Genomic DNA, 141,187 nt, shown 5'->3' with positions numbered 1-141,187 from the left:
CCTGGTCCGGGAAGATCCCACATGCTGTGGAGCAACTAAGCCCGTGCGCCACAACTACTGAGCCTGTGCTCTAGAGCCCGTGACCCACAACTACTGAGCCCGTGTGCTGCAACTACTGAAGCCCATGCACCTAGAGCCCGTGCTCCGCAACAAGAGAAGCCACCTTAATGAGAAGCCCACGCACTGCAACCAAGAGTAGCCCCTGCTCGCTGCAACTAGAGAAAGCCTGCGCACAGCAACAAAGACCCAACACAGCCAAAAATAAATACATTTATTTAAAAAAAAGTTATTAAAAAAAAATGTGTATGTTCTGACTGCCCCACGGACTGGCCCATCTCTCTCCCTCTCCTCGGGCCTCCTTATTCCCTGAGACAGAACAATATTGAAATTAGGCCGCTTAATAACCCTACATTATTAAGTGTTCAAGTGAACACTTAATGGCCTCTAAGTGTTCAAGTGAAAGGAAGAGTCACACATTTCTCACTTTAAATTAAAAGCTAGAAATGATTAAGCTTAGTGAGGAAGGCACGTGGAAAGCTGAAACAGGCTCAAAAGCTAAGCCCCTTGTGTCAGTTAGCCAAGTTGTGAATGCAAAGGAAAAGTTCTTGAAGGAAATTAAAGTGCTACTCCGGTGAGCACACAAATGATAGGCAAAACAGCCTTACTGCTGATACAAAACAAGTTTTAGTGGTCTAGAGAGAAGATTAAACCAGCCACAACATCGCCCTAAGCCAAAGCCTAATGCAGAGCAAGGTCCTAACTCTTTTCAATGCTATGAAGCCTGAGAGGTGTGAGGAAGCTGCGGAAGAAGTGTGAAGCCAGCAGAGCACAGTTTATGAGGCTGAAGGAAAGAAGCCGTCTCCTAAACATAAATGTGCAAGGTGCATCAGCAAGTGATGGTGTAGAAGCTGCAGCAAGCTCTCCAGACCTAGCTAAGATAATTAATGAAGGTGGCTATTCTAAACAACAGATTTTCAATATAGACAAAACAGCCTAATATTGGAGAAAGATATCTTCTAGGACTTTCATAGCTAGAGAGGAAAATCAATGCCTGGCTTCAAAGTTTCAAAGGACAAGCTGAGTCTCTGTTGGGAGCTAAATGCAGCTGGTGACTATAAGTTGAAACCCCTGTTCATTTACCATTCCAAAAATCCTAGGGCCCTTAACAATTATGCTAAATCAACTCTGCCTGTGCTCTAGAAATGGAACAACAAAGCCTGGGTGACAGCACAGCTGTTTACAACATGATTTACCAAATATTTTAAGCCCACTCTTGAGACCTACTGCTCAGAAAAAAAGATTCCTTTCAAAATATTACTGCTCATTGACAATGCACTTGACCACCCAAGAGCTCTGAAGGAGATGTACAAGATTAATGTTGTTTTCATGCCTGCTAACACAATATCCATTTTGCAGCCTATGGACCAAGAAGTAATTTCGACTTTTAAGTCTTATTATTTAAGAAATACCTTTCATAAGACTATAGCTGCTATACATAGTGATTCCTGTGATGGATCTGGGCAAAGTAAATTGAAAATCTTTTGGAAAGGATTTATCCTTCTAGATGCCACGAAGAACATTCATCATTCATGGGATGAAGCTTAAGTATCAATGTTAACAGGAGTTTGGAAGAAGTTGATTCCAACCTTCATGGATGACTTTGAGGGGGTCAAGACTTCAGTGGAGGAAGTAACTGCAGATGTGGTGGAAACAGCAAGAGAACTAGAATTCGAAGCGGAGCCTGAGGGTGTGATTGAATTGCTGTAACCCCATGATAAAACTTTAACAGATGAGGAGTTGCTTCTTATGGATGAGCAAAGACGGTGGTTTCTCCAGATGGAATCTACTCCTGCTGATGCCATTTAGATTGTTGAAATGACAACAAAGAATTTAGAATATTACATAAACTTGGTTGATAAAGCAGTGGCAGGGTTCAAGAGGACTGACTCCAATTTTGAAAGAAGTGCTACTGTGGGTAAAATGCTATTAAACAGCATTGCATGCTACAGAGAAATAACACCTGAAGAGTCAACTGATGCCGCAAACTGCACTGTTGTCTTATTTTAAGAAACTGCCACATGCCAATCTTCAGTAACCACCACCCTGATCAGTCAGCAACCATCAACAAGGAGCCAAGACCCTCCACCAGCAAAAAGATTACAACTTGCTCCAGGCTCAGACAATGATTAGCATTTTTAGCCAGAGTATTTTTAATTAAGGTTTGTACATTGTTTTTTAAGACATAATGCTACTGCACACTTAACACGCTACAGTACAGTATAAACATAACTTTTACATGCACTGAGAATCCAAAAAAATCGTGACTTCCTTTACGGTGATACTTGCTTTATTGCAGCAGTCTGAAACCAAACCCAAAATATCCCCAAGGTATGCCTGTTATTTATAATTTTTGCTATAAAGGTGTTACACATCTTTTATATATTTAGCCCTAAGAATTATGGTTTTTGCCGAGATTGTTAACGGTATATTAAAAGTAATGATCTCATGAATTCATTTAGTAATCTGAAAAAGTGCTCAATATGTAAGCTTATAAAATAGAGAAAAACATAAAACCTCAATTTCAACAAAACACAAAAAAATCAAATAATGTGTACCCTACTTAGGTTTTTATACCCTCTTCCTTCCAACGTGTCCTCCCACTCAACACAAACTTCAACACGTTAGCGTTAAATTCTGCCATTTAAGTCCCTGCCAACCATCATTTCAACAATTCAGAATCTTAAATCTTTTAAAACACTTGTTCTAAATTCAGTAACTATAATGTAAATCTAGCTGAACTAGTTAACACGTATTGCCGGCCCCAGACCAATTTCGATCCTTTCCCTCACCCGCCCGCCTCACGCACAGGCGCCCGCGGCCCAGACTCCGCCAGTTCCACGCTCGGCTTTGTTTAGGGCTTTGGATACGGACGAGCCCCAGGGGCGGCGGTCACCGGCTCCGTCCAGGGTCCAGACCCCACACCAGGCGCTCAGCGCGACCCTCAGACCCCACCGCACCCGTCCACCTCCGCCCCGGGAGGACCCCAGGATGCCGGCCCGCCGAGCCGGAACCCGAGGACCCGCCCAGATCCCCGAGCCGGACGTCCGCGTGGGGAGCCCCTCTTACCGGAGCCGGCTCGGCCATGGGACCTCACGGTCCCACCCGGCCCCGGACCGGGTTACGGCCAAGCCAGGCGTCCCGGCTGCCCGCGGCACCTTCCCTGCGGCGACAGCTGCCCCCCTCTCGCTCCCCGCCGACCTGCAGGCCCAGCCCAGGCGCGGTGCACGCTGGGACTCGCGGCCGCTCTGCCCCACAGCGCCCCCTGCGGCCGGGAGGAGCGAGTGCTGTCCGCCGGGGCAGCCCGCGCCTTGCGGACCGGCGTCAGTCGCAAGCCGCAGCCGCCCGGGGGTGACCGATCCTCGCACTCTCTTGGGGGACCCAGAAGAGGGAGACGGAGATGCAGACGGAAAGAGGGGGGAAATGCAGCGTCAACTGCAAATGGATGGATAGGATACTCGCTATTTACTGAGATAGAAACAATGAGAGGGGGTGCAGGGGTTTGATTCCTCCCCAAAGCCAACCCCAGTCAAGGATTAGGTTCAAGGGGTCATCTGTGAGGTGATCTCAGGAACCAAGTGAGGGAGGTGAGAAATCAAGGGGCATTAAGCATTAACGAGCAGGTCCCCCCGTCGGCAACTGGGAGTCCATTCTGCTGGGGACTCAGAGAGTGCAGATCATCCCTCAGAATGGTCCTGCCAAGGGTGAGGAGGCTGGGTATTCATCCTCAGGAAGTCAGGCAGAGTCATGACATCGCTGGCCCCATGGACTTACATTAGGAACATGACTCATAGTCGATAAAATTCAAGAAATGGTCTATAACCTAAATATGAAATGGATCTTAAATTTACTCTGCCTTTCACTCTTAGGCAGCCAGTATGGTTGAACTGCTTAGATATATGTAATTGCTATCCCTAACTTAAAGGTTTTTTTAACGAACAATATTGTACATATACAATTTAGCAACAATAAAGCAAATTTTAAAAGAAGTGAAAGTTGTCCATAATTCTGGTATTCTAATGTAAATGCTCGATTTTGTTTCATATAGACTTCGTCTCTGTCCACAGACATGTTCTTTTTATATGGTTCGGAGACACACATAATTTTTTGTCTTTTTCTTTTGTCTTTCACTTACCATATCAAAGTTTTCCATATTTCTCATAATCTCATAATTATACTTTTTTTTTAATTAATTAATTAATTTATTTTTGGCTGTGTTGGGTCTTCGTTTCTGTGCAAGGGCTTTCTCCAGCTGTGGTGAGCGGGGGCCACTCTTCATCGCGGTGCGCGGGCCTCTCACTGTCGCGGCCTCTCCTGTTGCAGAGCACAGGCTCCAGACGCACAGGCTCAGTAGTTGTGGCACCCGGGCTTAGTTTCTCCGCGGCATGTGGGATCTTCCCAGACCAGGGCTCGAACCCGTGTCCCCTGCATTGGAAGGCAGATTCCTAACCACCGCGCCACCAGGGAAGCCCACATAATTATACTTTTAAATGGCTGCAATTTAAGGTAGTATATTAATCTGCTAGGGCTGCCATTCCAAAGTACCACGGACTGGGCAGGTTAAACAACAGAAATTAATTTTCTCACAGTTCTGGAGGCCAGAAGTCCAAGATCAAGGTGTCAGCGGTGTTTGTTTCCTCTGAGGACTCTCTCCTCGGCTTGCAGATGGCTGCGCTTCTCCCTGCGTCCTCCCATGTTTGTCCCTCGGTCTGGGTGTTCTCGGTCCCAATCTCCTCTTATAAGGACACCTGTCACATTGGATTAGGGCTCACCCATAAGACCTCGTTTTACCTTAATTACCTTTTTAAAGGCCCTATCTCTATAGTCACATTCTGAGGTACTGGGGGGTCAGGACTTCAACAAATGAATTTTGGGGGACTTTCCTGGTGGTCCAGTGGCTAAGACTCTGCGCTCCCAATGCAGGGGGCCTCAGGCTTGATTCCTGGTCAAGGAACTAGATCCCACGTGCCACAACTAAAAAGATTCCTCATACCACAACTAAAAGATCCCACATGCTGCAGCAAAGATCCCGCGTGCTGCAACTAAGAACTGGTGCAGTCAAATAAATAAAAAAATTTTTAAAGAATTTTTGGAAACACAATTAAGCCCATAACAGGTAGGGTAGTGTGAAGTATTTAGTGGCAGTTAAAAAATTTTGTGGCCGTAAATAATATTGCTTGAATATTTTTATACACACAGTCTTAAGATACAAAAAGTACAAAGTGCAAAGGATAAACCAATACATTAAATTAGATTAAAATTTAAAACTTTGCTGAAAGGGAAAAAACCTGCAACCTAGCATACTCTACCCAGCAAGATTATCCTTTAGAATTGAAAGAAAGTTAAAGAACTTCTCAGACAAGCAAAAACTGAGTTCATCAGTACTAAACCTACCCTAAAAGAAATGTTAAAGGGTCCTCTTTAAGTGGAAAAGAAGAGTCTATAACAAGAAGCAAGAATCTAGAGGAAAGGAAAAATCCCACCAGTAAAGACAAATATATAGTACAGGCTGAGGATCAACCACTTAAGCTAGTATGAAGATTAAAAGACAAAAAATTGTAAAATTGACTATAACTACAATAATCAGTAAAGGGATAAACATGAAGATGTAGAAGGTGACATCAAAACCACACAATGTGGTGGGGGGGAGGAAAAATGGAGATCTTTTAGAATGTGTTTGAACTTAAACGACTACCTGGTTAAAACAAATAGATATTATTATAGGTAAACATATATGACTCCTGTGTAACCACAAATCAAAAACCTACGATACACAAAAAAGGAGAGAGAAAGGAACACAAGCATACCACTAAAGAAAATCATCAAACCACAAGGGAAGAAACTAAAAGGAGAAGGGAAGAACAGAGAAGAACTACAGAAACAACTGTAAAACAAGTAACAAATAGCAATAAGTACATACTTATCAATAATTACTTTAAATGTCAATGGACTAAATGCTCCAATCAAAAGACATCGGGTAGCTGATTGGACAAAAAAAACAAGACCCATCTATATGCTGCTTACAAGAGACTAACCTCAAAGCTAAAGAAACACACAGACTGAAAGTGAGGAGATGGAAAAAAATATTTTAAACAAATGGAAATGACAAGAAAGCAGGGGTAGCAATAACAATATCAGAAAAAATATACTTTCAAACAAAGTCTGTAACAAAAGACAAAGAAGGATATTATATAATGATAAAGGGATCAATACAAGAAGAGGATATGATACTTGTTAACATATATGCACCCAATACAGGAGCACCTAAATATATAAAGCAAATATTAACAGACATAGAGGGAGAAATTGACAGTAATACAATAATAGTAGCGGATTTTAACACCCCACTTGCATCAATGGACAGATCATCCAGACAGAAAATCTGGAGATGCTCAACATCGCTAATTATTAGAGACAGGCAAATCAAAACCACAATGAGATATCACCTCACACCTGTCAGAATGGCTATCATCCAAAAGTCTACAAATAGCAAATGTTGGTGAGGATGTGGAAAAAAGGAAAACCTTTTACGCTGTTGGTAGGAATGTAAATCGGTGCAGCCACTGTGGAAAACAGTATGGAGATTCCTCAAAAAAACTAAAAATAGAACTACCATATAATCCAGCAGTTCCACTATTGGGTATATATCAGAAGAAAATGAAAACACTAATTGGAGAAGATACATGAACCCCAATATTCACAGCAGCACTATTTACAATAGCCAAGATACGGAAGCAGTGTAAGTGTCCATCAACAGAAAAATGGATAAAGAAGAAGTGATACACACCCACACCCACACCCCCCCACACACACTGTAATGTTACTCAGCCATAAAAAAGAATGAAAATATGCCATTTGCAGCAATGTGGATGGGCCTAGCGGGTATTACGCTTAGTGAAATAAGTCAGACAGAGAAAGACGAATACTCTCTATATTATCACTCATGTGTGGAATCTAAAAAATAAAATAAGTGAACGATATAACAAAACAGAAACGGACTCACAGATATAGGGAACAAACTAGTGGTTACCAGTGTGAAGAGGGGAGAGGGGAGGGGCACGATAAGGGAATGGGATTAAGAGGTACAAACTACTATGTATAAAATAAATAAGCAACAAGTATATATTGTACAGCACAGGGAAATATAGCCATTAATTTGCAATAACCTTAAATGGAGTATAACCTATAAAAATATTGAATCACTATGTTGTGCACCTGAAACTAATATAATATTGTAAATCAACTGTACTTCAATTTAACAACAAGATTTAAAACTTGAGATCAAAAGACATGATAGAATAGCCAAAACTAGGTCACAGATTGGGAAAAAATATTTACAACAAGGAATAGCATATAAATAAACATAAATAACTGCTAAAAATCATAGACTACCCTAGAGGAAAATGTGCAAAATTATGAATTCACATAAAGGAAAAAAAAAACTGAATAGGCGATAAACACACGACAATGTTCCATCTCATTGTTAGTCAGGCAAATGCAATATCTGTTTATGAAGATGCGCATACCCTATTATCCAGCAATTCTTATCTCAGAGCTATTTTGCATATCAAAGAGCCATATCCTAGAATCTCTAAAGCAGCACCGTTTTAAAAGTAAAAACAGGAAAATAATTTAAGTGTCCAATCACCCAGAGGATGGATATCTTGTGGGTTTTTTCCATATACACTGAAAACTAGCAGTAAAGATTAATGAACTAGAGCTAAAGGCAGCATGAATGAATAGAACTAACACAATGCTGAGTGAAAAAGCATACTGCAGATTACACACAGTATGGTACCATTTATAGAAAGTTTAGGACATATAAAACAACACTACACATTATTTAGTAGTAATACATATGCAGGAAAATGATAATGAAATATTCAGGAATAAACACCCAACTTGGGATAGCGGTGACCACTGGGAACTGGGGTGGGGGAGGAGTGGTGAAAAGGAGATGACAGAAAACAGGGCTGGCCACACAGGTGCTCCATCAGTATTACTAATGCCTTACGACTCAAGTTGAGCCAAGGGCACACAGGTGAACATCCTTTACACCCTTTAAATAGTTTGAATGTTTCAAGACATATTTAAATAAACTAATCAAGTCATCACTGACTATTTGCTCTCTTGCGGGGAGGACACAGGCTTGTAAACAGAAACAATGTCAAAATAATATTTGATAATTGCTATTAACAGAGGAAAATACAAATGCTATGGGAGCATCAGAGCCAGGATTGGCTAGCTATCTCTAGAGGAAAAGTTCACTGAAAAACTCCCCTTGACCTAGCTTTTTTTGACCATGAATCTCATTTTTTCACTATGTATTTTAAAATATACATATATACACACATAATGATTTACCTCTGTCATTCTAACTTCATCTCACATATTTGAAATATAGAAATGTCAATGCCTTTCAGTTCTAAAATTGCATCGTGAGTTCTCTTCAAACTATCGAGCTCTTTAGTATATTTTTAAAGTTTCCAAGATTTCCCTTTTTTTTTTTTTTTTTGCTGTGTTGGGTCTCCATTGCTGCCTGCAGGCTTTCTCTAGTTGCAGCGAGCGGGGGCTACTCTTTGTGGCGGCAGGCGGGCTTCCCATTGCGGTGGCTTCTCTTGTTGTGGAGCAAGGGCTCTAGGTGCACAGGCTTCAGTAGTTGCAGCACACGGGCTTCAGTAGTTGTGGCTCACGGTCTCAGTAGTTGTGGCTCCTGGGCTCTAGAGCGCAGGCTCCGTAGTTGTGGCACACGAGCTTAGTTGCTCCGCTGTGTGTGGGATCTTCCCGGACCAGGGATCCAACCCATGTCCCCTGCATTGGCAGGCGAATTCTTAGCCACTGTGCCACCAGGGAGGTCCTTCCTAATATTTTAAAATGTTACAATTCATTATATTGTAGTGAATCAAAAACAGTTTTTAAAAAAATATTTAAACACCATGTTGTATACCTGAAATTAATATAATATTGTAAATCAACTATACTTTAAAAAGACAGTGTTTTATAATTAAAACATAAAAAGGACATGAAAAAATACTGTTTTAAAGATACTTTGCAGACTTCTCTATTATTTTAAATTTATCTGGAGTAAATTCTTGATTTGGTTGCTGTTGGTTTGTACAGACTTGGATCTCTTCATGGGCTTTGCAGTTTTGGTTTACAGGATCATTTTGAATGGGGGGAGTCAGTTCCGTGTATGTGTGAGATGTGTGCACAGTTAACTATTCCTGTCCAGCTGTTTTGCAGTGTCCTCTCCTGGGACCCTCAAATCCACAATCAAGTACTGTCAGCGGTTCAGTGCTTCTCCGCCACGGTGTTGTTGGGTATATCACAGATCCACGCATTAAGCCAGAGAATGTCTTGGTTTGGTTGGAGAAAATGCAAAACCAAGATCAAATCCATGCCCTCCGGGGGTTCAGTCTGTGGGGGAAGCAGGCAGGCTTCAATTGAATGTGGGGAGTGCTATTAGAGAGAGGAATTTAGAGGATGCTATGAAGAGATGAGCACGTGCCTAAAATGTTCCTGGTGTTGAGAGTGAATGGTGGATATGAAGGAGTTCAGAAGAAGAGAGAGGAAAGGCATTCCAGAGGAAGCAGTCATGAGGATATGATGCGTTTGGGAAAGATGAAAGTCATCTGGTATGAGTGAAGTTCATACTGTGAATAGGTAACAAGATTAGGCTGAAAAGGCAGGTCCAGTTCAGCTCAGAGGTTCTTTTATGTCATGTTAATGAGTTTGCACTTATTTTTAAATTTTTATTTATTTTTTGGCTGCACTGCAAGGCACGTGGGATCCTAGTTCCCCGAACAAGGATGGAACCCATGTCCCGCCCCAGCAGTGGAAGTGCAGAGTCCCAACCACTGGAAGTCCCTAATTTATTTTTAATTTTTAAAAAATTTTATTGAAATAGTTGGTTTACAATGTTAGTTTCAGGTGTACAGCAAAGTGACTCAGATATATGTATCTCAATATAAATATATAATATTCTTTTCCATTACAGGTTATTACAAGATACTTGGTGTACTTCCCTGTGCTATACAGTAGGTCCTTGTTGGTTATCTATTTTATATTTTAATCCCAAACTCCCTAATTTATCCTCCCCCTTTGGTAAGCGTAAGTTTGTTTTCTATGTCTGTGAGTCTATTTCTGTTTTTTAAATAAGTTCATTTGTTTCATTTTTTACATTCCACATATAAGCAATATCATATGTTGTCTTTCTCTGTCTGACTTACTTCATGATAATCTCTAGGTCCATCAATGTTGTTGCAAATGGCATTACTTCATTCTTTTTTATGGCTGAGTAACAGTCCATTGTGTATATATACCACATCTTCTTTATCCATTCATCTGTTGATGTACACTTAGGTGGCTTCCATGTCTTGGCTATTGTAAGTAGTGCTGCTATGAACACTGGGGTGCATGTATCTTTTCAAATTACAGTGTTCTCTGGATATACGCCCAGGAATGGGATCCCTGGATCACATAACTCTATTTTTAGTTCTTTAAGGAACTTCTATACTGTTCTCCGTAGTGGCTGCACCAATTTACATTCCCACCAACAGTGTAGGAGGGTTTCTTTTTCTCCACACTCTCTCCAGCATTTATTTGTAGACTTTTTGATTATGGCCATTCTGACTGGTGTGAGGTGGTACCTCATTGTAGTTTTGATGTGCATTTCTCTTAATAATTAGCAATGTTGAGCATCTTTTCATGTGCCATCCTCATGTCTTCTTTGGAGAAAGGAGTTTTCACTTATAACAAAACTGGAAACTTCTTAAAAATATCTTTTGAGAATAACATTAGAGTTACATTTTAGAAAAACTGATTTGTCACAAGAGTGATAATGTATTACTGGAAAAAGCCAGAGGCAGGGAAATCTGTTAGGAAAAACACTTGAAAAAAAAAAAGTTTTTCAAAAGTGAGCTTAAATGGTGGCAGCAGAGATAGAGAAGGGCTTTTATTTGGGAGAAATTTAGTAGATTGGGTGTAGGAAAATCTAGGATCATTATCAAGTTTACAGCTCTGGAGATTAGTTATAATTTTGAGGTGAGAAAAGCAGGGGAGTGTAAAGAAAAGAGGTATAGAGTGAGGGCTGGTACTGATGAGGAGTATTATTCTGGGCAATTTGTGTTTGAGATGTCTGTGGAAGTCAGAAATAATCAGGAGGAAGCTGGAAATGTGAACATGGATTTATAGATTTAAAAGTCATCAGCACCTCACAGAGAACAGAGGAAACTGCTGCACAAGGTGTGGCTCAGGAGAGCCAGACAGACAGGCGAATGGACAGGTACAGCTGGCTGTTGGATTTGGTGGGGGGCACGCTTCTTCCCCATTCTTGGCATTTCTTTCCATTTAGAGGAGGCTCCACCAGCACATCATTCCTAGTCTCTGCCTCCTCATTCACTTTGTTCAGGTCTAGGGCTATACGGTCAGGTTCTCCAAAATTAATTCATTATGGTTAAATGAGGTCACAGGGTTGGGGTACTAATCCAATAGGACTGGTGTCCTTATTAAAGTAAGAAATACCAGAGATATCCCACCCCCGCCCAGAAAAAAGCCACGTGAGGACACAGGGGGAAAGTGACATCTGCAAGCCAGGAAAAGAGGCCCTCACCAGACACCAACCTTGCTGGCACCTTGATCTTGGACTTCCAGCCTGTAGAACTATAAGAAAATAAATTTCTGTGGTTTAAGCCACCCAGTCTGTGGCATTTTCCTATGGCAGCCCCAGCAGACTAAAACACCCATAATGTAAGAAACTTTTGTCACAAGAAACTTTATTACAAAAAAGAGGGGAAAAAGGCTAAAAAAGGAGCTCTAACCTGACTCTCACATCAGGATGACTAGCGCCTTTCACAAAAAGCCTGCTTTCCTCCAGTCTCTAGACGCTGTGCCTGGATTATCTGGAACCTTCGTCAAGGAGCCCTCACGACCGCCTGCTCCGTGCTGGCCAGTGTGGCTGAAGCATGTTGGGTGAACTTTTCGTCCTGCCTCAGCCAGAGCCAACAGAGCCACTGGCCCCACCGCAGAGCTGTCACTGCTTTTGGAGTGGAGTGACCTCAAGACTGAAGGGCTGCTCCCTGGCGTGCACGGCAATGTGGGTGTTGAGCGCCCCCAGGTAGGTGAAGCCCCTTCCACACTCCGCACAAGAAAAAGGCCTCTCCCCGCGGTGACGGTGCAGATGGGTCTCCAGACTTCTCTTCTGGAGGAAGCTCTTGCCGCACTCGGGACACCCGAAGGGCTTCTCGCCGCTGTGCGTGTGCAGGTGCGCCTTCAAGCTTCCCCGGAGGCAGTAGCTCTTGCCGCACTCGGGGCACCGGAAGGGCTTCTCGCCGCTGTGGACGCGCACGTGCTCCGTGAGCCTGTACCGCTGAGCGAAGCTTCGGCCACACGTCGCACAGGGGAAGGGCTTCCGGCCGCTGTGCTGGAGCAGGTGGCTCTTCAGGTTCCCTCTGAGCCGGAAGCCCCTGTCGCACTCGGGGCATCGGAAGGGCTTCTCCCCGCTGTGGACCCTCGCGTGCTCGGCGAGCTGGGACGGCTGAGCGTAGGCCTTGCCGCACTCGCCGCACGCGAAGGGCCGCTCGCCCGCGTGCCACCGCCGGTGCAGCTTCAGGGAGGCCTTCCAGGAGAAGCTCCGGCTGCACTCGGGGCACCGGAAGGGCTCGGCCCCGCCGTGGAGTCGCCGATGCTCGGCGAGGTGCGCGCGGCGGCGGAAGCCCCGGCCGCACTGGGCGCAGGAGAAGGGCTTCTCCTCGGTGTGGACCTGGAGGTGCCGCGTGAGCCCCGAGCGCCGGGGGAAGGTCCTTCCGCACCGCTCGCAGGGGAACGCCGTCTGCCTGGCGTGGACGCGGCGGTGGCGCGCGAGCTTCGAGGGCCGGGTGAACCCCCGGCCGCACTGCCCGCAGAAGAAGGGCTTCTCCTGGCTGTGCAGACGCTGGTGCGCCTTCATGGCGTTCCTCCAGCAGAAGCTCCGGCCGCACTCGGGGCACCGGAAGGGCTTCCTCCCGCTGTGCCGACAGAGATGGGCCCGCAGGCTGCTCTTGAGGCGGAAGCTTCTCTGGCACTCGGGACACCGGAAGGGCTTCTCCCCCGTGTGAACTCGGACGTGTTCGGTGAGCTTGCTCCGGTGGGTGAACTTCCGGTCACAGTCGTCACAGGAGAACGGCTTCTCTCCGCGGTGTGCCCGCTCGTGGGCCCTCGCGGCCGCCTCCCCCGAGGGGCCTCTGCCGCCCTGCGGACCCTGGGAGGGCGTCCTCCCGCTGTGCACCCGCAGGTGCTCGGCCAGCTCGTCCTGCTGGGTGAACCCCCGGCCACACTCCCGGCAGGAAAACGGCCTCTCCCCTCTGGGCGAACACACATGCTTGTTCAGGGCGGTTTTGGACCGGAAGGGCCTGCCACACTCGGGGCCCGGGCGAGCCACCTGGTGCAGGGCCAGGCCGCACCTGACACAGCCGCTCTGCTCGCACACGCCGCGCCGGAAAGGCTGCTGCTTACACGGGACCGGCCGGGGCCAGCTTAGCTCCGCCTTCCCCCTGGACTTGTTTTTGTGCTTCGGATATTGACAGGACTGGCCTTCGCGGTGGTTCCTTTTGTGCTTCATAAAGTCTCTCTTTATCTGGAAGACCTTGCTACAGACAAAGCAGGAATGAAGTCTCAGCCCTGGTGGAACTTCCAGGTGATCTGGGCTTCCCATTGGCTTATGCCGTGGATCATTCTTGTCCTGATTAGATGCTGTGATGTCGAGGTTTTTATTTAGAATCTCTGTTTCTTGGAGACTTGGGTGTTGTAAGGCGGCTCTTTGATCTGATAAAATCTTTCTTTCCTCCTTGGATAAGGGAGCACAGAAGCCCTGCTCTTGGAGACCATTTAAATGGCATTCCTCCTCTTTTGCCCGGAGAGTTCCCTGGTCACCTGGAGAGACAAAAAGGCCCACCCTCATCAGTGATGGGTCTGCGGGGTCAAGGACTGTCTTCACATCACTGACAACATGGGAAAGAGACTCCCGTTGTCCCCATTACTTTGTGAATCTGCCTACCACAGGTGAATTATATTGAAGTTTAACTTGGATGTGCAAATCCTTTCATCATTTGTTAACAGAAGGCTTAACGTGAAAAAAATGGCAGGCAAATACATTTTGTGAGCCTATGAGGACCCTCAGAGGCTAAGCAGAACTTGGAAGAAAATAAAAATGAGTTACTCTGAGAATCTGACCATTTCATTATAATATTTCTTTAAATCTGTGAAATAAATAGCACAATATTTAAGTAGGAAGGCTTCAGGTCATATTCTTGCACCCTTCCACCACAGATTTCAGGAAAAGTTTTCTGAAGAAATGCTAATAGGAAGTATCTTTCCTAGGAATGTCAAATGGCAATTTACTGAATTCACAAAGAACACTGTGGAAATAATTCCCTTTCCCAAGAAACTCCGAATTATAAGAAAGTCACTGCTGTTCCCAAAGTAAAAGCCATGATGGCAGGGAACAGAGGGAGCTGACTTGGCACCTTATTCTCACCCACCACACCTGGAGAGGACAATTCCCGACAATCACCTGAGCTGCTATCTTCCAGAACACCTTTTTCTCCCTCATCCTGTTGCAGTGGGTCACATAGCTCTCCTTTTTTAAATCTCTTAACCTGGGAGCAAGCCTCACCTATCAGGCTTGCCCCAGAGCAGGACTCTGATTCTGCTCTGAGGTCATCTCAACAACAACACAGATGTTTCCAACTAGATGACGTCATTTACTAAGTTAGCACCCACAGCTTTTGCCTGGACCATGAGAAAAGCATACTTGCCTGTCTCCTTGAATCCTATTTCTCATCACTTACTGTTTATCCCAGGCAGGGGAGTAGTTGTGTTACTGGGTGAGTACCACCTGGTACAAAGGAAACATTTGTTTTTAGGGACAGCCACCAACGTTGTTCATTCTTTGGTACTCAAAAACCTTTCCAGGCCCTTTCTGAAGGATGAAATTAAACTCCCACCATGGCATTTTTGGTCTCTGATACCAATTATGTGCCACCACTGCCACCCCCCATCTTCCACTATGTCCCACAAATAACATTCAGCTATACTCAGCGCCTTCCATTTTCTAAATATAACAGGATTGTTCCCACCTCTAAGCCTCAGCTCATGTATGACCCCTGTTGAATCTTCTTTGCCTTACCAAATATGCCCATTCTATGCTATTTAAGTCCTAATTCCTTTAGAAGTCCTCCTGGGATATTGCTGTCTCTCCTCTGCTTTCTCCTCTAAATCCCTATAGTGCTTTATTATCATTGCCACTTACTATTTATAAGTTGTATACAGTCTTATTTTATAGTTGACTAATCCAATAGTTCAATATAATTGACTAACCTAACTGCCATGTCAGTAGGTCAGTAAGACAGACAATAAACTCTTAGAGTGGGAAAAGATATATATATATATATTTCTCCCAACCCCTGGCCTATGTAATATGTGACATAGTCCTATGAACATGGTAGGGACAATACTGATTAGATGAGTGAATTAATAGATGGTAGCAGTGAAATGAAGCCCTGGGGAATTCTTTTATCCTCTGATGGAGCTAGTCACACACTCCCTGGGTTTAAATTCCCTCTTTTTCAGGAGAGTCCTTGATACCCAGAGACTTAGTAGATCTCCATTTAGTAAAGCATTAACATACTCTAAAAAATGGCACATTCTCTTAAATACTTAAAGTATTAATATATTTAAAATGTTTTCCTTATGATACAAGGAATTAAAAAGTAATCCTTCAAAAGGAATAAAAAAATCCCAAGTTCTAAAAATCTGAACAATAAAAAAATATATTGTACAAAATTGGAAGGCTTCTCATTTCTCTGTACACAAATGGACATGATGATGTGATGGGGAAGACGGTTTTTCCTCAGGACTGGACAAGTGGATCCTTTACTGTTCTCTTAAAGGCAGTTCTCATTTTCTGTTGTTTTTTTTTTAATGAAATATATACAATTTCCTTCTTTATAAAAGTAAGACATTCTTATATTTGCTACCAACTTGAGTGAAAAAAAAATAACATTCTTCATCAAAATAATATTTCTTATTCACTACGTCCTGCTGACTCTGCAGAACGATTAGCAAACAAGGCTAGGAGAATAAATGAGCCAGGCCCTCAAATCCATCTACTCACCAGAAAGGCCAAGTGTCATTTGTGTTTTCTCTAAGTGTCCTTGGTCTCTGATTAACAGCATTCTTCCTTGTTCCATCCAGGTGATCAAATCTGGCTTTGAAGAAATACAGCCTGCAGAGAGAGTCCACACAGACTCAGTCTGGGTTTCCTGAGTACTTGACTAAAAACAATTTCAGTTTTTAATTTTTAATTTTAATTTTAGTTTCATGGCTGACCTTGATTCCTGGAGACATGAGATCAATGTTACATTAAAAAAATGGAAACCCTTGAAATTACATGAATAACTGTTAAATGTTCCCGACAATATTTCACAAAATTAAAGGAAACAGATAGGTTGGGGATGATGAGGATCCAGGCAGAAAGTATTCAAAAGGGATCATTATGAGAACAATGTGAGTAGAATAAAAAGCAGTCAGAGGGGGTCAAGGAGGGAACCCAGATGACTAAACTTTTCTGATTAGACTCTGCACATCTAAGGAACTAATTACTGAGGTGCCCACATTCCTTCTAATATTTTATTTATTTATTTGGTTGTGACACATCTTAGTTGCAGCAGGCGGACTCCTTAGTTGCAGCTTGCGGGCTCCTTAGTTGTGGCTCACCAGTTTGTTAGTTGTGGCATTCGAACTCTTAATTGCAGCATGCATGTGGGATCTAGTTCCCTGACCAGGGATCGAACCCGGGCCTCCTGCATTGGAAGGAGGATTCTTTACCACTGTGCCACCAGGGAAGTCCCGCCCACATTCTTTCTTGATCAATGTAATGAAGGAACCAGGAGGCTGTTGAATGACAGTGATTATGAAGAGGTGGAGAGTAATGTGTCTAATGACATCAGCCTGGAGGGAAGAGGGGTTGTTACAAAGTAGTGGAGGGATTTTAGAAGATGCATCAGATACCCTGCAGTGGTGTCACCTATGGCTCAGCCCTTGGATCAGTGTTTCTCGAAGTGACCTAGTTACCACCAGCATTAGCAGCACCTGAAGTACTTGTTAAAAACGTAGATTCCTGGGCCTGAGCCTGGACCTGCTAAATCCTAATCTCTGGAGTTAGGATCTGGACATCCTGTAAAGAAAATCATTTGCAAATAATACTGTTTGGTTTTTAAAATTTGGGAAAATCAGACTGGATTCTCCAAGCCCAAGGATTGTGATAACTCAAAACTCAACACTGGGCTTCCCTGGTGGCGCAGTGGTTGAGAATCTGCCTGCCAATGCAGGGGACACGGGTTCGAGCCCTGGTCTGGGAAGATCCCACATGCCGCGGAGCAACTAAGCCCGTGAGCCACAACTACTGAGCCTGCGCGTCTGGAGCCTGTGCCCCGCAACAAGAGAGGCCGCGATAGTGAGAGGCCCACGCACCGTGATGAAGAGTGGCCCCCACTCGCCGCAACTGGAGAAAGCCCTCACACAGAAACGAAGACCCGACACAGCCAAAAATAAACATAATAAATAAATAATTAAAAAAAAAAAAAAAAAACTCAACACTGGATCAGCACAGGGCTGTAGTTTCTCCTACCCTACTGGCCTCAGTCTCCTTAGCTTGACCCTAACTGTTGGGGTGTCCTGGGGACAGCTGGGGTGTCCTGTCCTATTGACATATTCTCCCTAGATGATCCCAACTAGCCCTGTGGTTTAAATGTCATTTATACAATGACGCCAAATGTGTGAATCCAGTCCTGATCTTCACTGGAATTCCAGCCTCGCATACTCAATTATCTACTTTATATTTCCATATAAATGTTTAATAAGCATCTCACACTTAATGTGGCCAAAACCTGCTCTCTCCCAAGCCTTCCTCATGTCAGTGAATAAAACCACTGCCATCGGGGCTTCCCTGGTGGTGCAGTGGTTGGGAATCAGCATTGCTAATGCCGGGGACATGGGTTCAAGCCCTGTTCCAGGAAGATCCCACATGCCGTGGAGCAACTGAGCCTGTGCTCTAGAGCCCGTGAGCCACAACTACTGAGCCCGCGTGCCACAACTACTGAAGCCCACGTGCCTAGAGGCCATGCTCTGCAACAAGAGGAGCCACCGCAATAAGAAGCCTGCGCATCGCAACGAAGAGTAGCCCCCGCTCACCGCAACTAGAGAAAGCCTGTGTGCAGCAACAAAGACCCAATGCAGCCAAAAATAAACAAATTAAATAAAATAAATTTTAAAAAAACAAAAGGCATTGCTCTTTAAAACAAAACAAAAAACACTGCCATCAAGATACTCAAGCCAAAAATCTAGAAGTTGGTTCTTCTTTCACCGGACTCCACTGCAAGCGACTGGCAAAATCTGGGCTGCTACCTCCAGAACATATCTGGAGACTGCCTCCTGCTCTCTGTCTTCATTACTACATTCCTGGTTCAGCTGCCACAAAGATTCACCAGTACTGCCAAGGCTCCTGGTTGGTCTCTCTCCTTTATTTCTACGCACTACAATTTATTTTCCACATAGCAACCCAAGTAATCATTAAAAAAAAAAAAGATATCATATTACTTCTCTATTTAAATCCCCCTATGGGAATTCCCTGGTGGCCCAGTGGTTAGGACTCTGTGCTTTCACTGCCGAGGGCGCAGGTTCAATCCCTGGTGAGGGAACTAAAAGCCCACAAGCTGTGTGGTGCGGCAGAAACAAAAAAAATCCCCCTATCATCTTCCCTTTATCTTTAGAATAAAATCCAACCCTGCACCTCAGCCTAGAGGCCCTTCACAATTCGGCATCGCTGCCCTTGCCGTCCTCTTCTCCCATCACTCTTGTGCTAACCCTCCGTGCATATGCCACAACAGCCTCACTGAGGTTCCCACAATGTACTGAGCTCATTCACTCCAACCTTTGGGCCTTTGCACTAGTTCTTTCTCTGCTTAGAATTTTCTTCCCCCTGATTTCACATGGTTGACTCCCTCTTGTCATTCATATCTCAGAGAGAATAAGTTATAAACCCCCGAAGAGAGAAAGAATTCTTCAGGTATACTGAGATCACCTATTAAATTGATAAGAGGAGAAATATTCTTAATGATACAAGACTGAGTTAGAGCAAGATGAGTAAGCAGTGAGGCCCAATCTCCCCAAATTTCTCTTCCAATCCACTTCCTGAGTACTTCCCTGGAGATATCTAAGTATCCCATCCCCCTGCTCTCTTCTCTCTCCCTTTACCAGGGAAACTTTCTTCCCTGTTGTATCCACGTTCTGCAATGTGTTGGGTCCTCAGCTTATTCTAATATAATAACTGTGTCCCCTTCATGAGAGCCTTAGTTCTTATAAGCATGTATCTCATTCAGGCAACATAAGCAGGCACTAAAGTATCAGTTAAAGAAATAAAACAACACACTTAAAAAAGAGAGAGGCAATTAGATTATTTTGTAATTCTAACTGTGGGAGAAATGGGGAAGGGTTGGAGTGGGAGATAGAGAATTCAGAGTGTTAACAAGGCTGAGGGGCACAGATATCACTGGATAAAAAGGGACAAAATTCCCAGGCCATTACAGGAAGTTAAAGAGACATTCTGAATGTGAATTGGGCACAGTATCATATTCAACCAGCCAACAGCCAATAAAGGGAAGAAAGCCTATTAGTATTAGGTTGGGTCCCAAAAAGCGATTCCTTAGAAACCCATCTTACCCAGGGAATCAAGGGTCTCATAATTGGTCTTCATTTCTTGCTGATACATTTCCTTCTGCCACTTCTCCAGGATTTCCCACTCTTGCTCCAAAAAGTATAAGGCCACATCATCAAATGCCATGGGTAACTGAAATCATAAACAGTACATACATATATTTTCATTTCAAGGCTACTATGTTTTTCAACATCCATGTCTTTAAGAGACAGGAAGGAACAGTATTAAAGTAGTTATCTCTGGATGGTGCCATGAACATAATAAAGGAGTCACAGAGGTCTATTGGAACTAAGTAAAGTGAATGAATGAATAGCAGGCCTTTGAGCACATGTACCATCTAAAGGAGGATACTTAACATAGCAGCAAACAATTACTGCAACGTAAGACTGGGCCAGTGTTGCCAGATATGTCAATTTTTAAAGTAACTTTTTAATTTTGAAACGATTATAGATTCAAAGGTAGTACAGAAGGGTTCCCTGTACCCTCCAGTTTACCCCAATGGTCACATGGTACATTATTATAGTACACTGTCAAAACCATGAAACTGACATTGGTAGTGTGTGTATAACTCTACGTGATTTCATCACATGTGCTGATTCATATAACCACCCTGCAATCATGAACAAAACTATTCCATGACCAGAGATCTCCTTTGGGCTACCCCTTCATAATCACACCCACTAATCTATTATCCATCTCTGTAACTTTGTCATTTCAAGACTGTTACAAAAATGAAGTCAGGGAATTCACTGGCAGTCCAGTGGTTAGGACTCCGTGAATCCACTGCAGGGGGCACGGGTTCGATTCCTGGTCAGGGAACTGGGATACTGCATGCCATGTAACGTGGCCAAAAAAAAAAAAAAAGTCATAGTATGCAACTTTTTGAAATTGACATTTTTCAGCCATCATAATGCTCTTGAGATCCATCCAAGTTGTGTTTATTGTTTATCAATATTTCATTTCCTTCTATTGCTGAGCAGTAGTCAATGGTATGGGTATACCACAGTTTGGTTAACCACTTACCTATTGAGGGACAATGTAGTTGTTTCTAGTTTTGGGCTATTACCAAAAAAACTGCTATAAATAATCATGTACAAGTTTTTGGTGGGGATACATTCCATTTTTCTGGGATAAGTGCTGAGGTCTACAACTGCAGGGTCATATGGAAAGTATATGTTTAGTTTTCTAAGCAACTATTTTCCAGAGTGGCTGAAACCTTTTACATTCCTACCAGCAATGCATGAGAGATCATTTCTCAGCATCCTCACCAGCATTTGGTAATGTTGCTTTTTTTTTTTTTTGGCCGCACTGTGCAGCATGTGGGGTCTTAGTTCCCTGACCAGGGATCGAACCCGCACCCCCTGCCTTGGAAGGGTGGAGTCTTAGCCACTGGACCGCCAGGGAAGTCCCAATGTTGCTATTTTTTATTTTCATTATTCTAATAGTTGTGCAGTGATCTCATCGTGATTTGAGTTTGCACTTCTCTAATGAATAATGATGATGAGCATCTTTTCATGTGCTTATTTCTCATCCACATATCCTTTTTGGTGAACTGTCTCTTCCTGTCTTTCGCCCATTTTCTAATTGGACTTTTTTGTTGTTGTTGTTGTTGAATTTTGAGAGTTCTTTATATATTCTAGATATAAGTCCTTTGTCAGATATGTGGTTTGCAAATATGCCCTCCTCCATCCGTAGCTTGTCTTTTCACCCTCTTAACAGAATTTTTCCCAGAGCAAAAGGTTTTAATTTTGATGACATCCAACTCATCATTTTTTTCTTTTATAGATTGTGCTTTTGGTGCCACATCTATGAACTTTTCACCAAGCCCTAGGTCCCAAAGGTTTTCTCCAATGTCATCTTAGAGCTTAACATTTTACATGTGGATGTGACAGTCCACATATATATATTTATATATATATATTTATTTATTTATTTTGGTTGCGCTGGGTCTTAGTTGCGGCAAACAGTCTCCTTTAGTTGCGGCTCGAAGTCTCCTTCGTTGCCACTTGAGGGCTCCTTAGTTGCGGCACGTGGGCTCCTTCGTTGTGGCATGCAAACTCTTAGTTGCGGCATGCATGTGGGATCTAGTTCCCTGACCAGGGATCAAACCCAGGCCCCCTGCATTGAGAGTGTAGAGTCTTAACCACTGCCACCAGGGAAGTCCCTGGATGTGACAGTTTTATGTGAACTCTCCTGATTTTGACATTTTGGCAACTAAAATTCACAATTTTAACAAGGAATGGTTAAAAACAAACAAACAGACACCCAAAACACACAGCTGTGAGCCACAATTTGTTCATGGACGTTTAATCTACAACCTCTGGTATGGACTGACTAACCAGGACCGCTCTTCCTGGAGGTTCGAAGGACAGATGCACTGTGACGATAGGGAAGGAAGAGAAGATACATAATTTAGCTTGTGAAGATTCCATTTCACTCCTTTCAAATTCTGTGCTACAAGTGTAGATGAGAGCCTACCAAGGCAAGTGCCGGGCAACTCACAAGACAGCTCGGGCTCTTCGCAAGCATATGAAAAATGTTGGTCCCAAATGCTACAAAGTAAACTCTCCCAATAAAGGAATCTAGGAAACTCCACAACCAGGGCCACTTGACACTTTCTGAAGAGAAGAGTTGCAGAGATAAAATTCCATCATCAAAACTATTACAGGCGCCCAAAGCTGAAGTATCAGCTAGTATAACAAACAAGTTTAAACTTGGTGTTGCATTTAAGGTGGGACTTTCAAAGAAATTCCTCTACTGTTTACTTGCAACTCACCCACGTGCTTTCCACTTACAAAAGACTTTTCTGTGAGCATTCTCACAATTAGCACTGAACTGCTCCAGTGAAAAGGAAAATCAACCAGAAAATGCTGATTTCTCCCTGCCTACCCCCAATAATACAACAGCCAAGAAGCTGACATCACTTGAGCTTTCTCTGTGGACTCAAACTTATAGCCAAAGAAGAACTATTACAAACCACCAAGTTTCATAGAACAGAGAGAGATATTCCAGGACGTTGAAGAGAGGCGGCCTGAAGAAATCTGAACAGAACTGGTACCTGCCAAGGAATGCTGGGGGAGAGGGGTGAGAAGCAGAAGGAAAGAAAATGCATTACATTAGTGAGATTATTAGGTAGGAAATCTCAGTGGAGATACAAGGAGAACTTGCATACTTAGGCAGGTTATACTTAATTGAATGTAGAGTTTCCTGGATTAGGCTTGGGATATGTCTTTCAAACTCTAAACCAGTGTTCAAATTTTCTATTAAATCACTAGAGTATTCGTGGTAAATCCGAATCAGGATAACCACCCAAACTGGTTAAGTTTTCCGTCTTTTCCTAGAGGAAGCAGTCTCCAGTCTTCTTTCAACTTTTCCTCATTTGCTGATGAAGATGTGCTTCTCTGAAACTCCATTTGTCAGCAGAGCTCAGAATGTGAGCCCAAGAGAAACCAGGACGTTCAGAGACCCCCGCACAGGACGGGAACAGCAGGGGAACTGAACGGACCACGAGCGAGACCCTGGGTTTCTCCACGGGGCCCCTTTCTCCCAGATCAACCTCACAACAACTCGAGCACCTAGACCGAGCCTTCTCCGGCCCGGGGTCGGAGCGCAGTCCTGCTTACAGACAATCCCCGGCCGGGGCTCCCACCGCCTCGCTCCCTGAACCGGGAGCCCACTCCAGATCGCGACGGGGCCCGCATCCTCCACGGCCCCTCTTACCGGAGCCGGCTCGGCCATGTCCGCTCGCGGTCCCGCCCGACCCCGGCCCCTCAGCCACCCCGGCATCCAGGCGACGCCGCGGCACCTCCCCTACGGCAGTCCCGCGCTCCGCCCAGACCAGCCGGCCCGGCTCGGGCGCGGTGCACGCTGGGACTGGCGGCCGCTCCGCCCCCACAGCGCCCCCTGCGGCTGGGAGGAGCGAACGCCGGCCGCGGGAGCCGCCCGCGCTGTGCCGGCGGCAGCAGTGGACCTCCAGCACATTTTCATGTGCCTCATTTTCACCCACAGACCCTCTTCGGTGAAATATCTCTTCACGTCAAATAGTCTTATTTTAACTTTGTTCTGATTTACATTTCTTTAATTACTATTGACGCTATAGACTTTTTTTAATTGAAAAATTTATTGAAATAATTGTAGTTGTATATGCAGTTATAAGAAATAATGCAGAGAGGTCCCATGTTTCACTTCTATTAATTTGTGTGTGTGGGTATTTAGTTCCATGAGGCTATAGGCTTTTCTATGCATTAATTTGTTTTTCCTCCTTTGTAACGCTTTCTTCATTCCCTATTTGATCCTAGAAAATGATCTTACATATTTATATAAATTCCACATCACATTACGGTCACATCACATAATCCAGTGATGTTTCTCATACATATCTTATTCAGTAGCTTGACTTCTCAGATTTTTCAAATGTATATTTTCAAATTCACTTATTTTTGTCTTTGATGCAATCTGATACTTCAGTATTTAGAATTTCTCTGTATATACAGTGAGTAGTAAATACAAATTTATTTTGATAAACCCTTTAACTATGTAAAACTATCCAGTTTATGGTGTTAGATATGGATCTAAAGTAGTTCTTATTATTCTAATATCCATCTGTACTACTTGGACAGCCTTTGCTCTATCACAGTGAAATCTGCTTTATGCCCTTAACTAGTAGTGTTCCTGAGACTTCAAAGCCACTGGAACCCCTTCCTCTTTATGTGTGTCTGGAGGGCTCACAAACTTCCTTAGTGACTCTTATAGTGTCTCCACTGTTGTCCCTCTGCTGCTGCCAATGAGCACGTCACTGTTGTGGTGGTAGCCAGTGATTATTTCTCCTAAAGCTGCTGCTGGGGCCTCAAAGTTGGGGGTATGGATTTTCCTCAAGTGATTCCAGTTTTCAGCCTAATTAAGTTTCTGGGCTTACAGTGTCTTTTACTGGGACATTCAAATGATATTCCCAGGAGACCGGAAAGGTGAGCACCTGAAGGACACCCCCATCTATTACACACTTAGTGTGTAAATGGCAGCCCAGTCTCTGGATGTCTCTTACACGGAAGGAAAGAAATCACAAATAGGCATGAATACAGCTATTTTTGTAAAATTCTGCTTAGCTTCCTAAACCATCGGTACCAGGTCAGCCCTTCTGTTCTCCATGAATGAGGAAGGTATTTCCATACATGGCCTCACAAGAATCCTGCCCCAAGATTTAGGCCATCCCAAACCAACTTTGCACATCTCCATTTTCCCCAGAGTTCTTTCTGGCTGACTTTAGGGAGTCCTATTCCACAAGGAAGCCAGCTATGGTGGAAGGAGCTTGAGTTTAAAGTGAGAAAGACCTGGCTTTGGATATAGGCTATACCGTCCGCCATCTTTGTGACACCAAGGAAGTCACTTGACACTTGGAACCTTAGTTTCCATATCTGAAGGGTTGCTGTAATAATTAAGTGGGAAGCAACTTAAATGTTCATTGACAGAGGAATGAATAAAGAAAATGTGGTACATACATAAAATCGAATATTACTCAGCCATAAAAAAAAGAACAAAATAATGCCATTTGCAGCAACATGGATGGACCTCAAAATTACCATACTAAGTAAAGTAAGTCAGAGAAAGACAAATATCATATGATATCACTCATATGTGGAATCCAATTTTTAAAATGATATAAATGAACTTATTTACAAAACAGAAACAGACTCACAGATTTCAAAAACAAACTTATGGTTACCAAAGGGGCAATGTTGGGGGGGGGGGGGTTGGATAGGGATAAATTATGAGTTTGGGATTAACATACACACACTACTATATATAAAATAGGTAACCAACAAGGAAGTACTGTATAGCACAGGGAACTTTACTCAATATTCTGTAATAACCTATATGGGAAAAGAATCTGAAAAAGAATGAATATATGTATATGTATAACTGAATCACTTTGCTGTACCCCTGAAACTAACACAACATTGTAAATCAACTATACTTCAATAAAAAATAAATAAATAAAATATATGTAAGCAAAAAATTAAAAAATAAAAATGGAAAAAAAAAAAAAACTAAGTGAGAGAACATAAATAAAGCAGTTTTACCACAGTACCTGGCATTCATTCCTCTTGGCCTCGCCCCTCTCCCACTTCCCTCGGCCTCAGATTGTCTGGTATGCGGAGAGGCACATCCTTCACCCTACCTGGAAGTCTCCTTGGCTCTCTTCTCTCGAGTCTTATTTTCTCTCCTAGCCTGAATCTCCCAGTCCTGTGTTATTTCCCTGCTAACAATTCAGCATAAAAGCCAGCATATTAGGCAAAAATCAGATATAGTCAAAATTACCCCAAACATCTTCCAATTTGCTCCTAATTGTTGTACACATGGTTTTATACAACTCTGTACAGCAGTTCTTATACACACTAATGTTTCAGAACCAGTGACTTAGACCAGAGGCAGGAAGGAAAGAAAGTCCAGTTATAGATGTCTGCACATTCAAACCATCCTGCCTCTGAGATAATCATCGAATCTCTGGAGGTGGAGAAGCAACGAGTGGGGAAATGGAAAGCATTGCTGCATGACTGTTGGGACTCCTCTAGTCCTCTTTAACATTAAACGTCTATAACCTTTCCACAGTCAATAGACTTGTTGAGTGCCATCATTCCACTAAGCACATACTGGAGGCACACAAGATGTGAAGTATCTGCCACATGGGGGCGCTATGAGGACGAAAAGCTACAATGTGCTTATTCCAGCAGTGCTTGGTGTATAGTAAGCACTCAGCATAAGTCAGCTGTTTTTATTACCTTCTTTAAAAGGAGCAGATAAAATATCTAAAAATCCCAGAACCAGATGGAAAACTGCCTTTCTCATTTCACTGAGAAACATCATATACACTTAAATGAAAATATATGAACCAGTTCTTTTAAAATATCTGGTTAGAGAAACCCAAGATTCTGAAAAATCACACACACACACACACACACACACACACACACAGGAAGAACGTTACCTATAATATTCTGTTTTATTTTTACTTTTTCTTTTCTGGGGCTAAGCCAGGATCTGTTTAAATTACCGGGATTCACTGTTCACTGTCCTTTTTCTGGTACGGTGCTGGAAATGAGGAGGAAGGTGCCTGTCAACCCCCAAAGAGAAACCATATCCTAACCTGCAGCTTAGATTGTAAAGTTGCATTTGTCAAGTTTGAACTCTGATTTGAATCACTATTTACAAGCAAACGCTGATGTTTCCTCCTTAATAAGCAGGAGAAAAAAATCTTGTTTTTCATGCAAGAATGAATGGGGGAGGCTGTATTGAATCTAGGAATTCCGGGAGAATGTGGCAGTCTGGTCCCCAGCTGCATATTAACAGATGCCTGGCATAGAATTTTGTTTAGGAATCATATTAGCCACTCCCACCTGCCGTATGGGGCAAAATGCATCACCTAACAGATTATCCTTTCCCTTCTTTTTTTAAAAAAATTTATTTATTTTATTTTATTTATTTTATTTTTGGCTGCATTGGGTCTTCGTTGCTGCACGCGGGCTTTTTTCTGGTTGCGGTGAGGCATGGGCTACTGTTCCTTTGCTGTGTACAGGCTTCTCATTGCGTGGCTTCTCTTGTTGCGGAGCGTGGGCTCTAGGGGCGCAGGGCTCCAGTAGTTGTAGGGCGCAGGCTCCAGTAGTTGTATCACGCAGGCTCCGTTAGTTGTGGTTCACGGGCTCTAGAGCGCAGGCTCAGTAGTTGTGGTGCACGGGCTAGTTGCTCCATGGCATGTGGGATCTTCACGGACCAGGGCTCGAAACCCATGTGCCCTGCATTGGCAGGCGATTCTTAACCACTGTGTCACCAGCGGAAGTCCACCCTTTCCATTCTAAAGACTGGCCCTCCTAGTCTTACATTGAGGAAACGTTTCCATGAGCTGCAGTGAACTGAGGAAAAATATATGTTCGAGGCTCTCTACCCCATAACAGCTGGAGAAAGAAAGTGTAACAATGACACAGATGGGGAGTTCCTGAAATAAATCCCCAGGAGGCATCTATAAATTTTATAAAAGGTGGATTAAGGGGAACTAGCCATGGGGAAGGCTTGGGACCCTGTGCTTACTCGTTTTCTTGTCAAAATTAAATGTTCTGTGGTTGCAGTTATAACTGTGTTTTGGTGATGGTGACCATTTCTATCTCTTTGGGAATGAAACCTGAGAAATCCAGTGTCATAGTCTCACTTGGAGATGATAGAGCGAGCTCCCCTGGGACTTGCAGCACCCCCAGACATACGTCACAGTTTTCCTCTGATGCATCTCGAAAGTAGTCTCTGCAGTGTCCATGCTGAGGAATCCCACAAGTGTGCCAAGTTAGTAAGTGCTCTGTGCTGTGAAAGTGTCAACCTGCTGTATAGCACAGGGAACGCTACTTCACTTCGCTGTACAGTAGAAACTAACACAACATTGTAAAACAACTATACCCCAATTAAAAAAAAAAAAAGAGAGATCAATGTAGATGTCCTTCTCCATAGGGACAGGAATTTGTTTTGTTCCCTGCTGTATTGCCAGGGTACAAAATCTGATACAGAGTAGGTACACACATCTTTGTTGTATGAAAGAATATTAAAATCAAAATATGTTGCCACTTTAAGCAAGACTAGAAAGAATAAGTAAAACTCTTCTCTTTAAATGACTTGGGACCTGGATCACCACTGACACTTTCTATAATGAGTTTTACCAAAGCGTAATCCGAGAGCATTACAATTGTCTGCAATTTGCTTGGGAACAATATAAGAGGAAAGTTTTTGTGTGTGCAGAAAACTCTGTATATCCCACACAAACAAAAATATTTTTTATCATAAAAAAGAAGGTCTCTGTTAAATAAATGCAAAAGTATAAAGAAATAAAGTCATACCACCCAGGTAAAAAAAAAAAGAAGTGTCAATGAACCAAAAGTCCCCCAGAGATGATAGCAAAATGCACAGAAAGCGGAGGCTGAAGTTTGAGTATTAGTTATTTATTTATTTATTAACATCTTATTTATTTATTTAGGCTGCTCCAGGTCTTAGTTTGCAGCATTTGACCTCTTAGTTTGTGGCATGCATGTGGGATCTAGTTCCCCGACCAGGGATTGAACACTGGCCCCCTGTATTGGAGGGCGCGGACTCCTTACCCCACTGGACCACCAGGGGAAAGTCCCTGAGTTATTGTTTCTTTCATGAAGACTTCTTCCAAAAATGTGAGGGATTAAAAAAAAAAAAGAAAGAAAAAACTCAAGAGGGGGGAGGGCCTTCCTAAGCAAGGTACCAAACCCCAAAATCATAAAAGACTGAAAATGTCAATTACATAAAAATAAAAAATTTCTGTTTTGCAAGATGCCAAATGGCAGATGTCAAACTAGGGAAAGTATATATAACATATAAAAAATTTCTGTGTTATATAAAGAGTTTGTGCAACTCAACAAGAAAACATCAGCAACTCAACAGAAAAATGATATTTTAAATGTGAACAGTTCACAGAAAAGGAAATTCACAAGGCTTTTAAGCTTAAGATGTTCAAATTTACTCATAATAAGAGAAATACAAAGTTAAATTAAATGAGATTCCACTTTTTACTTAGGTTGGCAAAGATCAAAAAAGTTCATAATACATTGGGCTGCAAATATGGAAGAAAAAAAGCCCTCTCATACGTCTTGGTGAGAGTTTGTGAACATGACCTCTATGAAGGACAATTTATTGACAGACTTCAACATTTTATTTTATTTTTTAATTTTTTTTGGCTGCACCGTGCAGCATTTGGGCTCTTAGTTCCCCAACCAGGGATCGAACCAGCGCCCCCTGCATTGGAAGTGCAGAATCTTAACCACTGGACCGCCAGGGAAGTCCCTACTTCAACATTTTAAATGTACACACCTTTTAACCCAGCAATTCCACTTCTAGGAATTTTTCCAACAGATGGTTTTGTACCTATGCACAGAGAATTATGTTCCAGGATATCTGTTACTATATTGCTTAGAAAAGCAATATTATCTATTTAGACTAGAAATAATCTGTGTGCCTCAATAGGGGATTGGTGTCAAGTAAGGAACTACACAGGGTTTTACCCTATTTGCAAGTTCCCAAGTTAGCCTGCCATAGTTTCCACGGGTGCTGGACAAGACAGGAGATTCCTGGGTCAGAGACAAAGGACTTTGTTACTCACAGAGCAGGGGGCAGCGTGAGCTTCGTGTTCCGGTCAATTCACTCCTGGGGGTGACACAATATGGCCGAGGTGGCTAAGGCACACACAATGGACCTGTGCCAAGGAACAGCGAGCCTAGGAGCCCCCAGCTGGGGCTGCCAGATTTAGCAAGTAAAAACACAGATGTCCAGTTAAATTTGAGTTTCAAATAAACAACAAATAATTTTTTTTTAATTTATTTTTGGCTGTGTTGGGTCTTCATTGCTGCGCACGGGCTTTCTCTAGTTGCGGCGAGCAGGGGCTACTCTTCGTTGCGGTGTGCGGGCTTCTCACTGCAGTGGCTTCACTTGTTGCAGAGCACAGTCTCTAGGCACACGAGCTCAGTAGTTGTGGCTCATGGGCTCTAGAGCTCAGGCTTTGTAGTGGTGGCACATGGGCTTAGTTGCTCCGTGGCATGTGGGACCTTCCCGGACCAGGGCTCGAACCAGTGTCCCCTGCATTGGCACGTGGATTCTTAACCACTGTGCCACCAGGGAAGTCCCCCCAAATAATTTTTAATATAAATGTTGCACAGGGTACATTGACACTAAAAATTACGTGTGGTTTATTTGAAATTCAAATTTAACTGGGCCTCTTATATTTAATCTAGCAATCCTATGTTAATCTTGTAAGGGGGATGTTAGTCGACTTGTCCAACCTCTGACCTGGAGGAAGACAATATCTTTACTATCTTTGTCAAGAAAAAAATCTGCCTTCTCCCCCAGGGGGAGACATGGTCTCTGTCCTCCGAGGTTGTTTGCATTTCCCTTGAAATGCCAGTCCAGGATAAAAACTGTTGCAAGACATGTAGAAACACCATGGAGAATTGCCCACCAAAAATTCACATAAACTATGGAGTAAAAAACATGTATGTCATATGGTTGATGTAAGGATTAAACTGGATGGTTGTGCAAACAAATAATAATCACTAGTTCATTTTCACTTTCCTTACCTAATTGCTGTTTTAAATTTTTTGCAAGCTTCTTTTATGATTTCATTTAGCTTGCCAACCTCTCTAACTTTCTGCATCTCTGCGCTCCTGCTCCCCACGTTACCCACATTTTAAGATCCAACAGCACTGCCCCTCATGTACTTTTCTGGAATATCCCATGCTGAGCACACCTCTGGGACTTCGCAGGGCTCTCACTCTGATTGAATGACCATCTCCCATTCCCGGGACAGCTGACAACTTCTATTTTCCTTCAAGGACTCAGCTATCATGTCAACTTCTCCAGGAAACCTTCCTGAAACTCGCAGGACACAGAAAAAGTTTCTTTCCTATATGCTACTTTACTATAGCTGCTTTTATTTCATGTTTATATCTGTTGTGGGTTGGACTATATCCCCCCCCCCCCCCCCCCCACAAAAGGATATGTTGAAGTCCTAACCCTGTATCTGTGAACGTGACTATTTGGAAATAGGGTCTTTGCAGATGTGATTAAGATGTTAGTTAAGATGAGGTCATATGGGAGTAGGGTGGGCCTTACTCCAATATGACTGGTGTCCCGTATAAGAAGAGGAGAAGAGAGAAGCAGAAACACAGAGGCACAGGGAGGACACTGTGAGTTGACGGGGGCAGAGGTTGGAGTGATAGTGATGTCTCTACAAGTCAGGGAACACAAGGATTGCCAGCAAACCCCAGAGGCTAGGTAGAAGCAAGGAAGGACTCTCCCTAGAGCCTCAGAGGGAACATGGCCCTGCCGACACCTTGCTTTCAGAATTATAGCCTCCAGGACTGTGGGAAACTAAATTTCTGTTGTTTTAAGCCACCCAGCTTGTGGTACTTTGTTATGGCAGCCCTAGGAAATGAATACAATGTCACATAATTACACTTTATGCATTGAGTTGAAATTATTTGCTTTCTTGCCACCTCCCACTGCTAAGTAAAGCCACAGCCCCACGAGGAAAGTTTGTCTTATTCTACTCTTTATCCCCTGTACAATATCTGGCACATGGAGGCACTCATAAATGATTGTAAAACGTAAAAGAAACGTTATAGTGTCAATGATCATTGTTGACTTTTCCAAAACCCAAAGGTTCTTAATCAGTTTACACCTGGCAGTGAAAAGACAATTTTGCATATCATTGAATGTTTCAAATTGTAATGTCTTCTCAGTGAAAAAATCTAATAAATAAAAACCATCTTCAGCCAGCTCTGATTGGTGGCGCTCTCTCCTCTTTACCATCATTCAGGTAACAATTTCACATTAATATTTGGTTAAAGGCATATGTGGGGAGTTTCCTGGTGGTCCAAGTGGCTAGACTCCACGCTCTCAATGCCAGGGGCCTGGGTTCGATCCCCTGGTCAGGGAAACTAGATCCCACATGCCGCAACTAAGACCCCTTGCACAGCAAATAACCAAATTAAGTAAATATTAAAAAAAAAAAAAGCGGGGAAGTAGTGCAGTAGTCAAGAACTTGGGCTGTGGATAAACAACAAGGCCCTACTGTATAGTACAGGGAGCTGTATTCACTATACTTTTATAAACCATAATGGAAAAAGAATATGAAAAAGAATATATATATGTATAACTGAGTCACTTTGCTGTACAGCAGAAATTAAAACACAACATTGTTAAATCAAACTATACTTCAATAAAATTAAAAGAAAAAACAACTTGGACTGGGGAAGTCAAAGGAACTTGTATTTGAAAACCCTAACTTGTCCACTTTTAGGTCCTGTGACCTTGGGGCAAATTAATTTGACTTTTAAGGCATGTTATCTCTATTATAGAATAGTTGAGAAGATTAGATCATATAATACATGTTAAAGAGTGGTAGCATGGCCCCTGACATTTGGTACTCAATAAATGTTAGTTGTTATTGCTATAAAGAGACCATGAAGGGGAAAGACTTTAATATATTTTTTCCCACAACTAGAAGAAAATGTAAAACTATTCTTGTAGTTTTGGAGTAACATGGCAAAACACAAATTTAGAAGGCATAAAGGGAAACACACTGACAGATTTGACTACATAAAAATAAACTTGGGGAATTTCCTGGTGGTCCAGTGGTTAGGACTCCACGCTGTCACTGCCGAGGGGCCAGGTTCAATCCCTGGTTGGGGAATTAAGATCCCACAAGCTGCGTGGTGTGGCCAAAAGATAAAAATCAAAATAAAAAATTTAAAATAATAAATAAATAAAAGCTAAACTTTGGAACATTAAAAGACACAACAACAGCAACAAAAACAAAAGTGAGAGTTATGTATTGCTGGTGGGAATGTAAATTGGCATAACTTCTCTGGATAGCTACATATCTCAAGAGTCTAGAATAATCATGCCCTTGCCCGGTAATCTCTCACTCCTGGCAACTGCATCTAAGAAAACAATCAAAAAAGCTTATAAAAATTATGGATAAGCAGAATCATCTTAAATTTATGTTGTGGTAAAAATTAGAACCTAAATGTATAAATAAATTATTAAACACCTGTACAGTGAAGTAATATGTAAACATTTCATTTATGTTTTAGAAGAATATTTAATGCTAGGGAAGATATTCAAGTGTATTAAGTAATAAAGGCAGCTTGCAAAACAGTACTTATGGTTCCAACTATGTTAAACAAACAAACAAATATACATAGAAGAAAGAGGCCTGGAAGGATAGACACCAAAATGCTGAGTGATTATCTCTGAATAGTGCAGTTATATGTGGCTTTTGTCTTCTTTATACATCGCTGTATACTTCAAATATTCTGCAAAGCACAGAAAAAGAATAATAAACGTAAATGGAGAAAGACAAAAAGAAAAAGTAAAGGCGTCAGCCTCAGAATTCTGGTGCCCATTGGTAGTAAAAATAGAAAATATTTTCAACCTATTTACATCATATAAATATAAAAATATTTAAATAAAAAATAACATCCATACTTTCAACCGAGATGGATAATAGACTTGGAAATTTCCATCTACAATCACAGTAATCTGGTCACTGCACAACTGCCAGGCCTTTCACATATGCCCAGATGAGAACTACATGCACATGTACTGGGGGTGCACTATTTTCTATTTGGCTTCAAGTTCAGAGTTTGGCCAAATTCTGCTGTTCAGCTGTGGTGTTCAGCCTTGGCCACTGCAAAGTGGAATAGTTGAATGCTTACTCAATGCCATTTCTGGCATCCTTAAACTTGTACATGAGTAAGACTGTGCTGTTGTGTAGATTTCCATCATAGCCCATCAGTGCATCAATCTTCAGTAACATAAACATGGCATGTCATGGACCTAGAGACTGTCATACAGAGTGAAGTAAGTCAGAAGGAGAAAAACAAATATTGTATACTATCGCTTATATGTGGAATCTAGAAAAATGGTACAGATGAACTTACTTGCAAAGCAGAAATAGAGTCACAGATGTAGAGAAAAAACTTACAGTTACCAAGGCGGGAAGGGGGGGATGGGACCAACTGAGAGATTGGGATTGACATATATACACTACTATGTATAAAATAGATAACTAATGAGAACCTACTGTATAACACAGGGAACTCTACTCATTGCTCTGTGGTGACCTAAATGGGAAGGAAACCTAAAAAAAGTGGATATATGTGTAGGTATAACTGATTCACTTTGCTGTACAGCAGAAACTAATACAACATTGTAAAGCAACTATACTACAATAAAAAGTAATTTAAAAAGAACATGGCATATCAGTCATTGTTAGTATATGAATATCTGCTTTCAAATTTAAATATTTGAAATTCTAGATGTAACTAGAAGTGCAAAATCCGATGATGTGCTTTATATGTTGAAATGCTAACAGTTGAGGTATATATGAATGTATTTTTAATATTGCAAAAGTAAAATGCTACAATAATTATTGAGGATTATGAAAGGTGCTGATCTTATGTAATAAATGAGAACTTTCAGATAGTTAAATATTAACAGTTAATGTGAATACTGAGAGAATGTCATCCAGATAACTTAAAAAAAAACATTATATCCTTTTTGAACCTACAGATGTTCATAAAAATATAAATATGATCACAGGGCAAAAATAACAAAGATTAGATTGTATCACAATTCTAATTACTGTAGAATTATTTGGTGCAATTGCATTCATAACACTAAGTAATCTTTAGAAACTTATGTTTAATTAAATTCCATTTGGTCTGTTAATCCTAAAAAAGAAAAAGCCCTATTTGGTAATTTTTCACATATTAGGAGGGTAAAATTTAATGCAGAATGTCAACATGACTACCTCAAAATTTCACAAGGACAAAAAAAGTCATGTACAAGACATATATGATTAATCACCTTTGATTGCGACATGATTAAAAATATAGAGAGAGCCTGGAAAAAAAGGAGAAAGGAGATAAAATGAGACACCCAAAATACATTTCTTCTCTCTAAACAACGGACTTTATAAGAATGCTTTTAATTAGACAATGCCTTGTGGTTTGGGATCTGTGAAGGGTAATATTTTTTAAAGCTTGTAGAAATAATTACTGTAGACTGATAACCATTTTAAGCTGTTGAAGAGAAAGGATTTTTTTAGATTTGCCCAAGCTATGAATTCTAAATATTGATTCATTTTAGAAAACATTCCTAAAAACTTTTTCCTGATTTATATTTTGTTGTACACAAAAAGGTTATTGAAATTATGAAATATGCTACCACAGTATGTATATGGTATGTGTGACATTTGGACATGAAGAATCAACCTTAATTTTTTTAGGTTTGACCACATAGAGGATTAATGATTAATTCAACTATGTTTCCTCTTTCCTTACTTGATGAAAGATTCCCAGGTCTCACACACATAGTGAATTTGACTTTGAGAAACATTTATGGAATGTAAAATCTGTAAAGAGAAATGCACAATATTATTGACTACGGAACAAATATGGTAAAGGCTATGGGTACAAGCATATAATTTGTTTACTCCCTTCAGTTCTATATTCAGAAAATGGTTATAGCTTTAAAAGATGTAATAGAAAATGAGTGGCTTCAAGCAGAAAGATTGTAGACCACTTCCACAATTTTTCTTCAACCAATAACAAATTTTGTTAAACAAGAACCTTTGAAATTGTCTTGTCGTGTACATATGCAAAATATTTAAACAAGATAGAACAACAGCTATTACATCCGTCAAAGGCTTATAGAATAAAGAAGGATTTAATTTTGTATTTTCCAGAGAATGCTACCAACGTAGCAAGACTTACTAATAACCAATGGTGATTTGCATGGAAAGCAGTTTGTTTGCTGGAACTTGCTGAATAAATTGATGTGCCTTGAGAATGCAAGCATTTCCTACATGATTGCTGCTGAAAAAATAATTTCCCTTTGATTCTACTCCAAGGAAGATGCTGAAATTGATGTGCATACAAGGAAAGCCAAGATGCAGATGGAAACTTCAATTATTTTCTTAACTTGAAAACCAGTTAAATTGCTCCATTGTCCCATTTCTAGATCCAAAGTTTAAGAACAAATTTTTCTCCAGTGAGTATGTATAGAGGCAAGAACAGGCTAAAATATTAGAAATTAGAAATTAGTGACTTCCCTGGTGGCGAAGTGGTTAAGAATCCGCCTGCCAGTGCAGGCGACACGGGTTCGCGCTCTGGTCCGGGAAGATCCCACATGCCGCAGAGCAACTAAGCCTGTGCGCCACAGCTACTGGAGCCCCGTGCTCCGCAACAAGAGAAGCCACCGCAATGAGAAGCCCGCGCACCGCAAGGAAGAGTAGCCCCCTCTCGCAGCAACTAGAGAAAGCCCATGCACAGCAACGAAGACCCAACGCAGCCAAAAATAAAAAATAAAATAAAGTAAAAAGATATTAAAAAAAGAAATTAAAAATATGAGGATGGCCATCTTAAATCTGCTTCTGAAAATATGTATTTTCTTGAAACAGTGCACAAAACTTCAGTCAGTGAAATTGCTTCGATGAAATGCTATCACCATCCCCCCAAATTTTCAAGGCTAAGAATTAAAAAAGGGAAAAATCTTTACCTTAATAAGCTCCTATTAGAAAAAAGAATATTTAATGGTAATGTTACCGTATTATACTGGCAGAACTAGACCTATGCTCCAAGAAGCTCAGTTGAAAGCATCTTATTTAGTAATAAAATTGTTTCTAGTTAATGGTCATAGGAGTGTCCAGCAGTTGCTGTTCTTGCCTTAGAAGTTCAAACTTTAAATTTTTAAAAATTTTAATTACTACATTTTTAATAATAAAATTACAAAAATGAATTTCCTTTCCAAGAAAATTCAGATTTCCCCCTTTTCTAGAAGTTCATTTGGTTATGGTGATATTCTGATTCAGAGAATAGCAATTTTTTTTAAACATCTTTATTGGAGTATAATTGCTTTACAATGACAATTTTTAACCATCATTCACCATTTGACCAAAATATATATTAATTTGAGGTAGACCTCAAATTACATACTGCAGGTGTAGCTACAGTCTAAAAATAGCTTAGTAGGCTCAAGAGCAGGCCCAACAGGACGGTTCTCATACTTTTGTGATTTATAGCTTCTTTAACTGTTATGGGCATTGACTTGATTCATTTGCTGAAATACAGGTTCGGGAGGACTTTGAGTCACGTTCAGCCTGTTTGAAAGGAGGGCCTTGCTGGAAACTCAGGGTTATGTGGTTGTCTTACCGTAACATACGCTCTGTCAGCCTTAGATACACAACCTCCGTAGATAGCACTTGGTTCTTTGCTGTCCTTTAGCGCAGACCCAGCAAACCCCAACTTCAATAATCCGAGATGTAAGGACGACTGTAGTTTTGGTCCTAACACCGGCCACGTGGGATGTGAACCGCTTCCCCTTGGGAGCCACATTTGCAATTTCTGCAAGTGATGGACGTCGTCTTCATCACAGATCTGTGCCTCATGGTCTCTGATTCAAATCCACTGTCTCCCTACGCCCTGTCCGGCACCTGGCCCTCGCACTCCGCCCATTTCCACCTTCCTGCATCGGGCTGCCCTCCCCCTGGCGCCTCCCTTCAGACGGGGCCTGCTGATTGGGCCTCCAGGAAGAAAAACACTTCCCAGAATGAGCCCTGGTTTGCGGCTGGGCTCTAAGCACCAATCTGCTGAGCACTCTCGGGGTGTGTGAGAAAACAAGACCCACTTAGTTCCGTTGAACAAACCATCCGCGAGCGGAGCCGAGCGAAGCCCAGCCAGCCGGTGGGGCGCAAGTGGCCGCCGGGGCCGGCAGGGGGCGCGCTGCCGCGGCGGGCGGGCGGCGCGTCTAGGCCCGAGCGGTCCCGGGGGTGCGCTCGGTGCCCACAAAGCGCCAGCTGAGGGGCCGTTGCGGGCTGAGCGCGGCTGAGCCTGCCCGCCACCCGAGCTCCACCGGCCGGCCGCCCCGCGCCTCTGCCGCGTCCCCGCGCCCCGAGCAGCCGGGCCCGACGGCAGTGCGAGAGCCGGGTCGGGAAGGCAGGGCCGGGCGGGCGCCGCCTGCGGAGAGGCCGGGGGCCGGCCTGCGTGGGGCAGCGCGGAGGCGGCGGCGGCGGCGGCGACTCCGGCCCGGGCCGGACAGCGCAGGACCATGGCCGAGGCAGCCCCGGCTCCGGTAAGGGCGGCCCGCGGGCCGAGCGCAGTGAGCCTGGGAGGGTCGGGTCGCCTCGGGCTCTGCGATCGGACTCGAGGGAAGGGAGGAGGGCGGGGAGCCCGGCCTGTCAGGCGCGGAGCCCCGGAGCGGGGCGCAGCCCGGACGGCCGAGCACAGACACCCCCCGGGGTCCCGCCGGCAGGGGAGGGGCCTGAGGGGGACCCCGACGCCGAGAGCGGGTCTGGGACAGCTCGCCCTCCCCCATCGTTGGGTCCCTGCGCCTGGGTGTGAGGCCCCGGCTCGCCCATCCCGTTTGGAGGTTTCCAGCGGAGAGAGCCTCTTACACCAATGAAAGAGGAATGAGTGAAGCGATCCTCGCCTGGTGCCAGCCCCGCTCCTGCCTGCCGGGCGGGGGGCCAGTGGGTTTGGGGTTTTCATCAGCCATTCTCCAGCCCTGGGAGCCGACCTCACAGTCACCCTCGCTGCCGCCTCCGTGAGCCTCGCGCAGCCACAGATGCCGTGGTGACGGCAACACTTAGGTGTGTTGAAGGAGCGCCGGAGGACAGGGATCCCCAGTGCCCAGCCCGTGACGATGCCGGACACGCAGGAGGCCCTCCGTCGGGATTGCAGAGTGAACGACTGGTGCAGGTTCCGAGGGCGGGATTACCTTCTGCGTGTTTTATTCATTACGCGGATGTTTACTGCAGGCCTGCCGCGTGCCAAGCCCGCTCCGGCAGTTGCTAAGCCTGCAGAGCTGACCGAGACAGTCGCTGCACACAAGAGCCGTGCAGAACCAGCAGGGACTAGTCAAGTAACAGGACCGGAAACGATGCTTGGATTTGCCAGCTAAGAAGCCTCTGCTCACGCCAAGGAGAGTCGTTGTAGTGGATCAGGAGCCAGGCCGGCCTACAGAGTAGTGACCCGAAAGTGAGAGGGGGAGGAAGAGGAGGAAAAAGGAAGCAGCAGCAGTGGGGTGGGGGATCGAGCAGAGGGACTGTCATCTGTGCCCTCAGACCTATTTTTCCCTTTTGGATCTTGTTTTTCAATATGGTAGAGATGATCATGTGTCTATATGCCAGCCCTGTCCAATAGAAACATAATAGAAGCCACATATATAACCTTAAATTTTCTAGCAGTCACGTTTTATTTTATTTTATTTTATTTTATTTTATTTTATTTTATTTTATTTATTTACTTACTTATTTTTGCCCAGTGGCCTGCTGAGCCCTTGGCAGTGAAAGCGCGGAGTCCTAACCACTGGATGTTAGGGAATTCCCAGTAGTCACATTTTAGAAGTAAAGAGAAATAGCTGAAATGTACTTTAATGATATGTTCTGTTTAACCCAAGGCTTACAAAATATTTCAGTGTGTAATTAGTATTAAGAAATTATCGATGAAGTTTTACATTTTCTCCCCATACTCAGTCTTCAAAATCTGGTGTGTATTTTTTACTCAACGGCGCATCTCAATGGAAATAAATGCATCTCAAGTGTTCAGTAGCCACATGTGGCTACCATATTGAACAGTGCAGGTCAGTCCCATGGAGAAGACCCAGGAGAGATTGAAACATTGACCATAAACAAGAGAAAAGATCCGTGTACCTAAAACTGTGGAAGGAGGTGGCATTCAGAGCATAAAGTGGAGAGATTAGTTTTAAACAGGATGAACCTTTTTCCTGAGGGAAGGAAAGAAGAAAGCATGGACTAAGCTACTGATGCGTTTGAAGTGGGAAGGAGTGTGAAGAAAACGAAGAGAAAGAGGAGAACATTGAGAGAGTTGAGGTCTAATAGTTCGAACCCTCTTCTCAAAGTAGGAGGCCGCATCATCGCCTGAGAGTGAGGGGCCCCCAGCGGACAGGGGTCTTCCTGCCCAGCCTGCGCCCCCTGAAGCAGCAACAGCAGCATCACCTTGTTTTCAGTGCAAACTCCCAGTTTTCCTCCCAGACCTACTGAATGAGAGTCTTGCATTTTAGCAGGACCTCCAGATGACGCTGACGCCCATTAGTTTGAGAGGCGCTGTACTAAAAGCTGGACAGGGCCAGGGGCTTGTAGTGGCCACTCTGTGGCATGGGAAGAGGAGCATGGGGGCACAGGGCAGTGCTGAGTCCCTGCTGAGCTTAGAGACCACGGGTGTGTGGTGACACCAGTTTACCCGGTTGTGTGACTTCATTTCGTAGGGCTTACCAGCCTGCTTCCAGGAACAGAGAATGAGAACAACTGAACTGATTCTAAGCTGGTGGGTAGCCGAGCAGGTGAGGCAGAAAGGCAGACGAGTGAGGGGGTTGAAGTTAGCTGAAATGATCAGCCAAGGAAGAAAGCAAAGCCCGGAGCAGGCCGGTAAACCGGGAGCAAATGGAACGGTCAAGGGTTCAGTGGGATTGCAGAGCAGGTGAAAGGAGAAAAAGGTAGCGGGAGAGCTGCAGAGACCGGAGGTTGTGGCCAAAGAGCCGGTTATCGAACTCGTAGAGTCAGAAGGCTTTGCAGAGGTCATCCTCATCCAACCTCCCATTTGTTGTAGGAGTTTCATTTTCTATACACTCTTTGTTCCAAGGTATGTTCAGTGAGGGGGCAGCCTGTTATGTTCTTGGAAAGATCTAGTTCAAAACTTATTTATATAGGCCAGAGTTTACGTTCCAGAAAATTTCATGTTGGTTCTAGTTCTGCCCTCTGGAGTAACACAGTATAGGAGTAAACAAGTCTGTCCTGCCTTCTGTTTTATAACCCTCAAATATTTGAAAATAGCTGTCATGCTTTCTCCACACTCAACATTCTCAGCTTATTCAACTACTACTGAATGATATGGTTGTGGCTTGTCAGCAGGGTGATGGATGGGGCCAGAGCCTAAGTCAATAAATAAGGGGTTTATCAGAAGGGCACTGAGCTCACTGAAACCTGGAAAGATCCTGATGCACTTAGAGCTTTTCCAGAGACAGAGGATGCAGCAGCAACCTGGCCTCTGGGTGATTGGCTCTGTGCCAGGCTGCTTCTTGATCCAGTTTCACCTGTTCACTGTCTTACCTACTCCATCCTTCAACCACCAAAGCAATTCTCTTGGCTTTTTATGTCAATGAGCTCCATAAAGATGAGGCTTATGCAGGCACTACTAAAACTATATTTAGATTAATCTCCGCTGGCCACTTAAGCAGCACTTATCTCATTTTAGTTCGGATTAGGACTCCTTCTAACACTCAATGCCTCCTCTCCTCTCTCCACTGCACACAGACTTCTGAATGGGACTCCGAATGCCTTACATCCCTGCAGGCGCTTCCTCTTCCCACACCCCCAGCAGCAAATGAAGCACACCTGCAGACTGCGGCCATCTCCTTGTGGACAGTAGTGGCGGCCGTGCAGGCTATCGAGAGAAAGGTGGAGGTCCACAGCCGGCGACTCCTGCACCTGGAAGGACGGACAGGGACGGCCGAGAAGAAGCTGGCCAGCTGCGAAAAGACAGTGGCTGATCTCGGGAACCAGCTGGAGGGCAAGTGGGCCGTGCTGGGGACCCTGCTGCAGGAGTACGGGCTGCTGCAGAGGCGGCTGGAGAACTTGGAGAACCTGCTGAGGAACAGGAACTTCTGGATCCTGCGGCTGCCCCCCGGTATTAAAGGAGATATCCCAAAGGTAATACCTCCACTTCTGCGTGCAGAGTGCTACCACTAGACCTTAGACTATTAGCAAGGGGTAGTCTTGGTCAATCAGTTTGGCTGAAGGAACCAAGAAGTTGTTTTGTGTTTTATCTATTTTGGAAGCATTCCATGTTCAATTTAGTGATCATGTGAAGTGTCAAACTTCAGATTGGAAAAGTCTTCCCAATCCAAAGTTGGCTATCCGGCAGATGGATTTTTTTCTCTTTTGCTTTCTCCTGCCCATTATCCCCAAGTCACTTTTTTCTTTATTAACCTGTCTGCTACAGTCTTGGTTGGAAACAAAAGTAAATATTATTTAAATCAGTCAATTTGAATTTGTTGGAAATTCTGGTAAAAAAAAAAGGAGGACAGAGGAAGGGATGTGGAGTTAAGTGGTTAATATAAGGTTTGGGGCTGTCTGTGGGTCTAGGGTCCACATGGGTCCTGTCCTGCAGCATCCTTTCCAGAGTGCGCCACAGTGCTAGGGCCCGGCCCTTCTGAAGGGAATAGTCCCTAAAATGACAGGAAATAAACATCATTCTTGAGCTATGGAAGACAGCCTTGAGGCAGCTAGTTTCCAAACATGCCCGTTTATTTATTCGTTTATTCAACAAATATTTCTTGAACACTTACTATTTGCTTGATATCTACTTCCTGAAGGCACAGCAGTGAACAATTCTTGTAAGCTCCCCTGGAGCTTAAATTTTAGGGGGAAAGATAAAATAAACAAACAAAATAAATCCATTTAAGTACTTTGATAAAAATAAAAGTGCTATCTGGTGATTTATTTTTTAGATTGGATGTCACAGAAGGTCTCATAAAGTAGCTAATTTTTAGGCTGAGACTAAATGACAGGAAGGAACCTACTGGGAGAAGATCTGAGGAAGAGCTTTCCAGGTGTAAAGAATACCTGGTGCAATGTCCCAAAGGCACAAACAAACTTGAAATACTGAGGGGAAGGAAAAAGACCAGTTGGCTGGTGTGCAGTGAATAAGTGGAGCTAGAGAAGCAGGGGGGCAGCTCATTTAGGGCAGTGTTTTTCAGCCCTAGCTGTACAGGAATCACCTGGGGGGGCTTTTAAAATTTTGATGGGCATCACATCTAGAGGTTCGGACTTAACAGGTTCAGGATGGGGCCTAATCATTAATCTTAAAACTCCATAGTTCAAAAAGAGTCATGTACCAAAATGTTCATTGCAGCTCTATTTACAACAGCCAGGACATGGAAGCAACCTAAGTGTCCATCATCGAATGAATGGATAAAGATGTGGCACATATATACAATGGAATATTACTCAGCCATAAAAAGAAACGAAATTGAGTTATTTGTAGTGAGGTGGATGGAGTTAGAGTCTGTCATACAGAGTGAAGTAAGTCAGAAAGAGAAAAACAAATACAATATGCTAACACATATATATGGAATCTAAGGGGAAAAAAAAAGGGTCATGAAGAACATAGTGGTAAGACAGGAATAAAGACACAGACCTACTAGAGAATGGACTTGAGGATATGGGGAGGGGGAAGGGTAAGCTGTGACAAAGTGAGAGAGTGGCATGGACATATATCCACTACCAAACGTAAAATAGATAGCTAGTGGGAAGCAACCGCATAGCACAGGGAGATCAGCTCGGTGCTTTGCGACCACCTAGAGGGGTGGGATAGCGAGGGTGGGAGGGAGGGAGATGCAAGAGGGAAGAGATATGGGAACATATGTATATGTATAACTGATTCACTTTGTTATAAAGCAGAAACTAACACACCATTGTAAAGCAATTATACTCCAATAAAGATGTTAAAAAAAAAAACTCCATAGATAATTCTAATATGCAACTACGGTTGTGAACCACGGACATAGGGCATTGGAGACTGAGGTAAGGAATGTGGACTTTATCTTGGGTGTAATGGGAAGATTGGGGGATTTTTTAGCAGAGGAGTTATATCTGGTCTGTATTTTGAAAGAATCTCTTTGGCCGCTCTGGGCCGAATGGGTCTTGGGGGTAAGAACAGAAGCAGGGAGAAAACAATAAGGCAGCTGTAATAGTAGGAGGGCCGAGAGTGGCTTGAGTGAGGGTGGCAGCAGTGGAGATGGAGACAAGTGGACAGATTCAGGCTGTTTTGATGGTAAAATTGACGTTAGGACTTACTAATGGGAATTAGGGAAGGAGGAATTAAGAACAATAGCTGTAAATTAACTGTGATAATTTACTGAGCACTTACTGTTGTAAGTGCTTTAATTACTTTCATAAGACTCCTAACTTGCCCAAGATCATGCAGTCAGTAAATATAAATAATGGAGTTGTACTGTGACCCAGCTGGCTCCAGAGCGTATGCTCTTAACCACCGGCTCTTAGGCTTTTGACTTGAAGGACCGGATGGATGGTGTTGGCATTTACAGAGGTGGGGATGCTTCAGGGTGGGAAGGAATTAGTTCTCCTTTGGCAGCATTGGTTTGAGAAGGCTGGGATACGTTCAGGAGAGATGTTAAGTGATCTTTGAAGCTCAAAGGTGAGAAATATTTGGAAATCATTGACATACAGATTGTATTGTAAGTCATGAGGCCGGAGGTGATTACTTTGGGAGAGAATGTGGAGAAGCAGCAGAAAGATTCCAAGGACCAAGCGCCATGGGTGGGAGTGGTGGCCAGTGAGTGTGTGGGTCACAGGGTCAAGGGACAGTGGTCGTGTGGGTTAATGTGTTACTGAGAGGGCTAGAAAGGTGAGGATGGTGAATACAACTTGGCGACACAGCCTCGCTGGGGACCTTGCAAGAGTTGTCTTAGTGCAGTGGCGGGGATAGCAGGCTGGGTGCAGCAGCTGAAGAGTGAACGGGAAGAGAGGCGATGGAGGCTCCTTTAAGGCTTGCAGGGGAGGGGAGCAGAGGTGAGCAGGAGGCCGGAGGGGTCAGAGTCAGCATCTTAGAGAGAACCTTCCCCACAGTGTGTTTTGCTTGTGTGTCTGGAGCGCCTCCAGAGGTTTTTTTGGGTAATTTAAACTTAGTATTTGCCATAAAGTTACTTACTGTCTTACCTGGATGAATGGATAACATTTAAACTGTCCATCTTAAACTCCAAAGTCATATATAAAATAATGTGATTTCTCTCAAAGATTTCTTCATGAAATTGAAATATATCGAAGATTTACTAGATTGAAACATGGGCCACAAAGAAATTTTGTGTCCTTGATTTGTTGAAAATGCTCTTATTCTGCCCTTACTTTTGAATGCCAAATTCAAAATAATTTTCCCTCAGAATTTTTTTCTTAATTTTAATTTTTAAAATTGTGGTAAAACATATATGACATAAAATTTACCATTTTGGGGGGGAGGGGAAAAAAGAAAAAATATTTACCATTTTAACCATTTTAAGTGTACAGTTCAGTGGCATTAAGTACATTCATATTGTTATGCAACTATCACCACCAACCATCTTCAGAACTTCTTCATTTTGCAAAACTTTAATGCTGCACCTATATAACCCCCCCATTCCCCCCTCCCCCAGCCCCTGGCAACCACGCTTCTGCTTTCTGTCTCTGTGAATCTGTCTGCTCTAGGTCCTCATCTAGGTAGGGTCATACAGTATGACATCTGTCCCCGTATGACTGGCTTATTTCACTGAGCATGACCTCTCCCAGGTTCATCCATGTTGGAGCAGGTGTCAGAATTTCCTTTTTAAGACTGAATAATATTCCATTTCTCTCACAGTTTTAAAGGCATTGGTCCTTTGTCTCATAACATCAAATGCCATTGATGAAAAGTTTAATAACAAATCAATTCTCGTTTGTTTGTAAGAAATCTCTCTTTTTTTTTTTTTCCTCTCTGGAAGATTTTATCTTCTATTTGTACTTTGTTTTTCTAAAATTTGTTGAGGATGTGTCTGGGTGTAGGTCTTTTAAAATTTTTGTTGGGCACTCGGTGTGACCTTTCAGTCAGAAGACTGATATGTTTTCCACTCTGGAAAATTTTCTTCTGTGATTCTATTTTTGTAATTTTTCATTTCCCCCTTTCACATTTTTTTCTGTTCTCTTTCTGGAATTACTGTTTGACAGATGATGGATTATTGTCTTTGTGTCTTTAACTTTTCCTTCATATTTTTCACCTTTTAAACTAGAGTTCTGTGACGTTTCCTTCCAGCCTTTCTTTTATTTTAACAAGTATATATTTAATTTTCCAGAATATTTATTTTCTCCTTTTTTAAAGCAGCCTGAATTTTTTTTTTAATGGATGCAGTATCTACTTGAGTGTCTCTGAGAATATGTATTAGAGCTTTTTTTTTTTTTTAATTCTCTAGGATTGTTTGTAGTGTGTGTTCATCTTGATGCTGTTAGTTTTACTTTTTCAATATCGAATAATCCTTGGTTGTTTGTAGGTTAATTAAGAGGTTAATTTGAGGAAGCTGGTGTATTTTCTCTGCCACCATGTAAGTCTGTTTAACCAAAGGATCTTTCCTTTGCAGGAGAGGCTCTCTCCATAGGTGCCTGATATAGGTGGGCTTCACTTTAAGGTGCTGTGCGAGGAGCAAACAGGCAGTGCGGGGGCCACCCAGAGGCCAGGAGTAAGGTGGTACTCTAAGTTGTCAGCACCGCACTGGGACCGGGTGCTGTCTCCAGGCAGGTTTTTTTGGTTTTTAAAAATATTTATTTATTTTTGGCTGCGTTGGGTCTTCATTGCTGCGCACGGGCTTTCTCTAGTTGTGGCGAGTGGGGGCAACTCTTCGTTGCGGTGTGCAGGCTTCTCATTGCGGTGGCTTCTCTTGTTGCGGAGCATGGGCTCTAGGTGCATGGGCTTCAGTAGTTGTGGCTCTCGGGCTCAGTAGTTGTGGCTCGTGGGCTCTAGAGCGCAGGCTCAGTAGTTGTGGCGCACGGGCTTAGTTGCTCTGCGGCATGTGGGATCTTCCCGGACCAGGGCTCGAACCCGTGTCCCCTGCATTAGCAGGCAGATTCTCAACCACTGCGCCACCAGGGAAGCCCCAGGTGGGTTTTTTAATTTCTTTAGAGTTGAGGTCTGGGTTTCAGCTTTGGGGTAAATGCTGCTTTACCAGGGCTGATGAGGACAAGGCAGGGGGGCCCCGCTATTCCAAAGATAGACCTCCAGACTGCAGTTTATAACCAGTAACCCCTACTCAGCATCTCTGCCAGCTTTGAGCTTGGAATTCTCTGGATTCGTCACTGCAGTCCTTTCCTGTGTGTTGTCAGAGATGCAGCTTCCTCGTACCTTAGGCCCCAGCACAGGCGCATCCTCTAGGTCTCAGTGAGAAACTCATCAGAAATTCTGATCTAGTGACGGCCTCTCCTTCTCATTCTTGGTACTGTTATTTAATCCCTCCTGATCTTATTTACTGTCATTTCAATGGAACTCTGGGTGGAAAGGGAAGTACATGTGTGGTTAGTTCACAATCTTGAACCAGAAGCCCATCTCAATCCTTTATTTTTGTCATTATTTTATCACATGTGTTTCTGTTGTAAGCTATCACAAGTCTTTTCTGTAGTGAGATTAGATAAAAAATTAACTATTGAGCATCTACATTTACCTCAGTTGGTTTTAGATGCTGAGCAGGATGTAAAATGAGTAATTTATGGTTCTAGCTCCTAAGGAACAAAATTTATGGTTGGGGAAAAAAAGATGACACAAATGAAGCAATTAGAGAGAAATTAATTGCCTCATAGAATTGTATACACCTTTGTATTTTAAAGGATATGTTAAGTTTATGAAGATGAGTATCTTTTTATTGAATTTTTTAATTTGGGGAAAAAAGTATATGTATATATATTAGTTACCCGGAGTCTTTCTTGCTCTTGGATATTTCTTTTCCCGTAGCATCCTGTTTTTATTTTATGGGTTTAATATCTCTCGAATCTTTATGGGATTACTAATTAAGGTTTTTAAAAAAATTCTGTTGCCTAGGTATTTCTATTTTTTCCACAGTTATTTTTTTCCCTCCTTTTATTTTAGTCTTTCTTGATCATGTGGCAGGATTTCTCTAAATGGTCACTGATACTTAGAAATAAGCTCATATTTAAGAATAAAACTGTTGAAAGCTCTCAGGCAGGAAAAGGAAGAGCTAGCCATTATGATGATGGCAGAAGGAGAAGAGCTTTACACTAGGGGATAGTGCCCATACTTGGTGCCTTAATTCCCCAGGCAACTCTTGTATTTCTTTCCAGAGAAGCATATCCATTTGCCTGTGGATAAGCTCCTAGCTTTAGACAGAATTGTGCTGGAAGGTGGGAGGATTCTGTTCTGTATATGACCATTTCCTTCATGAAACCTTGACTCCAACAAGGCAGAATCCATAATTGTTCTCTGAATGCACTCTCCAATGTCCCATGCTTAAATGTTTTTCCCATTCACATTAGGCCTGTTTATAACCTACCTGTCTTTTAGGACTGGCCAAAGTTCCATCTTTTCTAGACTCATCCCAACCCCATTATAGCTCTGTTTCCAAAATTTCTTGTCCATGTCATTAATTTGAATATAGTCATATGCTCCTTTTAGGCAGAAACGATATATTTATAATCTTGGTGCTTAGGATAAGCCTTGTACTTGATGGATATTCACAATATGTAGAGTTCTGTGAATTAAATCCTGCTTTGCATTTGTACCTACCTCTATGAGTGACTGTTTACACTCTCCTAGAACTCATAGCCCTAAAGTTTATCACAGTGAAAACACTGTCAACTCTTGGAGGTTAGATCTGTGTCTTAAATATTGCCTGTATCCTTTCAGCATCTCACATAGGTTTTTTGTAACTAGTAGGCATTTAGTAGAGATTTATTGAATGGTTAAATTGCAGTGAGAGAAACTAACCCCAGTGTTGTAATTTCAGGTGCCTGTGACATTTGATGACATCTCTATCTACTTTTCCACTCCAGAGTGGGAAAAATTAGAAGAATGGCAAAAGGAACTTTACAAGAATATCATGAAGGGCAACTACGAGTCTCTCATTTCCATGGGTGAGGCTAAGTTGGCACCTTTTGAATGAGGTGACAGCAGCTCCAAGAAGTCTCAGAATGGTCCCTTTTCCTCCAGTGTCCTCATTTTCACTCTGTCCTCACACTTCTGGTTCCAAGTGAAAGATTTCCAGTTCACCCTTGCTAAATAGGAAATCATGATCTCTCCTTCTGCCAGATCATGGGGCAGAGAATGAAGTTCAAGGTTATGGGTTATGGGTGTGCCAGCTGCAGTGGTTTCCATGGTATCCTTCACTTTGAAAGGGCCTTGCCTCTCCTCCTCGAGGCACACTCACTCTTACTCCATGGAAGAAGCAGGCCGTGCCCAAGTAGCACATGTGCCTTTCCCACACCTCACCTCTCCTCTTACCTGTTTCCTAGTAGATACCGTCCATAGTTGGAGGTGAATGGATGGGGGGAGGTGATCTAGACTCTAAAAGAAATTCCCTGGGCCTGTGGACCTCACAGCCTTCAGTTCAGCTTTTATGGCCATTAGTTGTCATCCTCATTTATCACTTTGTCATACCCTCTTTCCCATTTTCCTCTCCTAGATTATGCCATGAATCAACCTGATGTCTTATCTCAGATTCAGCCAGAAGGGGACCATAATACAGAGGACCAGGCAGGGCCAGAGGGAAGTGAGATTCCCACAGATCCCAGTGAAGGTGAGTGAGAGAAGAGAGTATCCACTCCTTGTCTCCCTTTCCTGGTCAGAGATGATGGCTCAGAACTAAGGTAAGCAGGGCTTGCGGCTTCTAGAGCCTCTCAGTCCTAAAGCAAGTAGACTGCGAATGGGTCATCAGGCATTTAAATAGAGCTTAGAGATAACCTTGTCCAGGGCCTTCGCTCATCCGTACCACACACCTAAGGGCTATTGAGGGAATGTGTGCCCAGCTGTTCAGAAGTGCTAAGGGGCTGGGAGTCTGCCTGGTCCCTCGGGGACGCACTTAACTGGCAGACCCTGATGGCATCCACCTGGGCAAAGTGGATTTTGCCCAGTTTGGGAGCCAGCTATCATTAGTTAACTCTCCCTGGTTTTTTTGGTTGGCAGCTCCTTGATATTGTGTGGGAAAGACTGCTAGTCAAAGTCCAGTATTATTTCTCTCAAGTCCCACCTCTGTTATCAGAAAAATCTCATGCAATTTTTGTTCCTTGATAGATAGAAAGCTCACAGAAAATTCATCCTCCAGACATCTCTATTAGATGAACTTCTCTGACAACCCACCCCTGCCCCATACATTGTTATTTTTTCTAACATTTTATTATGAAAAATGTTCAAACAATCAGAACAGTTGAAATAATTTTACAATGAACACCTAGATACCTATCACCTAGATTCTATCACTAACATTTTACTGTACTTCCCTGTTACATATATATCCATCCCTGCATCCCTCTATCCCTGCATCAATACATCTTATTTGTCATGTATTTCAAAATCAGTACAGATAATCAATACATTTCCCCCTAATTAGTTCAGCATGAATATCATTTACCTAGAGTTCAATATCTGTTTATATTTTTTCTTTTGATGTAAATTTTTCTTTTTAATTTTATTTATTTATTTATGGCTGCGTTGGGTCTTCATTGCTGTGTGCGGGCTTCCTCTAGTTGCAGCGAGTGGGGGCTACTCTACATCATGGTGCGCGGGCTTCTCATTGCGGTGGCTTCTCTTGTTGTGGAGCACGGGCTCTGGGTACGTGGGGTTCAGTAGTTGTGGCTCGCAGGCTCTAGAGCGCAGGCTCAGTAGTTGTGGCACACGGGCTTAGTTGCTTCGCGGCATGTGGGATCTTCCCGGACCAGGGCTCGAACCCGTGTCCCCTGCATTGGCAGGCAGATTTTTAACCACTGTGCCACCAGGGAAGTCCCATTCTCTGAGTTTTGAGGAACGTATATATCTGCTACCCACTATTTTTAAGAATGTGTAGGTGATTGTATTTAGGCAGTGTAACAGGTTGAATTTTATTTATCTCTATATCATGGATATAAATAATGAGTCTAAAATCATATCACAAATAAAGATGGGTTATTTGATTGCAGAAAAATTCATTATTGGAAATGGCTCCTTGGTCACCTTTGTTAGTTACATGACATAGTCCTCAGTGAGAAAAAATGAGTGTATCATTTTATTGTTTAGGGATGAATGGAAAAGGTATAAATAATTTGGTTTTGAGATTATATATGAAAGTTTGATTTAGCTTCCATCTTGTCAATTTATTTTTACCTTGGTTTTTAAGACTCTATTTGTGGGGGACTTCCCTGGAGGTCCAGTGGTTGAGACTTTGCCTTCCCGTGCAGGGGTGTGGGTTAGATCCCTGGTTGAGGAGCTGAGATCCCACATGCCTCAGGGCCAAAAAACCAAAACATAAAACAGAAGCAATATTGTAACAATTTCAATAAAGACTTTAAAAGTGGTCCACATCAAAAAAAAAAATCTTAAAAAGAAAAGACTCTATTTGTGGGTAGTTACCCTTTATACTTTAATACATTTTTATTTAGAATTAACAGTGTAAGCATTGCATTTATTTAGTACTCTGGTTTTATTCTTTAGAGTTTTAGCTTGCATTGGTGATTACCAACCTAGATATTTACCAGAACTTGAGGATATAAGTCATATAATTTGGACTGATCAATATATAGCCTTTAAAAAATTCATATGTTTCTAACCTTTAGAACCCTTAAGATTTTCCTCCTTTTAGGTTTAATTATATTTTAATGCCTTTTTATTCGTTTAATTCAGTTGTTTTCTTTTGGTTGCTCAAATTGTCAACAAGTGAGAGGACTTTTAAACTATCTCCTGTGTCTCCTGTGTTCTTCTAGTACTGCCTCAGTACTCATTTTCTTAAAAAAATATGTTCCAGGCTGTGTTGGGATTTCCAAGACTTCTCCTAGGCCCAGTAATTTGCTGGGAGGACACACAGGACCCGGCATATAGTCATGCTCAGGGCTGAGATTTATTACAGTGAAAGGACACAAAGCAAAATCAGCAAAGGTTAAAGGCACTCAGGGCAAAGTCTGGAGGGAACCAGGGGCCAGCTTCCAGAGTCCCCTTTCAGTAGAGTCTCATAGGACACACTTAATTCCTCCAGCGATGAGTTGTGACAACATGTGCAGTGTGTTGTCTCCCAGAGAAGCTCTCTGGGGACTCAGCACCCAAGGCTGGTCACGTAGGCACCCTCTGTCTGGCATGTACCAAGATTCCAGACTCCCAGAAGGAAAGTGGATGTTCAACATAAACCACACTGTTTGTACAAACAGCTTAGGCCCAGTGAGGCACTCAACATATAGGAAAGTTTGATATCAGCATAGAGGGCTATTTGCCAGCCAAGCACCAACCTTGCAAGCAGGCCTTCTAAGGGTAGGCAGTCTCAGGCCTGCTGTGTTAACAGGAGCCTATTTTAGATGTTCCTTCTCCTAACACATTAAAAAAGTCCTGTTTCCTTTCTGTGGAGAATAGTATTAACTGTCTGGTCATCAAGGTGCATAACAGACTGTCCACACGGATGCCAGGTAGATACTAATGCTGGGCCACTTTAGTGACAGAACTAATTAATAAAGTATTTTTTTCGTAGATTATTCTTCACTTTAACCATTTATATCATTTTTAACATCTTGTTATTATAAAAAAAGGAATCAAAACTTTTCATTTTTGAGCAAGCAGCTTCTCTTTTCTTTAACATCATCACGTTTGTTTAATTTTTTTTTTTTTTTGGCTGTGCTGTGGGGCAGGCAGGATCTTAAGTTCCCTGACCAGGGATTGATCCTGGGCCCCCAGCAGTGGAAGCTTGGAGTCCTAACCACTGGACCCCCAGGGAATTTCCCATCTTTGTTTAATTTTAATACACCTTGTAATTTTTATTAGACCAGTGTGTTTACATTAAAATTTTGATGTACTTTTAGAAACAATTTTCTAAAATTATGTTTGGATTTATCCATATTTCTTATAAAATAACACCCATCATTTATTATTGTATTCCATTTTAGAGCTTTAGGAAGAACTATGCATTGTAATTAAATAAAAATATGCATAGGTAGACTAGATTTGGGGATAGCAATAGTGCCATGTGGCACCCCCTCCTTTTTATGTCCAGATATCTTAGAATTAATTTTATGCTCTGTCTCCATCACCATCATCTGAATCTGATGAAGAGAAATTATTATTCCTCCTAGGGAACAGTCATTGATGTCTAGTATCTTAGATAAAACTGCTTACAATGAGTACAAAATAGTAGTGAATGGGAGAATACAGAAAAATATAAACCTGAGATTTCTGAAATTCTTCTTTAACTCTATTACTAGGGCCAAAATACAGACCAGCTCTGTGTGTGTGTGGCCATTATTTGGTTGCTGATAGTTTTAATATTGAACTCCAATATTTTAGAATTCTTTGGAGAAAAGCCTTAACTAAGAAGTTCAGATGGAATAATTACCAAAAGCCCATTATCTAGCCCTTCTTCTAGTTTGGAAGCCATGGACTAGAGCCAAGATTCTAGAATGACCCATAAGTAAAATAAATTCATTCTCAAACCTTGTAGTCCTGAGGAGACTTCTTTGATCATCATTGTTTTGGGTGCATCACCCTTATCTCCTTTATCACTGTTCACTCCAATCCAGCAAGGCCACCTTTTCCTAAACAAAATCAGTGACTAAGGCACATCCAAATATGATAATCCTTTTATTTTATTTTAGCCTATTTGCAAACAAGAATTATCCTGGAAATAAAACTTAGAGGTTTTAACTTATTACACAAATACTCAATATATTCACCTGCTATGTTACAGTTCCATACCTATTTCACAAAAGGTGCAAAAAAAGTTTTTATATCTTTACCAATGGTAGTTTCACGTGTCAAGTATTTTTATTGTCTGCTTAAGAATTCAAATCTCAGCACCGGTTTTTGTTTTAACTGAAGTATAGTTGATTTACAATGTTGTGCCAGTCTCTGCTGCACAGCAAAGTGACTCAGTTATACACATACAGACATTCTTTTTATATATTCTTTTCCATTAGGTTTATCATAGGATATTGAATATAGTTCCCTGTGCTATACAGTAGGACCTTGTTGTTTATCCATTCTAAATGTAATAGTTTGCATCTACCAACCCCAAACTCCCACTCTCCCCCTCCCCCCACCCCTCCCTCTCCCCCTCCCCTTCCCCTCCCCTCCCCCTCCCCTTCCCCTCTCCCTCCCCTCCCCTCCCTCCTCCCCCTCCCTCCTCCCCCCTCCCCCCTCCCTCCTCCCCACCCCCCTCCCTCCTCCCCACCTCCCCCTTGTCAACCACAAGTCTGTTCTCTATGTCTGAGTCTGTTTCTGTTTTCTAGGTAGGTTCATTTGTGCCATATTTTAGATTCCACATATAAGTGATATCATATGGTATTTATCTTTCTCTTTCTGACTTATTCTATTTAGCATGATAATTTCTGGTTGCATACATGTTGCTGCAAATCTCAGCACCAGTTTTTTTTTGTTCTTTTAATTTTATTTATTTGTTTATTTATTGGCTGCATTGAGTCTTCGTTGCTGCGCGTGGGCTTTTCTCTAGTTGCAGTGAGTGGGGGCTACTGTTCATTGCGGTGAGCAGGCTTCTCATTGCGGTGGCTTCTCTTGTTGTGGAGCATGGACTCTAGACGTACGGGCTTCAGTAGTTGTGGCGCGTGGGCTTCAGTAGTTGTGGCTCGCGGGCTCTAGAGCACAGGCTCAGTAGTTGTGGCGCACAGGCTTAGTTGCTCCGTGGCATGTGGGATCTTCCCGGACCAGGGCTCGAACCCGTGTTCCCTGCATTGGCAGGTGGATTCTTAACCACTGCGCCACCAGGGAAGTCCCTCAGCACTTGTTTTAATTCACTTAGTTCATAATACCTTTGTATACATCCCAGAACCTCAAGGTTCCAGCTCCTTTTCAGACAGCCTGGGGCCTTACCTGTTTAAAACATACGCACACACACACATACAATAAGATTTCCTCATAGTTAAAATAACATTCAACCAGTGTAGATATTAAAATTTTATACTTTCTTGGGATCAGCCTTTCTATTTGAACTACCCCTCAAACCTAAAACCTCAGCATTTATCGACTTCCTCTTACCTGATCACCATTTTCAGTTTTTCTGTCTTCTCTGGCTTTCTCCAAAGCCTGCTGCTTGCAGGAACCAATGATTTTACTTTCATTTGTGTCTCTTTAAGAATCCACTGTTGGGATTCCTCAGGCCTGTGCAGATGTACTCTGAGTGCTATTGTGGTGACTGGGCCAGTAGTTGCCCTACTGTCACCAGGCAGGTGACTGCATGAGGCCACCTTAGTATTCCAGTACTCCTGCTCCTTTTATTTCACTTCCAAAAGGTCCTCAGTTATACACTCCCACCACTCCCACCAAATGTAGTAGACACAACCATATTACATGCATTCAGTGACAACAGTGCTAAGACCCAATTATTTGATAAAATAAATATTTACTTAGTTTTACTGATCTAGTTAGTTAAATGACCAGAGGAACTTTAGCATCATTATTCAAAAAGAAGGGTTACCTTCCTGGGGTTCCCCAAGTTCAGTGAAGACATACTGAGCCAGTGTGTAATAACAATAGCCACTCGCATTTCTGTAGAACTGGCTTGTTCTTTTAGTCCTCCATAGCTTTTATGGTTGGCTGCTGACTAATATTGTAACAAAAGATTGGAAAGAATCCAAATGCCTATCAGTAGGAGACTCTTGAATAAACAATGGTACAGCTACAAAAAGGAATGAGAAGGATCTCTGTATACTGCTACAGACAGATGTCCAGAATATATTGTTAAGTAAAAAATGAAGGTACAGAACAGTTCGTGTAGTATACCTCATAAAGAGGGAAAATACAAAGATGTATATATGTTTGCTTATATTTTTCCAAGAAACAATGGAAGATTAAAACAAAAACCAATGAGAATGGCTGCCTATACAGGGAGGGAGAGATTAGAGATGGAAGCTAGACCTCTCTGAATGTACCTTATTTTATAGTTTTGATTTTGGAGCTTTGTAAATATTTTACATAAAAATATAAAATAAAAATCAAACACATACTGAAATAACTAAACTGTATACCACAAAAAAATCTTAAATTGAGTCCATATTTTTGTTAATAATATTGGCATTATTTTGAAATGTACATTCAGATAAAGCAAAGATTATGTAGTGTCATTAGGAATCAAGATTCTCAGGATAAGAGAGAAAAGATACAAGCATAAAATCAAAGGATTTAACTAAAACCCTGTAATCTTAAATATGAATCATAAGTATTAATATAAACTCATGACACTTTCCTTTTTCTAAAAGGTATGTATTTTATGCTTTGTCCATTGGAAAGACCTAGAAGCAGTGACCACCTATTAGCAGTTAGCGTCCTGATCATCCAGATTGTTGTCTCTAAATTCCGTTTCTCGGAGAGATTATTGATTGTGTGCTTGGAGCCGGAAATGTACAAGATGAACCTGGTCTAGTTTGTCATACCAGAAATAAAGGAAACTAGATGTTTGATGATGTGAAAAGATATAGAACTGACCTGAAGGGGCTCCCGCTGGCCAATAAAGGGACAATTTGAGCGTTAAAAAGAATAATGACTTGAACTTATTTACAAAATGGAAATAGACTCACGGACAAACTTAAGGTTACCAAAGGGGATAGCGGGGGGAGAGGAGGAGGAGATAAATTAGGACTTTGGGATTAACATATACACACTACTATATATAAAATAGATAAACAACAAGGACCTACTGTATAGCACAGGGAACTATATTCAGTAATAACTATAATGGAAAACAATCTGAAAATATATACATATATATGTATAACTGAATCACTTTGCTGTACACCTGAAACGAACACAACATTGTAAATTAATACTTCAATTTAAAAAATGGTTAAAAAAAATAATGACTGCAATGGATTGAAACTCATCCAGTGTATAGTATTCTATGAGTTCATAATGATAAACTAAAGAAAAAAGTCAAAACCACTTGAATCACATTTGGAGGTTCTAGAGCACTAACTCATTATTCAGAAAATTGACTAATGAAGCAATTAAGCATTTTAAAAGTCTCATATTTTTGATGAATAGACAGTTCATCCTTTGGATGTCTGTTAAAAGATCCACTTCCTTACACTCAGTCTCTCACTGCCTGTTTATATATGTGTGTGTTTATAAAGTCTTGGAGAAAAAAAGATAAGGTTGGATTATGGTTAATACACTTCAGCCTTGTAGCTCAAAGTAGGAAGTTGGAAAGACAAACTGCCACATGTGCAAAAACCTGTATTTTTCCGTCTGTCTGCATAACCTGACAGTATTTTGGGCCTTACTCTTGTCCAACCTCTTATTTCTCCTTTGGGTGTGACTTTAGATTTCAGTGGTCTCTAACTGATTTGAAAGGCATTGAGCAAAACACTGAGTTCTAAAAAAAAGACAAAAAACAAAACACTGAGTTCTGTTCATTTGCTAGGAATAAAACCATAACCTTCGTACAAGGCTTTTTTCATAAATAATATAGAGAGCTTGAATTTACTCTCTGGACCCTGTCAGCGTGCCAGCTTGTCCTTTTAGGCCAAAAAAGGCTATATAGACCTCGGCTGGAATAGCAAGCACAGCTGTTTCTGTACTGACCAAATGAGGCATGTTATGTGCAAAGCCTTTAGAGGCTGTTCTTTTTTTCTTTCCAAAAGAATCCCCAAGGCCTGAGGGACTTGCAAATACTATTCTCCCCACTCCCAGTGTTCAGGAAACAATAACCTATATCATTAATAAGCAGAAGTAATATGATCTCTTGGAAAGAACCCAGAATTGGGAACCTGAAAAATGTTCCTGAGCAGTCAGATCTGTGCTTAAACCTAACTTTGTAATTCTGGAAGTGTATTTTTTTTTTTTAAAGGATCAATTTTATTTATTTATTTTTGGTTGTGTTGGGTCTTCGTTGCTGTGCATGGGCTTTCTCTAGTTGCATCGAGCGGGGGCTACTCTTCGTTGCGGCACGCAGGCTTCTCATCGTGATGGCTTTTCTTGTTGTGGAGCACGGGCTGTAGGTGTGCGGGCTTCAGTAGTTGCGGCACATGGGCTCAGTAGTTGTGGTTCGTGGGCTCTAGAGCGCAGGCTCAGTAGTTGTGGCGCACGGGCTTAGTTGCTGCGCGGCATGTGGGATCTTCCCGGACCAGGGATGGAACCCATGTCCCCTGCATTGGCAGGTGGATTCTTAACCACTGCACCACCAGAGAAGTCCCTGTATTTGTTTTCAAATTAACATTTTTTTTTAAAGTTTTCGGTTCATCTTTTTTTTGGCGTATTTTAAAGCAAATCTTTGATAATATAGCTTTTCACTGTAAACACTTCCTTACTGGCAATTTACTTAACCTCTGAGGGCCCCCCCTACTTAAATGGAGAAAATATTCCCTGCTTCATTATTTCATAAAAAAGCTGTGTGAGAAAAAGGTGAAAATACTTTGAAAGTAAGTGTGCTAATGAAATGAAAGGTACTATTGAATCTAGATTATTTCAGAGTGTCATCTCTAATATAAAAATTTTGATTTGTTTTGAAATGGGCTCACTGAAAATAGTGAATCAACGTGAGTCTATCATGTAAAGATTCATAAATTTGGTTGCATTTTGAACTGGTTCTCTAGATGTTATATGCATTTTTTAAAAGGCTAGTTTCATTTTGTTGTTATAGTTAATTAGAGATAAATATTTGGGCAAAATGTAATATTCAGCAAACCAACATGATTATTTCCACTTTCTGAGTCAAGCCCTGAAGGCCGTTCTCTTCCCCCACAAACAGAGCCTGGCATTTCAACATCGGATATTCTGTCTTGGATTAAACAAGAGGAAGAGACCCAGGTGGGCACCCCACAGGAGCCCAAGGAGAGTGACATGTGCAAAAGCACCTATGCCGGTGAGTACTGAGCCGCCCAGACCCGGCTTATGCCAGGACCACTGAGAAGAAACGGCAGAGGAAGTGGGGTTGTGGACGCAAGGAAGTGGGTGAGGAATGAGGAAAAGGGGAAAAAAAAAGCATGTTCAAGTAAGTTAGAAATGAAACGGAAATCAAACCAAGATACATTTTAAGTGAGAAAACATACTCTTAAGTGTAAAGACAGATTAGAAGAAAAAGAAGTGCATACAGATGGACCAGAAGGTTGAGGATGGGGAAGGACAGGACATGTGAAGAGCACGCAGAAGGGACAGAACAGAGCTAGGGGGTGGGAGAGGCAAGCAGTGCAGACAGCAGGGTCTTGGGAGAGGCGCAAATGGGAATGTTAATGAAGAGCTCTCCCTCAGGAAGAACAGTGACATGAGAAGAAACACGCGTCTTCTAAGACATTTAGCACCATCTGTATTTTGCCATCTGAACCAGAAGAGAATCTCAAGGTCAGAAGAGACATGATCGTTTATGCAACTTAATGCAACCTGTTTATCTTCTATGCTCTGTGCTTAGACCCTGGGGGAAAAAAAAAAAAAAAGACAGTTTCTGCTCTTCAAGAAGTTTATATTGGGGCCACACATATCAGTACTAGGCATGCCTATTATTAAATGTCAAGGGTGAGTGGGATGGATGACTTATATACAAGAAATAAGAAGTTCGGAGAACATCACATCAGTTTTAGTTTGGGTATTTAGATAAGGCCTAAAGAAGGAGGCGAAAGGACTTCCCTGGCGGTCCAGTGATGAGGACTCTGTGCTTCCACTGCAGGGGGCTTGGGTTCCATCCCTGGTTGGGGAACTAAGATCCCCGCAAGCCAGGATGTGAAGCTAGAATTGGCCTTAGAAAATTGGTCCTATGTGGTTGGGTATAATCTGGGAAGATGGGAAGAGAGGAGATGCATTCTACAAAAGGGAGGGCAGAATGATCAAAGACGTATGAGCAGAAATGTGTACTTTATTTTCCAGGAAAGTAAAGAGACAGCTAACTATAGTGAAGGACTTACCTGGCAGAATACAAAGGAACAGGATTAGATAAATACATGATTTTAGGCCTAATCACAATAGGCAACAGAGAACATTTCAGAGCTTGTGAGCAGAGGTGAAACATAATGAAAGTAATGCTGGGGAGATTGATGCCAGGGTTCTTCCTGTCCAAACGGGGAGCGCTGGAGAGGTTCAGTAGTAAATTCTCTGACGATTGGCCTCAGGGACTACAGACACCCTGGTTATTATCTCAGCCCTCCACTGCCTTCCTTATCTGGGCCAATGAGGAGCTCAGAGCAGCCTGTCAGAGCTGGGCAGGGACACAGGAGAGTTGCTGGGACACCTGTTGTTGACAGGTGTGACTCTGAGTCCTTTCTTTCAGACGAAGAGCTTGTCATCAAAGCTGAAGGCCTTGCCAGAGCCTCCCTGTGCCCCGAGGTGCCCGTCACCTTCTCTTCTCCACCGGCAGCAGCAGCTAAGGATACGTTTCCGGACGTGGCCTTCAAAAGCCCGCAGTCTGCGCCCATGGCGCCATTTGGACGTCCAGCCACCGACCTGGCGGAAGCCTCTGAGGGACAAGTGACTTTCACTCAGCTGGGCAGCTACCCCCTCCCGCCTCCGGCCGGGGAGCAGCTGTTCTCGTGCCACCACTGCGGCAAGAGCCTCAGCCAAGACATGCTGCTGACCCACCGGTGCGGCCCCGCGGGGGAGCGCCCGGCCCCCTGCGCCCAGTGCCCCAGGCACTTCCCCCCGCACGCCGACCGCGGCCCCCAGCCGCCCGCCGGCGAGACGCCACCCACCTGCCCGCACTGCGCCAGGACTTTCACTCACCCGTCCAGACTCACCTACCACCTTCGGGTCCACAACAGCACCGAGCGCCCCTTCCCCTGCCCCGACTGCCCCAAGCGCTTCGCCGACCAGGCGCGCCTGGCCAGCCACCGGCGAGCCCACGCCGGCGAGCGGCCCTTCCGCTGCGCGCAGTGCGGCCGGAGCTTCAGCCTGAAGATTAGCCTGCTGCTGCACCAGCGGGGCCACGCGCAGGAGCGGCCCTTCTCCTGCCCTCAGTGTGGCGTCGACTTCAACGGCCACTCGGCCCTGATCCGCCACCAGATGATCCACACGGGCGAGCGGCCGTACCCCTGCCCTGACTGCAGCAAGAGCTTCATGCGCAAGGAGCACCTGCTCAACCACCGGCGGCTGCACACGGGCGAGCGGCCCTTCAGCTGCGCGCACTGCGGCAAGAGCTTCATCCGCAAGCACCACCTCATGAAGCACCAGCGCATCCACACGGGCGAGCGGCCCTACCCCTGCGCCGAGTGCGGCAGGAGCTTCCGCTACAAGCAGACGCTCAAGGACCACCTGCGCTCGGGCCACGGTGGCGGCTGTGGTGGGCATAGTGACCCCTCTGGACAGCCGCCGGACCCCGCGGGCCCCCTCCTGACTGGGCTCGAAACCGCTGGCCTGGGCGTTAACACCGAAGGTCTAGAGGCCAATCAGTGGTATGGGGAAGGGACTGGAGGCGGGGTTCAGTAAATGTCTCTCCTTTCAGGGTTAGCCGTGCTGGCAGCGGGGCAAGAGGCAAGCCCAGAAGCCCCTGCACCCCGCTAACCCGGTGGTAATGCCTGCCTGGCACGTCAGTGAATTTGGGGTCCTGTGCACTTGACTAGAGCCGTGCTTGAGTTTCGGAACTTCACAAGAGCAGCACATTGTGAAACCCAGGAAGACCCGGAAGAGAGCCCAGCTTCCCCATCTTTTCAAAAACATTACCTAAGCAGAAGTTATAAGAACGTTGCAGAGAGGTTGGAAAGCAAGATTCGGCCTCTGGTGATCCATCACAGGGTAATTGGGCCTCTGGTGGTCCATCACTAGGCAGAGTCAGGTGCGTGGAAGAGCCTCCAAGGCTTGAAGCCCCTTCTGCGGCAGAGAATGTTTAACTGAGCCTTTCATCACCTCCTTGATGGTAGGATGGTTGCTAGAAGAAAGTGCCCAAGCCTGGGCACCACTCCTGTTCCTCCCAGACAGTGGCTCCAGTTGGCTCACGTGCTTGGGTACTGTCTCTCCTGAAATGATGACTCAAGACTGCCTTCCTAGGTCTCCTAGATTAATTCTTCTAATATATTTTGTTTAATACTGGATGAGCAAAAAAATCTGACTTTAAAAGCTTCTTAAGGAGAACAGTTCTTTCACTAGCTTAATTTGAAGCATTCAGGCTTTTACTGCCATTTAAACTGCTAGAAACTTTTGCCGGGGTCCTGGTTAAAAATTTGGGAGCAGGATTCTCAGCCCCAGCTTTAAAAGCTAGAGATCCCCGAGAAGTGACAGAACAGCCTAGAGTTTGTGCCTGAACCCTGTTTCTTAGAGTCACTTATGTCATATTCTTCCTTATTGTTTCCAAGCAAGTAAGCTGGCTTTTCCATTCCCGGTGTCTGATATTCTGACAATCATCAGCAGAAAAGGTCACAGCACTTTCCAGAAGCATTACAGAGTTTTGGAAAGTGCCAATGGACTCTCACCTTTCACTTCCTCAGTAGTGAGATGATAGTTACAATGCCGCTTTCTTGAGCCAGCAGAGTGTCTGTTCACCCCCCCGGCGATGGGCAGATCGAGGGACTTCGTAGGCCCCTGAGAGCTAAGCACCAGGTGTGGATGAGGACAGCCTCTTCCTGCTGGCTTTGCTTCTGGGGACCTTGGCTACCGTGTGTTCTTTTGTCAGGGTCGGTCAGTCAGTCACCTGGGAGCATCTGAGCCTGGTCCCATTCCCAAGTGGCTTTGCAGTTGGGCCAGTTTCCCTTTACAGATCTCAGATTTTCATCTGCAAAATGAGGCTGGTGAAAGGAAAAAAAGTGAACCTTTAGAATTAAAAAAAAAAAAAATTTTGTACATTCCTTCTCCTGCCAAAATCCTGTCTCTATCTCTGGCTTTTATCCAGGCAAAGCAAAATAAGACAGCAAAATCAAAGCAGCGACATTCTTGCTGAAACTTGACTGAAATCAGTTTGATTTGTTGTTTTACTCTTGCTTGGAGACTGAGGTAGAAGACAGAGAATGCAGAAGTCCTAAGTCTTGGGCAGAAAAGTTGTTTGTACCTGTACTCTCCTGTTTCCCCTGAATCTTCCTGAGATGGCTGTGACAGGGTCTGCGAGTATTTAGACAAGACACTTTCTTGATGAAATGATAAGGGAAGGACCCATTTTTTCCCTTATCACCCAGCCCAAACCTCACCCTTCCTAGTTATGTGTAACTACACTAGGAAAAAAGTGTCACCCCAGCTAGCTTTGCTCCTGGGAATGCTCTGTCTGAACATGCTGCTCTTTAGGATAATCACATTTATAGAACATCTGTGACATTCTTAACACCAAGCATCATGGGAGGCCTAAGAAATGTGTATGAGACCAATTCCACGGTCATAACTTATAGTCTAAAGGCAAGGGTATGGGACAAACCAAGAGAGATGATAAACAGAACCCTGGCATATGGGATTAAGAGTTTTCTAGCTAGAATCTGGACCCATACCATGGAAAATTGGGGGGTTCTGGGGATCCCAAAACCAGGGTTCCAGCTTTACTGGTGACCCACTAGGAACTTGAGTGTGAGATCCAGCTCTGGTTTGCATCCTGATCTTCCTAATGAAAAGGAAGAAGAGTCAGATCTTTATGTGGTGAGGTCCCTTTTCTGAACAGATGGATTTGAGCATTCGCCAGGGTTTGCTGGAGAAGGCACTCCTACACTAGGTGTGATGATGGATGAGATAACATGGAAATTCTTTTTTACTCAGAGGTTTACTGAGGACACAGAGCTTATTAATGAGAGAGACCTGTGGATTCAAATGCTGCAGATAGGTCCCACAGTCCCTTTTGCAAGGAACTGTAGCCAGCAGGGACCCACACTTTGGCAAGAAGTGAACAGAGTTCAAATACCAGTGAGGCAAGAGCCGTGAAGCTGAATGAAAGGGAATGGGCAGCATCATGCCAGAAAGATGGAAGTAGATGTTATCCAATCCTCAGCCCTTGAACAAACTAGGGGTTCAGCTACTGTACTTTCTGGTCTCCTTTCCCTCCACCAGTCCTCTACCAGGTAGAACTCCAGGCCAGCTCTAAATTCGAGTTTGTTTGCTTAAGATTCAAAAGTGGATAAGTAAAATAGACCAGTGGAAAAGATAAGTCCAAAAGAGAGGTTCCAGTGAGTGGAGAAACGTGGTCCATCAAGGGCTCCTGAGACAAACCATACACTTAACAGTAACTGAGGATTGGTCTTCCTGACCAGACACAGTGGGAAAGAGGAAAACCTAGAAACGTGCTCTTCATCAGTCTGCCCGCTGGGCTGGGAAGTCTGTACTATCACATAAATAGGCACCATCTCCTTGGAGTGGATCCAGCTGTTGACTGTAACCAGAGTCACTCTTTGCTTACTAGATTTTTCATTATCACCGTACGATGAACCTCTGGCTCAGCCACAGATGTGAACATAAATGGAGTTGATTGTCCAGAAAGTGAAAGAAGACTCTGATCTTTCCTGCTGGATATTTGTTACTGGAACACCATGGCTGGGCTCTAGCTACTTTACATAACTTCCCAGCAGTGCTTTACATAACTTCCAACCAGGACCAGACCTTATGGCTTACTAGGGAGTAACAAATGTTCACTGTCTCAGTCGGCAACAGTCTTGTTGATAAAAGAGGGCCCGAGTTCCTTTATCTGTTCTTTCTGAATGGGATGGAGAACCCAAACTTCTGCTCAGATTTCCTCTTGAGGAGGGGCAGGGCATGCTGTCCCACAGCCACATCCCACACTGTAGCTTCTTAGACAGTAAAAAGCATCCTCCTCGGCTGTCTGGGGGCTGCTGAGGAGCAATGAGGAAAAGCAAGTCTCCGCAAAAGGTTCTCACAGACCCGGGACTCTGTTATCATCAGAGATGTGTTCTTTCTGTGTGCTCGGTGGACACCTTTGACTCTGTTCCCTTCACTCGACAAAGGAAGCAGTCTTCTCGCAGGGTTTTACACAGAGGACATTCTTTGACTTGGGAAGTGTCAGGCTCTTACAAGCAAAAGATCCTCAAGTTAGGGCAAATTGGTGGGAGATGGGAGTAGGGAGTGCTTGGGTCTTGTAAGGACACGTCATGTGGGTTAGTACAGCTTAATGGCTTAAAGCAGGGACTAGATTCAGGCCTAGATTCAAGTCCTGACATCATAAGAAGTAACATAACTTATATTATTTAGCCATCCTGAGCCTAGTTTCCTTATCTGTAAAATAGAATGTCTCAGAGGTGTCAGGGTTTGGGGGCAACCTGTGAAAGTGCTTAGCACAGAGCCTGGCACACAGAGGTGTCAGGGGGCAGCCGTCAGGAAAGGTGCAGGCCCAACCAGAGAGGGGAAAGTGCAGAGAACTGAGGTCGCTCTGCAAAAGCACGTGATTGCTTGATGACGTAGCTTTTGCCTTCCATCTTTTGCTTCCATTTAGCCTGTTCGTTTACTCTGTCTTTTCTGTATCTCCTGGCTCCCAAAAGTTTGTGTGTGCCATGACACCAGGTGGTTCTGATTCTCTTGACTTTTCTTAGTTCACATTCTAACATGTGGGATCTGGCCCAGCTCCTCTTTCTATACCAGGCCACAGAAGTCTCCATCCAGCCCTTGGACTAGCTGCCCTTGGGTTACATGCTCATCTTGGTTCAGTCAGCTGTAGTCAGGAGGGAAGGTCCCAGATCCCAGGATCTGTGGGCCTGGTAGACTGACTTGGGAATGGGCCAACGGTGGCACAGTGGGGCATTTCTAGTACTGTGAGGAAAGACTGTTTCACCTGTATCAGGCTTCCTTGAAAGGCTTCTACTTCATCAGCACATCCAAGACCAGAGCTCATGGCCCCTGCATAAAGGACCTGGAAGGTGCTGTTTCTGTATCTTGCAAAAGAAGTGATTTGTTACTTTCTAGGGTGTTATTCCTCCTTTCTATCCCAGCTCCACTTTCTTTTTAAATATGTAACTCTGGCCATAATTCTATTTATACACACATACACAATGACTTCTGTCAGCTTGGTCAAATTGCCTCTTCAAAACAAAACATAATTCCACCCCTTAAGACCAACCGCCCACTGAAGAATGCAGAGAGATACAGTCAAGTCAGAGAGGCCTCAAAAGTACTGCGCTGCAATGCTCTTAAAATTGCCAGGTTACATTTCAAATAAAATATTTGGTAAAACCTCATTGGGCTACGTGGCTTTGTGTCTGCTATTAGCAAAGCCAGTATTTACTGTAAAATCTTGAAGCTGGTCTAAAAATTAAGCTACCCAAGAACTGGGGCCATGTCTTATTTTGTATTCCTCCTGGTGCCACATGCTGTCAGGGACGTGGATGCTTGATGAATGATCGTGCAGTGGGAAGACCACCTGAGTAGGGATTACAAACGATTCTGGTTGTAGCTTAACATTCTCTACCTGCTTGGTTCAGAGCAAGCCACTTAAATTGTGTAGATCTCATTTTCCTAATTCTAATGGGCAGATTGAACAAGGTGGTAGTAGAAGGTCCCTTCCAATTCTAAAATCATAGAATTTAAGATTTTACTTCCTGGTCCTGTTTTCCTTGTCTGGTTTCTCCCCAGATTCTGCCTTATTGAGTGATTCCTTTGACACAGCAGAATCAACACCTTGGAGAGGTATGCATTATTACAGATTAAAGAGTCTCATTCTAACCATATTATGATTACTCCAAAACCACACAAACTGACAAAATTCTAGCAAAACTAAAATTTCGTTTGAATACACAGTATGTATTTGACTGCACTTTTAAGCATAGGAAGACACACCAAAATAATAGTCGTTCTAGGGTGCTGGGGTCATTCAGTGGTTACTTTTTCCTGTATATTTTGTGTAATGTAAAACATTTTGTATATAGCACTTCTAATGCTTTTATAAGAATAAGGATTATCATAATGAAAGAGGTCCTGGAAAGGAAGTCAGGGAGCCTCTTGCTTTGGTTTTCTCACTCGCAGTGTGAGGCTAGTACACACTTTACCAAGTTTACCTAAGGTGTTGTGAGGCTCAAATGAGGGAAGGTCTTAAAAAGTGCTTTGAAACATACTGCAAGCCTAAGAAGAAAGTGTTGATATAGTAGGTGCAGGAGAATTACTTGTTGATCAGTTATACAGTTTCCTGGATGTTACTTAAATGATGCTTCTCTTCAGTCAAGACTGGGCAGTGGTTGTTTCTTCACTTCCAGTTTGCTTGCCTGTGCTGGGGGGAAGCTAGCCTGAGATTGCAATTTGGGAAGCAGTGAGAGAACAGAAGTACGTGTGGGCAGAGACTGAAAAAAAGTTTGATGCAGAAAATATCAGGGTGACATATATAATGTGACCTATATAATGTGTTGACTTCTATCAGCAACTCAGGCGAGATAACCAGTTTTATGTATATGAGGAATTATAACAAATTGGAAAGGCAGGCATATTCCTGGAGAGATTGGTTTAAACAGAATTCAAAATTAAGGATGTATGTAAAGCTATGTACATCAAATCAGTTCTTGGCTTTGAGGTTATAGTTTTAAAAAATTATATAAGAAAAACAATATCTGCAAGCCAACCTCAATGAGTAAACAGCAGAATAAAACAATGAACAAGAAAAGTTAAGTCAATCATTTTTTATTATTAGTCAGTAAGTAATAATTTGGGATGTTTATGCCCCCAGGGAGATCTTGTGGGGCTGAGACAAGGACCTGAGAAACAGCAGGGAGACCTTCTTATGCTGCTTTGTTCTTGGCTGGTCATTAGAATAACCTGGGGAGCTAAAAAAAATATTTATGTTGGGGCTCACCCTGGCATGATTTGATTCATCTGGGATGGGGCCTAGATGTTTTGTTTTTTAAAGTTCCCCCAAGTGATTCTAAAGTGCCTGCAAGTTTAGAAGATCATAGAAAGAGAAAGTGAATTCTTGGACTGGAAATGACCAGTTAGCCTGCTTTCCCAGAACAGGGAGCTGTGGATTGAAGATGAATAAAAGGATTTTTGAATCCACAATGGGAAGTCCTAATTTGATTCTAGAGGCAGGACTCGGAAGGAAATAAGGCTATGGGAATGGCTGTTGAAAAAGTTCTGAGTGATCTCAGCAGTTAAGTTAGGAGCTCCAGAGACAGCATCCATTGCAGCTGTGCCCACGGCAGGCTCTGTGCAGAGACCTGGTACGGACAGGCCGCTGCGCGAGCATAGGTGGGAACAGCACCAGCGCCTGCGCCGCCGTCCTCGCTAACCTCCGTCGTGGTGAGGCCAGCACCTCTGTGTAAGAGCAGCTTGCTGGAGAACCGAAAGGGACTGTGGTGATGTCATTACCAGCTCAGATTTAACAGTAATACACGGTTTTAATACCTTATTGGTTGCTTTTAGAAAAACCAGTATTATTCTGCATGAGCACTAGACTATTTGGAATGAATTTTGACCTTTTTTTTTTTTTTAATTTTTATTTATTTATTTATTTATGGCTGCATCGGGTCTTCGCCTCTGTGCGAGGGCCTTCCCCCGTTGCGGCGCGCGGGCCCCTCACCATCGCGGCCTCTCCCGCTGCGGAGCACAGGCTCCAGACGCGCAGGCTCAGCAATTGTGGCTCACGGGCCTAGCCGCTCCGCGGCATGTGGGATCCTCCCAGACCAGGGCTCAAACCCGTGTCCCCTGCATTGGCAGGCAGATTCTCAACCACTGCGCCACCAGGGAAGCCCAATTTTGACCATTTTTAATAATCAGCCCAGGGACTTCGCTGGCGGTCCAGTGGTTACGACTTGGCCTCCCAATGCAGGGGGTGCAGGTTCAATCCCTGGTCAGGGAGCTAAGATCCCACATTCCTCGCGGCCAAAAAACCAAAACATAAAGCAGAAACAATATTGTAACAAATTCAATAAAGACTTTAAAAATGGTCCACATCAAACAAACAAATGAAAAAAACCCCAAAAACAAACAAACGGAAAACAAAAAAACCAAAAAAAATAGTCACCCCACACTTAAATGTTGAAGGGTTGCCCACTGAGAAGATTCGAGAGGATGTACTGCACTTATCACCAACATAAAACGTGTCTTCTGCATGAAGGGTTTCTGAGCCCTGGCACCTGTGTTTAGGACTGTCGAGTAGCTTACTCAGTCACCAAGCCGTCACATATCGAGGAAAGTGCCACAGAGTCATTAAGGACTGAAGAGAACTTCACTCATCTACTGTGTCGAGACTTGCAAAGAAAGTGATGGAATGCCTATTTGAAGTAGGCTGAGAATAAATTCAAGAGGGAAAAAGTAGTATTTTCTCCAAACTTTGCATAGGTATAAAGCAGAAATTTTCAGAAGTCACTGAGAAAGAGAGGGAGAGGGAGAGAGGGAAAAAAAAAAAAAACGTGTGTGTGTGTGTGTGTGTGTGTGTGTTTGGGCATTTAAGTTTGAATTAAAATGTTGGCAGAAGGTGGATCTGAAAAAGGCAAGGATATTGAAAACTCATTAGCAAGAGCAAATTGACCTTAAAACTGTATAATACAAAATATTTGACTGTGTTCCCCACATTAACACTTTCTGCCTCTTCTAAGTAGTCTTGGAGCTTTATCACCTTACCCCCAGCGACCCTCCCCTTCACATAGTCTTGCCTCTGATTTTTAGTTATACTTAGGATTTCAATGACTATGAAACCTAAGGTGTTATCCTTCCTTGGAGGTTGGCATAAAGTGTCCTAAAGTGAAGATAGGAAGTTGTAACCATGGACACGTCAGTGGGTGAGGAGAGCTTGAGGATTACATTGCAGTCCTTAAGCCTGCTCTTTAAACTAAGCAAGGAGCGACACTGAGATAGAAGTGCAGATCTGGTTACCCTCTTCACTTGGCTAAGAGTGAACCTAGAGGGTTTCTTCCTCAAATACAGCTTGTAGTTGTTGAAAGGACACGGAGTGCACAGCACCAGGAATTAGGGAGTGGTAGACACGTGTGTTAGGGTTCCCCAGAGAAACAGAACCAAAAGGATATATAGAGATATATAAGAGGAGATTTATCAGAGGAATTAACTCATGCCCTTACGGAGGCCAACAAGTCCTATGATTTGCCAGCTGCAGGCTGGAAAACCAGGAGAGCAGTGGTGTAATTCATTCCGAGTCCAAAGCCCCAAGAACCAGGAGCACCGATGTCCCAGGGCAGAAGGAGATGGCTGTGACAGCTCAAAGAAAGCAAATCTGCTCTCCCTCTGCCTTTTTGCTCCACTCAGGCCCTCAACGGATTGGATGATGCCCATGCACACTGGTGAGGGCATCTTCTCTCATCAGTCTGGGATTAAATGCTAATTTCTTCTGGAAACACCCTCACAGACACCCAGAAATAACATTTTACCAGCTCTCTGGGCATCCCTTGGCTCAGTCAAGTTGATGCATAAAATCAACCATCACAACACATAAATGTTCTGGCATTTTTGAATGCCCTCTCCTTTGGCCTCTCCTATATCCTTTAGTCCAATACCCTGTCCTGAGCAGAAGCTATCTAATTCCTAGGTGAGGAGATGAGAAGCAGCCCATTCCCACCTGAGAGACTGAGGGCCCAGCCCTGGGTCCTTCCCCTACAAGAAATGTGTATTAACAATGATACTTGACATCTATAACCCACTTCATCCAGTCGCTCATTCCACTCCTCAGAAAGTTAGATAACTGCCTCATAGTTACTCAGTGGCTCACAGAAACAGGTCTGAGGACCGGACACCTCTCCCAGTGAGGGTCTCTCCCACCCTCGCATCTCTCAGCCCCATCAGCCCGTTGGTCACTGGAGTCCATGGTCCATGGACAGCAGCCCCCTCCTCGTGCCCTTCTTGTTTTCCTTCTGGGACGTGTCCCCCAATCCCCCCATTCACCACGCATCTGCTGTATCCACTACTGGTTTTTGTGACCTGTGGTTGCTAGGGTTGGCAGTTATAAGATAATGCTAGTACCACGAAGCCTGTGCATTTAAATTCTGTTTGAGTTGAGTAGCTTTGCTCATATCTCATGACAGTGAACTGAACTCTGGCTGCCAGGGGTGAAAGTACGATGGCTCTGTGTGTGCGAAATTCACCCTCTGTGAAGGAGAAACGTAAAGTGGATATACTATGTGGTATCCTATTGTGTAAAAAGACAAGTAGTTATAAGTAGTTTAATGCTTAGGAAGGGAAGTAATTTTAACTACTTTATATTGAAAAGATAGCTTAAACCCTTGGGACTAACCTAGCTTCTCTTCCACCTCTAGGAACGAGGGAAGATGTTGATGATGTATAGGTCAGAATGTGTGCTCTGAAATGTGTCTCACTGGTGGAAATGAGTTTACTTGGAGCTTTTCAGACTCTACTTGCCAGTTTCCTCTAATAATAGTGACATGATATTTACAATCAGGGGGCAGCCTATGGCCAGGGAACAGAGGGAAGAAAATCACTGACTTCTGGGAACATAACCTTTGCTAACCTGTAAGCTCCTTGAGAATAGTATTAAGTCTGTGAGATACTCATTCTTTATCCTGGAAGTATGCCTAGCAGAGAAAGTACTTGATAACTGTCCTTCTGAGTACGGTGCTCTAAGCACATGTCTCACTTGGACCAATAATGCCCTTTCATATACTAAATGCAGTGGAGCAAAAGAGTACTAGTCTGGGGTGTCTCTCTGGAAGGTCTGCCTCTACACAGGGCGATAATCAGCCTTGGAGATCTCTGTCTTAACAAGATAGGGACTAGTCATTTAGGAAGACAGAGTAGACACCATTTTGAGGATAATTACAAGGACTTACCTTTTGGAGGTAATTACCTTTGTTGAGTGCCTATAAGCACTGTTCTCATTTGATTTATAACTGTGGAATAGACATTATTTTCGTCATTTATATATGAAGAGACCAAGTGAAGCTCAGAGAAGTGAAATTGCTCACAGTTACAGCTAATGAGCGGTGATTTTGGAATTTAAACTCAGGTATATCAAACTGCAAAGCCCACCCGCTGCCCAAGCAGCACCTGGCACATAGTAGGTGCTCAGTAAATATTCGTGGAATGAGTGAATGAGTTTTCCCCTTCCCATTTCTTCTCCATCAGCTTATCTTGTCCTCTCCCCCGCTCCTCCTCTGACTTGGCCTGACGTTTCAAAGTGACGTTGACTTACATTTAAAGGTTCTGGAAGAGGCTGCTGTTAAAATGCAGTGAGCGCACCTTACCTGGGAGGAAGAGTTTGGCCCTCTTCTGACACAGCCCAGGTCACTTCTCTGTCATCCAGGCCAATGCGAAGGCCTGGAGTTGATCCAGGTAAATTTGGATTGAGAAGAGGGAGAGTGGGGAGGTGAAGGCTGCAAAGGAGTGAGGCAAGAGGAAAGGCCGGAACAAAGAGTCTGGAGACAATTGCCAATTTTTCAAAAGGGTCAGGTCCTTTGGGATGGGATGCCCAATAAATATTAGCCGAATTAACAGAAATCCAGCCCCAGGGCTCCCCTGCCTTGTTGGGGACTCTAGGGCAGGCCATCCCACACTGAGAGGCATACCCGCGCAGGGCCACTTTGGGGGCGGCGGTGGCCCCCTGGCCTCGGAGCGGCCCCGTTGGTCCCCGCAGGCGGGCAGGAGCTCGGAGGCCATTGGCTGGCGCGCGGGCGGCGGAGGGGCGGGGAGCGCCGCCGAAGGGGACTGTTTGCTCCTACGGGCTGTAGATGGAGCTGTCCGGCCCCGGCGAGGGGGAAGGCGCTTGGAAAACGTTCTTCTTCTCCCTGGCCGGCCCGAGCGGGGAACAGCGCTCCCAGGATGCAGTTTGTGTCAACACGGCCGCAGCCTCAGCAGCTGGGCATCCAGGGCCTGGGGCTGGACGGCGGGAGCTGGAGCTGGGCGCAGGCTCTGCCCCCGGAGGAGGTCTGCCACCAGGAGCCGGCGCTGCGCGGGGAAATGGCCGAGGGAATGCCGCCCATGCAGGTGGGTGCACCCCCGCCGGCGCCATGGCCGCCCGCCTGCCGTGGGGGCGGGGCGGGGCGCCGGGCAGTGGGCGCCGGGCGGCTGGGGGCCCGGGCCGCGCGGGGCGGGGACGGAGGCCGGGTGGGCCGGGGCGCCGGGGGCTCGCGCGGCAGGCCCGGCCCGGTGCTCTCGCAGGCCCCGCCCGCGCCCCGGAGCGGAGGGCGCCCGAGGCCGCGTGCCGGCAGGGCCCAGAGCCGGCGCCCGGGGAGGCCCCGCGGGGCGGGGTGCCCGGAACGCGCGGTCCCCGGGCCCTGGCGGGGCCGTGACCGCGTCACCCACCCCGGCCCGGGCTCGCCGAGGGGCTTGCCGGCCGCACTCGCGCCGGGCCGGCGACGTGGGCGCGCAGGGTACCTCGTCAGGTCACACTGCGGCCACTCTGACGAAAAGATGTTTTAAGCGGTGTATGGCCATCTTTCACCGAGCATAACGAGCGATTCACCCTTCCCCGGCACCGGCTGGGACGGAGGGAAGGGGCCGCTGAGAGGTGATTCTGCCCTCCTTCCAGCGGGGGGCAAACTTGGTTGCACATTAGAAGCACCTGAGCAGCTTGAGACTCCTGACGCCCAAGCCTCGTCCAGACCGGTTAAATCAGCGCCTCTGGGGTTGAGAATAGGCACCAGTCATTTCGTGAAGGTCCATAAGGATCTCAGTTCCGGAGTCAGAGCTCCAGAGCGGTGTGTAAAACACGAGGACCTGATGCTGAGAGAGGCCTGGATAGCTTTGCCGGGAGGAGAGTGTGGGAGCTGACCCTGGGCTGGACCCCGCGGAGCCTCCTCTGTCCCTGGCCTGGTTCTCAGCCAGCCGGGTTCTGACAAGTTGGCCAGGAGTTGCTGTGTCCTGTTTGATCATTTTTCAGCTTTAGGTCTGCAAACCTGTGTAGGGGAGCAGAATTTGCCGCCCCAAAATATGCCTCTTTGGCATAAGGATTATTTTAAGATGGTTATTTTAGAGAAGCTGCAGGCACAGGAGAAGCTCTGAAAACCAAGTAGGAGTTCCCTCTGTAAAAGAGAAATCTCCATCGCTCTACCAGGAAGAAGAGCATGACTTAATGTCTCTAAGAACTCTTACCAATGGAGAAGGCAGGGACTTACACCTGCATAAACCCGTACACCCTTGTGTCCTCTTCTTCTCCTGGTCACCTCCTGTGACTGACTCCTCCACCCCCCAACATCATCTTCTGTCTTTAGCTGAAGATGGTATTTAAGGTAGTGGCCTGGGCCATTCTGGCGAGTAACTCAGTTTTCTGGGTCTCTCCCAGGTATACAGGAGGTATACGTGTTTTTGTTTGTTTGTTTGTTTTATTTTATTTATTTTGGCTGCATTGGGTCTTCGTTGCTGCATGCAGGCTTTCTCTAGTTGTGGCGAGTGGGGCTACGCTTCGTTGAAGTGTGCAGGCTTCTCATTGCGGTGACTTCTCTTGTTGCAGAGCACGGGCTGTAGGTGCGCGGGCTTCAGTAGTTGTGGCTCACGGGCTCTAGAGCGCAGGCTCAGTAGTTGTGGCGCACGGACTCAGTAGTTGTGGCTCGCAGGCTGTAGAGCGCAGGCTCAGTAGTTGTGGCACACCGGCTTAGTTGCTCCGCAGCATGTGGGATCTTCCCAGACCAGGGCTCGAACCCATTTCGCCTGCTTTGGCAGGCAGATTCTTATCCACTGCGCCACCGGAGAAGCCCCGGTATACATGTTTTTAAACTTCGTCTTTCTCATATTAGTCTGTCTTATGTCAATTCGCCTGTTAGACCAGCCGAAGAACCTAGAAGGGTAGAAGGAAAATTTTTGTTCCCCAACACCTGCAAAAAGTAAACCGGGCCCGGTGACTCTCTGAACTTCCACCGTCAGCCCTTGCCCCCTTCTGTAGGCCAGGCTGGAATGATGCCTGAATGAGCCCCAGGACACGGCTTTGCTGGAAATATTACTGCCTCTTATGCAGCAGGGTCTGGGGCCCAGGCCCTGCTGCCCTTTCTCCCGTGTCAGGAGTGACTCCCTGGAAGCTGGGTGATGCGCCTCCGTGGCTGTCACAGCTGCTCTGAGTTAGAGAGGGCAGTGAGCATGCCTGTCCCTGCCTGCCCAGCTCACCTCTAAGTAACAGGTCTCCACTTCGCCCAGCCTGAGGGCCTCTTCAGCAGCAACGGAGAGAACAGAAAATGACACCTCCTCCTGTCCCATGTGGCAAGGGGAGGCCATTTCAGCCCTGCTGTCCAGTAAGCCCTGGGTGCTGGTATGGTATGGGGCCAGTTCCCAGGTCACCAGTGCACAGTGACCACCCCGCTCTTGGTCGTAGGGCTCGGCTCCTAACTTGCACCCAGGGGACCTCGCCCTCCAGGGTAAGGACCCAGAGCTGGGGGAGTACCAGAGGGCCGGGACCATCAGGTACCCCTCCCCCCTGGGAAGCAGAGGGGGCTGGGAGGTCTTCTCTTCCTCTTAGAGATGTCGCCTCCTCCTCTCCTCAGTGAATGACATTTTTTGGCAAACCCACTTTTCTTTTGGAAAATATGAATACGTACTTACGTAAGGAGACAGAGCTGCTCGTCTGCTCTCTTGCTCGGGCTCCCGGTGTCTCCCTTGGCCGCAGCCCTGCTGGGAAGGGTGGCGGCCCAGTTACCTGAACTGTGTTTTTTGTCACCTGCAGCGCCTAGAACTACTCCAGTTGACAGTGCAGCGAGGTGCTGTGGAATGACCGGCCACTTCTCTGTGGCTCTGTTTCATCATCTTTAAAGCAGAGATAGATAATCATTCTTGCCCTAACCTGCTTAGAGATCGCTGGGAAGATTAGGGGCAGATGACTGACATGAAAATTTTTACTTTGAAACAGCAAACAGTGGGCAGCCCTAGAGTTCATCATTAAGTCTAGCCCATGAAGAAAACAGATGGGCTCGCCAAGGAAAGTGGTTCGTGACATTTTAGGCTGGGGTCCACAGCCTTGACCTGTCAGGGGTCAAGGTGGGGTGGTAAACTAGTGGCCAGCTTGACTCCTGCAGGTGGGAAGTGGGAAGATTGGGTGCGTGGCTGCCCGAGCTCTTGCTGGCATGTTAAGGAACACCGTAGCCTGAGAGGCAGGGGCTTGGCAGGAGAGCAAGACTCTGCGGCATTTGATGAGTTGTCCCCTGCTCTCAGGCCACCCTGCCTCCTCACACAGGGTCTCATCCCCGCTGTCACTTTCTCCCTCCTCGCACAGGCTCAGGAATGGGACATGGACGCCCGGCGACCAATGCCTTTTCAGTTCCCACCCTTCCCAGATAGGGCACCCGTCTTCCCCGACCGCATGATGAGAGAGCCCCAGCTGCCCACGGCAGAGATCTCTCTCTGGACCGTGGTGGCCGCCATCCAGGCCGTGGAGAGGAAGGTGGATGCCCAGGCCAGCCAGCTGCTAAACCTGGAGGGCCGGACGGGGACGGCCGAGAAGAAGCTGGCCGACTGCGAGAAGACGGCCGTGGAGTTCGGGAACCACATGGAGGGCAAGTGGGCCGTGCTGGGGACCCTGCTGCAGGAGTACGGGCTGCTGCAGAGGCGGCTGGAGAACATGGAGAACCTGCTGAGGAACAGGAACTTCTGGGTCCTGCGGCTGCCCCCGGGCAGCAAGGGCGAGGTCCCCAAGGTAAGTGGCGGTCCCCAGGGGCAGGGATGGCGGAGAGGACCAGCCCACGTGGACAACGCTCTTTTTGTCAGGCCTTCTCACAGGCGTCTCTGGCTCCCTGTTGCCTGACTTCAGTGTCTTCTTCCCAGAGCCTGCCTCCACTCTAACCACTTCGTCTGGAATGTTCCACCGCAGCGAGGCTGGCCTCCAGCCGTTCCCCACGGAGCCCGCAGGCCCTGCCTGTGAGCCTTTGCCCTCACGGTTCCCAGTCCCTCCCCAGGTGTCTGGGCGTCCGCAGATTCCGACAGCGCCTCATGCTTGGGTTTTCCCCTTGGCGCCTGCAAATGACCCTTTGTCACTGGTTATCTTTGTGTCTGCTCCTCTGAATGGTTGGGGACTGACCCAGACCACGCCAACCAGAGTCGCTTGAGTCATGACCACCGCCCTCCGGCGGGCCCTCCTCACAGCTCAGAATTCACGCTCCATTTCCTGTTCCCTTTTCTCTCCTGCCGTCCCCGGCTCATCAACCCTGTGGGCTCAGTCAGCACGCCCCTGAGAAGATGGGGTCACCCTCCGGAGACTCCACGTGCAGCTGCATGTACTCTGCCTTCCTGTTACTGTGGGCTCGCCACCCCACCCCTTCACTTGCTCCGGGAAGTCACGCAGCATCTCCCCTTTGTCCGCTGCGTCGTCACCGCCTCCCTCTCCACTAGCTCATCCCCACCAGCTCGTAGACATTCTGCAGCGTCGCCCGTCTCTGTAATAAAGAAACCTCCCTCCAGTCGTGCCTCATTTCTCTGCTCCTCTTTAGAGTGGTCTTTCCCTGCTGTCTCCGATTCCTTCTTCATTTTCTCTCTCTCCCTTTTTTAACCTTTTTATTATAGAAAATTCAAACCTAGACAAAAGTAGATCGAATTGTGTGATGAACCCTCATGAATCCATCGTCCAGCTTCTGCAGTTATCAGCTCTTGGACAATCTTGTTTCCTCTGACTCCCTACCCACATCCCCCTCCCATTTTATTTTGAAGCACATCTCAGACAGCAGTCGTTTTAATTGTAAATATTTCAGTAGGTAGCTCTAAAAGGTAAGGACTCTTTTTTTAAAGTAATAATCTCAAGATTATCACTACCATAACAAAGATCTCAACCTACTCAAATATCCAGTCAGTGTTCAGATTTTCAGTTCTTCCAAAAATATTATATATTTTTTCTGTTAGTTTGCCTGAATCAGAACTTGAATAAGCCCACACACTGTGATTCCTGTGTCTCTTAAGTCTTTTCAATCTGTAAGTTCCTCCTTCATCTCTCTCATTTTTCCTTGTAGTTTATCTGTGGAAGAAACTAGGCCATCTGTCCTGTGGAATTTCTCACTCTCTGGATTCTGCTGCTGCATCCTCTGTGGTCTCATTTAACATGTTCCTCTCTTCTCAGTGTTCCAGTAAATTGGTGACTGGATTATTCTCCCTGGAACCCACGTGGTTGAGGCTTTTGCTGCCACTTCTCCATCCTAGTGGTCTTGCCAGGGCTCTAATGACATCCATGGTATTAAAGCCAAGGGTTGTTAAAGCCATGGTATTAAAGCCTCAGTCTTCACCTCCCTGCCCTGTCAGCAGCATTTCATGCAGGAGACCCCTCCCTCCTTGAAACACCTGTTCGCCTGCCTTCCAGGATCCCCGCAGCCCCTTGGTTCTTTTCCTGCATCACTACCTGCTCCTTCTCAGTCTTCTTCGCTGCTTCCCCCTCCTTTTCCTGACTTCTAGTGTTTGGAGTGGTCCAGGGCTCCGTCCTGACCTTCTGCTCGCTCCCTACACTCCCTCCCTCATGATTTCATCCAGGCTCAGCGTTTTAGATGCTGTCAGCTCTCAAAGGCAGTCTTCCCCTCCCGCTCTGTCTCTGTATCCTGCCCAGACTTCCTCCTTGAATGCAGAGTCACGTTCCTGCCTGTTAATTCAGCATCTCCATCAGGATGTCAGTAAATATCTTAGATTTAACTCGACCAAACTGAACCCCCGATTTCTGCCTGAACCCTGTTCTACTCAAAGTCGCCCTCCTCTCCATCAGAGACAAGAGCATCCTTCCAGCTGCTCAAGCCACAAGCCTTAGGCCCATCCTTCTCTCCTTTCTTTCTCACACCCAACTTCCGCCATATTAGTAAATACCATCTGATTTTTCTTCAAAATATACGCACAGCCCGGCCACTCCTCCCCGCCTCCACGGCGCCCGCCTTCGTCTGTTGAAGCCATCATCGCCTCCCGTCTGATTATTGCCATGGCCTCCTCCCTGGTCCTCTTGTCTCCATCCTGGGCCCCCCCACCCCATACAGTCTATTCTCAGCAGAGCAGCCAGAGTGATCCTTTAGAAATATCAGTCAGTCATGACTTCCCTGTCAGTCCAGTCCAGTGGTTAGGACTCCGCACTTCCACTTCAGGGGCCGTGGGTTTAATCCCTGGTCGGGGAACTAAAATCCCGCATGCTGCACGGCGAGGCTAAAAAATAAATATTCATAGCTTTCTTCCCTGCCCCCGTACCCCCAATAAGGAGGAAGAAAAAATACAAATCAGTCATATTACACCTCTGCTGAAAACCCCCCAGATGGCTCCCCATCTTATTCAGCATAAAAACCCCCATTTCGTCAATGGCCCCCTCCCTCTGGCCCACCCATCCGACCTCATTTCCCCCTCACCCCCTCTTGGCCACTCCTTGCTCCCCACGGTCCCATGGCAAGGACTTTCCTCCACTGAAGGGCCCCCTCCCCGTCGCTCCCATCAGGGGTTCTGCTCAGCTGTCACTGGATCGCTGTCCCTTCCTGGCCCCCCAATCCCAGCACACTCTCCTCGGTCCCTGCTCTCATTTCCTCCAAAGCACTTATGACATCAGGCTTCTTATATACTTTTTTTTTTTTGTCTCTTGGTTGGTCTTCCTCTGCTTGGTTCACTGCAGTGTCTCCGTGCCTACAGCAGTACCTGGCTTATAGCAAAAAATGTTTGCCGAATGACTCTCCAGCTGGAGGGCTCACGCTTCCACGTAAGGGACTGGGTCTTCTTAGTCTTTGTGTCTGGTAGCCGACCCAGTGGCTTTGCCGGAGGAGGTGCTGGACAGGGATCCATTGAGGCCACGCAGAGCCGAGTTCTCACAGTGGCTTTGGTTCCTCCCTAAGCCACCCCCAGCACTGCAGCCCCCAGGGGCTCGTTTTTGTAGAGTTTGGCTTATATAACATATTGCCGTGCGGCATAGGTGGCATCTCCTCCCACGCTGCCCTTTGCCCTTGTCTGCACTCTGCATTTTAACTCAGTGCTGCGTCCCGGCCCTGCTGTGCATCCTGTGTGTTGGGCCAGGCGTTGGGGGTCTTGAGTTGACACGTGCCCTCACGGAACAATGGAATGGTTGTGGGGTCCAGAATTAGAAGGCTTGGGTTTGAATCTTGGCTTTGCCATGTGCCGGTTTTCCTACCGCAAGTCAGCCATGTTTTGTGTTGTCTCTGAGCCTCCTCAATTCCTCTTTGGAAAGAAGTGAAGTATAAATAAGTAATTTAGTAAGTAAACTCCCAGGTGGTCTCTCTGAGCTTCAGTGTTCTCATCTGTAGCATGAAGATGATAATATGCCTACTTTGTGGAGTTGTGAGGATTAACTGATTTCGTTGATGGGACAACACTATGTAGCTCATTGTAGTAGTTATCTATTGCCATGTAACAAATTACCCCAACCCTTAGCAGCCTAAAAAAATTATTATTTATCATTTTACAGTTTTCGTGGGTTAAGAATTCAGGAGCCACTTAGCTGAGTGGTTCTGGCTCAGAGTCTCATGAAGTTATAGTCAAGCTGATGACTGGGGCTACAGTCATCTGAAGGCTTGACTGAGGCTGGAGGATTGGCTTCCAGTATGCTCACTCGCCTGTGTTGCCAGGAAGCCTTAGCTAGTTCCTCACCGCTTGGACCTGCGCCACAAGGCTGCTTGAGCATTCTCACAACATGGCAGCTGGCTTGCCCTAGAGTGAGTGATCCAGAAAGAGAGGCCAGGATGGAAGCTGCAATGTCTTTTATGACCCAGTCTTAGAAATTGTACACCGTCACTTCTTTATTTATTTGTTAGGAGCAAGTCACTCAATCCTGCACTCAAGAGGAGCAAAATTAGGCTTTATTCTTTGAAGGTATTGTCAGAATTTGCAGACATACTTTAAAACCTCCATAACCATAAAGCACCATGAGAATGTTAATTAATGTCGCTGGCAATAGTTTTAATTCATTGTAGACTCTTGGCCTTGCTAGATGCATTCTCTTTGTCAGATTCAAATTTAAGGCTGCTGTCTCTCAGCTTCTCTGTGCCTCGTGGGTTCTATTAATTGGTGAATTGTTCATGGATAATTCATGGGTATTCTGTCCTGTCTGGCTAGGCTGTAGGTTCCCTGCAATCTTGGCCCATGTCTCAGAGTTCTGCTGTATCCTAGCAGAGTGAGGTTTTTGCAGAGTGATGTCTATTTCCAGTTGTGGGACTATGATTGTGGAGTTTTGACTGGTGAAGGGGGGGCAGAGGAGTTGGTGTGTTGGAAAAGATAACAAACTTGGTTTTGGATACATTTAGTTTGAGGTACTTAAAAGATGAATAGGGACTTCCCTGGCGGTCCAGTGGTTAAGACTTCGCCTTCCAGTGCAGGGGGTGCGGGTTCGATCCCTGGTCGGGGAGCTAAGATCCCACATGCCTTGCGGCCAAGAAAACAAAACATAAAACAGAAGCAATATTGTAACAAATTTAATAGAGACTTAAAAAAAATAGTCCATATCAAAAAAAAATCTTAAAAAGAGAAAAAAGATGAATAAATGAAGCCACTCGGAAGGCTATTGAAATGTGAACTTTGAAGGGAGGAAGGAAAGCTGAAGAGTGTCGTCTGCAAAGAGGTAACCACTGAACCTGTGAAAAGAATGAAACGGCCAAGGGGAAAGTGAGGAAACAGGGCAGGGTGAGGGCAGAACCACGGTCCCGGGGGGAGGAAGAGAGAGCAGTACAGAAGACGTGAACCAGGTGGGCAGAAGGCAGCGTGGTCATGGAAACCAAGCAGGAGGAAATTCCAGGAAGGTGGTCTGACCTTTCAGAGAGGTCTGAAGGGGTGAAACCTAACAGCAGGAGGCTGATGACCTCCCAGGATGTGGTTTCAGAGAGTGGGGGATGCTCATAGACAGATTTGGGGGGTTAAGGATGCCTGGATTGGGAAGAAAGCACAGAACGTGTGTCTCGGGATGTGTCAAGTGAAGGGGAAGAGTAGACTCATTTGTGGTGGCAGAGTTGAGTGGGGCTCCTCTCGGGTTGGGGGTCCTGAAGGGGGAACCGAGGGAGACGGAGGGACGGAAAATGCCAAAGGGAAAAGGTGGTTTGGGTTGAGTTTCACAGGCAGGAGGAGGAGAAATGAAGGGCACATGCGGGGGTGGGGGGGGCTGGCTAGGCAAGAAGAAGGGCAGAGATGGGAGTTTGCCAACAGCCACCTGCCGTCAAGGGGAGACCAGAGGAGATGGCGGAAGGCCCGGGGAGCACTGGGGAGAGGGAAGAGTGCGAGAGAAGCCTCCCGGGGAACACAGGGAGATGTCAGCAAGATCACCAAGAGGCTTCCGAAGCAGCCTGGAGCCAAGAGGCCTGAGTGTGTGGCGGTTGTCACCTGCAGAATTTTGTGACTTTTATCTAGAGCAGAGAATTAAAATGAAGAAAGTGGTCTGCATCCGTTTTCCCAGGTTGGGGATTTGCCGAAATCTGGTGGAAGGTCCAGGGAATTAGGAGTTCTAGTTCCGTTTCTAAAGATGGGCGTGAGCTATCAGTCAGTGGGTGACATACAGGTATGCACATGGCACCTGTCCAGTCGCCCTTAGGGTGATGAGCACTTGATGCCAGGGCTGGCATTTATCATTTGTGTACGGGCACTGCCCACTTAGCAAGCAGTGCACCAGCAGGCCTGACACCAAGAGTGCTGCTTTTTTTATGCACACAAAGGTGCCATGTGTCAGGTACAAAGACCGATGGACTAGGGTTAGGGCCTTGGGGAGAACTGAGGGCTTGGATTTCAGAGTGAGAGGGAAAGGCTGGTCCAGCACGGATGGGAGTGGTAGGAGGTAAGGCTATGTGGTCAGAGGAGTGAAGCTCAGATATTGAAGTCTTGGAAGTGAAACCATCTTGAACAATTCTGTCCGAGATGAGGCCATGATGGTGAGTGACTGAAATGAGTACAGACAAGAATCCTTGTCGAACTGAAATAACAGCTTTATGGAGCAGATTAGATGACCTTGAACACCACGTGACTGACATTGGATGCTGGATGACTCAGGCCACAGTGGGACCTTCCTAGTGTTGGCAACAGCTATTCAACACATTCAACAAATATTTATTGACTCCAAACTACATGCGTCTAGATGCTTGGGATATAGCGGTGCACGAAACAGATCAAGATTCCGGAGCCTTAGCACGGACAAGTTTTAGTGACAAAAACGCGACTGTGTACCTAGGGGTGACCTGACTGAAGTACAGGTTCTATAACAGGGTTTTATTGTACTTGGCTCGCTGATATGCACTCCAGGAACCTACTGCATCTCTGTCACCCTGAATGCCAAAAGCTTTACCTTCAGGTACCCAGTTTACCTAAAAGTGAAGTTACAAAGGATGTGCTTAAATGCTTAATTTTTAAAAGGTAGTGGTGACCATCATTGTTACTGGAGGCACAGGAGGATCAGGAACGGAGTGGACTGACTCTGCTGAAACGGGCCGGGCAGGATGGGGAGGACGGGGGCCATGGATGGAGTGGGCCTGGTGCCTCTGATGAGGAGTTGGTGGGGGGGGGAGGAGCCAGCAGGAGGTTCCAGACTAAAACTCTTGTTGGCCCAGGTTCCGGTGACTTTTGTAGACATTGCCGTTTACTTCTCTGAGGACGAGTGGAAGAACCTGGATGAATGGCAGAAGGAGCTTTACAACAACCTGGTTAAGGAGAACTACAAGACCCTGATGTCCCTGGGTAAGGGCGCCTTCCCTCCCCTGTGGCGAGCACCTTGGGAGTGGGGAGTGAGATGCTTCTCGACCCACGGACCCACGGTGCACCACCCCCGGGCAAGGTGTTTCATGTTTATACCTCACGGAAACTCAAGAAACGATTTGCTTGCCTGCTAGGAAGTTAGAATGATTTATAACAGAATGGAAAGTAAAAACAGGGCCTATCACTGCAGGCCTGAACACTGTGCTGCTACCATTCTGGAATTACAGCCAAATAGCATCACTACGCGCTACCTCCCAGCAGCCTTGGATAAGCCACAGTCGCTCTGCTGCTGGCTTTCAGAGACCAGCTGTTTCCACACCAGAAACTGGAGAATCTATTGACTTGTTTTGATAGTTCCTCGTGAGAGATTACCACCTAGAGGACTGCTGGGGTGGGGTGGGGGAGGGGAGAGCTCCGCATCGCCCTTGATCGGGGCCCATTGATCAGCTTCACTCAGCCCTTCCTTCCCTTCCACCTCGTTCCAGACTCGGAAGGTCCAGTGTCCAAGCCAGATGCTCCACCCCAGGCCGAGCCCCGGGAAGAGCCTTGCGTGTGGGAGCAGCGTGACCCAGAAGAGAGAGAGCTCCTGATGGATCCAGACACAGGTGATGGCAGCCGAAGACGGCCCTAGGTCCAGGGCAGGGTGGGAGAGAAGCACCGCCATCCCTGCATGAATTCCAGGCGGGCTTCTCCTGAGTTGTTCGCGGGGCCAGTTCTGCTGCCCTTGAAATTTGGCAGTCACCTACAGGAAGAGTTTCAGGGCCAGAAAGCGCACCACAGATGTTTGTCTTTTGGGTCAGAACCGTGTAGCTCGAGATGCCCAAGTAAGCTGGAGAGAAGAGGAAGGGGGGGTGGGCCTTGCAGCGTCCCAGGCCTGATGGGGGCCCTAGACCTGAGTGTAGCTCCAGCCTAGGGAGGTGGGCAGAGGGGGCTCTGCGTGGCGCATGGTACACGTGGGGTGCGTGGCCGACTGCTTTGGGCCTGGCTGTCTTCTTCAGTATCCTCACTCCGTTCTCACAGACGCCCCATCACAGGCAGACTCACCCTCCAAGGCTTTCTCCTCATTCAGGGAAGATCTTACGTTCTGAGGATCCAGTTCCCCGAGAACATCACACCTGGCGATGGGAGGTGCGAGGCTTCTCGGGACCTCAGCTCTCCTGAGCACTGTTGGGCCAGGTGAAATCTGGTCCTTGAACTGTATTCTCTGCCTTATCCCAGGAACCTTCACCCGTTGGGGCCCTCTGCCCTTCCTCCCTTTTCAGTGGAGGGTGTATTCACCGAAACTTCCCTAGAAGGTAGCTCAAAGGCAGCCCCCTCCCCCCATTCTGCTCTCTTTATTGAGATATAATTCACATGCTGTAAATTCACTTTTGAAGTGTATCATTCAGTTCACCAAGTTGTGCAGCCATCATCACTATCTAATTCCAGAACATTTTCATCATAGGGAACCCCACGCCCATGAGCAGTCACTCCTGTTCTCTGTACCCCCCAGCCCCAGGTTGCTATGGATTTGCCTATTCTGGACATTTCTTCTAAATGGCTCCTTCCCTGTCTTAGGAACCACAAATGTTTGAGGGCAGCAGCTGTGGTAACCTTTCACAGTAGAGCAATGTAACCTCAACCGTTTCACTGAGTTATCCATCCCTGTGCCAGATAGAACAGGGACCACTGTGGCCTTTTTATGGAGGGACCGAGCAGACTGAGAGCCAGAGAGGGCAAGTGACTCATCCTCTGGGCTGGGGGCAGAGGTGAAACCAGGATCCGTGTCTTCCACTTCCTCATGTAGTCTCTTTCCTGCTGTCTCCTGCTGGGGCTAGTGTTATACATCACACCGTAGACCCTCATAAGAGGAACATGCCCCTGGGGTCACGTCATGGGGTCTGCATGGAAGATATGTTATTGTCTTTTATCCATCCAGGAATGGGGCTGGGTTGCTTCCCTTTGCCCAGTCTAACTTCGTGTGTGTGTGTGTGTGTGTGTGTGTGTGTGTGTCTGGCCCACTCTTCCTGACTGGGGTGCAGAACAAGGACGAATGTGTCCCACACGGAGGGAGACCTGTGGCCCGTCCTGATTAGCACCCACCCAGGGTGGGCTGTTTCTGGAACCCTCTCCCAGCCTTATCACACCTCATTTTGTGGCTTGGCCTACCCCCTTGTCCTGAATGCCGATCGCCTCTCTGCTCCCAGGACCTCCTGCTCCTCGGGGTTCCCCATAGTTGCCCATAGAAACCCAGGACCCCTGTGCTCTTCCCTGGCCAGAGCTGTCAGCCGTGCTCCTGACCCCGAGAACGTCCAGCTGACGATCATTCACGCAAACAGCACCAAACGATGTGATTCTCTGTCCCCAGGAGCAGAGCCCCTGGTGCCTGCCCAGGACACGCCCTCTCAGGTGAAGCGGGAGGAGGCCCTGTGTGCCCGGGGTCAGCGGGGCCTGGAGGAAAGAGCCATCCCCACAGAGTCCATTACCGGTGAGTGAGCTGACTGGCCGCCCAAGCCGGGTGGCAGAGGAAAGGTCCAACGTGGTCTGCAGGCGCCCAGCATTGTCTGATGTGTGTGCCAGGCCAGAGGCCTGAGCTGAAAATGGAAGACTGTGGGTCCAGGATGGATGGAGAGACAGGGTTTCCCACGAGGCACAGACCCGGCACACGACGTGGACGAGTTGCCAGCACGTCTGGGCTTAGCCGTTCTGTTTTCTCTTCTTTGTAATATCAGTTTTTAACTATTCCTTTCTTCCCTTGGAAAGCAGTATCTGCAGAAGTACTGAGTGTGAGGCATTTCACAGGTCCCGTGGGTGGGGGAATCTATGGGTCCGTAAGACCGGCTCCCGACTGGGAAGAGCTTTCGTTGTTTTAACCAAGCATTTACGGCTGCTGCCTCTGTGTCAGGCCCCGCACGGCCGCCGTCCTGTCAGGTGGTCTGGATAGCTCCTCTTCGATGGCATTCCGGGTGGACTTTGTACGTGAGATCCCTGTTAGAGAAGATATGTATTTATTAGTCAGAGTTCTCCAAACAGTCAACAGGGTGAGTGTGTGCGTGCGTGTGTGTGCGCGTGTGTGTAGAGGGATATTGATTGAGTGAATTTAAGGAGCTGGCTTTTGCCAACTGGAGCGCCGGGGCGGTCTGCCGGCAGGATTCCCTTTTCCTCGGGATGTCAGTCTTTTTCCATTAAGGCCGTCAGTGGGTGGGATGGGGCCCACCCACTTTATGGAAGGCAGTCCACCTTACTCAAAGTCTAGTTAAACTCCTCAAAACAAAAAAACAACACAGAAACATCGAGAATAATGCTTGGCCCGGTCTCTGGGTACTGTAGTCTAGGCAAGTGGACACGTAAAATTAACCGTCACAAGATATAGTAACACACTGTAGCTCTTTACTTATCCACAAGTTAGAGCACCACAAACCTCATCCCCCTTCGTCAAAGCCTCACACTCATAGGTAAGTGATAGCAGCCTCCAGGCAGAGGAAAGCCGCTTCCTGATTCATCCAGCCCGAGAGCATCATGGTGCTTCAAAGGGATCTTTAAGAGATAAGAAGGCAATAAAGGGTAAATGAGGTTTAATAGACTCTGCAGAGGAAAGAACGTGTAGGATACATCTTAGAAAAGTCCCGTTAAGGTGGTTAAGATAAAAGGCTTCCTGGAAGGTGTCATTTTCCTGGACGGTCCCTGCAGGAGGAAGACCTCCTTCCATGGTGGTGCTCAGGCCTCAGGCGTGAACCTCGGTTGAAGGAGTTAAGTTCCTGAAGGACAGGAACGCTCTCTCGATGACATCACTGTTATGTCAGCCCCCTGTAGTATCCACTTATTTGTGGCAAAAGCTCCAGCAACTGAGGCCAAGCTGACCTAAAGCTTTAATTAACTAGAATAATTACTGTTGATGTTTAGGGAAGAGAACTAATTGCATGACAGGAGAGACTTAAAGCACCACCTTGAGGGCGTGTCCCCTGACACCTTTGCTGCTCTGTTCCCGCAAGCAGACTCACCAGCTTCTGCCCATGACCTCCTGTCCCGGATCAAACAGGAAGACCCCCCGTGCGTGTGGGATCAGCACGAGTTGGCGGAGAGGGACATCCCAACGGACCCCAACTCAGGTGAGCGAGCTGTCGGAGCACGCGGGGGATGACTTTTGTCACTGCCAGAAAATCAATCCGACTGAGTCACTTTGGTCAAAGGCCAGTGAAGGACTCAGGGAGTAAACTACAGTGTGTTCCTCAGGTGGCGACTTTGTACACATTTTGGCATATAACTATTAGAAAAGTGGGGGGGATTTCTCTAAAGGAATCATTACACTGACAATTTGTACTGTCAGTGAACGGATACTAAAATGACTTCACTGATTTCTGAAATATAATTAAAAAGCCTTTTAAAAGTTGTATGTATTTCTGTGACAGAAAGAAAGAAAGTAATTTACATTTCCTGGAATTTTCCTTGAGTGAATAGTAGTTAGAGGTCTCCCAGGAAACTTCTGGGGAGAGTCCAGGCATAAAGGGAAGCATAAAAGAACACTAGGGAAGCTCTGCCCGCCCAGGCCCCACGTGCGTGTGCGCGCGGGCGTGTGTGTGCGTAAGGGCGGGCGTGTGCATTTGTGTGCGTGTGTGCGCGTGTGCCTGTGTGTTCACATATGCTTGCAGAGCTGGAGGAGGCCAGTGTCATCTTGTTTGCTGGTTGTGACCCCGAAGTCTCATCCCACCCCGCACACCAGGAAAAGAAGCAGCTGTAAAATCTAGGGTTCCGCGTCGTTTGTCAACTCTACAGCTTCACAAGGGGGGAAGTTGAAGGGGTCCAGGGTGGAAGAGAAAGCAGCGCCCTCCCGACAGGGAGGCGGCAGTGTCCACTGCAGTTCCGATTAATGACCTTTTGTCCACCGCTTCTGCCGTTGCCGATCTGGAAGGCCGGCCTCTCCTCTCTTGGTCCTGTGGGCCGTCAGAGGCCAGGCTCCCCTCCGGCCTGGCCCCGCAGATGGCCCTGGGGCTCCGAGGACAGAGCCAGAAGACCTGGGTTCCCATCCTGGCTCTGCCGCCACGCAGCCTCCTCCCTGGCAGCAGCGCCAGTGAGGTCCCATTTGGGGAGGCTGTTGACGGGGGGACAGGGATACCCAAACTGCCACACGCCCTCTGAGCAGAGCAGCGGCCTCTGCACGTGGCAGTGTTCGAACTTTTGGTGGGATGCTCGGTGGAAGGGAACAGGCTCTAAGACTGCCTTCTTTCCCCGAACAGAGTCTCTGATCTCCGCACACGACATCTTGTCATGGATAAAGCAGGAGGAGCAGCCGTACCCGTGGGGCCCTCGCGACTCCATGGAAGGAGAGCTCGGATTAGATTCTGGCCCCGGTGAGTGGTGCACCCAGCGGGGCCCCTGGGCATTTTGTCCAGAGGGATGGTTGTTCACCCAGCCTAGCCCCTTACAGGGTGATGTTCTGTCATGGCAGCCTTTCGAAGGCCTGTATCAAAGCACTGTCCCCTTTCCTTCTGGAGGATGGCCGGTATGTTAGTTTCCTAGGGCTGTCTTAACAAAAATACCCAACTGGGTGGCTTAAAACAGCAGAAATTCATTCCCTCATAGTTCTGGAGGCCTGAAGTCTGAAATCAAAGGGTCGGCACGGCCATGCTCCCTCTGAAAGCTGTAGGGGAGCCCTGCCTTGCCTCTGCCTAGCTTCTGTGTTTGTTGGCGATCTTTGGTGTTCCTTGGTCTGTGGATGTGTCACCCCGATCTTCTATCTTCACACGGTCTGTGTCTTATAAGGTCACGAGTCACATTGGATCAGGGGCCTGGTCTCCTCCAGTATTACCTCATCTTAACTACACCTGGAAAGATCCTATTTCCAAATAAGGTCACATTCTGAAGTACTTGGGGGTCCAGATTTTGATGTATCTTTTGGGGGGATACAATTCAAGCCGTAACAACAGGGAAAAGCGAGCAGGCTGGGAGCGAGCTGAGGCAGTGGTGTCTGAGCAGCGGGTGATGGCAGCAGGTGGCCCACACACTAGGAAACACTCACCAGAGCGCCCAAGGCAGCTGACATCCCAGAGTAACTGGGAAGATCCTGAAGCTCAAATAGGAAGGGGGGACTTTTTTCTGCCGACAAGTATGAGGCCAAATATCTCCCCTGACTTGGATCTCTTGGGTCTTTTTGGAAGCTCCCCTACTGGCTGAGGACCTTTGGCATGTGTTGGTGGATTAGGTAACACGTAGCGTCAGGCTCACATTCCTTGCCAGGGCCAGTACCACTGAAACAGCTGGCTTAATGTCCTCTGGGTGATTGGGGTGGTGAAGGGAGAGTTAATCATATGTTCCTTGCTCACATTCCTGACACCCTCTAAGAGCTCGAAATCCACGTCAGAGCTGAGGACATGGGTTATTTCTGAATCTGAAGGGACATTTAAAACCCAGGTGAGTGGATCTCACTCTCTGTGAGACAAACTTAGTTCAGTCTGGAAGAGCAGAGTGGGGCCGGAGGAATGGGCAGGGGATGGCGGAGGAACGGTGCCCATCCTTGTCTAAAACAGAATTTCAGTTGTCCTCTTTCTAACCTGCTGGTGGGGTGGGATGTGACAGGGACATCCAGGGGACTGCCTGTGAGGGCAGGAAGAAGTGATAGCGGTTGATGCTACCCCATCCTCTGCAGCGCTCAGGCCACCATTTCTAGCCCTGGCCCTGAAGGCAGGGGTACCAGATCATCAAACATTGTGCCAGGAAACTCTGCCCAAATCTTTGTCCCTCAGCGCTACCTTCCGATTTCTCCAACTTGGCTAAGAGCGTGTGGGCTTCAAGGAGCCTTATCCTGGGACCTCTGTGGTTGTGAAAACAATGTGAGAGACTCGTGCAGAAATCACCAGGCTTTGCAAATTACCAAAACGCTTTCCTTCTCCAGTTCGAATATGCCGAGCGACTCATAGAACAGTTTGCCTCGTGTTGTTTTGTCTCTGGGAGGCCTTAGAAACTTTGCATTTGGGAAGAAATGCCCGGAATTGGGAGAGAGGGGTATCTGGAAATGCTTCTCCTGCCCGCCCAGTCACTAGAGCCTCTTATCAGAGCCTCTTGTCTTTCTCCCAAAATGAACCTGCCTTCCACTCATTAATGTTGGAATGTGAAATTAGTATCTCACTGTGATTTCTCTGAGGTTTAAAACCCACCTAGTGCTGTGGTTGCCAAGGACAACCAGGTGGACTTTTGGTAAGACATGGCATCATGTGGCAGTCTTCTGGAGGGGGCTTGGAAGGGGAGAGGGGGCAGGGCTAGAGAGTAAAACGCAGAAATATATACATGTTCATGCCAACCCCCTTCCCTGGCCCTGCCATAAACAGGAGAGAAAGACCTGGTGTCCTGCTTAACTCAGAGTCAGACGTCAGCCTAACTGGACATTACATTTTAGTAAAAAGGATTCCTGGCTTTATGTATTAATGAGTGGGTATTACTCTCTGCTCTCTGAGAGTTAGTGTAAGGCAGGAGAAAAGTCTGGTTCACTCAGAGGTAATGTGCATGGGGCTCCACTGAAGCAGGAAGTATGAATAGGAGTTTGGAGTTCAGTGGCTCCTGGGTGCTTCTGGAGAGAGTGGGGAGCCTCAGGCCAGACCACCCTACCCAGACGCCAGCACTCAGAACACACTCGCAAATCACAGGATACGATTTGAAAGCACCCTCCTGAAATTCCCACTTAACTGCCTTGGGTTGAAACAGTGATTCCAGCCTTTTTTAGTCTCTGTTACTTAACAAACATTTACCTCGTGCCTGCTCTATGCTATGCAGTACTGCAGGCACTTGGAATAAGTGGTGAAGAAGGACCAGGGGCCTGTCCTTTTGTGGGACGGTGATGGGCAATAAGCAAGCAAACAAGATAAAGTCGGGGCGGTAAATGCTCTGAGGGTAACGACTCAGGGAAAACAGGAGGATGGGAGTCGGGGCAGGAAAGGAAGAAGCACTTGAGTGTGTCCAGATCATGAGAAGGAGCTAACCATGGGGCTGCTGGGGAAGGGAAGACCACAAGAGGGAAGGCCATAAGGAAGGCCATTTGAGGAATGAGGTTGGAGCAATAGACAAGGAGGAGTCTGACCACGTATGACCTATGGGCCAGGTTAGCATCTGGATTTTATTCTAATATGAAAGGAGACTAACAGAGGGTTTTAAACACAGTGGTGACATGATCTGGTTTACATTTTTAAAACGTAAGTTTGGGAATTGACTGGAGTCAGGTGGGGAGAAAGAGCCAGAAGCAGGGAAACCATGTAGGAGCTAATGTAGTGGGTAGAGACCAGGTCAAGAGGTGATGGTTGGAAATATAACTGATGGATTGTCTGTGGCGGATGAGGAGACAAGAGTGACTCCTAGGTTTTGATCCGGAAACACTGGGTGAATGGTGGTGCTGTTTGCTGAAATGGTGAGTCCTGGAAAAGCAGCAGATTAGCTGTGTAAATTAGGTGTTCTCTTCTGGACCCGTTCAACTTGAGATGACATCCAGGTAGCAATGTCAAGTAGACAGATGAACATAGGAGTCTGAAGTTGGAGAGCCTGGGGCTAGATTGATTGGGGAGTTACAGGTTGCAAGGACTTCTGACACCAACTACCTGGAATTAGGCCAGACTTCACAGGTGAAGCACCTCGTTCTCCACATGACTGCTCTCACCTTACACAGCAGCTGCAAGTTCGAGGGTCCCCAGCCCACCCACACTTCTGACCAGCTGGCTGCAAATTCAGGGGTTTCCATTAATGCCTCAGGTGCAGTAATTCCCTAGAACAACTCACAGAACTCAGGAAAGTGCTATACTTACAATTAGTTTTATTAGAGCTAGAGGATTCAAATCAGAACCAGCTGAAAGGGGAGACCCGCAGGACCAGGTCTGGGAGGGTCCTAAGCACGAAGCTTCTGTTGTCTACTCCCTGTGGAGTTGGGAGTGTCACACTCCCCACACAGTGATGAGTGACAATATTGCCTACCAGAGAACCGCACCGGAGCCTCTGTATCCAGAGTTTTTACTGGGGTTTCTTTACATACGAACAATTGATTGAATATTCAAACTGCTTTAAAGAATAAAGACATTTATTCTCTTACGTAACTAAGAGGTAGTCCAGTTTTAGCCTTGTTTGGTTCAAGGATGCAGCTATATTATCAAGGACCCAGGTTCTTTCCAACTGCTTGTTCGGTCATCCTTGGTGTGGATGGAGCAAGCTGGCCACAGCTGTTCCAAGCGTCACCTCCAGACCCAGAGGGAAAGGAAAGGCCGTCTTTTTTCCTGCACTGTCTCCAAGGAGTGAGGACGCTTTCCTGGCAGCCTCCCAGCAAACACATCTCGTCGGCCAGAACAAGGTCCCGTGCTTGTATCTGAATCAATTACTGGCCAGTGAGTTCTGGAGTTAAAGTCCTCATGTTAGAGGCGGGAGGAGAAGGTGTGACGTAATCCCCATGGAGAGTGGAAAAGTGGGGCATGCTGAGTCATGGGGTAGGATGCCAGGGTTTGAGGTGTGTGATCTTCTCCAGCAGTCTTCAGCTACTTGAGTGCTGTCACTGCATTGGGGTCCCCCAGGCAAGCCCAACAGAGGAGAGAGGGGCAGAGGGACCACAGGAGCTAAGCTGGGTCAGGAAGGGAGAACAAAGGCGGGGGGCGGGGGGAGCAGGAAGGCAGTTGACAGAAGTGGTCTGGTGCTCACTCCGAGTTTGAAGAATGATCAGAGTAGGATTAGGATTGTTTGGGGTTGGGTTTCCTGGGAAACAGTCCCTGAGATGGAGGTTTACGTGCACGTGGTTTCCTTGGGGGTCCTCTTGGGAATAACACCCACGAAGGGGTGAGAGTAGCCAATCGGGTAGAGGGAGAAGCAAGGCCCACAGTGCAGCTGTGACAGAGGCCACAGCCAAACCTGCAGGATTGACGGCATGACATCCTGGATTGAGGCTAGGAGAGTTACGGTGGCCCCTGCCCCTGGCCAGTGTCCTGTGGAAATGGTTCTCTGCCTGCTCAGTGTTGGTTGGGATAGAGGGGGGCAGGCTGGGCCCAGTCTGTTTAGGAGTGTCACGTAAGGAACACGTGTCACGGGGAGGGGGCTCCTGCAGGAAGAAAGCACTGTGAAGTGGGGATCGGGGAGGTGATGGAGGGTGAAGGAAAGAGAAGACTCCTAAATACAGTCAGCAAACCCAGTTGTGCCTTGGAAGTCGGAGTCCTGGGCCTAAGCTCGCTGCTCTGATGCTCAGAGCCTGGGCTTTGTGCCCCACTGACACCAGGGTAGTGCGGAACCATGAACCCTGGAGACTCAGGGATGCAGGAAAGGGCATCATCGCAGGAGCGAGACAGGCGCTTCCTGGGGAGGCTGGCTGGGCAGCCCCTTCCACACGAGGATGTGGAGAGCACCAGTCACATGTGGTCCGCGGCCAGGTGGGGTCAGGCGCCAGGGTGGGACTCATATCAACCCGGCTGACCCCGCCGCTGTACAAGGCCGAAGGCTGCCTGCTTAGTGGAGACATAACTGCACATCGCAGGGTGGTTATGCGCCCGGCTCCCTGCATTCCCCTCCTGTAGGCCTTCCCCTCCTGTAGGCCTTCCCCTCCTGTAGGCCTTCACCTGGGATAGGTTCTGGCAAACTCTCTCCCTCCAGTCGAGAGATTCTCCGTAGGTAAATTAGCACTGAACATCAGAATACAATTAAGTCTTATTATTTCCAGGCGATTCCGCCTTCCAAGGGGACTTCCGCAGACCGCCGCTCCTCCGCCCACCAGCTCCCGGCATCTGCGGGTGTTTCCTATCCTAGCTGCGTGCCACCTGCCTGACCCGCTTCAGGTGCTCTCCAGCTGGTGGCTCTGTGCGGCTCCGAGGGTTGGGGAACCCTCGAGCACAGGGGACGTGATCATTTGCCTTGATCAATCCCCTCATCCTTTAGAGAAGCTGAGGCCCGGCCAGCCTGTGACTCGCAGGAAGCCGCAGAGGAACTAGTTAAGGCCCGGGGCCCCCTTGCAGGGACGGCGTGAGTCCTGGACCGAGCAGTGTCAGCATGTCGCTTCTTCGTGTCTCCCCCCCAGGTGACAGCCTGCTGATGGTGAAGAACCCGCCCCCGGCCCCGCCGCAGGCCCCGCCCGCCCCGCAGAGCCTGCCCCCGCTGCCGGCGCCCCCCGAGGACGCGGGCGGCCCCCCGAGCCGCGGCGGGGGCGCGCTGCTGGACGACGGCTTCCCCGCGCTGCCCGGGGAGCGGGGCGCGGGCGGGGCGCAGGCGGGCGGCCAGGCGGGCGGCGGTGGGGCCGCGGGGGGCGCGGGCGGGGGCCCGGGCGGGGGCGGCGGGGGCTGCGGCAGCTGCTGCGCGGGCGGCCTCCGCCGGAGCCTCCTGCTGCACGGCGCGCGCAGCAAGCCCTACGCGTGCCCGGAGTGCGGCAAGAGCTTCGGAGTGCGCAAGAGCCTCATCATCCACCACCGCAGCCACACCAAGGAGCGGCCGTACGAGTGCGCCGAGTGCGAGAAGAGCTTCAACTGCCACTCGGGCCTCATCCGCCACCAGATGACGCACCGCGGCGAGCGGCCCTACAAGTGCTCCGAGTGCGAGAAGACCTACAGCCGCAAGGAGCACCTGCAGAACCACCAGCGGCTGCACACGGGCGAGCGGCCCTTCCAGTGCGCGCTGTGCGGCAAGAGCTTCATCCGCAAGCAGAACCTGCTCAAGCACCAGCGCATCCACACCGGCGAGCGGCCCTACACGTGCGGCGAGTGCGGCAAGAGCTTCCGCTACAAGGAGTCGCTCAAGGACCACCTGCGCGTGCACAGCGGCGGCGGACCGGGGCTCGGCGCCCAGCGGCCCCTCCAAGCGCCGCCAGAGCGAGACTAGGGCTGGGCCGGGGGAGGGGAGGGCCCGGCGGCAGGAGCAGGGGGCGGGGGCGAGCCTGTGGGCGTCCTGAGGCCCCACGACCCGATCCTGCCCTTGGTTCTCGGGGCGCCTTCCCTCCCTCTACCCGCCACCTGCTGGAAATCGGGAACAGGAATTGCACTCCAGACGGGGTCCCCTGAGTGTGGGGCAGGGGTCCCCTAGACCTGTCCGGCCTGAATGGACAGCCCAGCCCTTCTCATAGGGTGGACCAAGGGGGCCGGCGCAGGGAAGGTGCCGGAAGGACAGCAGGGAGGTCCCTTTTCCGGCACCTCCCCCTCAGACACCTAGCGTGCCCATTGGGCCTCTAGGGTCACAGATTGTGATCAGGGGAAGCCACCAGGGAGTCTCGGAACCCTTCTGAGATAAAGAAATAGGTCCTAAAGTTAAGAGACCCTAAAAAAGGAAGCGAAGGTGTCCCAGTGAGAGGAGGGACGTGCTAAGGGATGGATCTCCGGGATGACAACACTGCCTCGCGTTTGAATAGCGCTTTATACTTTTTTAAACACGTTTTCTATCCGTTATCTATTTTCACCCTTAGCCTATCCCTCTGAGGTATGTGGGGTAGGATTTTCCTGACTTGGTAGCTGAGGAAAGTGAGACACAGGTGAGATGGTTTGCCCGAGATCACACAGAAGAGAGTGGCAGGGCTGGGACCAGAGCCCTGCCCCCAGCGCAGTGTCCCCACCACACACACTGCCTACCTCTGGCATGTGAGAGACCTCCCCGGCCTGGTCTCTCTCCTCTCTCTTTCCCCTGACCCACCAAAAATAATCAGAAGCAACAGGGGCCAACTCGTGGGGTTACTGGGAATGGGGAATAGATTGACTAGAAAATGCCCGGGGTTGTGCTTCCAGAAGGTTCTTCCTGTGTGGGCACCGCTGGGCGGGCGGGAGGGCCCCCGGCCCCCGGCCTGTCCCTGCCGCCTCCAATCCCTCTACCTGGTGCAGCAGCATCCTTCCACTGCACAGCAGTGACCCGGCCCTCCAGAGGCAGCTAGCACCCTGGCTCAGACCTCATCCTGATGATTTATTCGTTTCCCAGGGCACAGGGGTGAGGGAGAGGCTCTTGCTGCAAGAGCAGCCATCGAGGACGGAGTCTCTTCCCAGGAGGGCCAGGGCCAGTAGGTGCTAGCGTCCGAGAGCCTCGGTCTCTCTCCTGCCCTGAGCCTCCCAACTGGTGCTGTCTGTTAACCGACCATGCTCGTGGACATGGACACAGACCCTCCTCTGCTCCAGACCCTGCAGGCGCCTCGGGAGGCGCCCAGAGGACTCCCCGTGTCAGTACATCTGCTCTGTGGTCCTGATGGGCCACAGCCTCCAGTTCTGCATCTTGCATGGCCAGGCACTGGGGTGGGGTGGCACGCCCCAGGACCCTTGTTTGTGTCAAGAATGACTTCCGCTCCTGCCATCGATCCCACTTCTCTCCCAGCTGGGGAGGACGTGTGTGAGCGCTCTGCTTCTGCCCTTCCCCTCATCTGTGCCGCTCTGCTTTCCTCAGACCCCTTTTTGCCGTGCAAAGGGAATTCTTGAAATTAAATAAAAGGTGTCCAGATTGCAGACTGCATGTTCACAAGGCCGGAGTGCTCTCCAGCGTGGCTTCGTACAGTAAACCCTCAATGAACTGGATTTCCAGCTAACTGGGATTTTTTTTCCCCCTTTATTCTGCTTTTTGAAGGAGGCAAATCTTAAGAAAATGAGAAGCTAAATATAGACAAGCTCAATGGAGTTTTGTTGGAGCAGAAGGGGACCCTCTAGTCCATTGTACTGGTTGGGAGGCAGCAGTATTCTGCTTTTCAAAAGCACGTGGAGAAAATCAACACTTTCATAACCTAAATCATGGGAAGTAAGGCCAACAGGGTTTTTTGTTTGTTTGTTTGTTGCTTCTTTGGGCTGTTAAGAGTATGAAGGAGGGGGAGAAATCCCTACTGAGACATGGGTTTGAAACATTTGAGCCCACAGCTCGAGTCTGTCCCTTTATTTTACCTTCGAGGAGCTGATTCCCAAAGAGGTTTAGTGATGGATGAGTGAGAGAGCCAAGGCCAAGTTTCTGGTTTCTTGCGTCCTAGTCTGGTGGACCCCACGCACCAAGTGCCCCTCGGTTATGCCACAAGTCAACCCAGCCTCCAGCACCAGCCCCTGGGGGAGTCCTAGAGTGAGCTCTAACGGCCCCCCCCGAGCTGAGCAAAGGTGGTGACACTCAGTGTGGACCCTGCAGTCCGCTTACCGAAGCAGGACGGCGGTCCTACTTTGGGGGTGGGTTTTTATTTTCCTTCCGATAATGTGTTAATTAAAAGTATTTTAATTAAAAGATTAATGCATGCAGTAAAAATCGGTTTAAAAAAATAAGAGTAAAACTCTTTCCTACCAGATTCCTGTTGAGAAGCATCCACTGCTAAGAGCTTCTATGTCCTTTAGACCTGGAGGAGTCGGGGCTTAAAGGATGCATTGAATGGAACAGGGGAAGGAGGGAGAGGCAAAGTGGGATGAGGATGGAACATGTCGGGGAGGCAGGAACTGGGGCAGTAAGGCAGGAGACTGGCCTGGCTAGAGCCGGGGTGTATAAAGTTGTAGGTGATGTAGATGCAAGGTGAGTCGTGTCCGGGCCATGGAGGGCCTTCAGTGCCAAGACTCTTCCACAGACAGGCTGCCAGTTAGTCTGCGATCTGCTGTGCCACAGACACCCTCACCCCCACTTAGAACTCCTTAGAAACAGTGCATACCTTCCTCAGAGAGGAAGTCTTGAGATGGCAAGTTTAAGCTAGACGCCACTGAAAATGAAGAGCCACAGGTGGACAAAGTTATCTCACCATCAAGGATTTGGGCGCTATAACTGGCTCTCTGAGATCTGGTCCCGGAATATTGGGTGATGGCAGAGGGTAAAGGAAAAATGAGTAAACACACCAGGCGCAAGACGAACCAGCCTGTGTCTGTGTTTTACAGTGCTGGCCCATCGGTTTGTTACTGCTAGAAAAACATGTAACAGCATTTTATCATCCTGGGACCCTAATAGTTTGGGGGAGGCCATGGCCGTCATTCCATCCAACACTGACTCGCTAGGGAGCCATCATGGAGGGACACCTCTAAAATGGTTATTCTCGAGAAGAGGCGTCCTGGATATAAGAATCTCACATCCCCCTACCCCGTCCAGCGAGGTTCCCGTAGGTCTATAAATCTCCTAGTGAGATGCTGGCAGTGTGTGCTAAAGGCTGCGAACCTCTGCTCAAACCTCCTTAGACATATTTTAAACTCATATCATTCCTCAGCATTATAATCGCTATAGGCTTACTATCTCCTGTTATAAAAGAAGACTCCCATTTAAGAGTACAGGGAGGGACTTCCCCTGGTGGCGCAGTTGTTAAGAATCCGTTTGCCAATGCAAGGGACACGGGTTCGAGCTCTGGTCTGGGAAGATCCCACATGCCGCGGAGCAACTAAGCCCGTGTGCCACAACTACTGAGCCTGCGTGCTCCAACTACTGAAGCCCGCGCACCTAGAGCCCGGGCTCCGCAACAAGAGAAACCACTGCAGTGAGAAGCCCACGCACCGCAACGAAGACTAGCCCCCGCTAGCCGCAACTAGAGAAAGCCCACGCGCAGCAACAAAGACTGAACACAGCCAAACTAAATAAATTTACTTTTTAAAAAGTGTTTGTTTGTTTGTTTTTTAAAGAGTCAGGAGAGAGCCTATATCCAGTCTTAGAAGTGTAAGCCAGCGTTGTTTACCCGGGTGTCCCCACACCTTCGTCCCAATGGGATCGATATCCTTTAATGGTAAAGGGGCTTGAGTCCCCAGCATATAGTGTCAAAACCAGCGGCCCTGCCCCCCATCTCAAGGATCTGGGCATGAGGAGAGGTTTATATTCCTTAGTTACTGCGTGCTTTCTGGACTCCCCAATTCACATATATCTGCCTTCACACTGCTGGTCTTTCCTCTCAGGTCTGCGTTAACCCAGACGGTGGAGCTCTGTGCCTTTTCTTTGCCTTCCCCAGGTAAGACACTTACGCATAGTAGACTTTTATATTTTGAAGTTCATAGAGAGGGTCTCATCTCAGCCTAGCGCAGGACCTTGCCAGCCTCTGAAGAGAAGCTCCCCTTCCCCTTCTCCGGTCCCTCACTCCCCAGGGAAACCCCCAAATCCCAATTTACTCTGGAGAGCAATTTAGTTTTATTTTTGCTCACCTTCTGCCTTCCAAGCCCTGCCCGGGAGCCTATTTTTCCACAGTTAAAATGGCCAACAAAACTCTTTTGCTAAACAAAACACTTTTCTCTCCCTAAAAAGAACTCTGCACTAGTTTTTGTTTTTTGTTTTTAAATCCTGTTTTTTGTTTGTTTGGGTTTTTTTGGCCGCGCTGTGCGGCATGCGGGATCCTAGTTCGCAGCCCAGGGATCGAACCCGCGCCCCCTGCAGTGGAAGCGCCGAGTCTTAACCACTGGACCGCCAGGGAATTCCCATCTGCACAAGTCTGACACATTCAAAATGGGTAAAAGGCTGTGCAGTAAAAAATCTCCTTGTCACCCAGACACCCAGTTCCCCTACCTGAGGCTGACTGGCCAACCACGAGGAAAGGGGAAGTTTCTGGAAGGAACCTGGCATCATTCACGGACTCAAAGGAACATTTGAATAACCAATCCTGGGCAGAGACAAAAATGTGTCATCTCTTCTTCTTTCTGTGTGTTGGGCTCATTCTTTCAAATTAACTTACTCCAAAAAAAAATGGGGGACAAGACTATTCCTGACTCACATCTACAGCTACAGCTTCACCAGAGAGAAAATTAACCTGTTCCCTCAGCTCCAGTAGAAGAATCCAAGGGAAGAGCTTAAGTCCTATGCCCACCACTGGCTCAACTACTGTGGCCAGGAGGCTGGGGTGCTATGATTGGGCTGGCTTGAGTCAGATGCCTGCTTTTCAGTCACTGTGACCAGGCTGGAAGTGTCACGGAACAAGATCGCGGCATCCATTTGAATTACACGGCTAGAGCCCAGAAGGAGCCATCCCCAAAGGGAAGGAGGTATATATATGCCCAGAGGAAGGGAGAAGTGCTAGGCTAACGAGGTTAACAGGTACCTACTACATACATATATACAGTGGGGGTCGGGGGTCAGCTTGAGCCAAGGAGTGTTCATTCTGGGGTTCTCACTGACCCAGAAGCTGAGTGGAGCGTGCTCCCCAGGGGGTTATTGATGGGAGTGGAGCACAAAAGACATGGTCCCTGCCATCTAGAGACTTGCAGGATAGTAAGGGGAACAGACTAGAAAGGGTCTGAAAGCCGTGGTCTATAAACTTTCTTGAGTTAAAAAAAATGTTTGGGCATACATATATGTACATAAATGTGTTAATATGTATGCTCTAAATCATATGATAGAAAATTAAAGGGACAAGATAAATATTTTAAAGCATTATTAAACTTTATATTATTTGTGATTCAAAGAATACTTTTTTTCTGTCACTGAAAATGAGGGTTTGGGTAAGATGATGTCTAAGGTTGCTCTCAGCTCTGCATGTTACGTTCATAGCGTACAGATGTGGAGATGACAGGATACAAGTACTAAGAGTATATTTCCTTCATTCCTCTAATACCACTGCAACCAATGGCAATAATTGTGAACTGCATTTAAGTTTATTTAAAGGCATGTGTCAAGATTTGAGTGTCATTGGGAAAGGACAAATGGGTGGCATCTAAGAGATGCAACAAGGTGACATTTATCTGGGTGAATTCATTGCAGTTCAAGGCTTGGACCTTGCCAAAGCAAAAACAAACCAAAATGAGAAATTGCTTGTTACTGAGTGCTTGCTATGTGTTAGGCATTCAGCTGCACAAGCACCTTACTTACATCTGTTATCTTGCAATGAGTAATAGGAATCGGGAGTGCTTCTTGAGCTCCTAACCTGTGACAGGCACTGTTCTAAGCACTTGATTTGAACTAACTCACGTAATCTGCACAATATCTCTATGAGATACGTGCTACTATTATTCCTCACTAATAATGAGGTCATGGAGGTGCTGATAAGTTCATGACTTGCCCAAGGTCCACATCTAGTAAGTGGCAGCGCTGGGCTAAAGACCCAGATGCTCTCACTCCTCAGCCCACTTTCTAAATCACTGCACCATCTCTGCAAGCCCGTGAGACTGCAAACCAGCACCTGGTGCTACCTCCCTTGCACACTGGGAATTTGATCTAAATATTTTTCCAGAGTTCCAGGCAGGGATGCTAAATCATGCTGACTCTCAGAGCCTGATGGATAAGCCAGAGTATCAGTTTAATAATTTCCAGGGGTGGTCTGGACATTTGCATCAGTCTGACCTGCATGTTGTCTCCCAGAAGCTACACGGAAACCTGCATCATCAGAAGTTTGCCTGGTGGACATAGAAACAGAATAGAGAGCGTGAGCTCTATAACTGAACCGTTTAATGACCTCAGTATCCTTTGTCCTGATATGTCTGCCTCCACAATCATGATACTTTGTTTTTTCTGTATCTGACAGTAAGTTTTTGTTGGCCTGAGACATATCTCCAAGGCTGACTAATTTGGCCTGAGACATATCTCCAAGGCTGACTAATTTGGCCTGAGACATATCTCCAAGGCTGACTAATTTTCTCAGCCCATCCCATTTTTTCTTTAGGTGTATTAATGATTCAACCAATCCCCTGTCAGTCTGGTTGCCCTGGACATCATGCCTTCTCTTGGAGCTGACTTTTCCTATCCTTACTTTCTGATTCACCATTCAATCATCCAAAAATATTCATGAGCATTTCTGTGTGCAAGAAATGGAGGATAACAGTGGAGATATTTTAGTGAACCATAATTACTATGCAAACTAATGCAAAAAATGAGGTTATTTCAGATAGTGATAAATGCTATGAAAAATTTCGAGTAGGGTAACAGGATTGAGTGTTGGGATGAAGGAGAGTGTTGGGCTGTAGACAGGGTGGACAGGGAATGTCTCTCGGAGGAGGTAAAGTCTGAACTGAGCCCTGCACACTAAGAAGGAGCCAGTCAGGTGAACATACTTTCCTGTTGATCTTAAGAGTTTAGCTCTCAGGGGAATTGCTTCATGCCTATCATTCGAAGTGGAAATTCATCGCCTGTCTCTATAGAGACAATGTGGCACAAATTACATAATTACGGTTGCATTAGTGTTGTGTGTTGCGTACTCAAATGGTAAGACAACCATGCTTTTCAATCCAAAACGCAGAATGCATGGTTTAACGTGTAGCGTGTGGGCTGGGTATGAAATCAGGGCTATCTTGAATTTTCCAAGGCATGATTACTATCCTTGATAAACTTCAGGGGGTTGGCCTGGGCACCTAACCCACTGCTGATATGAGAAGTGTATTTCTAGTTTCTAAAAAGAGAAATAACAGGTGTACTTTTGGAATAAAACTGCTTGCCATTTGGGACCGTATCTCTTTTCCCCAACCAGATTACACGTTCTTCCCTCAGAGCAAAGTCTGAGTTTTATACTTTTTTGAATCCCTCAAAGCACCTACCAGAGTGCTGGGCACGTAGAAGACACAAAAAGGTCCATGGGTTTGCCTTAAATTCCGAACATGCACTTGACTGGGAAACACCGAGTCCTTTTGTCCCTCTCGGGCTCGGAGCGCCGAGGTGCTGTTCACCCTCCTGCCGCATGGGGGCGCAAAGGGAATGCCGCCCGGTGAGGACGAGCGGCTGGCGCCGGTATTGGCCCGGGAGGGCCGAACTCCCATAATGCACCTTGTATAAACACGGCGCTGGGGGCAGCTTCGAGGAGGGGTCCGAGGCGCCCAGCGGACCCGCACGCACCCCGAGGCGTATCAGGCGGGGCCCGGGTGTTGGGGGGCGACTGGCAGCCATGGCGGAGTCGGCGCCTGCTCGGGTAAGAGTCCTCCTGGCGCGGACCCGAGGGCGCGTTCGGGACGGCGGAGCCCGGCCGGGGCGGGGCTTCGAGGTGCGGGGCTGGGCGGCCGTGGTCCGCAGCTGGCGTGGGTCAACGCCGACCTCCCCGCGCAACCCCAGAGCTCTGCCCTCCCCCTGTCGGTTTCCTCCGCGTCGGGCCACAGCCCCAGTGCCACGCGCCTTCGCCGAGAAACTTCTCGGAGGTTTGTTTCATGTTCTTGGATTTGCTACCGTCCCTACACGTTTTCGTCGCGACCTAAGAGAGCCCGTTTCCAGGCTGGCGAGGGGGCGCGGATTGGAAACCCTGGGTCCCCGTCACTGCCAGTGAAATTGCCTGGTGCTTCGGGGACCCCAGGACTCTGCCTCTCTGTGACCAGCTCGTTCTCGGGCTGATGGGTTTTCCTCGTTCCATCTGCCGTGCTCTCCTGCTACAGACTCTGCCCTGGGTTGCAGCCGCAGGTTGAAGTCAGGCTGAAGTCAGGCTGGGCTTCCTCTCCTTGGGACAGGTGTTATCTCACGGTGTAGTTGTTGGCTTTTGTCTGTGAAGCTGTCGATCTCTTTCCCTCTTCCCCTTCCCCTTCCCCAAATGTCCCCATTCAGGGAATGGCAAGACGCGGAGCTTGGGCACGGTGTCGGGAAACTAGGTGTCAGCCGTAACTCAGCTCTCAGCTGTCCACTTTAGTGATTTTAGGCAACTTTGTTAGCTTGAAGCCTCCTTTTCCTTAGCTGTGAGTTGAGAGTGTTGGACTAGTTACTAGACGATCTCTAAGGTTTCTGGCAGCTCTGACACTCATATTATTACAAAGTGGTGGTTATTTTGATGATACAAGATGATTTGTTATAGGAAGGGTAGATGTAGTTTAATTGGTTTTTAGTGCAGCATTTCTCGATCTAGAAACACTTTCAAAATCATGTGAGACCTTTGTGAGAGTAGAGGGCTAAGGAGATCCTGTAGTGAAAACTTGACCATGAGCTGGGTGCGTTGTATTTGGTTCTTGTAGGAAGTGGGTAAGAACTAAGAGGGGAAGGATTGGAAGACTTAACACAGTGTTTGCTTTCAACAAATTATGGAAACAAGACACAAATGTTAATGATATCACGATATTTACCTCGTTTGATTCCTTTAAGTTAAGGTGATCCAGTCAAAGACTTGCCTTTTCCCCAAGATCAAATTGTAGTACTAAAGTCAGGCAGGAGGACAAGTTACTAATTTCCAGAGTACTTCTTGACTGGTCAGTGTGGTTACCTACATGTCTTCAACAGACCTTGTTAAAAAGAAGTCTTAAAGATCCTCCAGAATCCCCAACTATGCTTTAAGTAATTTATGGATCTGTCATTGCAGAACGTATTTAAATTGTCCTCGAGCATATTTCTTTTCTCATCTTCAGATGAAGATTCTGTACCTCTTATTTGACAGTATGGCCAAGTGGGTGCCCTGATGAAAACAACTAAAAATGCTGAGGGGGAAAACCAAATATATTTGAAATGTAGCTAGTAAAGAATATGTGGAGCCCAAAGACTAAGTGAAAGATGGAGTGCTTAAGAGGTAAGCAGAGTTCTGAAGCCAACTTTGAGGGCATTTGCTGAACATTCATCTGTAGTGTTTATGACCTCAAGGGGCCTGGAAAATAGAAGACAAAACTCAGAGCCTATGGTGGGGAGTCTAAGACGCCTCCTACTCCAGTCTAATAAAACTGAGACTTCAAAGGGCAACATTCAGCGTGAACTGGAAGTAAGCTCTTACCCCCAAGGAGTGATTGCAGAGAAAATCATGTCAAACCTTGGTGCTGCGAGATGGGTGCAAGGTGCCCCTTGAGAATTCATGTTGACTCTCAAGTGGGTTTATTGCCTGAATTCACATGATCTTGGTGTCTGGGAAACCTTAAGCCAAGAATTTAGTTTAAAGTAGAGCCTCCAGCCGTCTATAAGAAATAAACACAGATCTTCTCCAGAGGAGTCTACACTTAACTCAGACTTCAGATAATTCTCAGATAAAATTCCAAGAAAAATGAATTCACAATAAAAAGTTATCCAAAAAGCGATGAAAAACTATGAGAAAAAGCCAGTAAAATTAATGGGCAACAAAATTAGACCTTCAGAGATTTCAGATAGTGCAATTCCAGAAGAAAAACATATTGCAATTCCAGTAAGAAACACACACACACACACGCACACGCACACACACAATCTGCACTGGAGGACATATTTGATGAATAGCTAATGGCTGAGGATATTGTAGGACTGATGCAAATACTAATACTTAGAAGTCCCGTAGATCCCAGTCAGGATAAACATAAAGAGATCTCTACCTAGACACATAATAGTGAAAGTACAGAATACAAGGCAGAGAGAATTCTTAAAAGCAGCCAAACAAAAAAGATTAACTTCAAATGAACCATTGTAAGGCTGATGAGGTTCAGCTTCTCAGCAACAGTGGAAGCCAGCCAACAGTAGAATGGTTTCATCAAAAGGTTAAAAGAAAATAACTATGTAATCCCATATTTTAAAGCTGTGTAAAGTATCTTTCAAAAAAAAACCGGTAAAATGAAATATTTTCAGACAAATTAAAACTGACAATTTGTTACCAATATACTCTCATTAAAGGGAGTTCTAAAGGATATACTTCAGGTACAAGGAAAATTATCTTAAGTGGAAAGTGAAAGTGTAAGAAAGTATGATGATCCATTAAAATGGGTAAATCTAAACAACTATTGGCTGAATAAAACAGTAATAATCTCTTGTGGGTTAAAAACAAAGGCAGAATTAAAATACATGGCAGCATTGATGTAAACGTTAGGAAGAGATGATCAGAATTCAGATATTTAAAGGTCTTTGTAAGTAATTTCTAGGATGGTTGCTAAAAGACTAGAAATTGGCTGTATAACTTACAATTTAAAAGGGGGGATATTAGAATAAGAAAAAATCATCTAAAAGAAGGCAAGAAAGAAGATGGGATAAATAGCACAAAAAAGGTAAAAATAATAAAAAAAATAAACAATTACAATAAATGTAAATGGACTAAATGTTCTAGTTAAAAGGCAAAGATTGATAGGATTGGTTAAAGTTCAGCAAATGGCTTATAAGAGATACAACTGAAAGATAAAGCTATAGAACTGGTTGAATATAACAGGATATGAAAACATGTACCAGGCTAATACTAATCAAAAGAAAAATGGCTTAAATGTATTAATATTGCTAGAGATAGAGGGCTACTACTACTTTTATAATGGTAAAAGACTCAATTTACCAGGTTGATAGGACGTTTCTAATCTTATGTGCACCTAATTATATTGTCTCAAAATATATAAAACAAAAATTGATAGAACTACAAGGAAAATTCATTATCACAGTAGAAATTTTAACACAACCTTAGTATTTTATCAAGCAGAAAAAAAACTAGTAAGGGTGTAGTGCATTCAATAGTACTTTCTGAGATGATGGAAATATTCTCTCTGTCCTGTTCAGTATAGTAGCTACAAAGTACATGTGGCTATTTGAGCACTTGCAATGTGGCTCAGTAGCTGAGGAACTGAATTTTTAATTTAATTTTAATTAAATTTAAGCTTCCACATGTTTCTAGTGGCTGTTACATTGGACAGCACAGATATAGAGGATAATACTAATTTTTTTAATTCACATATCAATATATAATTTCAATGTTCAGAGAGATTAATGAAAAAAGAGAGAAGGCAAAAATACCCCATTAGAAATGAAAGTGTGTTCTGGTGGCTGATGCTGACTGTAGACTGGGACCTTAGGTAGGGTTGTTGAACAGAACATCACCATCACCACCAACAACATCCCTCTCCATGTGGCTTGGGATTCTTCAGGTGATTCCAGCACCTACATGCCTATGATTTGCTCTGCTTGACATGGAGTGGGGCAGACACAAACTGTCCCTGACAAACCCTCCTTTAATTGCAGATTCGTGAACAAAATACATGTTGTCTTAAGCCACAAATTTTGGAATTATTTATGATATAGCAATTGATGATTGGAACAGATACCTATGGAATATATTTAAATACCAAAAGGTATTTAAAAATACCTTACAAAAGGAGTATATACTGTGTGTGTGAATTGAAACATTTTATCCTAAAGATGTCACTTCTCAAATTTATCTATGGATTTGATGCAGTGCCAAACAAAATCTCTAAAGATATTTTTATGAAAACTTTCGAGCTTGTAAACTATCCACAGGCCAAAATTAGTCAAGATACTCCTGTAAAATAAGGAGGTGGGACTTGTATCAATAATTATCAAAAAGCTGTGGTCATTAAGATGGTAATTTTGGTAAAGCAGTAGAAAAATTGACCCATAGAACAGAACAGAGATGCCAGAAACAGACTGACTGTATGTATGAAAACTTGATTTATGACAGAGATAGCATTAAAAATTAGTGGGTAAATGATGGATTTTTCATTATATAGTATTAGATCTATTGACTTTCCATATGAAAATCAAGGCTTGCACTGTACACAAATACTGTCTCAATTCTAGTTGAGATAAATACTTAAATGTGAAAGTCAAAACTATCAAGTGTTTAGAAGACAGTATTGTGGGATATAGATTTTTTTTACACCTGACACAAAAGTTCAAACCACAAAAGAATTAATACTGGTAAAACTCAACTACATTAAAACTAAGGACTTTTAATCAAGTGATAATAAAGAGAATTTTAAAATGAGGCACAAATAAGGGAAGTTATTTGTAACACATATGACTGATAAAGATTAGTATACAGAATTTACAGAGAAATTGTATGAGACAACCATAGATCCTATGAGAAGTCAGATAACCCAAAAGATAAATGGATTAAAGATTTCAGCACTGAAGGGGAAGTTTGAATGGCCAATAAACATAAAAAAGATGCTTATCCCTTGTTAAAAATCAAGGAAAATGCAGGTTAAAACCATGATGAGGTATCATTTCAGATCTACTAGAGGGACACAAATTTTAGTTTGACAGTAACAAATGTTGATGAAGCTGTGGAACAGCCAGAATACTTATAGACTTCTGACAGGAATGAAATTGGTGTGACTGCTTTGGAAAACATTTGACATTATCTGCTTAAGTTCAGGATGTGTATATACCCTATGAGCCAACAATTCCCCTCGTAGGACTATACCCTTGGGAAACTTGCCCATGTCCACTAGAAGCCAGACACAATTCTATTTATCATAGCACTGCTTGTAATGACAGAGATGGGGAAACATCAATAGTGGAATAGAAAAATAAACTGTGGTATAGGCACATGATGGAATATTATACAGCAATGAAAATGAATTAATTAAAGCCACCTGCAACAACAGGCTATTCCCAGGAGTTGTAGAAGAGCGACTTGTTCATATAAAATCCTAAAACATGCAAAATTAAAAGAATATATTTTTTTGGGAAACAAACGTTAAAAAAAAACAAACATGAAAAAGGGCAGTTAATAGTAAAAGCCAAATTTGGGATAGTAGTTACTTCAGAGAGTTGCACAAAGGACTGTAAAGGTGATATATATAAAACACACGCATACACACACAGGCATACCTCATTGTATTGTGCTTTGCTTTATTGCACTTGGTAGATACTGTGTTTCTTACAAACTGAAGGTTTGTGGCAACTCTGTGTTGAGCAAGTCTGTCATCCACCATTTTTCCAACATATTTGCTCACTTTGTGTCTCTGTGTCACATTTTGGTAATTCTCAAAATATTTTGAACTTTTTCGTTGTTATTATATTTGTTATGGTGATCTGTGAACTTTGATGTTCATATTACAGAAAGAAGGCTCAGATGATGTTCAGCGTTTTTTAGCTGAAAAAATTTAATATTTTAATTAAGGTATATACTTTTTTTAGACGTAATGCCATTGTATTAGACTACAGAATAGTGTAAATATAACTTTTTCTATGTACTAGAAAACCAAAAAATTCATGTGACTTGCTTTAAGAACCCACAGTATCTCCGAGGTATGCTGTGTGCATGTGTATATGTGTGTGTATGTGTGTATATACGTATATATTTAATTTTAATTAATTAATTTTTTAAACTGAGTGGTGGTTACATGGAGATTTGTTGTCACTACTTTATATATTTTATGTATTATGTAAATATTCTTTTTTTAACTATTCAATATTAAAAAGTCATGGTATCTCAGAGTTAGAAGTGACCTTAAATATCATCTAGTCCAACTTAAGCAAGTATCACTTTAGAGCGTTATTTAATTGTTTAGTGTTTTACTCAAGCAGATTGTAGGTGTCTTAACAACAGGGGCTGTGTCTTGTACTTAATGGGTTTCAGACCATGGCTGCAGGCCCAATGTATGATACATGATCTGACACTATGATACAATATGCAAGCAGGACTGTCCCAGAAAATCTAGAAGTACAGTCAGTGAAAGTATACTTTTAAAAAATTTCTCACTACCTTCAGGAATATTCTTATATATGGAATTTAAGAAAAAAATTACGGAGGAATATGTGTTTATTGAAAAAGTCAAACAAGCAATAGTTTATTATCAAAGATTAAAATTCCTCTCTCTCATATCCTGAGGCTGACTCGTGTTAGTATAGTTTGGTGAATATCTTCCCAAACCTTTCTGTGTGTGGAAACATATACACGTATCTTTTTTCTTCTTTAGGAAAATGAAGTCATAATAAATATATTTCCCTAAAAGTTGACAGCCTATCAATGTATGATGAACAGTCTTCCAAACCATACATACAGCTCTAACTCATTCTTTATAACAGTCGTATAACATCATCTTTGGTTGTGCCATAATTTATTTAATCATCCTCTAATTAATAGACATCTAGAGAGAGTTCCCTCGTGGTCCAGTGGTTAGGACTCGGTGCTTTCACTGCCATGGCCCGGGTTTAATCCCTGGTTGGGGAACTAAGATACCACAAGCCACGCGGTGTGGCCAAAAAAAAAAATTAGACATCTAGATTATTTCCAGGTTTTGGCTATTCCAGAGAATGTTGCCAGTAATCATCTTTGTATGTATGTCACTAAACAATAATGCCGTTTATTTTTGAAGATTCCTATAGTAGTATTCCTAGGTGAAAGGGTTTTTAATGACTTTCTGGATATTTTCTTTCCTCAAAGTTTGTAGTATTTTTCATTCCTTCCAGGAGTGTTATGAAAGTGCCAGTTTTACTACGTCATAGTCAGCTCTGAATGATGTTCCTGTCCCTTTCTTTCATATTTCTCAACCTCGTGGGTGAAAAGCGGTTTCACTTGGTTGTATCTGCATTCCTGACTGCTAATGTGGCTGTCTTTTCATTGGCTTATTGACCACCTGCATTTCCACTTTCTCAAATTATTTATAGTTGCAGTTTTATCTTTGGGTTGTTTATCTTTTCTTTGCACTTCATATCCTGTTTACAAATATTCTCTCCCTGTTTGTTTTTAGACTTTGTTTATGGTATCTTTTATGATAGCTAATATTTCCTCCTTCCTTAACATTCTGAGTGCTGTTTACTGAGATATAATTTACATACAGTAAAATTCACTCCTTCGGCATAACTGTAGTTAAGTGAATTTTGAAAAATGTGTAGCCATCATATTACCAAGTTATAGAATATTGTCATCATCCCAGAAATTACCCCTAAGTAATTAATTTCCCCCAGTCCCAGCATCTGGCAACCACTGATCTCTGTTTTGTGTCTATAGTTTTGCCTTTTCCTCAATGTCACGTAAATGGAATACAGTATGTAGCATTTTGTGTCTGGCTTCTTTCACGTAGCCTAGTGATTTTGATATTTACCCATGTTGTTACAAGTCTCAATAATTTGTTCCTTTTTATTGCTGAGGAGTATTCTGATATATGATATGTCTTTCCTAGGGCTGCTGTAAAAAAAAATCCCACCAACTAGGTGTCTTAACCAAAAAATGTATCGTCTCACAGTTCCGGAGGCTAGAAGTCTGAAATCAGGGTGTCCACTGGGTTGGTTCCTTATGAGGACCGTGAGGGAGAGTCAGTTCCATGCGTCTCCCCTAGCTTCTGGTGGTGCCAGGTGTTCCCTTGACTTGTGGCCGCGTGACTCTGACCTCTGCCTCCCATTTGCACGTGGTGTCTTCTCCCCGTACGTGCCGTCACATTGTCTCTTCGCTCTCTGTGTGTTTGTCTGTATTTCTCCTTCTTTATTAGGACACCAGTCACACTGGATTAGAGCCCACCGTCATGACCTCATTTTAACTTGATTACTCGGTAAAGACTATCTCCAAGTAAAATCACATTGTGAGGTACTAGGGGTTAGGACGTCCACATATCTTTTTGGGGAGACACAATTCAACCCATAACGTATGAATGAACACAGTTTGTTTGTTTATCCATTCACCAGTTGATGGACATTCAAATCGTTTCTGTCGTGATAGATAATTTAAAACAAGAGAAAAGAGGAACCTTGGCTTGCCTGCTCTTTTTAGCCTTTTGACTATGTGGAAGAGGAGGGATGATATTTCTCTGCTCAGATCCCAACCCACCTTCCTGTTTGGAAAAAGTGCTAGAAAGCAACACAGTGCTGGCCACAGAAAGGAAAGAGGAGGTTCCAAAAAACTAGAGACTTAGAGACCTTAAAGTTAAAAGCAGAACATGTGATGAAATGAATTTACCCAGCAGTCTAATTTTTTTTGTTTCATTTGTATTTTTCTTTTACATTAAACTTTTCTTTAAATCTTTTTTAAGGGGGATATTTAAGCTTTTGACTCGTATGCTCAATAATGAACTGAGTTGGTTAACTGGAGTAGGTCATGGCCAAACTTAAGTGTTCAGTTCTGTGCTGGTTGGTTTCATCTTGTCCCCTCTTTCTCCAGACCATAAGCTCTGGCCCTAGCAGTTCTTTCAAAGATATTTCCTTTCAGTGCCTTGTTCTCAGTTTCCTCATTATGGTTAGAGAAGCAGCCTTGAATCAAGTGTATGCTTTTACACTTGAGAATATGAAGTTTCAGGGGTTTAGGACTGAAATGAACATGCAGTGGGACAGTGGGGGCAAGAGGGCAGTTCAGGAAGACTTCCCAAGTATTGGTTTTAGTAATTTTGAGGTTCAGCCACAGTGATTTTTCTACTGTCAGGGACAGACCATAAAAATGTGAAGTCTAAGGACAATGTCCGAGGACTTAGTCAAGTCATTTAAGTAAATGTTTATGAAGGATTTAGTAGGTGTTTTCACTATACTAGTTGCTAGGGTGCAAAGATGAATGAGGTGAGTCTTGTAGGTCCTGCTAAGGAATTTTGTCTTGATTGTGGGGAGCCACTGAAAGGTTTTTAGCAGGGCTGACGTGATCAACTACGAAGTCAAGCAGGAATGTGAAGTTGAGTGTGGATGTAAGTTACATCATTTATCATAGCAAAGTATTAGAAATAGTCCAAAATATCAAGTAGAAAGAAATGGGCTTAAAAAATGAATACTGATGCAGGAAAGTCTTACGGAATATGCTGACAGTGAAACACAGGTAACAAAACATGTACAATATGATTGCAGTTTTGTTGAAAAAGAAATAAGTTAAAAGATGAAAAAAACTTATAGGAAATACACCAAAATTCCAACAGCTTATTTCTGGATGGTGGTATTTTACATACATTTTTCTTTCTTTCTTCTTTTCAGTTTTTTCTTGTTACAGTATAGATGTATAGTTTGCAGTATCAGAATGTAAAAGCACCTGCTTTTTATTTTTATTTATTTTTATTTTTTTATGTTTTTCATGCTTTTATTAGTTTACTAAGTGGTATATGCCTCTTAATCTTTTTTTTAATAAATTTATTTATTTATTTATTTATTTATTTATTTATGGCTGTGTTGGGTCTTTGTTGCTGTGCGCGGGCTTTCTCTAGTTGCAGCGATCGGGGCTACTCTTTTTTGCGGTGCGCGGGCTTCTTATTGTTGTGGCTTCTCTTGTGGAGCACGGGCTCTAGGCGCACAGGCTTCAGTAGTTGTGGCACATGGGCTCAGTAGTTGTAGCTTGCAGGCTCTAGAGCGCAGGCTCTGGTTGTGGCACACGGACTTAGTTGCTCCGCGGCATGTGGGATCTTCCCGGGCCAGGGCTCGAACCCGTGTCCCTTGCGTTGGCAGGCGGATTCTTAACCACTGCGCCACCAGGGAATCCCTGCACGTGCTTTTTAAATTTAAAAAAAAGGAAAGAAGTAGAAACTAGGTGCTGTAAGCGCTCCTGGCCCCACTGGACCCATTGTGTTTTTTCACCTGTTGTTTGGAAGTGACACTGACTGCCTGACCCCGTATCTGGTTCTTCAGCACAGGAGGAAGCGCCGCTGCACCCCTTTGACTTCCTCCACGCTGCCCCCACAAGCACCAGAGAAAAGCTCCTATTTGCAGACCACAGATACCTCACTCTGGACAGTGGTGGCCGCTATTCAAGCTGTGGAGAAGAAGATGGAGTCCCAGGCCGCCCGGCTGCAGAGCCTGGAGGGCCGGACGGGGACGGCCGAGAAGAAGCTGGCCGACTGCGAGAAGACGGCCGTGGAGCTGGGGAACCAGCTGGAGGGCAAGTGGGCCGTGCTGGGGACCCTGCTGCAGGAGTACGGGCTGCTGCAGAGGCGGCTGGAGAACGTGGAGAACCTGCTGAGGAACAGGAACTTCTGGGTCCTGCGGCTGCCCCCGGGCAGCAAGGGCGAGGTCCCCAAGGTTAGCCTCGAGGCTTGAGAGTCAGACCAGATGGGGTGGGCCCAGCCCTTTGTTAGTGAAGATTCTCAGTGGCTGGCTTTTCCTTCGTGGCTTTGATAGGAGACACTCACTGTGTGACGTTTGTGATTTCAGGTGTCCAGGTCACTTGAAAATGATGGAGTCTGTTTTTCAGAGCAGGAGTGGGAGAACCTGGAGGACTGGCAGAAGGAGCTGTACACGAACGTGATGAAAAGCAACTACGAGACTCTGGTCTCTCTAAGTAAGCAGCGGTTTTCTCCCTAGAACTCGCTCTCAGGCATCCTGCAATTCTTGGCCAAGTAGCTTGTGAGCCAGGCTGCAGCTGTGATTCTAGTGGGCTGTGCATCCTCTCTTGGCCTCAGCCAGGTTGAGAAATGGGAGTCTCCAGGCCCTCAATTTATGAAGACTTTTGGAAAGGTCTTGGTGTTGTGCATTTTGTATTTCTTCTCTGTGTTCACGCAGTCAGTTCTTTTTTTTTTTTAATTAATTAATTAGTTAATTAATTTGGTTGCACCGGGTCTTAGTTGCGGCAGGCGGGCTCCTTAGTTGTGGCATGTGAACTCTTAGTTGCAGCATGCATGTGGGATCTAGTTCCCTGACGGGGGATCAAACCCAGGCCCCCTGCACTGGGAGCTTGGAGTCTTAACCACTGCGCCACCAGGGAAGTCCCAGTCAGTTCTTGATAATATTTACTAATAGATAAGATGTCATCGTGTGCCTTAGAGTATAACACGGCTAGGGTTCCTCATGCTGCTTTTAATACTTAGGACTGCTTGACAAGAAATCCTTTGTTACCTGGGATGGGCAGACAGCATGGGCTCACCAAACACTGTTTCTTGGCGTTTACCTGGAATTACAGACGGTCCTTGTGGTCCCAGTGTTCATTTTGTGTTGATGAGAAGTGCTGATTGATAGATGTACATCTTTATATGTAAAATATAGGCTATTACATAATAAATGCATTTTGTTTGGTTGACAAAATCTTTTAGAACCTAGGTCCGTGGAGGCTTGTCAAGAAGGCCAGCGTGCCTGGAGCGAAGTGAGAGGGAGGGAAGTAGCAAATGGGTCAGAGATGGGACTGTGTGACCTCGACTGGGTCACGTGTTCTGCTAGTGGCTGTTTCCTTGCCTGTCGTAGTGGGGGATAGCGGTGCTGACCTTACCTTGCAGTGCTGTAGCCCAGATGAAGTTAGATACCCGGCGAGGAGCCCACGTCTGTGGGTGGCAATGGTGGTGTTGGAAGGAAAGCAGTGGGCTCTGAAGCCTGGCCACCTGCGCCTCAAGCGGCTGAGAAGGGGGCGTTGAGGCAGCAGTTAGCTGAATGGATCACTCGAACTGGCCATAATTTTCTAATTGTCCCAAACTGCTAAGGGAAAGTGACTTTGAATCTTTTGAAGTTTTAATATCAGCTCCTTGACATTGGTCACCTTGTTCATCGGCAAATGACCAGTACTCTCTCCTGGGCTCACACTGTGCCGTTTCCAACCCAGAGGTGCTTGGCCAGCCAGAAGGAGAAGCGGAGTTGGGTACGGAGATGCTGGGTGACTTGGAGGAGGAAGACTCTCGTGGTGTCCACCCAGGTGAGTGGCTCCAGAATACTCCACCCCATGCCCGCTCCCTGCAGCCTGCAGTGAGCTGCCCCACTGCTAAACTGCCAAACACTGATTGTTAGTAACCTCACCTGGCACTTATTTGTTCTAAAGTCCTTTATGACTATCATCAGTTCACCTGTTATACGTGTATCTTACCTCCTTAACTGCTGTGTGGAGCCCCTAAGGTTCACGGCCGTGTCATACTTCTGCATGCCCTGCAGACAGTGTAGAGTGTCTAACAGGCCTTAGTCAAAACCCGCTGGAGATTGAGAATAGGGTTGGTCAGATCTTCAGGAGTGAAGCTCACTGGGTAAGGGGCAGGAGAAACCGTTGTAAACCAGGTAATTTGGGGGGAATATGCAGGAAGAACAGAGCTGGATACATGAATTTTTAAGCTATAGGTTTAGTTGTTTGGTTTTTTAAAATTATTCACATTTATTATTTTAACACTCTGTAACACTTAAATTAGCTTAGGTGTTACCTGTGTATATTTTACCATTTTCCACAGAGTTGAATACAAATTTGTGGACAAGCTTAGAGAATTTATAACACTGTTCTGTAAGAATGACATGTTCGGATCTCCGATCAGTATGTCTCTACCTGAGTGTAGGTTACTCTTTCAGGTCTTGCAGCCCAGTCTGTCTCATCCTCTTCCAGATTATCCTGACTCCCTTGATCCTGGGGTACTTTGATTTGAGCCCTTCTGAAATTCACAGATGTTTGTTCAGCTCTGAAAAAACCGAAGGTGCTAGAATGTGATCTTTTTTGTGGCTCTTCTTTCTCTTGGCAGTGGAAGGGGTTATGATCAAGCAGGAGATACAGTACACGCAGGACGGCTCTGCGGATCTTCCTGGAGAGTTCTCGGGCATTGCCGAAGAGCACGCTTTCCTGAGCCCGGAGCAGCCTGAGCTCTGGGATGGTCAGGGACGTTCTGTCCTCTTGGAATCAGGTCCCGGGGACACTAATCCAGAGGAGCCCATGGAGGGCAGTAGAGACCCTAGCGGTGGCAGAACTCTGGGCTGCCCCCCGAAGCAGAAGTCTAACAGGCAGCTGCAGCTGGGTCAGCAGTGTGGGCAGGGCCTGAAGCTGAAAAGGGACACTGCTGGCCCCTACGGATGTTCCGAGTGCGAGGCCATCTTCCGCTGTAAGCAGCAGCTGGCCGCACATCTGCGGACCCACTCAGGATGGGAGCCTTACACGGCCTCGGAGCCAGAGGAGAGCCTTCGGCCCCGGCCCCGGCCCCGGCTTAAGCCCCAGCCCCGGAAGGCGAAGCTGCACCAGTGCGATGTGTGCACAAGGAGCTTCAGCTGCAGGGTGAGCCTGCTGACCCACCAGCGCTGCCACCTGCAGGAGGGGCCCGGGGCCGGCCACCGCGTCCAGGAGCGCTTCTCACCCAACAGCCTGGTCGCCCTGCCCGGCCACATCCCTTGGAGGAAAAGCCGGAGCGCCCTCATCTGTGGTTACTGCGGCAAGAGCTTCAGCCACCCGTCCGACCTGGTGCGGCACCAGCGCATCCACACGGGCGAGCGGCCCTACAGCTGCGCGGAGTGCGAGAAGAGCTTTGTCCAGAAGCAGCACCTCCTGCAGCACCAGAAGATCCACCAGCGGGAGCGGGGCGGGCCAGCCCTGGAGCCCGGACGGCCCAACGGCCTGCTTTAGGGGTGCCAGCCCCTCGCCCGACTGGGGGAGGCGGAGGGGGCTGGCACTGTCCCCCCGAAGAGACAGTGTAGCGTCAGGGACTGACTGCTTTCTGCGGGGAGTCACTTTGATTTGCTTTCCCTTGACCAGGCGCCAGGCCGAGCCCAAAGGCTGTCCTGAAAACCGCGGAAGAGGAAGAGTCGGGGCCAGGCCTCTCCTGCTGCCTTTACCCTGCTGCCGAGCTTGCCATCTCTGTGGCACCGTCAAGTCTCTGCTTTTCCCATCCGAGCTGATAGTCGTGGGCTGGGGTTGGCTCTCTGAGCCCGCAGGGCTGGTGGCCTGTTCAAGGGCCCGTCCCGGCATTCAGGTCTTCCCGAGGGTTGAGTCGGGCCAAAGGAGCGAGCAGATGTGTAGAAGCATAGCCCTCTCGTTGCTCTTCTTTTGTCATCTCCTTGTTAATAACAAGTAGAAGAAATAATTTAAATGAACTGCTTACCCTGCTCTGAAGAACATTTTTTCTTGGAATTAGATTTTAGTTGGTTAAAAAAAAAAATGTCTGACAATTTTTAAATTTCCAGAGTTGTAGAAGTTGTTCCTAACATGGGGACTGGGCCTGCCCTCTGGGAGGGGATCATTTATGGGGCTCTTTTAGCCCACCCACATTCAGTTAGGCCAGAGATCAGGGCCGTAGTGCTGGGCTCCCTTTTGAGCGGGTGCTTGGCACTCGGAATAGGGCTACCTGACCGAGAGGAGGAGAGTAGTAGGGTTAGGCCCCAGAGCCCCTGCTGGGAATGAAGGGTCCTGTAAAGGAGCTGAGATACGGTCCTGCTTCTCTTGAGTTTGGGTTTCTCTCTGCTCTTCCATCCCATCCTTGCTGCGGTTCTGCAGCCTCCCAGTGTAGAAGACTACTTTTTACTTAAGGTTGTTCAGCTTATACCAGTGGTTACTTGAGTTGGTTTTTATTATACCAGTTGTTTCTTGAGGTCGTTCAGATCACACGCTTTCCACAGTAGTTCTGGGATTGACTATTCCTGAGATGATGGAAAAAAAGCACACAGATGCCCATCTCTCAGGAGTGTTGAATGCCTGCCCCACTGTTGTTTGGGGAGATGAGAGTGGGCTCCTGGGTCCTATGTGAATGTCCCCTTTGATGTTTGCAGTTGCCTAGAATAAAACTTACTACTAGCAAAACAAAAAACAAAAAAAAAAACCCCACAAAACTCCTACTTGATGTTTTTCTGCATTTGTCAAGAATACCCTCCTGGGGCCAAGATGGAGGCGGTGCCTGACCTGGAGCAGCGCCAGAGGCCTGATGGCGTAGCCTGACCTGCATCCTTCCTTAAACCTAGGGGGATGAGAAGAGGCGTGTGTGGGAACACTCACCAACACCCGTGGTAGCCGAGGGCTGCAGGCCAGGCAGTCTGAGCGTCTGAACGTTGGGAGGTAGAGAGGGCAGGTGAGACACGGTGGGTGCACCAGGGGTCCTGGGGAGCAGTTAGGGGTCTTGGCTTAGCTACACATGTGGCCGTATGGGTCCATCTTAAACATGGTGCTTAGTGGCGAATGTAAGAAGTTGAATGAGATCTATAACACAATCCCATTTCTGTAAATTTAAAACATGTACACAAAACAAATCACTTTGTAAGAACACATAGAAGCGAAGAGTTACATACAGGCATTACAGTTGCCCATGGGAGGAGTGAGTGGGATATCGGGTTGAGTAGAAACTAAATAAATAGATAAAAACGAGCTTGGTCGCTGTAAGGTGAGGGATTATCTTGGTGTAGAAACGGAACGTGGAGGGAAGCTGTCGTAGGGCAGCGCCGTGAGAGGTGCTCAGCTTCACTGTACGGAGGAAAACGTCTGGAGCATCTCTCCTAAATCGCTTCTCCAGTCTCCTGCCTGCGAGTTTTTGCATTAGAGATACCCCCTGTCCCATCCTTGACTATTCTTACCTCCCAGTGAGTGCTTTAACGTGACCAGCCTTTGCCTCGCATCATGGGGAGAAAAAGTACAAGATAGGGTCCTGTTTCTCCAGCAAAGTTAGGTTCTTCTTGAGGCAGGGAAATGATTGTCTTAATCCATCAGACTAGTGTCATAATGGCTAATGTTTACTGAGCACTCATGTGCTAGTCACTGTTTTAAGTTCTTCACATAAAAATGAACTTAATCCTCACAAGACCCTATGTGGTGGGTATGATTATTACCCCATTTCACACGTGAGGTGCGGGAAGAGACCTGAAAGGTGACGTAGAAGCAGAGGTGACGTGGAAGCAGAGGTGACGTAGAAGCAGAGGTGACGTAGAAGCACAGGTGACGTAGAAGCAGAGGTGATGTAGAAGCAGAGGTGACGTAGAAGCAGAGCTGGCTGTGAACCAGGCCGTCTTGCCTCAGTGCTCGCGCACTGCACCACGGGCTCTGTTGCTTCTGGTTGACCACGATTAAGTACCTCGTGTCTGGGTTGGATTCTAAGTCCTTGTTGCCCAAAGTGTGGTCTCTGCACCAGCAGCACTGGCACCCCCTGGGAGCTTGGTAGAAAGTCAGGCTCTGAGACTCACTGAATCAGAATCTGCATTTTTAACAGGATCTCCAGGTCATGCTCTGCACACACAATACACTGTTTCAAGTGATACAAAAAATCTTGCCTGCTTCAACTGTCCTTCATTGAAAGTCTGCTCTGCTGGGTGATGAGAAGGAAACAGACTGTGCAACTGCCTGAAGGACAGGGATGATCAAGTGAGATTAAATCAACATACAGTGAAGAGTGAAATGCCAAACATCAAGAGACTGATCTGTCCAATCTTCTTCCTATTCCGCCAGGTAAGGGCCTCATCATCGCCCACCTGGTTTTCACTCAGTAACCTAACCGGTCTCCTACCCTTAATCACGTCCTGTTTGCTACCAGGGTTATTGTCCTGGAACACAGATTGGACGTGGGCTTTCCTCAAAGCCTTGCCGCGCACTCACTGGCTACTGATAAACAGCAAGCTTTAAGTGTAGAGCTCAAGACTTGGACAACCTAACCTACTCTGGGTTGGTTCACTTTTCACACTAAATTCTCTATGCTGCTGCCACAGTGGGATTCCCGTCATTTAGTCAATAAGCCGTACTTTCCCACGACTGAATTCAGCTCAGGCTTTCCCTCTCCGGGGAATGCCCTTCTCTGTGAACCGAGGACTATTTATTTTTCACTACTCAGTTCGTAGGCCCCCTTTTGTGAAAGCTTCCCTTGTTCATTTCTTTTATTCAACAAATATATGTTGAGCACCTATTATTTAGGTACTGTTTTAAATACTTGGGGTATGTCAGTGTACAGAACAACAGTCTTTGCCCTAGTTGAGTTTACATTCTATCAAAATACATTTCCTTTAAAAAAATTTTTTTTTAATTGACGTATAGTTGATGTACAACATGTAAGTTACAGGTGTACAGTATAGTGATTCACAATTTTTAAAGGTTATACTCCATTTATAGTTATAAAATACTGGCTATATTCCCTGTGCTGTACAATATATCCTTGTAGCTTATTTTATGCATAATAGTTTGTACCTCTTAATCCCCTACCCCTGTGCTGTCCCTGCCCCCTTCCCTGTCCCCATTGGTAACCACTAGTTTGTTCTCTATATCTGTGAGTCTATTTCTTTTTTGTTATATTCACTAGTTTGTTGTATTTTTTAGATTCCACATATAAGTGATATCATACAGTATTTGTCTTTCTCTGTCTGACTTATTTCACTTGCATAATACTCTCCACGTCCATCCATGTTGTTGCAAATGGCAAAATTCCATTCTTTTTTATGGCTGAGTAGTATTCCATTGTATGTATGTACCACATCTTTATCCATTCATCTGTTGATGGATGCTTAGGTTGCTTCCATATCTTGACAATTGTAAATAATGCTGCTGTAAACAGTGGGGTGGAAATCTGTTCTCTTCTTGTACTGTACCTTTGCATAGCCTTAGACTTTGTTCATTTGTGAATATCTGAGTAGCCTCCATGTGCAGAGTCTACAGAGGGAGGGATAAAAGGTTAAATCAGGTTTTGTTCTTGGGCTCACAGGCTGCCAAGGGACTTTAATAGAAGATAGAAAGTGAAGCTAAAGTTCTGTAAGAGAACAATTACTTTCAAGTTGCAGGACATTGGGAAAGGCTTTATGAGAGATGACATTTGAGCTGGACCTTTAAGGATGAGATGAAGGACATTCTAAAAAGGAGAGACATGACCAAACGACCTTATGGGGCATGTACCAATAAACACCAATTCATTCGACTTGGCTGGAGGGTGGGGTGGGAGGAGGGGAGTAGTGGAGGACGTGGTTGGAAAGAGAGGTTGGGGTCAGACTAAGGAGTTTGGATTGTATTGAGTTAGTAATGGGGAGCTGAGAGTTTTGAGCAAAAGGGTGATCTGAATCTAGCTGTGATTTGGGACTATTAACCTAAGAAGAGGTACAGCATGCTTTTGTTGTTGCCGGGGTGGGGGATATGTTAGAAGGTTTTTGAGTGAGAACAGCAAGAGCCAATGAGGATCTAACTGGGTGCAGCTTCAGCGGGAAGAGAGTGATGGACAAGATCACTGAGGTAGAGTCAACAGGAGGCGATGCTCTTTGAAGGCAGGGACCAGGTCTTAATTGTATCCAGATTCCACAGCTCTGAGCATGGGGGCTTCCCACATAGATGGTCACCGCACGTTTACTGAATGAACAGGTGTAACAGGAATTCACAGGATAGGGAGCTCAGTGCTGTCTGAACTAGGGAGGGCTTCGTGGAGGAAGGGGGACTTGGTTATACTTCTGGTCTCCCTCTGCTAATACTTTCCCTCCTACCACTTTACAATTCTGGGTGGGTCCACTTTCTAATCTTAAAGGTAAGGTGAGGGGCCACAGGAATTCTCTCTCTGAGCTGCCCCATCTCCTGGCTGAGGGCACTAGCACTTGAGTATCTTGACCACCCCCCAACCCTACGTGACCCTAAGGTGTTGTTTTAGTGGCCCTCACCTTCTGACCAGCCCACCTTCTACAGCACAGGCCGATGGCCAACTGTGTCAGAGTGGGCTGCACCTGGGTGGAGTCACCCTTGTCCCTGCAAGGTCTGTGCCTCTACTTTGGAAATCCAGTGTTGTCAACTCACCCAGAGGTATTCAGGCCCTGGAGACCTGATCCAAAAAAGAGCAAATCTACAGGAGACAGATTAATAACGAAGGATGCAAGTAATTTTAATTTATATTAGAGCTACACCTGGCCTGACACCCAGGCTGGTCTGCTGCGGAAACCACATTATGGTGTCAAGTTTTTGTATTTTTTGTTCAATATATTTATAAAATCGGAGCATGGGAATGAGAGGCAGCTTTGGGAGCTAATGCACAGGGCAGTGTGATCATTCAACGAGTAGAATCAGCATTTCATGGCAACTAGTTAGAAGTGAAATTCTGGACTCCTACCCACTCCAGCCTCGGGCCTAGAAACTCTGAGACCGGTGCCCAACAGTCTGTATTTTAACAAGCACTCCAGGAGAGCATTATGCCCACTAAAGTTTGAATACTGACTTACAGAAACTCTTCTAAACAACTCAGACCAGCTGTCAAAAATTAGAGCATTCTTCCCTGAACAAAGCTTGTTTAATACTAACATCTTCCTCTCCAATCCATTTTCCAGACTCTTTCTGTTTGCCTTGGACATTAACTCTTACTTTATGAGATCACAACTTATAAATTTATAAGAAATTTATAATCCTTAATATATTGGTCTTACTAACCCCTGCTGAGAACCGAGGGATGCTCTTCCTGTCTTCAGCATGAGTTTGCAAACTGTCTTAAGGTCAGGTTACTTCAACAAGGATTTCCACAATAAACACTGCCATATATTGATTTGACTTCTTGTTACCTTAAAGTAACACTTCCTAACCTTGCTCCAAATTCTACGGGTGCACCTTACTTGGAGAAGGTATCAATTTATTTATGTTCTTATTATATTGATTGACCACACTTTTGCTTGGATCAAATACATGGGCAAATCATTTTCTCCCTCCCTCCCAAGAGAAAAATACTAAGAAAAGAAACAAAAACAAAGCATACACACAAAGAAACAAAACTGCAGAGTAATTTCTAGTGGGAAGAATTTCCGGGCTTGTTGGACAAAGAGTGAGATGATTGGGAAATGCAGAAAAGACAGAAAATAAAAGTTAAATGGCATGCAGCATATTTTACTTTATATTCAGTGATTAACTGGTTTTCCAGAGCAAGGCTCGTGGGTTGCAGATGAGGAAAATAGGTCCTAGATTGAGTCGTTTATTCAAGATGCCTCAGGGCCTGAATTAGTGATGCATTTACTTTTGCTGCAGAGGATCCCCAGCTGGTGGCTGACGGGCAAGTGAAGACCGGGCGTGGCAAAGAGGGCTTCCGAGCACTCTGCGGAGGATGCTTGAGCCGCGTGTCTGCTGGGAAGGTGGGCCCCAGGGAAGGAGGAGGAGACCCAGGGTCCCCAAAGGGAGGTTTGGGGAGGGAGGCGGGGCTTTTTTTTTTTTTTTTTAGGAAATAAAATTTTCCTGAGGTCTTTCTATTTGTTCTGGAAAACTAATAAAGTTTAAAAACCCTTATCGATCCCTCCCCCCGCCCCGGCTTTTCCCGGGCAAAATGTATAGTCACTTTGGGTCCATTAGAGGTGTTCAAACGTAAAATCAAGTGCATACAGTTGAGATTACGCGGCAATGACTGACCTTCTTACCCCAAAGCTTCGAAGTTTCCTGCGCGTTTCCTTTATTAGCTCCCTGGCTGGATTCCCCCAGCACCCCGGAGAGGGGTTAGGGTCCCACCGTGCCGGCCCTGCGCGTGGCCCGCGCCGCCCGGCCGAGGCCCGAGGGTCGCCACCGCCCGACGGGAGCCCGTCTGGAGGGCCCCGCGGCGCGTGAGGCCCGGCGTCGACTCCCGCGGCCCAGGAGAGGGCGGGCACCCCGCTCCCCCCGGGACACCCCCGCGGCCGCCGGGGCGGGTGGGCGCGGAAGGCCGCGGGCCGCGGGCGTGCGGTCCTTCCGGCTGCAGGGGGCGCTGTGCGCGCCCTCGGGCCGGGCCGCGAGCGCAGCTCTTGTTTAAAGGGCCGGCGGGGCACGTGGCTCGGACGCAGCTCGCGGCCGCCCGGCAGGAGCTCCGAGGCTGGGCGGCTCAGCTCCGCCTCCGCCGCCGCGCCGCGCAGCGCCGCGCCGGGCCCGACAGGCCGGGCCTGAGGAGAACCGCCGAGAGAAGGACGCGGGCAGCCATGGCCGAAGCGGCGCCTGCCCCGGTAAGCGCCCCCGCGCGGACGCCCAGTCCGGCCAGGCCGCCGACTCCGCCGCCGCGTGGGCCCGCGAGGGTCTCGGCTGGGCGGCCCGAGCGGCCCGCGCGCTGCCTCCGCCCAGGCCCGCGCTTCGGGCCCGCTCGTGCCGCCTGGCCGCCCTCGTCCGGGCTGGGCTTTGAGGCCGAGCGGCCGGGCGGCCCAAACGCGAGGCCGGGCGCGGCGGGCGGACGGCCCCGACGTCGGGGGACAGGCCGGGCTTTCTAGTTACACTTAAGATGACAAGCCCTCGTCTTTGAACCGAATGGCTGTTTCCCCGCCCCGTCCATTGTCTCACTGGAGGTCCGGCGGCCCCGGAGGCAGGCAGGGGGGCAGGGGCGCCGGCCCCATTCGGTTCTGATAACCGAAGTCTGGGGCTCTGGGCGGGGAGCGGTCCGAAGTCGCCCACCTAGTAGAGGCCAGAGCCTGACGCCCACCTGGGGCTCCGGAGTTACACCCCCCTTAAGGTGCCCAAGTGTTCTTCTGACACCTAAGAGGTGCTGAGTGCTGTTTACTGGCGGGATTGTAGGTGTGGTGCTTTTGTTGTTGTTTGGTTTTTTTTAAAGATTAGTTTAGCAGATGTTACAATGTTGGCTGATAATGTGCAGTGTGTCCAATTCGGAGAAAATAATCTTCTGTCCTTTTTTGACATACTCGAAAAACATTTGTAAAGAGCTCAATAAATGGTATCTACTATTATTAATACATCTTAATAAAGTTTTTGAAGCCGTGATTTTTCTGGATGCTGATTATTGTGGATGATTTTTAAGGAGGAACTTTCCTCTTTAACTAGTGAGTTTGGTGTGTGCTTTTTTAAGGGTCCTCTGAGTGCAAGGGAGAAGAGGATGGGAGTTCTTGGGGTTTATGGCCCCCAGGAAGGCCTTTCTGTAGGGGGACAAGTGACCTCTTCAGCTCCCACTTAGCCCAGGGCCACTTTCTCAGTACTCTTTCTGACTATTCTTATCCACCCGCCCCTTTTCCTCTGCTGTCTTGTAGCACCTGAGATCCCAAGAAACTCCTCAAACAGGACAGATTTGCCCTCAACTTTCGTTAACCCATGGTATCACACTGTTATTTAATTTATTATGACTATTTTTGTACAAAACTTTTCTCCAGGAGAAGGAAGAACCACATATTTTTTTCTGCATCCCCATTGCACCTTTACTATGACAGATGTTCAGTAATTGTTATTGAATGAATGTGTTGTTGAATTGTTTAGTCAATCGCTCATTCAGTAGGTATTTATTGAGCGTCTTCTATGAATGAGGCAGTCTTTTAGAAGCTTACGTCATCATGGAGCTTATGTTCTCATGGGGGAAGCAAACCATAACACAGGCATACACATGGCACGATCATAGATTTTTTATTTTTAATTAATTAATTTATTTATTTATTTTTGGCTGTGTTGGGTCCTCCGCGCCAGGGCCCTCCCCAGTTGCGGCGAGCGGGGGCCACTCCTCATCGCGGTGCGCGGACCTCCCACCACCGCGGCCTCCCTTGTTGCGGAGCACAGGCTCCAGACGCGCAGGCTCAGTAATTGTGGCTCACGGGCCCAGCCGCTCCGCGGCATGTGGGATCCCTCCAGACCAGAGCTCGAACCCGTGTCCCCTGCATTGGCAGGCGGACCCTCAACCACCGCACCACCAGGGAAGCCCGATCATAGATTATTAATGCTGTGAAGGAAGGGACTAGCAGGGGGCCTATGTTAGATGTGTCAGTCGGTGAAGGTCTCTTTGAGGCAGTGTTTAAGCTGGAGCCTTATACGAGGGGGAGCCAGGCGTACAGAGAGGTGTGGGAAGAGCTAACACAAAGGTGGAGGAGAGAGCTGGGTGCATCACAGGAATCCAAGGAGACCGGGGTAGCTGGAGTGTAGTTGATACCCAGGAGGATATAAGGTCAGGGAGGTAGGCTGGGATACGATAAGAAGTTTAGGTTTTATTCTGGGTACACTGGGAAGCTGTTGATCGGGGACTAAAATGATCTAGTCTGTGTATTTAAAAGATTACTGATCACCCTGTGGAAAGTGTATTGTGGGGGGAGAAGGGCGAACTGGGGAAACCAGCTGGGCAGGATTGCAGTGGTTTGGGCGAAAGATGGTTGGGACTTGGACTAGTCACGGCAGAGAAGGAGAAAAGAGGATGGATTTGAGATAGTTTCAGCAGTTACACGGATAGGACTTGATGGTGATTTGACCATGAGGATGAGTGCAGTGAAGGGATGAAGTGTCAATTCACCTTTCCAACAAGGCTTTTAGCGAGATGAACTGGGACTGAGACCTTGTCATCACACACCAAGGTAAGCTGAGGCACTGCAGGAGCTCTTTTCCGAGATGCTGAAGGACATTGTAATGAAAGAGGTGGAGGAAAAAGGCCACATGAACTGCTGCATCCCTGAGCCAGAACCACCATCGTCATCAACATCTTCCTCATGATCAACAACACAGGGCTCACATTTATGGAGTATTTGCCATGTGCTGGACATTGTTAAGTGCCTTTTACAAAGATTGTACCATTCATTCTCACAATCCTATCATGTAGGCACTGTTATTACCCCCGTTTTATAGATGTGGGATTGAAGCTGAAATGCTTAACAAACCTTGCCAAAGTCAGCCAGCTCGTGAGTAGTGGAGCTGCCAGCTGCACTCGGGTTGTTTGCCTGCAGAGCTTCTGAGTTTCGGAGGAGGAGACTGAGACCCGGAAGGAAGTCACCTGTGTGAGGCCACAGCTGCTTTCCCGCTTGGGCCATGCCTGTCCTCCTGTTTCCCACTTGCTAACACCCTGGTCCAGCCAGTGTTTCCTGTCCTAGAGGCTGGATGTCTCCCCTCCCCATCCCCGGCTGCCTGACTGGTCCTCAGGATCCCAGATGGGGCTTCACCTGGGCAGGTGCCATTCTCAGGTTTCTTTTAGAGATGGACATTTTGACTGGATAATTCTGATAACATCTCTCTTTTCTCTTGTGGACAGGCTCCAGAGAGGGACAAGCAAACAGGGGATGAAAGGCCTTCGACGCCTTCTCCATCACCCCAGCTGGCTGCTGAGAAGAGCTCATACCTCTACTCCACGGAGATCACGCTGTGGACCGTGGTGGCCGCCATCCAGGCCTTGGAGAAGAAGGTGGATTCCTGCCTGGCCCGCCTGCTGACTCTGGAGGGCCGGACGGGGACGGCCGAGAAGAAGCTGGCCGACTGCGAGAAGACGGCCGTGGAGCTGGGGAACCAGCTGGAGGGCAAGTGGGCCGTGCTGGGGACCCTGCTGCAGGAGTACGGGCTGCTGCAGAGGCGGCTGGAGAACGTGGAGAACCTGCTGAGGAACAGGAACTTCTGGATCCTGCGGCTGCCGCCGGGCAGCAAGGGCGAGGCCCCCAAGGTTAGCCCTGGGCGCGGGGGGGTGGGACAGCCCGTGCCCGTCAGCGTGCGGGTGAGCGTGCGTGACACTGTGGTTCCAGGTGCCCGTGACCTTTGATGATGTGGCCGTGTATTTCTCTGAGCCGGAGTGGGGCAAGCTGGATGAGTGGCAGAAGGAGCTGTACAAGCACGTGATGCGGGGCAACTACGAGACGCTGGTCTCCCTGGGTAAGGCTGTGTAGGTGGCGCTCCGGGCCTCGGTCCACAGATGGACCTCCTGCAGTCTGGGTCTTGGCTTTGGCTTCCGTTCCTCTGGGGGTCTCTGCGTCTCCCTGGGCAACTGAGTGGCGGATGTGCAGTCCTGACCCAGCTGCCTCTGTTCTGTGTGCAGATTATGCCATCTCCAAACCAGACATCCTCACCCGGATGGAGAGGGGAGAGGAGCCTTGCCCGCAAGGCCCGAGGGGCCGGGAGGAGGCGAGTGACAGAGAGGACACGTGCCCAAGGAGGCTGGGCGCTGGTGAGTGGGGGCAAGATGGGGCGTGGCTGGGGACAGTCCATCCGTGTCCCCAGCCTCTCGCGCTTCCGAGCCGTGAGGCCAGGACGGAGCGCAGGCCCTTAACCCAGGGTGGGCCGCGCCCTAACCCCCTTCACCCGTTTCACCTACCTCCACCCCTCACCTCTGGCAACCGCCAATCTGTTCTCTGTATCTATGACCTCGTTTTTGTTTCTTTGTTCGTTTTTAATAGATTCCACATATGAGTGAGATCATACAATGCTTGTCTTTCTCTGACTTATTTCACTTAGCATAATGTCGTCAAGGTTGTCGCCAATGACAAGATTTCATTCTTTTTTGTGGCTGAATAATATTCCATTGTATGTATATGTGACATTTTCTTTATCCATTCATCGATCAGTGGACACTTCAGTTGTTTCCATATCTTGGCTATTGTATATAAATAGTGCTGCCGTGAGCATCAGGGTGCAGATATCTTTCTGAGTTAGTGTTTCTGTTTTCTTTGAAAGAATACCTAGAAGTGGGATTGCTGGATCATATGGTAGTTCTATTTTTAGTTTTTTGAGGAACCCCTATACTGTTTTCCATAGTGGCTGCACCAAATAACATTCCCACCAACAGGGTACAAGGGTTCCCTTTTCTCCACATCCTTGTCATTTCTTGTCTTTTTGATAATAGCCATTCTAACAGATGTGAGGTGATATCTCATTGTGGTTTTGATTTGCATTTCCCTGATGGTTAGTGATGTTGAGCATCTTTTCATATGCCGGTTGTCCGTCTGTATGTCTTCTTTGGAAGAATGCCCATTCAGATCTAATGTCCATTTTTTAATTGGATTTTTTTTGCTGTTGAGTTGTGTGAGTTCTTTATATATTTTGGATGTTAACCCCTTATCAGATGTATGACTTGCAAATATTTTCTCCCATTCAGTAGGTTGCATTTTCATTTTGTTGATGGTTTCCCTTGCTGTGCAGAAGCTTTTTAGTTTGATGTATTCTCTCTTGTTTATATTTGCTTTTGGCGTCAAATCCAAAAAATCGTTGCCAAGACTGATGTCAAAGAGCTTAGCGCCTATGTTTTCTACTAGGAGTCTTATGGCTTCAGGTCTTACCCAGTTGCCTTTCTTTTTCTGATTGTGAGCCTTATCCTTCTGTTACAAAGTTCCCCATCAACTTTTCACCTAATGATTTTATTAGCCATTGAAGATTGTTGCCTGGATTCATTATTTTATTAGGGGTTGCAAAATGGTGAAATTTGGTCATTACTTTTGCACCTAATAGCTGAAATTCTTTTATAAAGAATTTCCCTAACTAACTCTTTTAGTTACCTTGAAATATAGTCTGTACAGAAAAGGCAGGATAGGTGCTTAATTCTTTCCCTTCATCAGTTTTTAGAATGAAGAGTTGCTTCCTTAGACGCCTCCAAAGGTGACCAATACTTGGGCTTTTCTTTCTTTTTTTTTTTTGTTATTATTATGACTTCATAGATTGTTGAGTATTTTATACATGCAGTCCTTTGCAGCCATTATTTTCATGCTTAAGTTGTCCCATTTTTAGCTCTTGGGAGCCCCTTCAAGTTGACCTATAGGTCATTTTGATGTAACTTTGATGGCGTTCAGACACCATAAGATGTTCTAGTTTCATCTTGTACATTTCCTTCCCCAGACCTGGAATAAGAGTTTCTCCAAGAAGTTTTATTTCTTTCAATAAGGAATGGTATTCAGAGACTGCAGTATGAGTGCCAGTAGTTGCTAATTTTTGGCATTACTTCTAAGCCTTCTCAGAAAATATGTATTTTTGAGAAGAAAAAAGTCATGAGTTCGTAATGATATTTCTAATTCAAGTTTAATGTCCTTTGATTTTATACTTGTATGTCACTTTTACATGGACATCTTAAATTCCTCACTATATTAGCATAATTACTTATTTGTATTATCTTATATCCAAATCTTAACATTTCATTATCCTATAATATCTTATTTGGAATAATAATAATTTGGAAATAATGTCAAATAATTGAGTCAATATTACTACTAACAATTACACTTCTAATTGAAATTTGAGATTTCTTTGCAGCTCTTTTTGTCATCTGAATGCATATTTCATATAGGACTTAATAGACAAAATAATGCCTTTTAAAGTCGCTTGAAATAATTATTTTCTCTATGTGGTTATGCCACCAACTTGATAAACAGTTAAGTTTTTTTTGCTTCTGCTTAATTTTACTTATTTATTTTTATTTATTTATTTATTTAATTTATTTATTTTTGGCTGCGTTGGGTCTTCGTTGCTGCGTGCGGGCTTTCTCTAGTTGCAACGAGCAGGGACTACTCTTCATCGCGGTGCGCGGGCTTCTCATTGAGGGGGCTTCTCATTGCGGTGGCTTCTCTTGTTGCGGAGCACGGGCTCTAGGCACGCGGGCTTCAGTAGTTGTGGCACACAGGTTTAGTTGCTCCGCGGCATGTGGGATCTTCCCAGACCAGGGCTCGAACCCGTGTCCCCTGCAGGCAGATTCTTAACCACTGTGCCACCAGGAAAGCCCCTGCTTAATTTTAGATTTTTAGCGATGGCTCTTTTTACTTTTGATTTAGTTTAACTTTTTGAACACGTAAGACATGGTTGCAAAGTCAAAATGATTTAACAGGATACACTCAGGGAGGTCTCATTTCCACCCTTGTCCCCTCCCTCTCCCTATAGATAACCATTTTTATTAAATTCTTGTTTATACTCCAGTGTTTCCTCTTGAAAATATCAGTAATACATAGATACCTTTGTATTCCCCCATACTATTTGTCTTCGAAATACTTCATAGCAGTATGTAGAGATCTTCCTCATTTTTTGTGTGAATATGGAATGTTCCATGGTGTGATATACCATAGTTTATTTAACCAGTCTTCACTGATGGATTATTTGGGGAATAGCCAGTATATTGCTGATATAAATAATGCTGTAGGGAATATCTTGTGCATAAATCAGTTCATATTTTTGTCAGTGTATCTTTGGGATAGGATCCCAGAAGCTGGACTGCTGGGTCAAAGGTAAATGAATATGCAATTTTTAAAGAATTTATCACCAAATCCCCCTCCATAGGGGTTGTATCATTTACATTCCCATCAGCATTGTGAAAGAGGGCCTCTTTCCCCACAGCCTTGCCACTAGAGAATGTGGTCAGACTTGTAGGATTTTTGTCTGCATAATAGGTAAGAAGTACTTCAGTGTAGTTAAAAAAAAAAAGATTTATTAGAAATAATTCACAGACCATACAATTCACTCATTTAAAGTATACAATTCAGTGCTTTCTATCATATTCATAGATAAGTGCAGCCAACACCACAGTCAATTTTATAACATTTTTGTCACCTCAAAAACAAGCTCTGTATATTTCAGCTATCACCCTGAACCCCTTCCCAGCCCCCCAGCCATAAGCAACAACAAATCTGCTCTCTGACTCTGTAGATTTGCCTATTCTGGACATGTCACGTAAATGGAATCATATAGTATGTGGTCTTTTGTGTCTGTCTTCTTTCACTTAGCATAATGTATTCAAGGTTCATCTATATTGTGCTGTGCATTAGCACTTTTTTTTTCTTATTTTAGTCAAATACATATAACATAAAATTTACCATTTTAACTGTTTATAAGTATACAGTTCAGTGATATTAAATACATTCACCATGTTGTGCAACCATCACCACCATTCATCTCTTTTACTGAAATTCTGTACCCATCAAACAATATCACTCCCCCCCTTTCTCAGTCCCCGGCAACCACAGTTCTACTTTCTGTCTCTATGAATTTGAGTACTCTAAGTACTTCATATAAGTGGAATCATACACTGTTTGTCTTTTTGTGACTGGCTTATTTCACTTAGCACAGTATCATCAAGGTTCATCTATGTTGTAGCATATGTCAGAATTTCCTTCCTTATTAAGACTTTTATTATATTGAGGTAGTTTCCTTCTACTCTTAGTTTTTTGAGTAGTTTTTTCATAAACAGGTGTTGAATTTTGTCAAATGTTTTTTCTGCATCAGCTGAGACGATCATGTGGTTTTTTTTCCCCCGCTTCATTCTCTTAATGTGGTGTATTCCATTGATCCAGTTTCACATGTAGAACCATCCTTGTATTCCAGGAATAAACTCCACTTGGTTATGATATTTAATCCTTTTAATATGCTGGTGAATTCGGTTTGCTAGCATTTTGTTCATATTGGGATATTGGTCTGTAGTTTTCTTGTAGTGTCTGTCTGGCCATGGTAACAGTGTAGCTTTGTTTATGGCCATTTTAATTTTTTATTCTGTGCAATATTCATGTCTTTTCCCGTAGGAAGCTTTTTTTTTTTAATACATTTATTTATTTTATTTATTTATTTTTGGCTGCGTTGGGTCTTCGTTGCTGTATGCGGGCCTTCTCCAGTTGCGGCGAGTGGGCTACTCTTCGTTGTGGTGTGCAGGCCTCTCATCGCAGTGGCTTCTCTCGTTGCCAAGCACGGGCTCTTGGCATGTGGGCTCTGGAGTGCAGGCTCAGTAGTTGTGGCGCATGGGCCCAGTTGCTCCGCGGCATGTGGGATCCTCCCGGACCAGGGCTTGAATCCTCGAATCCGCGTCCCCTGCATTGGTAGGCGGACTCTCAACCACTGCACCACCAGGGAAGCCCCCTCCCCTAGGAAGCTTTTTAAAGATGCATACTTCCTAGGCCCACCCCGAACTAACTGATAAGAATCTTGGGGGTGCTTCCCAGGGGATCTTTATATACCAGCCTGGTGGAGGACTTGGGATTGGGAACTACCGTTGAAATGTTCTGAGCCAGGAGTCCTTAAAAAGCCAGATCTTTGGTCCTGCTGTGTCATGACCTGTGTGGTACTATCGGATAACTTAACAGGCTACATATACCATTTCCTTTTCTCAGACATGGAGGCTTTAGTCTAGAATCTAGTTACTAGATGATCAGTAAAGTTCACTTAATTATCATACCCTGTGTTTGACCTGATGCTCCAGGTGACTGCATTTAGCCACTCCCCAGAGGCTCCTGGGAGACCTCTGCGTTGTCCGTAGTGTCACTGATTTGCATTCCCCAGGCCTTCCTCCATACCCAGAGCACATCTCCAGCCCAGTCAGCCCTGCCCAGAAGGAGCCAAAAGAAGGTCAGGCCTCCAAGCACCAGCAAGACTCAGAAACAAGAGTAACCCCACCTGAAACGAGCACCGGTGAGTGAGCCCTGGGCAGCCGTGTGGACAGGACCAGACAGGTGGTACTGAGCATAAGTGCTGCAGCTCGAGGCGGGGAGAGATGGCTGGGGGCTGGGCCGGGCCGGGCAAGGCTGGACAGGCTTCCTGGAAAAGGGGCCCCTGAGACAGGCCTTAGAGGTAGATTTTGCTGGGAGCATAGGGTATTTTCAGCAGGAGAAAACAGTCTAAGCAAAGGTATGGGTTACTTAGGTATGTTGGGGGCCAGGTACACTGATCGGGCTGGAGTGAGGGGAAGGGCACAGGAGGGGGACATTGGGTCTCTTCAGGGTTCTTAAGACAGTCCCGTTAATGGGGCAGTACGTGTCGCATGCCTAGCAGAGTGCCAGCATGTGTGTTCCTCGGTGAGTGTCCTCTTCTGAAGACCGGTGAAGCTCCGGTCACCGCTTCCAGTGTTCTCTGCTTTTGTTTAAAGGAAATTCTTGCCCATGCTGTCACAAAAATGGAGTATATTCAGGGGGCATTTAGCATAGCCCTTGGCAGGTAACCCAGAGCCTTGTTTTCTGTCTCCAGACTGCTCTGTGCTGGCGTGGTGTCCCCCTCCTGCCGGCCCGACTGTTCAGTCTCTGGGTTGCTTTCTATCCAGTTACTTCTGTGCATCTTCCCCACTGAATATGGGCCCCTGCAGTTGGAGGTGACACCCCCATCCCTGCTTCCCTGTGTCCATCCTTCCCAGCCGGAGTGTGAGAGGACTAGGACCTTCTCATTGTCCTTGCTCTGTTGCAAACCTGGTGCTGTGCCCTGGGGCCTCCCCAAACCCTCTGTCCTTTTGAGGCCCATCAGGGTGACCCCCAGATGCAGAGGGGCCAGTTGTTAGCACCACCTTCATGGGAATTGGGGGTGTGGCCTTCCCTGGTCTCCGCCCACCTCTGAGCAGAGGCTGCGGGGTGGGGCACCTGCCACCCTTGGGACAGAACCCGGCGCTCCCTCTTCCTGGGCTGCAGGCGCTTGAGCGTGTCCTGGGCCTGCTAGGGAATGGCTGGGTCTCCCTGTGGGAGCCTGCTGTTGGGAAAGGCCCTCATGGGACTCTCTCTCACAGGACCGCTAGCCAGCACTAGCGTTTTGTCCTCAGTTAAACGGGAGGAAGAATCTTCAGATGGGGAGTCACCCACCTCCCCTCCCAGGGACATCCTGCCCGGCATGGGGCCAGGTGAGTGAAGGGAAGAGGCCCCGTGGCCACAGCAGAGCCCCAGAGGAACTCGGGGGCCCTTTGGGAGTGGGTAGGGGTTGCATGATGGACCTGGTGAGGGGTTTCCTCCTGAGGGCTCCCTCCCTCACCCCCCAAGTATTACTTCCCTGGGACTCTGGGGACCCAGATCACCTATGGTCCTGTTCTCCCCCCATCGTGGTCTGGTCTGGCTGGAAAGGTGCTGCTTAAAACAAGCTGTGTGCCACCAGGCGTGGCCTCCTCACAGCCACCCTGTGAAGTGGCCCAGCCTCACAGCCTCTCACGTCTTGCAGTGTTGAGGCCTGTGATTTAAATTTAGCTCTTCCTGCTTAGAGTCTGTGCGTTTTCTATAAACCGGGCTTACATCCTTATAAGCAGGAAAAAAGAAAGCGCTTATTGCCTATTTTGGCCCAATAGAAAGGGATCCAGCTCTCCTCTCATTCCATCCTGGTACCTGCTTCAGTGGGAGGCAGGCATGAGATCTGGGCCCGCCTTGGGGTTGTGGTGTGGCTGCAGATGGGCTGCAGATGGAGAGATCTGGGAGCCTTGACCTTCACAGAGGAGAGGGCCTGAGACCCTCACTAATTTCTAAGCCCAGGACCACCATGGGGGCCTCTTCAATGCAACAAGGTTTTACCTCAAAGTTTACATGATTCTTAGACTTAACGATTCTGTAGCTGGAGGACTGAATTAAAAACAGTGGGTCATTTCTGACATAGAAATAAAGTTCTGCCATGAGTTAATTTGTGAGGATTACTGGGTGAGCGGTGAGCAGAGAACCCAAGGTCTTGCTGTCGGGTGCTGCCCTGGAGGTTCACCAGTTAAGGGCTCTCTTCCTCAGTGGCCTCCTGGCTTGCGGTTTAAGCTCAGGCTTCAGCAAGAATAGAAATCACTCTTGTCTTGGACCTTGGAAGTTGCCTAATGAGGGCTGAAGGTTTTCATTCTAATAGGCAGCGGGCAAGGTTCTCTGTCACCGTTGAGCAGACTGTGTGACTAGCAGACTGTGTGACTGTGAGGCTGCCGGATCCTGGGGGATGGTGGGCGCTGGTGGGGGGCTGGCTCCAGAGGAGACCAGAGGTGAGCGGCAGCTGGAGGGTGTGGGAGAATGTTGGGTTCCAGGCAGGGCTCTGAGGCCAGGACCGGCCTCCTCAGCGACAGGGACCCCCGGAGCTGCTGCTGAGACCACCTGTCGCTGCCTCAGCCCCGCCTCAGAGTCAAGTGTGACCCACACTGAGGCCCAGCCGGGAAGCCCAGGACTCGTGCCTGCTTTGCGTCACCTGAGAGCATGGTGCCGGGCAGGTGGTGGACGCTCGGTGTGGATTTGTTACTTGGCTGCGTAGCTCTGAGGGGGGCTAAGTCACCCACCACCTCCAGGCCCGAAGCCTCTTACTAGTCTGGGGGCAGTCATGGCCCTCAGGGCTCATCGTCATCCATAGATCAGAACTAAAGTCGTCAGAACTTCGGGGCTCCCGCATGGTCAGCATGCCTCAGGGCCCAGGACATAGGCCTCCCTTTGTCTGCCTTTCACTTTCCCCCCCATCTGCCTCCCCGGTCTGACCCCTGACCCCGGAGTCCTGGTTTTGCAACAGTGTTTCCCTGCTCTGACCGGGAGCACTGCGAGGAGGAGGGGCCCAGGGAAGGCGGGGGCGGGCGGGGCTGGTGTGGCTGGAGCCGCGCCGGGAGGCCAGGACTGGGTCTGTGGCCCGAGTGGGGGCCGGGCCGGTGTGGCCCGCTTGAAATCAACGCAGACTCCATTTGCCAGGTGGTGGCGGCATGATCATCAAGACGGAAGCACAATCTGAGGACGAGATGATGCCTGAGCAGCTGTCCCTGGGGGAGTCCCCGAGCCAGCCAGAGTGTAGACTCCCCAAAGGGCCCAGGAGCAGGACCGGGGCTTCCGGCCGGCCTCACTCGGGGGCAGTGCCCAGGGCGCGGGCAGGGGACCCTCTGCCACCGGGGGCACCGGGGCCGGGGGGCGAGCCGCCTCGCATCCTCCCCCGCCGGCGAGAGCGGGCCTTCCCCTGCCCTGACTGCGGACAGAGCTTCCGCTTGAAGATCAACCTGACCATTCACCAGCGGACCCACGCGGAGGAGGAGCAGCAGCGCGGCGAGGCCCGGGGCGGCTCGGCCTCCGGGGCCGGGGCACGTGCCCACTCCGCGCTGGAGCCGGGGGAGGTGGTGGTGCCCGGCCCCGTCATCCGCTGGCTCCCAGAGGGGCCCGAGGGCCGCCGCTGCTTCGTGGGGCGGAGGCCGGCGGCCGCCAAGGTGTACCACTGCAGCGAGTGCCTGCGCTTCTTCCAGCAGCGGAAGAGCCTGCTGCTGCACCAGCGCCTGCACACAGGCGACAGCCAGGGCTGGCCCGCCTGCCCCTACTGCGGCAAGGCCTTCCGCCGGCCCTCGGACCTCTTCCGGCACCAGCGCATCCACACGGGCGAGCGGCCCTACCCGTGCCCGGAGTGCGGCCGCGCCTTCAACCGCAACCACCACCTGGCGGTCCACATGCAGACGCACGCGCGCGGCCAGGGCGGCCCGCACGTTCCGGTCACCCCCGCCCGCCTGGGCAGCCCGCTGCTGGCACGGCCCAGCCACTCCGAGGAGGGCTGACCGGGCAGCAGCCTGCGGGGCACCCCCTGCAGGACCACCTCTCCACCGGCGGAGCCTTTCCACTTGTGCCTGATGCTGGTTCCTCCTTCTGGGATGGCTTTGGAGAGATCTTTTTTCCCTTCATTCAAATGGGAAGCAGTGGCCTTTTTGATGACAGAGTGTATGCGTGCCAGATGCCTCAGTTTCCTAAGTTTGTCACTCTGCTGCCTTTTCTACATTCCTGACTTATACAGGAGCCACTAAGGCTTAGAGGATGCCAAGCTTTGGTGGGGGCCTTTGACGGGTACCATGGACAGGCAACAGGACCAGAGGCCATGGCCTTTCTAGTAGGTGGTGTTCGAGACACGGAGAGCCTGGGGTTTGACTTTATACACAGAGGTCTTGGTCTTCTGTCAACACGAGAAACAGCAGAGTGGACAGCCTGAAGAATAGGCACTGGAAATTTGAGTTTCCTACTGTTATTTTGAAACTTTTTTATGGAGATTTTCTAAGTGCTTCTGTAAGTATTGTGTGTGGTTGTAAAGGGGACCAAGAACTCCTGAGGGGCAGGGATTATTCTGCCACCTCCTTATGTGTGGGGATGGCAGAGGGACTGTCCAGACCAGCCTGGGAATGCCTGTTGATGGGGATGCCTTGGCTGCTGCCCTGGAAACCAGGTGTCTTCCCAGGTGTGTGTTCCTTGGCCTAGACTGATTCCCAGTATTCCTGGTCCTTTCCGCAGTGGGTGTTCACATCCATGATTGCCTTTGGTAATCAGCTGAGAGCGGGGAACTGCAGCCTGGAGTGGATGACATTTCCCCCAGGGTCTCAGTGTTCACGGGTGTGCGCGCTCCATGGACTGGACCCCACCCCGACACCTGGGGGCGTGGGGGAGGTCAGGTGCAGAGCGGGCCCAGGAAGTTCCTCCCGAGAGGAAGATCCTGGTCTGAGTGAGGCTGGTCAGCCCACATGGACTGTGGGGTTGCCAGGCCTGATTTGTCACATTAAAGGAGAGGGTTGTCTTCTAGAACTTGGGGCTCATGGCAGAGTTAGGCCAGGAGATCTAGGTGAATCTTTTAACCACCTCCATCCTCGTGTTACTTGTTTGTCGAAGGTGGTAATGACCCCAGTGCATCCTACCTCACCTTAGAGTTGTCAGGGTCATAATAGATTTAGAGGCAGCCGGACAAATAGGAAGCCTGATTTCGACCTTCCTTTCAAGTTCAGGGCCCCCTTTCTCTTTCATGTTGATCTCCAGCCCTCTTCCCAGTCAGAATCACTCAAGAAGGACCTTTATTTTCTGGAGTGAGTGGAAGGTCCCATGGGTGCAGTGAGGTAAGACTTTCCCTTTGGGCTATATCCCCCAGGAGCCTTTTGTACCTCAGTGGAACAAATTCTCACCAAAGCAATGAGGTTCAAACTGTGGAGGTTCGGGCAATAGCATTGGGCCCCATGGAGAAGTCTTGATGGCAGCTAGCTTCTTGTGCCTCTTAAATCACACCACTTTGGGTGCTCCCTATAGGCCAGCCCTTGGTCTGGGTGATTTTGAAGCTGGAGTGATGGGTCCTCAGCACTTCTGATTGTTGTCTTATTTATCTGGCACTATGTGAAGTGTCCAGTGTTCAGGCCTGCTTCCAGGTGCCTGGGTCCCTGGCTGTGCCACTTCATCTTGCCCCCCTCTGACCCTCGTACCTCTCCTAAAGTCCTGAACAGGGTTGGGGGCAGATGGAAACATTGCTGTCATCTCTGGGGCAAGAGTATACACGTCAGTGACCGCTCAGCCAAGCTCCTCTGGGCTTGGGAGAGGTGCCACCCTTCCCTGCCATAGATTGTGTTTGTCTGCTCTGGTATCCCCCAGCCCTTGCCAGGGCCCCACAGTCAGGGCTGGGCTGTCAGCAAGTGCTCAGACAGGATGTGGTGCTAGTGAAGCTGCTGAGAGCTTAGCCCTCAGCTGCAAGAGCTAGTCTCAGGTGTTTCCTTGGAAGGCCTCAGGGCTCAGAGTTTCCAGGCTTTTCTAATGCTTAATGCCCTGTGTAAATACACAAACTCTAACAGAAGCAGCAATCACTGTGCAGTGGTGTTCCTCTTCTTCCAAAGCATTCAATGTGCCAGGCTCCCGGCTAGGCCCTGTGAGTTTGCCTGGCACTCAATAGGTGTTCAAAGCACATTCTTTACTCTAAAATGAGTCAGCGGAGGCTGCGTGACCTGGGAGGATGGAGCCTGGTTTGACCCCAGACTCACTCCCAGCTCTGGGTCTCGGGTTCCTCATTTGTAAAGCAAAGTTGGGGTTCTGGTGTTAAAGGCCCTTAAGAACTGTGAGGGTGGTGGAACCTTGGTGGCCCCATCAGTGCTCAATAAATATGTTGTACTCTATACGTGCACGTGACCTGGTTCCTGCTCTCTGGGAATCCGCGGCGGTGCGGAAAGTCCCCGCCCACCACGTGGGTGGGCTGCTCGGCACGAGCTCGAGTCCGCATTCGCGCTTGAAAGCGGCCCTCGCGCCGGGCGCTCCCACGGAAGTGGCGCCCACCTCTGCCCCGCGCCCACAGAGCCCTGGCGCTCGCCGCGGGGGCGGGGTCTCCGGGCCGGCCAATAGGGGGCAGGCTCCGGGCTGCCGGGGTCGCCCGCGCAAGGGGCGGGGGCGGAGCTTCCCGGTCTGGCCAATGGGGAGCCGCCTCCGGGTGGCGGGGTGGGGCCCAGCTCGTGGCCTGAGGCAGCGTGCCCCGCGCCCGCGTGGTTCCACTACTACTGCTCGTCCGGGTCCTTTAGTTCCCGCGCGTCTGGAGCAACCCGGCCCGACGGCCGCGAGAGCACGGGAGAGCTTGCAGAGAGGCCGGGGGCTGGCCTGCGTGGGCCGCCCGGCGGCGGCGGCGGCGGCGGCGGCAGCGGCGGCGGCGACGACTCCCCGGCCCGGCCGGACAGTGCCGGGCCATGGCCGAGGCGGCCCGTCTCAGGTGAGGGCGACACTCAGAGAGGATGTCCTGCCCTCACCCCGCCCCTCCTGGAATTGGGGAGGCTCAACCTGGGTAGAGGGTCTAGGAAAAAAGACGCTTGAGGCCGAAGGGCCTGAGGGGAGCTGTCTGAGGTCACACGATAAAATCCCTTCTCCTTTCTTGGCCCCGGTTTGCTCGCCTATAGACTAAACCACAATGTTTCCGAGGTTTCCGCCAGCCTGACGTTCTGTGACCCGGCTCAGGGGCTCAGGGTGGGTGTGTGGGGCGGATGGACCTTGACCATCCTCACTCCAGAGACACTCCAGGGCCCCCCTCCTGAACCTGTCTTCCAGCCCCCATCCGCTGAAATGATCATCTCAGGGAGACCGTGACCCCATTCTCATCCCTTTCCCAAGCTAAGATCAGTGCTATTGTCTCGTGACCTTATTTCCACTCCAGTCTAGACCCTTGGCTTCCTCCTGTCAGCAGTCTTGCCTCTGGCTGTGAGGGTCGTGTAAAGCTCTTCGAGGTCTGAACTCTGATTCCTATCAGAATGTATTTGGGTGCCTACTCACTCTTTTCTGAAATTCCCCAGGGTGTCCCTCCTATTGCTGCTAAGAGGGGGTCTGCGTCATAGAGGACTTCTGGTTAGTGTCTCAGGCTCAAGTTTGAGGCCATCCCTGGCCTGTGTGACAAGAACTATCAAGATGAGATTTTTCTATGTCTCTGAAGGCAGAGGAGTCATCTCCTGGTGGACATAACTTTGAGATGGTTTTAGATACATTCCTGGATGCCAGATTTGTGACAGGGCACTGTGGGGAGATAAGCTGTTTTGTCCCTCATCTGTGGAAGTGGGGTCTGCCTCCTCTAGGCTACACCTTATACCGGTCAGAGACCAGACTCAGAGGTGGCACAGTTATGCTGTGAAGGAAGGAAGGGACAAGTGTGTGGTGACCAGTCCCTAGCACGTGTGGGACACTTGGCTAAGTGCTTTTATGGAGGAGGTGTTGGGGGGACCTCAGGTGCACAGAATTGGATTAATCACAGTCTTTG

At 46.6% G+C, this 141,187-nt stretch overlaps 6 protein-coding genes across 9 annotated transcripts in view; 4 read left to right on the top strand and 2 right to left on the bottom strand.

Annotated features, from left to right (window-relative positions):
* The window catches only part of ZNF786 (zinc finger protein 786), a 16,807-nt gene extending 13,532 nt beyond the window's left edge, over nt 1–3,275 (bottom strand). The window contains exon 1 of the mRNA XM_036864399.1: nt 3,127–3,275. Within this exon, the coding sequence (XP_036720294.1) occupies nt 3,127–3,144 (18 nt within the window). The 5' untranslated portion in view covers nt 3,145–3,275. The remainder of the gene's footprint in view (nt 1–3,126) is intronic.
* An 8,764-nt stretch (nt 3,276–12,039) lies between these two features.
* On the bottom strand, nt 12,040–23,633 carry ZNF425 (zinc finger protein 425). Its single transcript, XM_036862760.1, has 4 exons — nt 23,528–23,633; nt 19,813–19,939; nt 16,208–16,318; nt 12,040–13,965 (listed from the first exon to the last, which is right to left on the bottom strand). Exons 1-4 carry the CDS (start codon nt 23,591–23,593, stop codon nt 12,089–12,091), a joined length of 2,181 nt encoding a protein of 726 aa, XP_036718655.1. The 5' UTR covers nt 23,594–23,633; the 3' UTR covers nt 12,040–12,088.
* A 14,607-nt stretch (nt 23,634–38,240) lies between these two features.
* ZNF398 (zinc finger protein 398) lies at nt 38,241–67,591 on the top strand. Its single transcript, XM_036862888.1, has 6 exons — nt 38,241–38,494; nt 41,694–42,089; nt 48,914–49,040; nt 49,589–49,702; nt 58,829–58,942; nt 60,338–67,591. The coding sequence occupies exons 1-6, from the start codon at nt 38,471–38,473 to the stop codon at nt 61,486–61,488; spliced, it is 1,926 nt and encodes a 641-aa protein (XP_036718783.1). The 5' UTR covers nt 38,241–38,470; the 3' UTR covers nt 61,489–67,591.
* Nucleotides 67,592–72,581: 4,990 nt separating this feature from the next.
* On the top strand, nt 72,582–96,863 carry ZNF282 (zinc finger protein 282). The gene is made up of 8 exons (XM_036862887.1): nt 72,582–72,843; nt 76,055–76,474; nt 83,313–83,439; nt 83,943–84,062; nt 85,805–85,924; nt 87,432–87,545; nt 88,671–88,784; nt 94,457–96,863. Exons 1-8 carry the CDS (start codon nt 72,679–72,681, stop codon nt 95,248–95,250), a joined length of 1,974 nt encoding a protein of 657 aa, XP_036718782.1. The 5' UTR covers nt 72,582–72,678; the 3' UTR covers nt 95,251–96,863.
* Nucleotides 96,864–103,047: 6,184 nt separating this feature from the next.
* Nucleotides 103,048–118,245, top strand: ZNF212 (zinc finger protein 212). Of its 2 annotated transcripts, none has more exons than XM_036863939.1 (5): nt 103,048–103,147; nt 113,415–113,799; nt 113,972–114,058; nt 115,307–115,396; nt 116,199–118,245. In XM_036863939.1, the coding sequence occupies exons 1-5, from the start codon at nt 103,124–103,126 to the stop codon at nt 117,065–117,067; spliced, it is 1,455 nt and encodes a 484-aa protein (XP_036719834.1). In that variant the 5' UTR covers nt 103,048–103,123; the 3' UTR covers nt 117,068–118,245. The 2 variants fall into 2 exon arrangements, with proteins under 2 accessions (XP_036719834.1, XP_036719833.1); XM_036863938.1 differs by having other exon boundaries at nt 113,410–113,799; nt 113,932–114,058; nt 116,199–118,241.
* Nucleotides 118,246–118,290: 45 nt separating this feature from the next.
* ZNF783 (zinc finger family member 783) lies at nt 118,291–139,543 on the top strand. Of its 3 annotated transcripts, XM_036863935.1 has the most exons (7): nt 118,295–119,866; nt 127,311–127,712; nt 127,792–127,918; nt 128,082–128,210; nt 133,283–133,411; nt 134,490–134,600; nt 136,381–139,543. In XM_036863935.1, the coding sequence occupies exons 1-7, from the start codon at nt 119,816–119,818 to the stop codon at nt 137,220–137,222; spliced, it is 1,791 nt and encodes a 596-aa protein (XP_036719830.1). In that variant the 5' UTR covers nt 118,295–119,815; the 3' UTR covers nt 137,223–139,543. The 3 variants fall into 3 exon arrangements, with proteins under 3 accessions (XP_036719831.1, XP_036719830.1, XP_036719832.1); XM_036863936.1 differs by lacking the exon at nt 134,490–134,600 and having other exon boundaries at nt 118,291–119,866; XM_036863937.1 differs by lacking the exons at nt 118,295–119,866; nt 134,490–134,600 and adding an exon at nt 124,220–124,317.
* Nucleotides 139,544–141,187: the final 1,644 nt, after the last annotated feature.

This window comes from Balaenoptera musculus, chromosome 9, assembly GCF_009873245.2.
Source record: "Balaenoptera musculus isolate JJ_BM4_2016_0621 chromosome 9, mBalMus1.pri.v3, whole genome shotgun sequence".
Lineage (NCBI taxonomy): Eukaryota > Metazoa > Chordata > Mammalia > Artiodactyla > Balaenopteridae > Balaenoptera > Balaenoptera musculus.
This window is presented reverse-complemented; position numbering and strand designations above follow the sequence as displayed.

Bases quoted from the DNA above. Each gene is read 5' to 3' on its own strand.
- ZNF425 (XM_036862760.1), bottom strand. From the start codon at position 23,593: ATGCCGGGGTGGCTGAGGGGCCGGGGTCGGGCGGGACCGCGAGCGGAC. The intron at 19,940-23,527 runs GTAAGAGGGGCC...TTATGATTTCAG, and splicing joins ACATGGCCGAGCCGGCTCCG to TTACCCATGGCATTTGATGA. The intron at 16,319-19,812 runs GTAAGATGGGTT...CTCTCTCTGCAG, and splicing joins TGAGACCCTTGATTCCCTGG to GCTGTATTTCTTCAAAGCCA.
- ZNF398 (XM_036862888.1), top strand. From the start codon at position 38,471: ATGGCCGAGGCAGCCCCGGCTCCG. The intron at 49,703-58,828 runs GTGAGTGAGAGA...CCCCACAAACAG, and splicing joins TCCCACAGATCCCAGTGAAG to AGCCTGGCATTTCAACATCG. The intron at 58,943-60,337 runs GTGAGTACTGAG...CCTTTCTTTCAG, and splicing joins GTGCAAAAGCACCTATGCCG to ACGAAGAGCTTGTCATCAAA.
- ZNF282 (XM_036862887.1), top strand. From the start codon at position 72,679: ATGCAGTTTGTGTCAACACGGCCGCAGCCTCAGCAGCTGGGCATCCAG. The intron at 87,546-88,670 runs GTGAGCGAGCTG...TTCCCCGAACAG, and splicing joins CCCAACGGACCCCAACTCAG to AGTCTCTGATCTCCGCACAC. The intron at 88,785-94,456 runs GTGAGTGGTGCA...TCTCCCCCCCAG, and splicing joins CGGATTAGATTCTGGCCCCG to GTGACAGCCTGCTGATGGTG.
- ZNF212 (XM_036863938.1), top strand. From the start codon at position 103,124: ATGGCGGAGTCGGCGCCTGCTCGG. The intron at 113,800-113,931 runs GTTAGCCTCGAG...TTGTGATTTCAG, and splicing joins GCAAGGGCGAGGTCCCCAAG to GTGTCCAGGTCACTTGAAAA. The intron at 114,059-115,306 runs GTAAGCAGCGGT...TTTCCAACCCAG, and splicing joins CGAGACTCTGGTCTCTCTAA to AGGTGCTTGGCCAGCCAGAA.
- ZNF783 (XM_036863935.1), top strand. From the start codon at position 119,816: ATGCCAAACATCAAGAGACTGATCTGTCCAATCTTCTTCCTATTCCGC. The intron at 127,713-127,791 runs GTTAGCCCTGGG...CTGTGGTTCCAG, and splicing joins GCAAGGGCGAGGCCCCCAAG to GTGCCCGTGACCTTTGATGA. The intron at 133,412-134,489 runs GTGAGTGAGCCC...TCTCTCTCACAG, and splicing joins CCCACCTGAAACGAGCACCG to GACCGCTAGCCAGCACTAGC.